This window comes from Kogia breviceps, chromosome 2, assembly GCF_026419965.1.
Source record: "Kogia breviceps isolate mKogBre1 chromosome 2, mKogBre1 haplotype 1, whole genome shotgun sequence".
Lineage (NCBI taxonomy): Eukaryota > Metazoa > Chordata > Mammalia > Artiodactyla > Physeteridae > Kogia > Kogia breviceps.
Window position 1 is genome coordinate 118079979 of NC_081311.1, and position 144179 is coordinate 118224157.

At 34.7% G+C, this 144179-nt stretch overlaps 1 non-coding gene across 1 annotated transcript; it reads right to left on the reverse strand.

Annotated features, from left to right (window-relative positions):
- Positions 1 to 34114: 34114 nt before the first annotated feature.
- Positions 34115 to 34218, reverse strand: LOC131751677 (U6 spliceosomal RNA). The gene has a single exon (XR_009334248.1). It is a non-coding gene; the product is annotated as a U6 spliceosomal RNA (small nuclear RNA).
- Positions 34219 to 144179: the final 109961 nt, after the last annotated feature.

The window sequence follows — 144179 nt, forward strand, 5'->3', positions numbered from 1 at the left end:
TGCACAGTCATGAAAATCAAAAATGTCTCCTGACAGTGCCAAATGTTCCTGGAGGAGGATATCTCCCCTGGTTGAGAGCCACTGGCCTGGTGGGTAAGTGACTAGTAGCAGTACTATCTTGACCAAGGAAAAGCAGAATGGTCTTACATCGTAAATATATGTATTTTGACATAATTCCATGGTCATTTATTGATTTTGTTTCACCACCTTTTACCAAAGCATAGGAAAAGATTTAAGTAACACAAATATTTTCTTATTGCTGGATTTCAGGATGTTCTTGAAGTCTTGCCTCTGAGAAAAATTTTAAGTAGGAGTGATTACTTAACACAATTTAAATCTCACTGGGAAGAAAAGGTCCAAGTCAAAAAAGACTGAAAAATATTAGATAAGGTAAGATTTGTTCCATCCACAAAAAGGCAGCGTTCCTTTTTTTTTTTTTTTTCTTTTAAGAGCCAACTGATTATCATGATTGCACAGCTCAGTTAAGGTCCTTATAACTTCATGTATGTTTATGACAATTGCCAGTTGTCATAAAGATATATACATATATGTTTATACTTCATGTTTTAAATCAATACATCATCTTTATAAGTTAGGCAATACCTTTTCTATTCTATAGATTAGAAAATTTAGGCTTGGAAAGATCAATATTGCCATTAAGTGGTGTGGTGGAACTAATATTCAAATCTAGGTTTTCTAGCTCAGTAATAATACGTGATCTTAATCTTACTCTTCTCTGCTAGGATATTTTATTAAATTCTGCTTTTATTTTGTACAAATATAAATTGTACCTATTAAGTGAAAATATGGGTCAGCTCTATTTACTTCAGTTGTCTTCAGGCCAAAAGCTAAGAAATAAATGGTTTTACAGTCTTTTTTGTATCATGATTTGCCTTGATGCCTAAGTAGAAAAGAATAAAGAAAAATTAGTCAAATCTTTTTTACTCTTGAGGCTATTAATCCACCAGTTCATGGTCTATAAAAATGACGCTAAACTCTATGAAATACTGCCACACTGAAGCCATTATTATTAAATCCCCCAATTCCAGAATTTAGTTTGGCATTTCCCTGAGGTATTTATCCAAAACTTCATTTTTTGACTTTATGAGATCTGGCAGGGTTGTGGGCCATATAGAACATGACAGTCATCTTAAAACTCCATGTCAAAGAATTACGTCTACCATTGTAGAAGAACATTCATTTTCTTCAATAGGAAATGTCACTATTCCTTTGAAAATCTCATGCTATGCTAACATTAAGTAACACTTAGCAAAATTCAGCCTACATAGTATTATTTCCATGTTTTGGTGCTGTATACATTTGTCTATGCTTTCAACTCAGAAGTTGAGCAATATTGATTGCTGTATTTTGGTGCCAGCATAGATTTAAGCCATCCAAACAAGACTGTGTATTTGAACTGACAGAGAGTAAATGATTTGCATCTGGCATAACTGATGGTGGTGTCAAAACCTTGGAAGATAATTCACTGGTAAACATATTCCTCTGGATGCCTAGCCACACATGCCCAATTTCCTATTAAGGGATAGAGCCAGATCATTGCCAGAACAATGAAAAATATTTCATAGAGATAAATATTTTGTCTGAAAAATAAAATATAAATTATGAAATAATTTATTTTATTCATAAAATAAAAATATGAAAATATTTTTCATAGAGATAAATAGCTATAAATATTTTATAGAGATAAGTATCTCTATAAATATTTTATAGAGATAACTCAAGAGATTTTGCTCTTACAGAAAACAGGGGTGGGGAAATGTGGTAGCATTTTCCTCATTGATGAGACAAGGTAATTTTTCAACCTTCATTGCAGGAATTAAATTTCATGTGAAAATGGCTTTCTGACAACTGTGGAGTGGATGAACTAGTAAGAGTAATAACAAACAGCAAGCTAAAAAAAAAAAGTCTAATCTACAATTCCAAGATGTAATTGGTGGAAAACAATACTTGAATCAAGCCAGGAATAAAAAAAAAAAAAAAATGACAATGAAAGAATAGAGCTTTAAGGCCTTAAAACATGCTTGAACTATCCAGACCTCTTGAAAGAAATAGCTGTTACCCTAGATACTGTTCTCAGTTCATGATAAGCTTCCGGTTCTAGCAGTAGTTTTATGTTAGTAGCCTTTTGGGATACACAAGCTCAATGGAATGCACATATTTTAATCTTTCTATTTCAGTTCTTGAGAAATTTATACATGTACTCAATCTGATATTTGCAAAAGGTATTTTCTCCAAATGATCATAGAACTGAGTTGAATTAAGTATTCCATTGAAGAATGAATATATGCCATATGTAGGGAATCAATTTCAAAATAATTCAAATTAAATATATCATCTTGCTATTAAAATATATGCATCATAATTTAATCTTTCTTTGGTCATGTTGACCTTTCAGGATCTTGTGGCTTAATCAAATATAGCTATTAAGCACTTACTCTGGTATAGACTCTGTGCTAGGTAATGGACATGACATAAAGATGACTAAGATATGATTTCTTTCTCTAGCTCATGGTTCAGACAGGATATATAAGAAATTTACTTTTTTTTTTTTTTAATCTTGCTCCGGACGCGCAGGCTCAGCGGCCATGGCTCACGGGCCCAGCCGCTCCGTGGCACGTGGGATCCTCCCAGACCGGGGCACGAACCCGCGTCCCCCGCATCGGCAGGTGGACCCTCAACCACTGCGCCACCAGGGAAGCCCAAGAAATTTACTTTAAAAAGAATCGTGATGATGTAACACACTGTTCAAATTGATATGGGCACAGATTCAGCCTGGGTCATTTCAAAGAATGCTTCACTGTTAAGGTGAAGGATGAAGATGATTGTTATGGACTGAGTGTTTATTTCCTTCCAAAATTCATACGTTGAAGTTGAACATGTGAAGATAGGTTTAAATGTGACACATTATTTTCAAGGGTCACATTTGTGTGGCTGGAGTCAATTAGTTATTATGATGAAACTGTAAACAATGATGAGGCAGCCTTCTAATGTGGCTGTAGCTAGAGATGGAGTCTGTAAGGAAGTACGTAAGGTTAAATGAGATCACAAGGCTGGGACCCTGATCCTATAGGATTAGTGCCCTTTTAAGAAGAGACAACAGAGACCTTGTCTCCTCCCTCCCTCCCTCCCCCTCCCCCTCCCCCTCCCCCTCCCCCTCCCCCCCCCCCCCTCTCTCTCTCTCTCTCTCTCTCTCTCTGTCCTTGGCACACAAAGAAGAGATCCTATAAGGACATAGTGAGATGGTGGCTGCCTAGAAGTCAAGAGAAGAGGTCTCATAATGAAGCCTAGCTTGCTGGCACTTTCATCATGGACCTCCTAGTCTCTAGAAATGTGGAAAAAAATGAATTTCTTTGTTCACGTCACCCAGTCTGTGGTGTTTTGTTATAGCAGCCTGAGCAGACTAAAACAGTATTTCATGTGCAGTTTGAAGGATGAATCAAAGTTTGCCTCCACAGAAGGAAAAACAAAAGGAATTAGGAACAAGAGCATGGAGAGAAGGAGCAAATGGAAAAAGGAGAAGAGATAAAGAATGAAGCAAGGACGAGGAGCAATCTGAGCAGAAGAGCCCTGGGAAACAAAGCAGGGCCACACACATACATTTGGTCAGAGGTAGAAAGTGGGGAATATGGCATGTAATTTTTTTTTTTTTTTTCAATTTTTGAGTTAAGGCAGGTAGGGATAAGTAGACGAAGGAAATTACAAAGGTTTGAAATATTTGCCACAAGGAAAGAAAAAGTAAACTGAACACAAATCAGTGACAACCAAATGGCATTATTAGGGTTAGGCTGGGGTCGGAAACAGGTTACTAAGGACCAATTAGATTCTGGTGGTGGTATTTTCCATGTGGAACAAAAGTGGAGCGAGCAGAAGATCGGATTGGCCAGGTATGGAAGACTGACAGGGCAGCTGTGGCAGAACCAGGAAGTGGGGTTGTTGACACAGCAGAAAGAGGACTGCTGGCTAACCCAATTACTTGGGGGTAGTAGTGAAGAAAACTGAAGTAAACCAAGAGAAAGGTTAGAGAGAGATTGGGAAAAAAGAAGAAAGGAGAAATCTGAATAAAGGATGGAGGAAAAAATGAGAGATATTATTTTATAGAACTAGAGCCAGAGGGAAATTTTGAATAAAATGATAATTTGTTTTCACTTGATTAAACACAGCAGAGACTAGTGAGCTCTCCAGCATACCTTTTTTTTTTTCCTTCTGAGTACCATATAAATCACGGTTCCCATATGGCCAATGCAGTATGGGAAGAACTTATATAAGCCACATTTAAGAACGGCACCCCCTGCAATGTGATTCTCACATTCTTTGCCTTGCTGTGGTGACCTGGGGAACCATGTGTTGAAGACACAGAAACACAAGATGGAAGGAGCTTCAGAGCTACTTACAGAGCAGAAACACCTCTTTTGATCAATGTTGCTTTAATTAATACAGGAAGAAATACAAACACACTTGAGATATTCAAGTGGAATTCATCTGCAGATATTATAAGAATACTTTTCAATTTCTACAATAGAAATACTATCAACTGATTTCACATGTACTCTAGTGATGTCATGACTACACACATCTCATTTGGGAATTGCTGTATGACGTTTTCATATGAGATCTTTGGGGGGTTTAAAAGAGGGTAACTATGATGACTATGAACTGTTTAACCAAGTATAATGATATATTTATTGACAAATACTTGTAGATTTTTAAACTCAGAATGCACATACACATCTTCCTAAAACAGTCCTTGCTTTCCAGGTGTCCCTCCAAATGAGGGTGGGAGCTGAAGTGTGAGTGTAGAAGAAGGGATTCAGCGAGGTAGAAGTTCTGAGGAGAGATTTATTTACCTCAGCTCCACTTCTATCTGCTCTGAGTAGAATTTCTCCCCTTTCTGTTCTCACCATGCCTTTGAGTGACATAAACAAAGCCACTGTGTTAAAGCAAAACAAGAAACTGCAATAGCCTCACAACCATTCTTACTTTTAGCCCCTTAAGTGGTTTCCTAAGGGTATTTTACAGCTTGTTCCTCCAGATAAAAAGAGAGAACATTTTTTTAAAAAGCAGCCTCCAGCCCTGAGGAAGTAAGGGAGGGTGTAGCTTCAGCCAGAAGACTATTTGTGAACTTTAGAGAGGAAGACAAATTCTGCTGACAAGGGGCCAAGCAACAAGGCAGGAGCTGAAGAGGACAGTGTACTTTGAAAAGAACTTGTGCTTTAGAGCCACTCAGATCTAAGTCAGTCCCCTAGTTCTACTGTGTTCTCTATTAAGGGCTGTTGCTTTAGGTAAACTAGTATTTTTCCCTGAATTGACATTTTTCCTCTCTAAACTGTGCAAATATAATATCCACTTCACATGCTTGCTGTAAGAATTAAAGATCATAAATGTAAGCAATGCACAGAGCCTAGTAAGGGACTTACTAAAAAGAGAACAACTTGATTAGCCAAACAAAAGATATTTGAACACCCTACTATATGTGACACCAGCTTCTTTAAATTACCAAGGAAGTGTTAGGGAAACAGACTGATGGTATATGGGCATTCACTGTACTATCTTTGTAACTTTTCTGTAAATCTAAATATATCCCCCCAGAAAGCATAATAATATATTTATTTTCCATGCAGTTTGCCAAAATAATTTACTGCTAAATGTGGAACCTGAAGTGAAATTTTGCTAAGACTTGAGTACAGGTGTTTCAAATAACACTCATAGTCAGTAGAGTTTTAAGTCAGGCCCAGACAAGTTGGAAACAACCTGTTTGGGTGGGGGTAGTGGTGGGAGTAGGGGGAAATCTCTAGAATTTACTATAGAAACATAATCCCTTTATCTGAAACTTTTCTGACCAGATGTGTTTTGAAACTCAGAGTTTTTCAAATTTTAGGAATGAATTACAAAATATTCTATATGAGGTCTGGAGCAGCACCTTGTATTTGATCACATTAGTGATTCTGCAGCAAAATTATGAATATTCGAGTAAATGAGTTAAAGAATGTAAATAGCCTCATATTAGGTCAGGTCAGTTTTTGCTAGCTAATGGGGCATTTATTTCAGATTTCAGAGCTTTCAGGACTTGGGTTTCTCAGATAACAAATTATGGATATATTTACTACGAAAAATCCCTAAATTTTCACCAACCAACCTTTGCTTCTTTCCTCACCCTGTACCCCACATACAATTTCTTATCAGGGGAGTGGCTTTCACCTCAGAAGTAGCAAGAAACGTACTCCCTTTACAGATTTTTATAAAGGAAAACATGAAACATAAAAGCAAAAATCCTGTTTCCTTGTGCCATTATGACAACTTTGTGTCTTTTATCTTCCTGGGATTAATTACCCGTCTCCCTGCCTTGCATCTACTTCCTAGATGTGTCAAGCCTCTCTTGCTATAATGAAGAGGAAAAACAAACAAACAAACAAAACACATCACTATATTTTTCTGAAATTAGACTTTCATTGGAGACCATCTTATTTCCCCAACCATTAAAGAATAATACTTCCTTAGTCTCAATTTTTTTCTTTCTTTGATTTTTGATCTCTCAGTTAAAATTGGTGAGCCAAATGAATATTTCAATTTGAATAATTTAAAAATGTTTGATTCCAGCCTTCTTCATAGATAAAATTAATTTCAAAATAGCATTATTGAAACCAGGCATTCTTTCTAAACTAAGAATTCCAGATGTTTTTAGTCGCTGCCTATGACATTTCCACAATCAGAATAAATTGTGTTTCCCGAGTAATGTAATAGATAGAAGTGCTGAATAAATCTCGTGCAGTTGAGATGACAAAATTAACATGCTGATGACATTTTAATGTTTCAATATAATCAAGGGGGCATGGATCATGCCTCCACCAGTTCTAATATAATTCTATTCTTTAATCTTTTTCCAAGACAAAATAAAATATAGATAGATTTCAGTAAGTATATAAGCAGAGTGTGCTTCAGTCTTCAGGCGAGCTGTTTAGGATGCATCTGAAATGCTATTTAGGTTCAGCTTTGCCAGTAGATATTTTACCAAAGCAATTGAGTTATATATAAAAATCCTGGACTGATTAAAAAAATATTTTGTTGTTCTCTTTCTGAAGGTTGCTGTTGATGCTTCTGCTACAATTACCATATTTAGGCAGAAAATTTGCTGATTTAAACAGGGAAATCAATATATTTTGATTGGATCCAATAAACAACTGCTATTCACCTAGTCCACAAAAATATGTAAACAAATAAATACATAAACTTCTTAGAGGCAAAATTTTAAAAAGACAAATAACTGGTAATCATAAAAATATGAAAGGTACATTTTTTTTCTAACAGTGTAATGCAAACTGAAATCTTAGAGCCCAATTCTTCCCTGGAGGAAACAATAACCTGACTACACAAGTGGGTTAAAGATCCGTGTTGAATGTTGAAAAAGTTGGATAGTCCTTGCTCAGTGGCATAGGAGAGGAGAAGAAAAGACAACGAGACGGAACGGCAGTACTTCTTTCCTCATCCTCTCCTGGAGAGGGTGGTAATGACAGGTTAAATGAGAATAATAAGCAGTGATGGCCTTGCCAGCAGTCAGGTGTAGATGGAAATGGGTGACACAAGATAAGTGGTTTCGGCTTCCCTGGTGGCGCAGTGGTTGAGAGTCCGCCTGCCGATGCAGGGGACGCGGATTCGTGCCCCGGTCCGGGAAGATCCCACATGCCGCGGAGCAACTGGGCCCGTGAGCCATGGCCGCTGGGCCTGCGCGTCCGGAGCCTGTGCCCCGCAACGGGAGAGGCCACGGCAGTGAGAGGCCCGCATACCGCAAAAAAAAAAAAAAAAAAAAAAAAAAAAAAAAAAGAAAAAGATAAGTGGTTTCTTGGCCACTCGTGTTCACTATAAAACAATTAAAGAATGAAGACTTACTGCCAAACAATAGTTTTCAATCTAATATTTAATTGTACACCTCTTTATTTTTCAGGCAAAATCTCATTCAAAGATATACTATATTAAACTGGTAAGAGAAGAACTCCCTGAGTAGAGCAGGGGCCTACTGGTTGGCCCTGATGTGGTTTCCTAGAGGACAATATTAAACTTGCCACTACAGATTCACCTAAAAACATGGAAGAGGCACAATTTTCCCCAAGATTATTTTTCCAACATATTTTTCTATTTCAGTCACTGCAAAAAAACTGATCTAAGACATATATTGAAATACATACAATTTTTCAGTACTTCTACCTTTCTTACCTCTACCCCAATGTGGAGGATGACAACAAGGCCACTTATGCCAGGCCTCTGCTTAACCTATTTTCCATGTGTTCTCTGTGTCAGAGTGGAAGATTTCAGCTTCAGGGAGAGAGGGAGGGAGGAAAGGGAGAGAGCCAGTCTCTAACGATCTAACCATGGATTATAAACCTTACTTAGTCTTGTTGCCCCAATCTCAGAACAATTTACAGTTGGCAAGAGAAGACTAAGAGTCAATTGGCTGAGGGAGAGGAAGGGGGCATTGTGTGAAGGCATCTGTGTGATTCTACCACTACTGAAGTCTGCCTGACAACTGAAGTCTGTCTCACAATCCCAAATCTGGTGGTCTAATAGAATAATCCATGCTTAACTGCCAAGAGAAGTATTCAGAGAGGCTGAATACTGAACCTGAACAACACCTCTGGCAGCAGAGACTGGATTAACATGGCTATTTTGTTTCTATCTTAGCTAGGGGGCTTTATGAAGTATATCAAGTATATCATTCAAAAAAGTGGGCTTTAATGTCACACACCAGGGATCCAAGTATGTGACGTACAATTGTGTTCATTTCTCTCTCTCTCTCTCTCTCTCTCTGTCCCCTGAGATACCTTGAAGGAATGAGTGTACTCATACGTTGACCCTCACAGTAAAGGGCTGAGAAATCTCCAGAATGTACTGCTTTACACTAACAACTTAGCACCCATCCCAGGCATCTACAAAAGCACTCCAAGCTGTCAGTTGCTTTAGCAGATTGACAGCTCTAAAAACCTCCCATAAGCTAAGATCTGAGGTTCCTTGGTGGAGGTATGGTCAAAGGATGTATCTCTTCCAATCTTGCTTATTGAATTTGAAAACTCCATAGCTTTTTCTGTTAAGGAAGCTGCTGAAAAGAGAAGTGTTATAGAAATGAGATAAAAGAAAAGAATGAAAAAAGTTTAAAATAAAGATAAATGTAAGCTAACTTTTCATTTCAACACATTGACAAAAACTAAATATATTTTTACTGAAAAATTGGGGGTCTGTTTTACATAATTTCTAACCTCAGAATACTTCTAACCACTATTACAGTCGCCTAATACTTTACTTTCACTAAGAGAATAGTAGTAATTCAGAGTACTCTGAGCTTGTTTCAATGATAATGGTACAACTGTTCACTTTTCTTTCATTAAAAAGTGAATTATTAGTGCATTTCTGTTATTAGGGTCAATGCAAGTTGAATTTTTGATGGGGATAGAATTTCTTATGGTTACTGTCATTTCTTTCAGGCACCTTCAAATAGAGTCCTGAACTGTCCAAGAACCCCACTGCATAAAACCATATAGATCTCTGGACTTTCTCAAGCTTCTGTGCCCCCTAAAGTCAATTTGTTTGTGTGTACTCTTTCTGCTACATGATAGTATGTGTTTAGGGGTTAAACTTAATTATAAATAAATTTTTAAATAATAATTTCTGAAATTATTAACATAAGACCAAGGTAATACATTGCTTTTCTGATAAAATATAATGCCTTATCAAGACAAAATGTAGAAATTCCTGAATGGCTCTACAAAAATTTTTACAGTAGACATTTTAGAGACATTTTGGTAGGAGACAAAAATATTTCAATAGACACATTCCTTAAATTATGCCACTTAAGCACTGCCTACATTGTCTACATGCTAATCTGGTTTACAAAAGAAGATTTCAAGATGATTACTCTCAATTCATTTTTACATTTCTTATTCAAAAAAGCATTTTGAATATTGGAAGGAGTATTAGATTTGGGGGCTCTTTAGTTTCACACTGGTTGCAAGATTTTAGCCAAAGTATTTGAAATTTTTAACTTGTCGTTTCCTTGTAAATGGAATTAGTGACCCCAGGATGGTCTTACTGTATGGATTAAGTAAGAGAGTAAACAACAAATTCAAATACAAACATGCCTCAATGGGCAAAGAGGAAAGAGCACATATAAAGAAGTTTAAGTCGTGTTTTCCAGCGGGTGAGCCACCTTAGAAGCAGATCTTCCAGCTCCAGTCAGGCCTTCAGATAACTATGGTCCCTGCCAACACCACAACTGCAACCTCACGAGAGACCCTGAGCCAGGACTACCTGTCAGGAACTGTGGAGGGTCTAAGATTCTACTCTACTTGCCAATTAACACATCAGCCTGCCTCATTTGCATGGATACTTGCACAAGACACAATGTTCCTGGGTTAGAGACAAAGAGCTTTATTATTCAGAGCAGGAACAATAATCACAGTTTTCTTGCACTGGTTTGAGTCTTAATTCCCACAGAGCAATGTGAACAAGGCCAGGTGACACCTGCACATACAGAGGACTGCATTACCTGACAGGAACCTGAGCTTACAAGTCTTTTATAATGGACAGCAAGGATGCCTATATTTGCTTAAGTGAGAGATAGACTATCTATCTTCCAAGGCAGGTCACTCTATAAACATACTTGAAAAGAGAGCTTAGAATAAAGGCAATCAGTGATTTTCTCTCAATAAATGCAGAAATGAGAGGGAACCATGGAGAACTGTCTTTCAAATCTACCCAGTTAAACCACACCTGAATTCCTGACCCATAGAAACTGTGAGATAAAAATCGTTTATTACTGTTTTAAGCTTAGAGTTTTTAGGTAATTTGTTACACAGTAACAGATAACAAATATAACTGGTTTACAAAAAAGGAAGAACCTAACTGGAAATCAGTAAATTATTAAGTAATAACTAATTGCTAAGGAATATTTAGGGACCCTAGGACTAGTGGCGGTAGCATTGTTACCACACCAAAAACTGAAGAGATGATGGAGGAAAAGCTCACTGAAACCAGAGGAAAGCAAGAATCACATAGAAGAGGCCATCGTTCAATGAGGGGTAACCTTTAGCTAAGGCAGGAGACCTTCCAAGGAGTTCATCCAGGAGAATAAATACCCTGACTTCTCTCTTCTTTTTTTCCCCCCATTTACCCACTGGCTAAAACCAAATGGACAGCAGAGGAATGGAAGTCCTGTTGATGTCATTCATACAGGTGAGTCCCCACCCCCCCGCACCCCCGGCAGAGAAGGACAGAAAGTGAATCTGGGGAGCAAACAGAAGATATCCGGTATAATCTGCAAATAAGAGAGCTAATGCATACCTCTTCTAACAGGGAAAGTTTCTACCCAGTACTAAATGGTTGTTATGTGGTTATTCAGTTGGAAATGCAGGAATTTGAGAAGCATCACTGGGGGTAGGAGGTGGAGGGAGGGACTTGAACAACAGGCAAAAGTGAATAAGGGACTGCATGGAGACTCTGCCCAGGGTCAGCAATAGAAAGTCTTACTGCGTAAACTCATTGCAGTCAAGCTCAACACTTCCTCTGCCCACCTTGTGTTCTCCTCGGTGTCAGAGCCAAATGTGGAGACGTTAGATTCCCTCAACCCAAATTTCTGACTGGGTTTCAAACCTTCTCCATAGCCACAACTTGTAGATAATCAAAACTCTTTTGCATGTTGTAATTGGATGCAGGTTACCAATAGTCAACTTGTGGTATAGGTAAAAGTGCTTTGTAAATTATCACATAGAACGCAAAATAAAGTGAAACACTGTGAATCCTATTTACAAAAAGACCATTTGTCAATTTATAAAAGTCTTTAAAAGCAATCAATGACTTTGCACGATTTCTAGGAATTCAACAACATTGGATTTCTAACTAGTGTTTAAATTTAATTTAGACTTACTTGTATCTACAATTCATACTCAGGATCCAAGGGGTTGATAGATTTATTAAATCTACCAAAATTCACTAAATTTTTACAAGATATACTAAGACGTAAACTACAAAGTAGAAACCATACAATTCTCTATAAAACCAATATGAACAGTTTGATCATTCTGACCAATAATTTAGAAAATATATAACTCCATCCATAAAAAGGAGATAATAATTTTAATGTAAAATAGGATTTATTAATAAAAACACTATTAGATTAAGATAATAATAGGCAACAGGATATTAACTAACAATCCACCAAATAAACTAAACCATAAAATAAGCAAAAAAATGGTCAACATGCTTATAGTCAAATAAATACAAAAAGGAAAAGATAAAAACTTCAATCAAGTGAAGTTTTGGTTGGACTACATGTTAATACAGACTTTCTAGAATGCTCTTGGGCAATGTGTAGTAAGAATTTTTTTAAAGATTATTTAATTTGATGTAAAATTCCATTGATAGAAATTTATTTTAAGGAAATAATCATATATTTGAGAAAGATTTATCAAATAATTGTTTTTGATATTATATTAACAAAATATTAACAAATATTAACAAAAGTATTTGGAAACATCTCAAACACTAGTTAAAAAATGATATATCAAATTCCCATACACCCATAATTTTGAATATTACTTGACTATTAAAATGAGATATTCAAACAGATTTTCATAATTTTGCGATGCTCTCACAATATGATAATGAAACAAAATAAAGATAAGATTGTATGCTGTATGATTGCAAGTATATTAAATATTCATGTATATATGACTGAAAGGAAATATGCCAAAATATAAATATTAATTAGAAGAGGATATCAATGTTTAGAAGGATTGTAAGTGATATTATTTTAATCTTTATACTTTCTGTATTTCCCAGTCTTTCCAGTAATTATGAATATTATTAACATTTCAAATGCTCTTTGTCCTTATTTAAAAAGCCCTAATGAGCAATTATTGGCCAAGGGAATAACATAAATACACACTAAAATACCTTCTACGTACTGTCAAAACATTCTCCTAACCTACTATTAAGAAAGGGGATTTATAATAGAAATTACTGTGTACTTTTTTTATGACTCTATTACTAAAGGTCATCAATCACATCTGTGACTTTTCACCACACAAAAGAATATATACATTGAATTCAGGCCAAGTGATTACTAACTTGTGTTTTAGAGTAACAATTCATGCCAAGTGATTGGTAACTGATATTTCAGAATGAAAATTCAGGGAATTCAAAGTGATAGGTTTCACTATAATTGTAACTTGGCCTTTTCCACCTCATGAGCAGACTGGCCCTTAAAGTCCTGCTTAAACACAAGCTAAATGATGTGTAATCATCATAGGGAAAGGTTTGTAGGCAGCACAGTATTTACTATCCTGGAAGAGGGAAGGAAGATAAAGAAATATGTTTGTGCTAAGACAATTCTTCTGCACATCTTTGTTTCTTTGATGAAATGAAATGATGGAAGGATATTTTCATTTTATATTACAAACACAGTAAAACCTGAAGGCTGCAGAATCCTTGACTTTCGGTTTAATAACCTTAGTTTTCTATAAATCTCTTAAACACTAGTCATGGTAAACTTTTCATAATACTCAACAAACAACTACTTGAAAGTGTTCATTTCAATTATCTAAGGAATATTTCCTATTTTGTATATCTGATTCACTAACTAATAGCACAAAACACAATTTGATCAACTCTTACCTGAACTGTTTCAATAGGCTCTTAACTGTTGACTCATTCCCTGCTTTGTTTAATTTCCTCTCCATCACTGCATGTATGATTCTCCATGTGTCTGAAACCTTGGTTCCACAGAGTCACTTTCCTCTGCATTGCTGTGTACCAATGTGGTATCTGTGAGGTTACCGTCTTTCCCCATAACATTATAACTCTAGTATCTCCTTCAGATACTCTATCTAATTATGACTTTATAAAAATATATTAACTCATGGACATTTAAAAAATAATTTCTATGTACAAGCTCTTTCAAATGCGGACTAAAGGAATTGAAAAATTATCATTCTTCATAAATCTGTCTCTCCTTCCTTTTTCCTTTGAACAAATAATTACTGTGCAACTCCTAGGTTCCAGGCATTGTGCTAGATGGGCACCAGGGACATAGCGCCCAATAAGGCAGATGCAGTCCTTGAGAGGTAATGGACCTCTCAGGCATGCAAAAGCAGATATGAGAGAAAGACTATTCTTCATTCATTGAAACTGCATTAAGTGCTAGGAAGAAATAGATTCTCTTAGGGGAAAGTTTATTTGGAAAACCTACCAAACTGGGGTAGTTAAGAAAGGTCTTCAAAGAAAGCTCACATTTCAGCTGAGATTTACAGAATGGACAGCAATCAATGCAATAAAAATCAAGCAGGAATTATCCCAGCTAGAAAGAACAAAGGCCCCAAGGTTCTTGCTCTAGAAAGTGCGAAGGCCCTGAGGTTGGAAAAGATATGAAGAAATGGAAGAAGGCCAATATGGCTAGAATGCAAAGAGGAAGTAGGATTTATCCAAGAAAAATGAGGCTGCAATACCTCCCTGAGAGTTGCTCTATTATTGCTATTAATGATAAAGATGAATGCAGTAAGACAACAAGGATTGTAGCCTGGTGACTAATTCCAGACAACTTCCACTTTCTTAGCATGATAAATGAGAACAGAGCCTTCAGATAGGACATCTCTGCATTTCCACATCCTTGACCCACCAATCCTGAGCAAAGTTACTGGGCCAAAAGTGGGTGGGGGTAGCTTTCAAATATACATCTTCCATCTTGATTTAGAAAACCTTGTTAATAGATTCTTTATAAAGAGCCCATAGCAAACAACTTAGATTCCTTCACTTGAACTTCCAAATTATTTTCATAAAAAATGGAAGCAGTAGAAAGAAGAAACTAGTAAGTCAGAGAATTATAAGGTAGAGACCCTTAAAAGAGAAGAAGCACTGCAAATTTTAAAATCCAAGCAAGTATTAGCCACCACAGAAATAAGATTGTAACTTAGGCAAACTAAATTTGGTTTAAGGAAATACTTTTTTCCTTAATGTGCTTCCTAGTAACCATATATTTCTCTCACTTTTAAAAAACAAATTCCAGAGTTGCTCAATCTTTAAAAGTTTACAAGTATATTAAAATTAGCCTTGCAAAAATATGTGATGGAAAAGGCTTTGAAAATGTACAGAAAAGTGCCAATCATTAAAAGGACTCAGGGGCTTCCCTGGTGGTGCAGTGGTTAAGAATCCGCCTGCCAATGCAGGGGACATGGGTTCAAGCCCTGGTCCGGGAAGATCCCACATGTCGCGGAGCAACTAAACCCGTGCACCACAACTACTGAAGCCCGCGCAGCTAGAGACCATGCTCCACAACAAGAGAAGCCACCGCAGTGAGAAGCCCTCACATCGGAACGAAGATCAGTCCCCGCTCGCCGCAGCTAGAGAAAGCCCATGCACAGCAGCAAAGACCCAACACAGTTAAAAGAAAAAAAAGACTTAGTAAGAAAAGAATATAAAGTAACCTAGTAATAATTTAAAAAAAAAAAGGTCTCATCAATAAAGAATGTCTTGTTAATATGAGTGATCCAAAAACTCATAAAATATACTCTGTTTACATATAGAAAGGATGCTTTTTGAAAGATATAATTGCTTTTACATTGAAGTGGCCCTTGATAAATAATGTTCTACTTAGATATCTTGAAAGCACAAACAAAAATTGTATAGCCATATATTTTATTACAGTGCATTTACATTGACATGTATGAAGAGTCATTCTTTACTTCATTATTTTGATATTTTCCAGGTAGAATATGCTTTTCAAGAGAGAGAAAATATAGTTAAGGCTAGTAATCCTGTCTCTCTGTTAAAAAAATGCTAACCTTACAAATAAAGTTACTCCACCAACATTGTCTTTACATCATTTATAGCAGTATTATGTATGTGTATTTGTTGGGTTATATAAAAGTTGCAGATCAATGAAAACCCAAGTTGATAACAGTATCTTTCTCCTGTGTGGGGAGGACTGAGAGAGGATGGAGATGCTCTGCTCTAGAAATTGCCCTCCTGTGATATCCTTACCCTGCATGTAATTCCAAGCATATTTGGATAAATCAGGGTCTAGTCATCCAGATGAACACCCAGGTTACAGCAAACACTAACACCTAATTAATAGCTATGCACAGAGCAACCAGCAATACAGTTTTCTGATTTTTGTTCACCTCTCTTTCTATAAGACCTCGCTAGCGTTCATGTACATATGAAACATGAGATGCAGAGGTTAGACCATGGAGATTCAGGTTTGATGAAAAGAGAGGAGAAAGGAGGAAGGGGAAAGCCAAAGCAAAAAAGGGAGGAATGGAAAGGGGCAAAGGGATGAATAAATTATGGCTAGAAAGACAATGATAAAATATAGCCATGAGGAAGATAAGAAAATGAAGAGAGGAAAGTGCGGGGAAATGAAATATAGCCGTTGAATCCGAAGTTCAATTAAATGTATTTCAATGAATAGTCTTCCATTGTCTTCTAGCTCCAAATTAGTCAAATTCACAATAATTTAACTAAGGAGTGAGGTAATATGGAGTTTATTAAGTTTTACATATTTTGACCACAACATCACTTTCAAAGGTAGCATCTAAGCAAGTGACATTATGTTTATAATATTCAGAAATAATACAATTCAAACTCACATATATCATTTAAAATGTACTCTAGTGCTCTTTAAAAAAATGATGGTTGCAATAGAAATATTCAAGATAATGTCACTTTTCCACACCTCATCCTTCTTGGATTCTTTCTCCCTATGCTAAGTTATATTTTATTGAACCTATCTTTTCATAACATTTGTATCTGGAAATCTAGTTGCCTCTTCCAGTTACATTAAAAAAAAAAACAACTTTTCATTTAAGAAAAGATTTTATCCCAAGTTTTAAGAATAGATTCCAGATTTTAACTAAAGTAATCATTCCTGAGCTCTGTGATATAAATGAAATTCTTTTCCTCCTAAGTTGAAGAGGATCAGCAGTTAGACAAAAAACAAAACCAAAAACAGGTTCAAACTACAAATGTGAACTTCAGTTTCTCACAATGTTATTTGACTACACTCTGAGGGATGTGTCTCTTACTATAAATTTAAAAGACAATGTGGGATATATTTTATTTTCTGGGTAAGAATTCCTAAGAAATCAAACACAAGTTATAACTAGCTACATTGTGATAAATATGTGAGTCAAGTTCAGCATCCTCTTAGCTTCCACCCACCCTCATCAACTTCCAAATGCACGTGCCACTGGCAAAGTCCCTCCATGGCCGCTATTATGTGTTCCCTATAATTTAATATCTTTTGTACACTGGTTAGACACTGCTTGACACAAATATCTATACATAGTCTATGGAAGAGATCACAGAATTCAGGGTCAAGCTGCTAATACTACTAAGTACTGCTAATCACTCTGAATATAAAGGTCTTAATTCTGGATTCTAATCCATTGTCAGAATAAATTATTCTGGGAACGAGTCTCAGAGATATTCTAATAGCACTGCAGTTATGTGAATAGTCCTGAAGCCACAGGAGTCACATACTTCTGTTTTACTTTTCAAAAATATGTGTAAAATTCAATATATATTGTTCATATAAATTCATATATATTTAAGAATATTTACAATTCAGTACACATTTAAAATCACTTCCGAAAGAGATGACTTTGATGGTTGCAGGATACACTTTTCCTGCAACTGATATGTATTAAATCATTATAAATGACTTTTATTCTAGGATAGGGTGCACTTTGTCTTGTAACATTTATTGCTAATTTCATTCTTCACATCCCACTCATTAAATATCATTTGTAGCATAAAACACTAGGGGTTTTAGGGAATATAAAGTAAGCTCTTTTTATCTTCAAATTCAACATAAAGTAATTGGGTAAACAAGACGTCTGTGAGCTATTTCAGCTATAATATGTATTCACTCATCCAATAACATTTATTCAGTTATGACTATCTTTTGTATGCTGTTAGATGTTAAGGACAAATAGAGAGATAGGTATATTTACTAAATGGTACTGTGAATGTGTGTTACATGAATTCATTTATCTACTTCTCACAACCACCCTATGAGACAGGTACAATTTTATATCCCATTTTTTTTGTAAATCAGAAAATAAGGCACACAATGGTGAAATGCCTAGGCCTGAATCCCCTAGGCAGTAAATAGTGAATCTGGGATTCAAACTCAGGAGGTCTTTTTTCAAAATCTACACCTTTAGTGGCTATATGTTATTGCCCCCCAATATAAATAAAAGGGGGGCAATAACATGCGTTCAAATTTACAACCTTGTTGGAACGCTGTATCTGCAAATATAAACAAATTTACACCTATTGCAGATAAGAAGTGAACAATTTTGAAACAGCATAAACACAACTGAATTAGAGAATGAAGTATAGTACAGATGGCCCGTGGATTCCCTCAGAGCTTGAAAACTATTTCTGGGAGTAAAAGCTTGAATTTGGAAGGAAACACCTAAATGTCTAATTTGAAAGGACAAAATTGCCCCCAAAATCAAATAGAGGGACAGCATGGTCTGGAAGCTACCCCGCACATCCAACAACACTGGCTGGGATTGCACCCGGTAGAGCAAACTTCCTGGGCTGAAAATGAATACTTACACCCACCAAATTAACTAAATTTACCATTCCTTACTCATTAGACCTCTGAGTTGTTGTTTTTAGTGGCAAAGCTCGTCACAATTCAAGGACGTATACACTAATCACTAGTGAAATATAAATGGATAAATCATGAAAGACTTACTTAGAGAGTAACATTCTAAACTTGGTGTCTTCAGTAAAGCATTAACTTTGATTTACTAATATAGTCATCTCATGTTAATTGAACAGTACTATTAGGTATATACAAGATATGAGTTAATTATATGTCACTTAAAATAATTATATTGAGGATACACAATAATGGATTCACTATTGGCTTATAGGAGGTATTATTAATGCATCCTGAAGCCAAGGCCATTTACAGTCACAACTGTTTGTGGAAAGTTCCAATGCAGAAAAGGAGTTATGATCTGAGATCATTTAATATTCCTTTTCCCTCAGTAACTCAAAGGTTCAACTTTATGTTTGTGAATCTCCCCTCTTTCTCAAGCCTTTTATAATCTTTATATTATATGGAATAACTTTTACTTTACATTCAAGTGTTTCATGTACTTTGAGATATTTCCATCTACTACCTTTAACATAGAAAAACAAATACTAGATCTTAAGGATTCACTCATTTATGCTTTGGAAAAGGAAGTTATAGATTTCTGGCATAGCCAGGGAGAAGCTATTCTGTGGTAGGGCAGCTAAGCAATCAAATTTATTATGTTGTGACACCTTTTTAACCCCAGCACTCAAACTGAAGTTTTCCCCAATAATGATTTGTTATAATTTGCAGCTACTAAAAATCATATTATAAAATAATACTTGAGAAAAAGTAGACTATAAAAGTATATATATTTTACTAAGACACTGTATACATATATATGAAAAATTACCAAAAATTCCTATGCCAAACATTACCAATTATTAGATTTTCATATCAGAATTACTAATAGTAACTTTGTTTCCCAGCTTGGTCCTTTAGTATTTTAAAAGATTTTGTATTCAGTATGAGATACACTTACATTTCACTAAAACATTTTTCTTAAAAACCTATTGAGTTCTCATTTATTTGCATTATTTGTTATGCATTGTATGTAGAATTATTGAGTTGCAATCTCTGACTTATTTATTGCTTCAGACCGTCCTCCACCACAGTGAGCTAATATCAAGGTGCTGTCAGCAGGGTTTTTCTAACTACAGGGGGGAATCTGTCCATTTAGTGGTCAATTTTTTGTGAAACTTTTCTTTTGTTTTACATGTATGAAAAGATGTTGGTATGCATGGTAAGATGTATTTCTTACTATGGGACTAGGTCACAAAAGTTTGAAAACTACTGCACTAAAACAAACTATGTAAACAGAGGAAGAAACATAAGTACAAAGGGATTAAAACAGCTTGCTCTAGAGTTCACCTAAGCAAGAAGTGGCAGCAACAGGAGCAACATCATGTATGACTGTCAAGTGTTTACCTTAATCATGCTGCCATAGGGGGCATTATATAAATCAAAGAATGGCAGCTAGCTACAATAACTGTACCCTGTATTTCAGAACTTTTTATCCTTATCTCTCAGCAGCATTCCTTAATGTGGCAAATATGGAGCACTCTAGAAGGAAAGGAAGGAAAATATAATTATTTACATAATTAACTTGATTACTTTAACATTGTTTCTAGTCCCTATAAAAAACAATGGTACCAAAAAAATCTACACTGCCTCCATTAGTATCAATTAGTAATATAGTCATTTCTCAATTATATCATTGCCTACCATGCATGTATCCAATAATCTAAAATTAAAATCCAGTATGCTGTGCCATTCTCATTAAATGCCTTACATCTAATCTGTTGCACTTGAGCTAGTGAAGGATATTGTTTTGGAAAGGTAATTAGCAATATTATTCCTTACAACATTTTATCTGCTACAGTAGAGAGTTTTAGAAGAAACCAGCATATATTCTAATTGAACTATCCATTTGACATAAGCATTCTCACTGATACTGTTAATTATTATCTGCTTTAACTGGTCAATTAAAACTGGAAAAAGGGTGGCCAGTGTGAAAGTAGTGTTTTTAAAATGTTGTCTCCTCATCATTTAACTCCAATAACTTAATAGTATCACTTTCACCAAGTGAATCAAATGCTTCACATGCACATCTTTCTTAAAATATTAAAAAATAAAACAAGTAATAGTCTGTGTCATATGGTGACAAGTACAGTTCAAAGTGCTATTATCACTGTTCTCATGGTGATAATTAATCCTTTAGTCATTATCATAATGAGAAACCATGTTCAGAAAATGCTGATTGAAAAATTCAGATATCAAACACAAGTCACTCGTTGCCTATCAGCCAAATTGATTCTTACACTTATGGCAGATTAGCACAGAGCCTTCTAAATAATTTATCTAGCCTACTCCAAATTTTTCTAGGCTTCTTATGTTTCACTTCATGATTTTTTAAGTGGGCTGCTCTAACATGAAGCACCAGCATTACACTTTTATTTCTTAATTTGTGATGGAACTTTCATCCTAATCAGAATCATTTCCTGATTTTGTTTTTAATGTTGTCTATACTTCATCCCTTAACTGAAATAACTGGAATAAGTTTGCAACTATCTATGGTCAATTAAGTCTGAAAACTTTCACATTTTTAAGTATAACTTCAAAAGAACCAGTAGTTATTTTCACATTGCCCAATGAAAACCACAAGCAAACTTAATATTTCAAAGGAATCCAACTCCGACTTCATCTAGAAGGAGACAGATACAGAAAAAGATGCTGTTTTTTCCCCCAACACGCAGAAACTCTTAAGCACTACACATTATTAAGTGTGAAATAGTTTTAAATGAATGTTGATTTTTATCTCAAATTTCAGTCTTACACAGATAGACCCGCTGAACATTTCCATTAAGATGTACTGTAATAGCCTGAGGATACACTCAACTGCCCCAGTTATATCGTAATCCTGCTTGCCCTCTTACCTCACTTTCCCCAGTATTTCTCAATTTCGAAACGTGAGTGTTATATTGAAATCCATTTTTTGTCCTTGGCAATCACACCCAACTGGCCACACACACATAGCTTCTCCAGCTTCAGTCATGTGTGTAAGACCACACACATACAACCAGTAATCAGGTTACACTGCAGGATCCCTTGACACTTTTGTCTAAGGTCCCAATGAGTCATGGGTGACATCACAGAATAAGAAACAGAGAAAGAGTGTGGATTCAGAGTGCAGCACTAATAAGAATAAAATATGGGTGGCTTGGAGCAAGGGGTAGGCATGTTCATAAGACAAAATTTCAAACTTCCTCAAAGGTGATCGTACATAAGCTTAACTACACAATATCAATACTATTATACCAACAGGACCACTCTAAAAAGAAAGGAAAAATTAAAAGAAAAAAGGAGGAAAGGTAAAAAATAAAATAAAATCATTGGTTCGGTTATACTCCCTGAGCCAATGAGAAACAAAAATTCTATGGTGTTTGACTGATGGTTCCAGCATCAGGAATAAATCATTGTTGGAAGATTTCATATTCTTAAGCTTACAATCCTTTAAAGATCTCTGCATGCTAACCAAAATTATAATTATACTACACCAGAATGACAGCAGTATCACCAGCTCAGGCAAAGCATCATTCATAGGAATTAAGGATTGAGATCATTGTTTCTCTCTGAGCCATTTCTCTAGGAGCACTTTTACAATTCAAAGACTTGTTCAATATGCCTGTTTATTATCACAATCTAATAGTGTTCTGTGTCAGCTTGTGGATTAAGACTGTTATAAACTGCATTTACATCTTTAATCAAGCTGCCTAGGTTATTGATTACTTAATAGTAAAACCTATTTCCTTACTTACATTGGATATTTAAAATCAAGTTTGATAATGGCTATTGCTCTCTCAAATATGCTTACTCATCAATGCGGACCATCCATACAACTGGAATTTCGAATTTGTCGAAATAAGACTTGAGAGGGGTTCTCTCCAAGTTAATAGTAACTTTTCATATTATAAAGATTCCTTAGTTCTCTATTCTAGCTGTCTTTTGCATGTAGCCATATATTAACATGGGACAATTTTGACAGTCCTTTGGCAAGGCAATTGGGAACTGGCCATTCTATCTCTTGGGTCAATAAATTCTGCCCAAAACATCCTGTCAAATTCAGCTAATGGATACGTAGAATATGTAGAGTTGAGAAGACTGTCAAACTGGACAGCTGGGGAATCATTATGTACGACTATCATAACCAATCAAAAGTCTGGAAGTGGGGCTCGAATTATTGGCTGCTATTATTTAGATGACTATCTTCCTCTGCTACTATTAAAAATATACAGACCGCATTTCTGTTCTTCATCCAAACAATGTCTTGCTCACCTCTGGACATTTTCACAGGCTATTCCCTAAGCTGACCATATCTAATATCCTTTTGCTTTTATTTGCTCCTTTTCCTTCCAGTGATTTCCCATTACCTATTTGATTTGATTTTCTTTTAAAACAGTATACCCCATATTTCTGAAGGGCATGGACACACTTAGTACACTCTCACAGAGAGTCAGTGAAATTCTCCTAATAGCTCTTAGCGTAAGCAAAAAAATAATGAACAGTTTGCCAGAATGATCATAATTCACACAAATAAGTAGGTGAGTTGATGAACATATAGTGCTTTTACTCTTCTTCTTTCTATTCTGCTCTCTTCCTTTCCATTTCTTTCTTAGTCCTTTCCCTTCTAAATTAGCCCTAAAACCTCTAGGTGCAGCAGAACAACTTACTGGTGAGTGGATGGAGAAGGGATATGTGGGTAGTGGTCCAGAACAGGTTGTGAGTGCCTAAGCAGAGTAAGGAAGGCATCCCCTTGAAAGGGCAGTCTAATCCGAGATGCCAAATATCAAGGAGGGTAGACTTACAGAACATAAGCCCATCATTGAATACTGGAGGCCAAGCTGTGTCAACAGGGAGTCCATGCCAGGGAACGAGTACAGTGCAGACAATAGTTTGTGTACCTACAGTGGTTTAATCAAATAAGTATATTTGAGGATAATGGGAGGCGGGTTTCTCATTGTAGAACTGATTTCCAAATATGGAAAAGTAAAAAACTAGAATAAACCCTGTGGTAATAGACTGGAATTGGAGTCATTGGTGGTAATACACACATACACATATATACGTGCACACATACATATATATGCCATATATATATATAGTTATATGTTGAAAATATAGATGTAAATCTAAGAGATATATATTGGATATAGATCAGTGATAGATATCAACATGGTATATATGAAACACATACAGAACCATTCTCTAGCTTCCTCCACTGAAGGATCTGAGAACAGTGATACCCCAATAGCAACAAGGAATTATATAGAAACTGGGCCTTAGCTTCTAAATATCACTCACTATTGAAAAATAAACAGAGCCCCTTGGAGAAAGGGCTGTTTCCAGTACTGGAGCAGGGCAAGTGTGAGATAAGCCAAGAAATCTTAGTCTGCCAAAAATAACAAACAAGAAAGAAGTACTCACAAAATGATGGGACATAGAAACTATCTTGAAGAGCTCCCACTAGACAAGTGAAGGTAAGTGATAGTGGTTGATTAGAAGCTGTTGGGGCTTCCCTGGTGGCACAGTGGTTGAGGGTCCGCCTGCCAGTGCAGGGGATAGGGGTTCATGCCCCGGTCCGGGAGGATCCCACATGCCACGGAGCGGCTGGGCCCGTAAGCCATAGCCGCTGGGCCTGCGCGTCTGGAGTCTGTGCTCCGCAATGGCAGAGGCCACAACAGTGAGAGGCCCGCGTACCACAAAAAAAAAAAAGAAAAAAGTTGAATAAAATAGAAAATCATGAGTCCAAACAGATATGAATAAAGGAACAAACAAATAAATAAGGAGCATATTACATACTTTGAAGTACTTTCTCCAGAAAACATTTTTTTTTAATTCCAAAGGTAAAAATGGTGAGGAGGACTTGCAAGATTTGTTAAGACCCCTCTGAAAAATTGCTCAAAATCAGTGGTGAAATGCATGATGTATGCGTACTTCAGGAATTCTGACAACACTATTTTGGTAAAGCCATAAAATGAATAGCGTAAGTAATAGAACGAACAAAAAAAATGTGATCTACTCAATAGAATGTAGTGAGAAATCACAGCACTGATACTTTGATAGTCCTTTCAGTGTTATATAATCTAGATATAATCATGAAAGCCAATCCAAACTGAAAAACATTCTGCAAAATAACTAGACTGTAATCTTCAAAAGGTCATGAAGGTCAAGGGTTGATTAACTGTTTTAGACTGAAGGAGAAGACTAAGGAAATATAACTATGTGTCTTGACTCTGACCTGGATCCTCTGAGAATTAAATGGCAATGATATATCAATGTTAAGTTCCTGATTTTGATGGTTGTATTGGTCATGTAAGAAACAAATACTAAAACACTTAGGGGTGAAGAGACACCAGGGCAGCAATGTACACTCAACTGGCACAGGAAACAACCAAAAAGTTATGTGTACCATACTTGCAACTTTTCTGTAAGTTTGTGATTAAATAATTAAATAAATAATTAAAAATTGTGTTAGGGAACTGATGATAGTCAAGCACTGATTATACTGTACCAGTTTCCTAACACTACTCAGTCTTGTATGTGCCACTGCAAATCCGCTAACCACATTGCACTGAAAAAATGTGTGTCAGTGATAGTTCTCCTGTGAGCTACTCTATGATATATATTTATGGCTCTACTGCTTAAAAGAGTTGATAGCTATGGTTTAGTAGATCATGTTTTTGTTTTTTGTTTTTTGTGGTACGCAGGCCTCTCAGTGTTGCGGCCTCTCCCATTGCGGAGCACAGGCTCCGGACACGCAGGCTCAGTGGCCATGGCTCACGGGCCCAGCCGCTCCGCGGCATGTGGGATCTTCCTGGACCGGGGCACGAACGCGTGTCCCCTGCATCGGCAGGCGGACTCTCAACCACTGCGCCACCAGGGAAGCCCAGTAGATCATGTTTTGATCATAGCTGGATTATAAATAATCAACCTTGGATTGTATTCTTTTTTCCATAAAAGAGAAAAGTTTTGACATGTATTAAAGAAGATAGAGAAATGGGAAGCAAGTCTCAGTGCAGAACACAACACATATGCATTCCACCAATGCACAGAGTAACTGCACTGGTTTCTTAGAATTATTCAGAGAATTGTTTCCAATTCTTGCAAGTTCTCTGTGACATTTTCTAGAAAATAGGTGGATAAATCATTTAAAATTATTTCTTAAATTATTTCTTAAATAATTTTTTGACTCCTTAAAAATGAGTCAAATGTAATAAACGAATCCCCCAAATTTGTAAACTATGCTGAAAATTTTCTAAGAAGCTTATTTTAGTTGCACCATACTGATCAGGTAATGTTTTCACTCTATTCTTCTTTTTGCTAACTGGCAATCTCTAAGATTCCTAACTTTACTGTTTATGGTTCTTTCCCTTGTTTATCTTGTTCAAAACTCTGATGCAACTGGGGCTCAAATTGACTAGAACTCATATACACAGGAAAAAAATATTAATTTGCCTTTGGGACATGAAATAATCTTATGGTATAACTTTAATACAAAATTTTATTAGCTAGCTACATTATGTATCCTTCTTCAAATAAAAATATAGTCAAATAAAAATATATATCTGTTTTATATAAATACTATATATGAAATGTCAAAACATGCTGAGGGTAGGATAACTTTCTCTGCTTCCTATTACATTTCTCACCTTGCAACAAGTTAAATAATATGGTTTGATAGGTTCAAGAATGGAACGTTTTCTGTCTTGTATGCCTGTTGCTTATTTTAAGTTAAACATCTTTTAACATCCTGATTTTCTCACTGCAACTGCAATGGGTTGAGGAAAGATTTATAAGCTTAAAACTATATTCAAGTCTAATTTTGAGTTCAGTTTCAGTTGTCTCCAGCCCCACCCCTACCTCCTGCATTGTCTCTTCTCGTTTCAATGGACTATTTTATTCTAAGATACTGTGTAATATTAAATTACAATAATAGCAATCAAAATCTTGGGGAGCAAAGGATTTTCGATTGCAGCCCATGCTTGGCTTTCAATAGCCGGCAGAAAGAAAGCCTGAAAAGCTCAACGTTTCAGAGAACTTGCCAGCAGACCCCATTGTCCTTTCAGTTTCTAATGACACTGAAGTACTTCCATGATTAAAATTTAAAGGCTTCCCAGTAACCAAGTAATTTGCCCAGAACTCCTTATCTAGCACTCACCAAGAAGACTATGATTTTAATATACTATTAATCAAGCTCCAGCCAAGTTTACCACTGATACTTTTAATTACAGAGAGACTAGCTTCATCGCTCTCAGTATGTATGGATGAGGGGAATTTTTTTTTTTTTCTGATTAGTCAGTTATTCAGCAATGAAATAAACAGCAAACTTGATTTAGACACACATTACTAAGACATTAGTTGTAGATTTGCCAAAAACAAACCAAAACACTGTAAACTGTTTTAAACTATTAATCATTTCTAAGAATGATTACAAGTCTGAATCCCTTGTTGTTCACTGCTAACAATGAGTTATTAGTATTTTAAAACCTACACTCATTAAGAAACATGCTGAAATATGCTTTACAATAGAAAACTCAACTAAGGAATTTATTTCAAGAAAATAATGATGGATATATGCAAATATTTCTGTTTCAGTGTTGTTCAAAACACCAAATATTTAGAGCAACATAAATATTTAAATAGAAAATTGATTATATAAATTATGGATCATCCCCCCATAAAACTGAATAATATAAAAATATGTTTAAAAAACTGTTTCTTAATAATATGAGAAATATTTTTATTATATTAAGTGGGAAAAAAGCTGGTTTATTTTGTTAAAATATAGGCAAGTACCGAAAACACAAACAAAAAACCTGTAAGTATAATCATTTACATATGACCAGTCCTTATCGTTTGATGATTATGAATCATAATTATTTCCTTAATTCTGCATTCTCAACATCAAATACACACTGCTTTGTAGCCAGATAAATGACATTAATTCATCTCATTTTGCAGTTAAGAACACACCTACATAGCCAAGGAAAAATGGAAGTATGTTGTCCTTTTTCCCTTCAATGTTTGTATAGTATCATAATGACCATTACACTAAACCACATAATTCTTTACAAAAATAAGATCTGGATAGCTATTGTAATAGTTGATGTTTGTGACAATAATGTAGACTCTGCATACATGTGGCTTAGTTAATGGTGCAGATGACCACCAAGTTACCTTGGTAAATTCAGTAAAAAAAAAAAAAAACTATAAAAATTTTGTTGATTTATTTTTTTCCATTCAATTTTTGATTTTCTACATGGGAGAATTATTTTTTAATAAAATTAAAGCCAAGGAATTTTACTATATGTCTTACATAAAGTATAGGATAACTCTATACAGTAAGTAACTACATAGCAGTACTATTTGCGAGTGAAAATAAGATGAAATTAAAAATTGGCTGAACCTGCATAGCTTGAGTTAGAAAATTTGATAATTATATATTATATTTTGTTATAATATAAATTAAATTTTGATTATTTATACTGACAATGATCCATACAATAATACAAGAGAAAAATAAATTTTCTGAAAAGGGTTTTAGCCAAAGGAATGAGCAACATCTAATTCTGGAGTCACATGATCTTATTATTTTTATGCTAAGTTGGAAAAACAGTAATGTAATTACAAAATCAGGATTTTATAGGGAGAAGTTATTCATTAGTATGTTACTGATAATAGCTTGTATTTGTATAAGATTTTACAAAGGGCTTTTAACCAAATTATTGCAAATAAATCTCAGAAAATAATCACTGAACTTTATATTAATAACCATTTTACAGATGAGAAAATTGTTCATCAGAGAGTATGTGCGAAAATGTTCAACTTTAATATAATGAGAGGCAAGCAAAGAAAAACATGCTACTTTTAATTTTAACCTACAATATTAAAGATGTATTTTGTTATTGTTTTGATGATAATATCTGATATTGTTAGAGATGTGGTAATCTAAGTTTTCTCACATATCTAAGGAAAAGTACAACCATTCTGGAAAGTAATGAAGCAAAGTGTATCAAATTTCAGTGTATTCATACCATTTAAGTAAGTAACACCACTTCTGAAAATCAGGTCTAAAGAATTCAACTGAAATACAGGAAGGGTTGATGAGTAAAGATGTCCATTGCTTTATTATTTATAACTAAAAGGATACAACTTAATATGTAGTAACATCAAAATGAGCAATTAAATTTTAAAACCATAAATTTGTTAAAATTATATTAATAGTGATTTTTAATAGTGAGCCCATTTTTCATGTTATGTAAGATTTTACTACTTATGGTGATGTTTTTAAAAATATGTAGAACAAAGATGGAATAAGATGAATAACTGTAGTTATTCTGCAAAAATGATATTGAAGGTGATTTTTACAATACTTCTTTGTAGTAGTTTTTAGGTTTTCAACACTGGGAAAATGTTTTTTTAAATAGGAAACAAAATAGATTGTGGGGGTTTTTTGTTTTTTGTTTTCCTTTTTGCGGTACGCGGGCCTCTCACTGTTACGGCCTCTCCCGTTGCAGAGCACAGGCTCCGGACGCGCAGGCTCAGCGGCCATGGCTCACGGGCCCAGCCGCTCCGTGGCATGTGGGATCTTCCTGGACCAGGCACAAACCCGTGTCCCCTGCATCTGCAGGCGGACTCTCAACCACTGCGCCACCAGGGAAGCCCTGATTGTGTTTTAAAACTGTAAATTACCTAAATATTCACTGAATTTACTTTACATGGAGCTTGATTTGGCACTATTAATTCCCTCCAAAGCAATTTACTTTCAAGATGACTGAGACCAACGAAGAGTTAAAGTAAGATTTTCTATAAATGATAATTTTAAATACTTCAAATATTTGATTTAATTTTTCCATAAATGTTAGGTTTATAGAAATCATAGTTGAAAAAATTTTTAATTTTACCATGGAGCGAACAACTGAAAAACAATCATTTTGCAGTTTTAGACATTCATGATGCTTTTAATCTGTATGACTACAATGATTTATTACCCAGGTGTGACCAGTAACTTGGATTTTAGAAATATTCTGCAGTAGAGGATTCATTAGTCCTATTGCAAGTAGACTCACTTTTAAGATCTATTTAGGCTGCAACAGGCACCTAAATGAATTTTCTTTCTTTTTCAAAACTATAGTCTGAGATTAATAATTTTCTTCCATAATTAAATAATAAGAAGGAAATAGAATGACACATTTTAAACAAACATAAATACACTTTTCATGTGAGCATATATACATGTATTTAAAACATGTAATGCATAATTGTCAATATCCCTTAACACTAAGGAAACACCATGAAAGATTTCTTGGACTTTTCTAATGAATTCTATACAAAGTAAAGAAAGACTTATTTTTCTGTGAGCTTTTGTTTGACATTATAACAATGTACAAACACCTGTATATAATAGTAGATGAAAAATCCTTAGTTCTAGTGATTAAAAATGTCCAAAAAATAGATTGGAATTAAACTGAAAACATAAAATCACAGATAGTTTGGGCCACTTCCAAGGAAAAAAAATTGCAAATTTTACAATTATTATTTTTATTTTTATTCCTTTAAGATACTGGTAACTTTACCTGAACACCAAAAAATAGATCTCTGTCATTTCTCAGGTGATTTAATTATGTATCCTACACTTAAAGTCTCTTTTACCCAGATCTTCCTTTAAAATGTAATAACTAGCTATTTAACTATTTAAAACTATTCTCCATCTCTAACTTCTTAGAAAGTTAGAAGATTATCAGAAGCTACCAAAAGAGGCTACAAATGTATTTTATATCTATATTATATAACCAATAATTACACAAACATGAACACAAATATTAAGTAATTAGGAATGAGGACCTGTGACCTGAAAAACATGATAATTTAGTTCTATTTTTTCTATTTCATAATGAAAACTCCTGTCATATTTTACATATGTACTTGATTAAGACATATTCAAGCTGGATATTTCACAAAAAAGTTGAATCCCCCTATGAACTGAACCTTCACCAGTATGCAGATTTACTCTTCACGGAGGGGAATTCTCAAGTTTTAGAGTGCTAAGTAAATCTTACAATAGAATATTTAGGCAATTGTCTACAGTCTAAAATAACACTGAGCTTCACTCTGTATTACCTTCCCCAAAATGCACAGCATTAACCAATTCTTTTCTGTCAACTAGCAATTTTTGGCAGATCCCTTTTGCATGATTCATGAAGGACCAGTAAAAGGCTAATTGTTCAAATTAATTTGCGTAAATGACTAAGCAAGAGATAACAAAATTACATCTGCACTTGTTTGGCAAAGATTCAATAGCAGAGGCCCTGTACTGCCAGCTGCTTCCAGACAACACTCTTGCAGAAATTAAAAGCTACAAATATTAATTAATACACTTTTTTGGTACGTTAATTTGCACTGAAAGGTTCCGGAGTGCAAAACTGCTGAGAAGATGAACCATGATAATTAGAATTAATGGGATGGATGCATGTTTTTTGCAGCTGAAGTTTTAAAAACCCATGAATGGAACTGGGAACTTGAAACTGACATTCCCATAAATCTCTATGATAATGCAGCTATTAGTATTAGAAGGATTAAGTACTATGGCTCCAGAGTTATCCATCACATGACATGTTATATCCCATCTGTCATTGCAGTAGCTAAGACATGATAGCTGTCCTTGAGGAAGCTGTATGAAAAGCTTTGGGAATTCAAGGAATTGTAGTGATGACTGTCAGACTACAAAATGAATAGCTCAAATCTGACTTCCAAACAAATAATAGCCGGCACTCTGTATTTGTCAGCTTAGTACTTTGCAAATACCCTAACCCTCATATCTATATTTAAGTTTAGTTAGGCAATCTGAATTATAGATAGGTCAGATGGGAAAAAAGAGTAGTAAACTATCACATATTTTATCTTTAATTCATGTATAACTTTAGGAGTTCCCTGTAGAATAGTTTTTACTGATTGAATTATTAATTATATATAGAAAAACCAAGAAAATCTTACTGTTGACATACTAGTAAATATGCTGAAATCATTCTTGATGCAAAGTGACTAATAAGGGAAAATTCAATGCTAAGTCAAACACTAGGCCTTCAGTTTTATCTATTGATTTAAAAATTTTATAGTTCAATAGCTGGCAATAAAAATAGAATATCACTTTCAACATGGAACTTCACAAATAGTGCTAATGTATGCTATACAACTAGACATACAAATGGAGAAATTTACTCTTTTCTGCTGAAAAAATACAAAAATGGAATTTACATTGCCAACAGAATAAATGCAACACAAATTAAAGGATACAGCATCTCAAAGCCAGGAAGTAACTGTTTTACAGTATTCTACTTTGGCACTTTCTAGGAATGCTGTAACCATCTTGGAGTTCTGCATTTAATGAGGGTTTATGGGTAAATAAAAAGGAGTTTTAAGATTTAAATATATATAGTATTTAGAAAATAACATGCTTTAAACCAGGCTGACCTTCTGCACATGGGTGAAGGGAAAATTTTAGATCTAAGAAAATGTCTCCTCATTGATATCCGGAATTATACTCTAACATGTTTCATTTTATTGTGTGGTTTTTAATGCATATTCCTTGGATAGCTTTCCCAGATATTGTCTTTCTCTAAAATTTTGTGGAATATTGTATGTATTTTTGTATTCCTCAAGAAATGCCTGATTGCATTATTATACTATATTCTCAAAGGCATTAAGACCCAAGTTTAAACTCAAGGCTTTGATCTCTTTTATAGTGGATATAATATAAGCGTTGCCAGAAAAGCAGTACTTGAAATTGCAAACAGTCATTTACTGTTCTTGGAAAGAGATTTCTATCCTTCCTTGATAACAGTGTACAAGAGGACACTGATGTAATTTCAGGCAGACAGAAAGAAATGTCCAGAAGTGGAGAACAAGGATGCAGAATCAGAAGCCTGAGAACCCCTGGGTAAACCGTGCCTAGCTTAGAGTTGTGCTCAGGTCTTGTGTTTCTTTTGAAGAATGATAAAGAACACAAGTAATTTACTCAGGGGATAAAAAGGTCATGCAGTAACGTAATAGTTTTAAGTATTTGGTAACTCACTGTCATAAAGAGACTATATATTTGACTTTATAGAGAATGTCTTAATGACAGGTTGATGAAGCCTGATGAAACAGCTCCAAGTATGGAATCAGAGAATGTTGTTCAGAGGATAAAGTAAAACTCAGTCATTTGCCTGCTCTAAATCACAATAAGAACATTTCAAATATTTTTTCCCCAACAGAGGAGTTTATAACTGTAAAAATAGTTTATTCAGATATATTAGATAATCTTTTTTGTAAATTATTTAAATGAGCAGCTAACAGTCAGAATAAAAGCTTTTTCTGTTAGAATGTAGAAGTCACATGTCAAGGTGTTTGTCTACTTAACTGATGAAATCTATGCAACAGATGCATAACTATTTTCTATTAAAAAGTTTTTATAAGTCTTTTAGTAGTTAACTTCTTAAAATTGTTAAAATGTGTGCTGTTTTCTAATTTCAGAATCAAATGTATATTTTTAAAATACTTCATTAATTTATCATTTTTATGTAAAGTTAAGATGCATCTATATTTTTAATACTCATAGTTGATTTGAGCCTATTAAGGTACTTGTCAGAGTAGTTCAAACATTTCATCAGAGGGCACACAACATTTTCTTCAGTCGGTAATGGGTCTCTACAAATGTATGTAACTCCAGAACTACATAGGCTGTACTATTTTGCAGATGCCAGCTTAGCACAGTGCCTGATACAGAATAAGCTGTTGTTTTATTAGGGTAGAATTATTGATGCTTGTCTAAACATGACATTGCCTGGAAAAATGTTAGTTATTTCTATTACTACCTAAAGTAAGTTAATACATCAGGAAACAGCACGTATCACATGCAACAATAACCTACTTTGAAGAGATGCCTATGACACAGAAAAATACACACAAATATACAAAGAAATCAAGTACCATGTTGATAATTTATTTTCTTTGGGCAAAGTGACCAAAGTTGAGAGAAAATATCTCTACCACAAAATAAACATAATTAAAAAAATTAAGGTCAGTAGTTTTTACATGATCAAATTCCTATCATCAGTATCCAATTTCTATTTTACTTTTAACGTCCCATGAAAAAACAATTCATAAGTAAAACCAAGGAGACTTTTCTCACAAAAATCTTCAGGGGGTACAACAGTTTTCCTGAATCCATGTTTTCATATTACAATTTCATAAATCAAACAAAACACATCTACACAGCTTTACCCCACTTGGAAGCTCAGAGGCACACAGGTAAAGGGCAAGAAGGTTCGACACTAAGCCACAAAGCTACTTGGGTTCCTTCTTTACCTTTCCTTTTCATGATCTGAGTCCTGCTTGCAGGCAGCAGGAGAAAGCCTGTCATCTACGAAAAATATTGAACACCCAGGAAGTTATGTGTCAACCTTGCACAAGGGGCCATGCTAATTTTCTCTATATCATTAGAAATTGGACATTTGTAACTGAGGGGTCAGGTTCTAAACATCTTTAAAACTGAGTCAATTTAACTACAGTAATTTAAAGAGAATACCCATGAGAGATTCTAGTTCATGTTCCTGGATCTGGATTCTTGGTTGTTCATCTACTGCTTGGATCTACAAGCTAGCTGGTGTTGTTTTTTTCTTGGTTTGTTTTTATTTATGTTTTCATTTACTTGTAATGCTAAGAAACTTAACTAATACTTACAGCACCATATTCCCTGGGGTCAGAAACATAAAAGGACCACCCCTGCACCCCCGGGTTAAAATCTTGGCTTCAAAATAAGGCACATGATCTTTACAGCCAATTTTAAGAGGAAAAATAATAATTTCCTATCAAATACCTTTCCTTAAATGAATAAAAATACCCACTTTGCTATATTTAAATATCCTAAGACACAAATCATGTCAATAAAAGACGGAAACACCTTTGAATATGAGTTGCACCAAGTTTTATTACATGCATTTAAACAAAATATTCAGTTGATTTAAATATATTTGAAGAATTCCATTCACACTTGATTCACTCTTCTGCCTGCCCTTACCTCAGGGTAGCTATACAAGTTTTCTTTTTCTACCTATAACTCTCACACCAACCAAATAATGCTGTCTTTAGGATGTGATTTTATGATCCCTAAATTCTTTATTGCATTTTCTATGACATATTATGAAATGTTCTTCGATTAAGCAAAGTCAATGTCCTATAAGATTTATTATATATACCCCCATAAATGATATCTTAAAAAATAAAGACTTCATTATCCCATTAGTGAATAGGAAAAAAAAAATCATAATCATTAGGAAGTGAAATGCTACCTTTGAGATTTGGGCAGTGAAGTTACTTTGAGGGAGAACATCTATCATGAGAGAGACCATTTCTTTATGTGAAAAGCGCATAGAATCTACATGGTAGAAAAGTTCTTTACTCATAAGGAAGCCAGAAAGAGTAGAATCCATTTATTTGTGAGTCTATTTCTTGAACCCTTATTGTTTTGGTTTCTTAAATCAAATTACTGAAATTGGTATTTAGAAATGAAAAGATAGGTTTCACACACAGTCACTAAGGTTATCACTCCCCGGAAGAAAATGTCTGACATGGCTATGTATAAATTGTATAGCGTATTAAGAATTCTGACGTTATGAGAAGAAGTGGCACTTTAATGCCAACTAATTTCTTGGAAAACAGTCTAGTGAAATTATGAAAAATAAGATGCTTTAAAATTATCCACCAACACGAGGCTATGTTAGAATTTTAACACTCAAAATATCTAATGTTCAGTCCAGGTAGAGAGACTAGCTGTAGGATACTAGATGGAAAGGCTAAAAAGGTACCATATTTCTTCAATGCAATGCATTGTGACTGAATGATCTGCCATGACGCCTTTGGCAACTGTTTCTCTGAAGTTCAACTTACAAAAGGAAAATGAATTAACCCTGTTTACCACTTACTGGTAATAACTCACACTAATCTTGCCAAGGAAAGATCTGCTATCAGGTTTCCAATAATCTTAGGTTTTTGTCATCCTAACTCCTTTCAAAGAAAAGCTTTCATTCTTTGAAAGAACATTAGAATAAAATCCCTTTGGAGATAACTTTACATTTCCTATTCATAAGCCCCAAATAACAGCACTCCAGAGTAATAGCAGCGGCCTAATAATTCACCACATGTCTGACCACTGATTACCCTTACTTAGAGAAATACACTTAAGATCAAGTATAGGTTTCTAAAGCCATGTGGCAAAATGGAAAAATCATTGTTCTGGGAGAAGGATTCCTCAAATGGTTCTTGGGTGATCTTACAAAAGTCATTTAAATTCCGTAGGCTCAGTGTATGCATCCAACATATGGGGTCATGCAAACTGTATATTCTAACTACCTCAGTAAAATCAGTGTAATTAAGAGTGAAAGTTGATTTTATCCATTCAAAAGAAAAGACAAACACAGTAAATAACTTGCTACTCCCATCTACTGGAATAAATAATTTACATATGGATTGCTCTTGACAACTTAGCAGTGAAGGTGGGGCTCAAAGAAACAAACCACGTGAATAAGCATGTGTCTATGTTTTATTTCATTTAACAAGCATTAACTACAATGGTGGCTGACTTTCCTTTTCTGGGCTACAAAAGAGACTTTACACTGCACTGCTTCCGTAAGAGATTTACACAACCAGGCTTTACATTTTTATCACGTGGAAAGCTGTCAGAAGAGGCTTGAAATCGCAGACTGTCAATGAGTGGGTGGAAAATAAGTGATTTTATTTTTTAAAAGAAATACAGTGCATGGACAATTCAAAAGGGAAATAAGGAAAAATAAAGGTAAGGAAAGCAAAGACAAGGGGGAGTAGTAATAGGGCTTTCAGTTACTGTGTAGCATGTTGGAAATAACAAGAATTCAATCAGATATTTTTAACAAAAATTTTTTCTTAAAGTATTAATAGGATAAAATGAATGACTTTTTCTTCACATTTACTTATTCTTTTTTCCCCTACATTGGTCCACCATCCTTCAAGGAAAAATAAAATATCACTGACCAAAAGCCAGGGTCTGGCTTTCTCAACAGTATTTGTGCCTTGCGACAGTTGCATGCTTGTCACATTTAGTCTATCTCTAAGCTTCTTGTAGAAATATGAACGGATATCGCTGTACAAAGCCTTAGAAAGACAAGACTGTGATTCAAATTGTCCGTTTTATTCAACACCTTCTTGTGAGTAGAACTAGCCAGAAGCAATGCAAGCTGGGATTAAGAAACATGACCAGCTGTCCAATGGAGTCAGACTCTGAAACTAGTGGTATTTTCTCTGAGAAGTAATTGAAATAAACAAGAAATTTATCCTTGCTTCAGCTCAAGGAATGGAGAAAATGCACATTGAGAAGTGAGAATAGAGGATGAATTGGTTTAAAAAAATAGAAGAGACATTCTGGTAAGGGCAAAGGAATGAGCTGAGAGTGCTTAAAGACATTTTACAGTAAATATTTTGGTAAATTATTATGCAGTTTCATTTCGTTGTTTTTCAATTTTGTCTAGTCTACCTGCACTTCCAGCAATGAAGTGATGATGACCAACTGGATATGAATTTATACAAACTGTAAAATACCAGCTTTAGATATCATAGGAAGTAGGTTATGTTTAATAGCACGTAAATATTCTAGTGAAAGAAAAAGCATTGTATTAGTCTGCTAGGGCTTCTATAACAAAACACTGCAGAGTGGATGGCTTAAACAACAAAAATTTACTTTCTCACAGTTTTGGTGGCTGCAAGTTCAAGATCAAGGTGCTGGCATAATTGTTTTCTCTTGAAGCCTCTCTCCTTGGCTTGGATGGCTGCCTTCTCACTGTGTCCACACATGATCTTGTCTCTATGCATACACATGCTTGATGTCTCTCCCTCTTTTTAAAAGGACACCAGTCCTATCAGATGAGGGCCTCACACTTATGTCTTCATTTAGCCTTAATTATCTCATTAAAGACCCTATCTCAAAATACAATCATATCAGGGGTTAAGGCTTTAACATATGCATTTTGTGGGGACACAGTTCAATCCATAACAAGTATCTGATAACTACAGGAAACTTTTTATGTATTCCCTTGTTATGAGGAGATTCCTTGTTCTTTATTCATTTCTTTAAGATAAGCATTACTAAGATTTAACTTCCCTTTGGAATTAATGTAGCTATACTTAGGGCATTTTTAGAGAATGTAATAGAAAAAAAAATGTATTCGAAATAAGTTGTTGATCAAACCAATAATTTTAAATAAGTGATCTAATATGAAAGCCAAGAACACTGTCTACTTTGGTGCACTATGGAAATGCCTCACCAGTCCAACCAAGCCACACTGACATGCCAGTGCAGTTACTTTATTTCAGAGCAATATTTTTGAAGGAAAAGACCATACCACCTACATATAAATATCAGAAAAAATTACCTGAAGTTCAGAAATAAGCAATAGATTACTAGGTATTCTTTTATTGCTTGGTTTTGTATTTAATTGTCAGTTTTAAAACTCTGTAGAAATAGAGGTTAACTTGTAGATTTTTGTCAGGGAGAGATGTAAATAATTTCTGTCCAAAGAAAGAAATAACCCCAAAAGTTACCATTTATAGCCATATAAGACATTAATCAGTTTTATATCTAAATATTTATTTATCTAATCTTACCCTAATATTTCTTTTTAAAATTAACTCTATACTTACTTAATCAAATGTCTTTTGAATTGATTTAACTTGACTGGTTCACTCATTAATTAATGGGTTAAATAGAATCTTTGACAAATGTTCATTTGATATGTACCTCAGAGGCATACATTTATTTTCCTGAAAATAATACTTAAACATAACCAATAAAGATGTATTCATTGATTAATAGCTTACACTGGCATATTATAATAAACAGTCTAATCTGGAAACTGAATCCTTAATAGGAACTATAACACCAAATAATTTGTAGTTTAATTTTTAAATTACTTTTCATGTTTTTGGAGAAAAATAGAGAATTGGAAATTCAAGAAAAGCAAGAGAAGCATTTTAAAAAATCTTTCATTTCTAAGTTTGTTGATTGTAAATTTACGTATGAAAAGGTTGTGCCTATTGCTGAATTTCTTCATTGTTTTCCATTGTTATTATTAAACCAACACATATTAATTATCTATGTGGACACTGTGAATATATATTTATAGAAATACTGTAGGAGAATATGATTTCAGTCCATGGTAGTTTATAGTAAAGGAAACCAGGTTTAGTCCCCAGTGGCTAACCTAACAGATAAGGTACTCTCTATGGTTAATTTGGCTAGAGTCCCACATTAACTTTAGATATTTTTCAGGGAAGAAAAAGCACAGTGGTTTTTACCAAAGAAATTTAGCATAGCACCATGCAACAAAGGAATTAGCTAGCTGGATTGTTGGAGGTTATATAACCATGAATGTAGAATACTTTTGACCTAGTCCCACTGAGTAGATTTTTCTGTCTTTTCAGAATTCAATATTTGAGGTCAGGAATCTTTCCCATTGTGAGGTCTTCCTTACTATGGACCTAGGCTAAATTAAATGCCCCTGCATCCCTATACCATCCTTTAATTGCACTTAATTTCATATACTATATACCTCATTTTATGATCCTGTTTACTCCATGAGCTCAATAAAAAGCAATTATATTTGTCATTCAACTAATTTAGTGTTTGACATCTGTATATTAAATAAGTAAAATGGGATAAAATATATTTGATTGACCAGCCCAAGTGAATTAACTAACTTGAAATAAAAACTTGAGTATGCTCAAAAATAAAAGGACCTTATGGAATGTATCTACACACAAAAAGCAGATCTATAAGCACAAACATTAACACATGAATTATCAAAAATTTTCCCCCAAATAACTGCTTATCCAACAGAATTCAACCATTTTGCTTCTTTTCAAATCTCATTGGGAGTATAAACACAGTCTCAATCTGAATCAGTCTGAATCTAATCTAAACTCCACACCTTTAACCAGCAATACTACAATGTAGATTTCTCTACTGTCACAGCTATAATTTTGTAAAACATTTATTTTTAAATCATTGAGACTTCTTATAGTTATTAGCATTAAAAAGTTATAGAAATATTTAAAATATCCCAAATATAACACTGAATTTTATTTCAAAGGAAGGTTTTGTTGCGCATCTAAATGTCAGAAAATAAGGCATATAATAAAGAGCCTGGTAGACCTTTTACTTTGACAATATCACTGAAAATGGCTATAAAATATGAAGGAAACCTCTGAGGGGGATGCAGAATCCATTTTGTTTTAAAACTGACCCTGAATATGTGTCAAAATATTTGTAATATCCACAGTGAATAGTCAAAGACAGGGCTGGCAGATTTCTCAGGCTTGAAGTAAAACATTCAGTTTAGTGATACTACTTATTTCATGTGGTGGGGTTGAAACCAATGTAGAAAAAGGGTCTTTCATTTTCCTTTATTTACACCTATTAATTGCCATTTTTAAATTACGAAAAAGCATAGCTAAACTATACAAAAAAGTATTTTTAACTGCCAGACTAGTTCAAAGAAACACCAAATGCCTCCCTTTCAATCATGAAGTAAGGAAATACAAAAGAGTTAATTTTTTCAATGCTTCAAAAAAATTCCATCTCAACCATATGAAAGTCTATCTGATTTGATCTCCTTCTAATGTAAGCTAAAATGTAAGTTATTCTCACACCTCAACAAGAATGTAAAGTATTTTAAGAACAGACATGTGAGATAAAAATGTCAATAATATATTCATCCCTTGTAGTCAGATGTAGCCTTTTGTAGTCCAGTAATTCAGTTAGGAAAACAGATTATGCAACTCAGGCTTTCTGAATGTCTTACCTTCTAAACTTTATAAAAGCTTGTTTTTAGAGCCTAGTGGTTATAGTTATTCAGAAAGGACCAAACCTTTTCTGCTTCTGTGCTGTGTCTGTTCTGTTAATTCTCATTACATTTTTTTAAGTATATCTTATTTTAAATGATGCATCTTTTCACTTTTCTTAGAAATCAATCTTAGGAAAGATACTCTGTTATAAGTGCTACTCAAATATGTAGGCAATTTGTTCCTTATTGGAATAAAATATCTACCAACAATTAGCAACTGCTATATCCTGTTACCAATCTTACCCAAGACATCAGTCAAAGAGTTTGTTCCCTAGTCAAGAAAACACTTTATTTATTGGCTCTTATATATTCTGGTATGTTTCAAAGACTTTGGTAGCTGTCTCCTTGTAATATTTCTGCTTTTAAGCTGCTTCCCTGCCTCACTGAGCTCACATAAGATACATCTGAAAGCTTTAGTACAAATTTACTTCGAATAAAGTCTTCAATTCATTTTCATGGCACCGAAAAGACAGCTTTAATAACTGCAATGACAAATAAACTGGAAATCATTCCAGGCTTTTTCACTTAACTGACAAGTAGAACACTCTCATAATGAGCCGCAGGTTTTACGTTTTCTCTTTGACCATAATAGCTTCATTTAAGAGCGTCAGACCCTGACACTTCATCATTTATCTACATTATTTCTCATCTACTTTCAAATAAATTATGGAATACTAGACTGAGCACATAAAAACAAAGTGACTTGTTATCAGTAAACAGAAAGATAAATTGTCCAGAAGTTCCTCATTTAGTTCCCTTTAAATTTAAGGGCAAGTTATTGGGTGCACCTTTTTTAACATCCAATGTTTGCATTTTTACAGCCATCTTATTTCTCTTGCCACTGGCCTCTGTGCACTCATCCAGAGCCTGATGTGGAAGGCATAAAGTAATCCCATTATCCCGAGGTTTGCCGCTAAAGTACAAAGAGGCAGAAGGGGAGAAAATCAAATAAAAAAAACTTGGAAAGAGATTTCTCCACATCTGTAAAAACCCCCACCCATAATACATCTTGTCATACTAGGAAATGTGACACTTCCAAAGTAATGAACAGTGTAACTGTAACTCTTTTAGCCCTTGGAAATATAGCACTGATTTTAAATGGATGGGTGAGTGCCATCTCTTCTCATTGAATCAACCCCCTCCTTTTTTAACCATATAGAACTGGAGAAAATAAAAACACTATCAGATTGTATTTCTTTTTAAAACTGTTGGCCAAGTTAACAGAAATCCTCACATCTCTTATTTCTTACTTATTTGTTTGGTATTAACTTTCAAAGACTTACAGAATCGTATCAGATTAATAAGTACAAAAATCAGTATTAAAAAACACTAAACCATCAATTTTTGTATGTGTGGTAGTACATATTGAAGTCTTGGATGTATGCTGTATTTATCAGTGAATGGAGTCATAGGGTGATTGTGTATTAACAAATTTTCAATGATTTGAGCTATTCTGAAATTAACTCTCAAAAAGCATACCTTTTTGTTTTGTTTTTCCTAGCTACTCCAATCAATTTGGTCATAATACCTTTCAAATTTAATAAGAAATTATATGGAAATTTATTCACAGGTGACTTAACATTTATAGACGCCCGTACTCTGAGTTAAATCCTGATACAGGGAACAAGTGAAAGGATATGTTCCATTATTTGTCCTCAAAGAGCTCTGAGAAAAAGGTTTCTCATTTAATTTTGACATGTTATTTAGCTTCTGAGATTCTACAGTGGTGAGAATAATTTAAGGAGTTAATTTATATTTCTCTATATTTATCCATTGAGGGACTCTTCTGAGTTCTAGTTCCTGAAAATATGGTAAAATAATATGGTCGTCTGGCTCCTTCTATATAACCCAACCCTGAAGAGGTTCTAGAAAGAGAGGCTGATGGATCTGTCAGCCAGTCAAAATCATAGAGAGGTTGGTGGATCAGCTGGGGCAAAAGAAGATAGTGCTGTGTGTGAGGGGGGAGGAGTGACAGAGAGGGGGAGGTAGAGGTAGAGAGAACAAAAGGCAGAAGAACCTGGAGTAGAAACAGTATAGATAGGATCAATTTAGCTTTTTAAAAAAGTAAGGTAAAGAAAACAGGTACAGTGCTGGCTTTTTAAAAATAACAGTGTCTGGGTAAATGTACAAGTTATCCCTTAACGGTTCCTTGGCATTCCCCTACCCCCTAAAGTCACCAAGAGAGACAAAGGTCAGGACATGGATTTTTTTTTTCCCCCCATCCCGAACTACACAAGCCAGTAAAGGTGACTGATCCCCAAAGGCAATATACACTTACAAAGAAAAGCAAAAAAAGACGTCTTGAGAGCTCAATAAATACAAGAGAAAGACAACAAACTCCAAACCCATAGGATGAGGCTGATTCAACAAGCATTTAAGTTGTCAAATAGCAAAGGGGGATATTGTAAACCTGAAACAGGAACAAAACATAATAAAATATAACAACCATAACAAGTAGGGGTTCTGGGTGTGAAAATATCCATTAAAATAGACAACTCAATAAATAGTTCAAACAGATAAAACTGAAGAGCTAGTCAGTGAAATGGAACATAACGTGAATCTCAGAAGGATTTGAAGGGGAAAGTGGTAATAAAAGAATGAAGATAGACGTGGAAGAGTTAAGTTGCACTTCCTAAAAATCCAAAAAGAGTAAAATAGAGAGATGACAGGAAGCATTTAATAAATTGATATAAATTCACACACATGCACAATATACCTCCATAATAACAGTTACAACTGATTTATAAGATTCAAGGAAATGAATGAAAAATGGAAGCAAATTTATATAAAGTAATACTCTTACAATTTAATATGTTTACAAATGTGAAAGAACTTTGTTTAAACAAAGTTAGTAATCATACCAGCCCCATGTTTGTGAGATTATGATTCATATTGTACTTAATCTTTTATGTTTTCAGCCTGAAGAGCAATGCCTGGCTCTTAGTGTTTAAATAAAATAGATGAATTTAAATTCTTCCTAAACCAGCATTATAGATGAATTGGTATCATTATTAAAGAATTAACTCTATTTTTGTTTGTGCCAAGATTATAGAAACTAAGTTTGTCTAGTTGCTCTTCTAAGGGGGTCAGATACAACGGTCCTGGAATATTTTTTAGATAATGTAACACCTAAGTAAATCTTAAGAGTAGATATATAAATTGGAAGGCTCAATACTGTTAAGATGTCAATTTTCCCTAAATGAACCAGAAGAGAGTCCAGAATGTTTTTCATCATTTTCATCAATGGGCTAAGGCAATAAAAAGAGGGGAAAAAAATCTTTACAAAAAATGGTTCCTGAAAAACTAGATAAATATATAGGAAAACAAAAACAAATCAAAAACTTTGACCCACAGCTCATACCATACCAAAACCTTAATTATAAATAGATCATAGACACAAATATAAGAACAAAACTATAAAACTTTTAGAAGATGTGAGAGTTAGAGATTCAATAAAAGAAAAAATATGGATAAACTGGACTTTATCAAAATTAAAAACTTCTCCCCATGAACAGACACCTTTAAGAAAATAAAAAAGCAAGTCACACACTGGGAGGAAATATTTGTAATACATATACATACATATATATATATATATATATATATATATGGAAAAGAAGCTATATTTAGCCTATGTAAACAACTGTTCATGGTAAGTAACAAAAAATAATAACCCAATAAAAATGGGCAAAATCCCTTAGGAACTTCTAAAAGGAAGATAAATTATTGGCTAATAAGCATAAGAAAAGTGCTCAACATTTTAGTAATCAGAGAAACATAAATTAAAATGGCAATGAGGTACCACTACACACCCTCTAGGATGGTTAAGAAAAGAAAATAACTGTCAACACCAAATGTTGGTGACAATGTGGAGTCACTGGAACTCTTACTAATTGCTGTGGAAGAATTAAATGTTTCAACCACTTTAGAAAACTGGAATTTTCTTATAAATTTAAATACATACTTATCATATGACCCAGTTATTCTATTCCTAGGTATTTTCCCAAGATAAATAAAAACTTATATATATATATATATATATATATATATATATGTATGCAAGTACAAAAACTTGTACAAGATTATTTGAGTAGCAGTTTTGTTCATACTATCCAAAAAATGACAACAACCCAAATATCCATCTACAAGATAATGGATAATCAAACTGTGATATATTCATACAAAGGAATATTGCCTCATAGTAGTAGCAGCAATAGTAGTAGTAGTATAACTACATGAGTAAATCTCAAAAACATCTTGAATGAAAGCAGGTAGACACAGAAGAGTACACACTGTTGGCTTCCACTTATATGAAATTCAAGAACAGGGATAATCAGTCTATGGTTTCAGAAATAAGAAGAATTCTTATTTATAAGGTATGTGAATTGACTGAAAGTGCATGTGAAGGAAATTTCTGAGATGATGAAAATTAGCTATATCTCTCTGTTGTTGTACCAAGGTGTACACAATTTGTCAATAGTCATTGAATTTTATACCATATGAAGATTCAGCCTTAATAATAAAAAATACAAGGAACCTTCTTCCTACTTTGGTGATAATCTCATGGATGGGTTTAACAACAGACTACACAGAGCAGAAAACAGGAGTAGTGAACTCAAAGAAATGTCAACAGAAAATGTCCAAACTGAAGTGCAGAGAGAAAACAAATGAAAAAAAAAATGAGAAGAGTAGGTGAAACTCAACCAAAAGATCAGACAAACTTCAGATTCCTAGAACAAGAGAAGGATAATGGCAACAGAAAGAAAAATGAAGTAATAATCTAACAAATCAAACCACGGATTCAAGAATCTCAGTGAATTTCATAGGATAAGTACAAAGAAAACTACTCAGAGCTAATTACTAAGAATAAAATACAAAGATAAAATTTGACAAGCAACCAGAAGCAAAACAAATTACTTTAACTGAAACCACATCCTGATGGCTGAATATCAACCAAATTTTGGCAGCTAGAAGACAATACACTGAAATATTTAAAGTACTAAAAGGGGGGAGAAAGCTATTAATCTAGAAGTATTTATTCACCAGAAAAATGATTTTAAGATGATGGTGAAATAAAGAAGTTTTCAGACCAAAACAAATCAACAAAAGACTTTGTACCCCTCACACTTGCACTCTATGAAATACTAAGCAGATTTCATCACAATGAAGAAACACGCCCTCAGTTGGAGGCTCAAAGCTTTAGTTTGGAATAAAATGATCAGAAAAGATAAATATATTAGTAAATATAAATGAATATTAACTAAAAATTACAATGTGGATCAAGTTCTATCAGGAAACAAAACACTCAATAATGTGAACAGGAATAAATTGAATATAATTTAATTCATATTAATATAAATAATTAGTAATTAGCAAGAGATGGCTTAACTACTAAAAAGGGTTAAGGGAACTTTAAACAATATAGGAATAGCAAATGGGAGAATCTTTTACCTCGAAGGCTGAGGAAAACTACCAAAGGAAGAAATATACTTAGAAGACCCCCTGCTTGCAGACCACTACCACCAAGCTGAGATTCAGACGTTGCTGAAGAGAGAAATACTATGGCCTACAGGAAGGTAGGGAAGTTCACTGGGTGTTATGGGGAAAGAGTTGGTCCATAGGCAGTGGACTGGGATTGGTTACCAGGAAGTCACTTGATTTCTAGTGAAATGAAGAAGCTTGAAAACCATTGGACATTATCCTACACTGAGAGCACTGCCATAGGAAGCAAAAAGAAAAGCACAGCAGAATCAGAAAGACAAGCCAGTCCCTTGCTCTGTGCTGCAGTGTGTGTTTCAGCCCCTCTACTGCGAAGCCTAATATTGAGCCAACCGGCAAAGGAGCAATGTTTTCAGGGCCCACCTCCAGCATCACCAACTAGGGCAATGCAGGATAGATTTGAAGCTGAGAGGTAAATTTATAATTGGCATATAACAATATTCTGTTATAAAAATGTGACTGCTATAGCATAAAGGATGGGGCGAGGATAAACAATTAAATTTATGTGAGGTACTTGTTTTGTTGGAGAAATGGTCAAATTTTAAATTAAAGTAGACTACAACATATCACAGGTGCATATTGTCAGGCTAAAATAACTAAAGAAGGTTTAACTAAGGAAAACAAATTTTTTAAGCTCAAATAATAAGGATTTTTGCCTCATTATTATAATAAATAATTTAAAATAATGTATTCCCAGTAATAAGGAAAAATTAATTATGTTTATCCATACAACTGAATATAGTCACATCACTAAAAGAAAAAAAACCCAGGAATTGTAAATGAACATCTACTCACACCAAATGTTCATTATATTCAGTCTAGTGATAAAAGCAGGTTCAAAAATTATAAATACATTTTATTTTGAATTTTATTTTTTTATACAGCAGGTTCTTATGAGTTATTTATTTTATACATATTTGTGTATATATGTCAATCCCAATCTCCCAATTCATCACACCACCACCACCCACTCCTGCCCCTGCTTTCCCCCCCTTGGTGTCCATACATTTTTCTCAATGTTAGCTTATATTAGCTACATTACTGAGTACCTATGGAGTACCAGGCAGTCTGCTGCATGCTCTCCTTTAATCCTACTGGCAGCCCTATAAGAAATTATCTTTATTACATTATAAACTCATTTTCATAAATACACTCACACATATATTGGTAGGAAAAAATATATACTAAATTTGATTCTGATTGGTAAGATAATCAGTATTTTGAAGTTAACCTCTGTTTGCTTTTGAATATTTTCTACTTCTCCCCATAGTAAAGATATTAATATTCTGAAGACAAAAAGTTAAATACTATTTAATCATTTACAATTTTATATGTATGATCTAATCACAATTATTTACCACAGACAGTGGACAAATTAACTTATAAATTTCAGATATATGCGTGAAGATCATAAAACCAAGCATGCTTTATAACCTAGTAGTTATGTAGTTTTCAGATTCTTTTGATTTGTGAAAAGAATCTGTATAGAAGTAGATTTCTTTTCATAATGCCTCTACCATTAACAAGAGGAAGTGTGTTCCATTACTTTGAATCTGAAAACTACAAACATTACTTTTAAGGAATTAATTAAGGTCTCATAACTTGATCTTTTAATTTAGGTACACTGACATAAGGTGTCCACAGATGGTTCACTCAGTTGATCCATGGTTGGAACTACAGGACATGTATGTGAAAACAAGGAAAAAATGACATCAATTTTCTACTCACAAAAGATAGTAGTCTTTATTTAAACAGCTCAGTGTAAAATTAATCAAAGAGGAGCAGAGACACTAGTAAGCAAGATGAGCCAAAGTTTTATGCAAGATCTATATCATTCATCTTCTATCACTCCCAAGTGTCTAATAAAGTCCTTGAAAATCAAACATTTCTGAGACTTAGTGAATAAATAGACCCATGAAATTTAAGTGACTATAACCTGAGGATCAATTATAAAGTTCTATAAACGTACATCACTGAAGTTCTGAGAAGTGGGATCAAGGGAGTCTTCCAGAGGAGGTGAGATTTCATCAAAAGAACCCCTGTATGCTCTGAGGTTCTAAAGATGATAAATGGATCTAAAGTATCAGAGAGGGCATAGACTTAATGCTAAAGTTTCTGTATGCTGAGAGATGTGAACAGTTTAAAAATGAAGCAGCGCCTCAAAAAAGCCCATGCTCAACAACAGGATTCTCATTGGAGAGCTTTAGACTTCCATTCTCAGCCCATATTCAGGACTTACTCCACCCAAATTGGTTCACTTCTATGTCTTACTCATGTATGACTTATTCATGCATGACTACACAGCCAACTCCATTCTCACTAGATAGAAAACTCTTTTGAGGAGAAAGACGTTCCATAAACATCTTTGCTTTCTTCATAGTCCCATTTGTAATGCGTGGCAGGTTACTTGCTGAAAATGGGCATTAAATAAGGAATAACAGATTCTGTGGAGGATTCAGCCTCCCCTTTTTGTAGTATATAAACTAAGAATATGACAGGACAGGACTCATGAACCCAGTATATTGATCCCAACACCTAATATGCCAACATTAAAGCTCTATTTCATGTCATGTACTTAGCAAACCTCATCCTTCAAATTTCAGCCAAAATACAGATATATGTAATATGCTTATTAGAAAGTATTTAGCTTTTTTCTGGCTTTATTGAGACATAGTTGACATATAACATTGTGTAAGTTTAAGGTGTACAATAGGATGGTTTGATACACTTGTAAACTGTGAAGTGTTTACCACATTAAGGTTAGTTAACATATCTTTCACTTCACATAATTACATTTTGTTGTTATTGTTGTTACGGTGAAAACATTTAATATTTACTCTGCTAGCAAATTTCAAGTATACAATATGGTACTGTCAACTATTATAGTCACCATGCTATACATTAGATCCCCGGAATTTATTCCTCTTATAACTGGAAGTTTGTACCTTCTGACCATCATTTCCTCACTGCCACCCCTCCCCTAGCCCCCTACTCCCCAGCCTCTGGCAACCACCAATCTACCCTGCTTCTATGAATTCAGATTTTTTTTAGATTTCACATATAAACAAGATAATACAGTATTTGTCTTTGTGTGTCTGGTTTAATTCACTTAGAATAAAGCCCTCAAGGTCCATCCATGTAGTCACCAATGACAGGATTTCTTTTTTACCCACTGACAGACAGGTAGGTTGTTACCATGTCTTGGCCATTGGGAATATGCTGCAATGAACATTCGAGGGCAGCTAGCTCCTTAAGATAGTGATTTCACTTCCTCTAGACATATTCAGAAGTGGGATTGCTAGATCATATGGTAGTTATATTTTTAATTCTTTGAGGAACCTCCACACTGTTTTCTATAGTGGCTGCTCCAGTTACATTCCTATCAACAGTGCATATGGGCTCCCTTTTCTCCATATCCTTGCCAACACTTATTATCTCTTCTCCTTTTGATAATAGCCAACTGGCAGGTGTGAAGTGATATCTTATTGTGGTTTTGATTTGCATTTCCCTGATGATGAGTGATGTTGAGCACCTTTTCATGTACCTGTTGGCCATTTGTATGTTTCCTCTTTGGAAAAATGTTTATTCAGGTCATTTGCCCATCTTTAAACCAGATTATTTGTTTCTTTTTTTTTCCTATTGAGTTGTATGAGTTCTTTGTGAATTTTGGATATTTACCTCTTATCAGAGCTGTGGTTTATAGATATTTTCTCCTATTTTGTAGGTTGCCTTTTTATTTTGCTGACTATTTTATTGTGCAGAAGCTTTTTAGCTTGATGTAGTCCCACTTGTTAATTTTTGCTTTTGTTCCTTGTGCTTTTGTGTCGTATACAAAAATCCTTGCCACAGCCAATTTCCAGGAACATTTTCCCTATGTTTTATTCTAGGAGTTTTATGGTTTCAGGCTTTATGTTTAAGTTCTTATTCCATTTCAAGTTAATTTTTGTGAGTGGGGTAAGTTAGGGATCCAAGAAAATATATATTTTTTTACATAGCAGGTTTTCTGATATCTGGCTTTAAATTATTTTTCTCTATTATAATCTAATATGTGACCATAACTGGATCCACATAAGATAAATATGATAGAAATCCACTATAGCCTTATGCTTGACTCAGAACAATAATTTCTTTAATACTATTTATCCTTTTAAAAATCTTGGTTGATAACAGGAACCAAATATTCAGTTTATTATTTCTTTATGTCCTTAATTTTACTTATCTAAAAATATCTTTATTGCATCTTTACTATAGATGTACATATTCAGTGGCCTTAAAAACTTTGGATTAGCTACTATTTTCTTTCATCTTACTCTTTTTCCATTAATACTGTTTAGAAGTCATCTATGATTAATTTTTTTTATTCCACTTAAGTAATCTTTCTCTCCTCTTTTTTCCTCTGAATGGTTTTAAGATTTCTCTTTGTCTTTGGTTTTCAGTAGTTTTCCTCTGATAATCTAACTTTGAGTTTCTATTAAGATATTGCTTAGGATTTAGCATGATCCCTTGAATCTATGAATTAATTTTTAATAAGTTTTGGAAAATTCTCAGCTATCATCACTTGAACGTGGATTCCAAATAAAAGTATGCTGGGTCTAATGATTGTACCTTCTCTGTTTCTTACTCTTTTTTCTACATTGTCTATCTTTTTGTCTCTCCATAATCCACTCTTGATATTTCCTCCTTCTCTCATTTAGATATCTCCAGTTCTCTTCTATTCACATCTACTCTGCTGTTAAACTATCCATAAACTTCTTTATCCTGTCTTTTACAATTTATGGTTCTAGAATTCATATTTGTTTAAGCCTTCTTTTTGTCATTTAACATTCTCTAAGATCGTTAACTTCTATTTTTTAAAATGACTTTTAGTAAGCATTGGTTTTTAAGTCTGTATTTGATACCTCCAACATCAAGAGCCCCTACAACTCTTTCAATTTTCTCCATTTTTGTACTGGTTCTCATCTATATTTCCTTTTCTCTTAGGTTATCTTTGATTTGATGCTTGACACTGTATTTGATAACTTACTTGTAGATATAATTTGAAGTCTAGGCTCTTGTATTGCTCTGGTTAGACACCTGGGGGAACTAACATCCAGAATACCTTAATCCAACTTGAGCAGTAATTTTCTGGGCCACTTAAATGACTAGTAGATGGGCTAAAGTCTGTATGATGCCTGATTTGCTTCCAGTTTACCTTGTCTTCTGGTGGCGCTATGGGTCCCAATTTAAAGATAAGGGGATATACCAGGGTCACTATCATTGTGAGCCTGCTATTCTAAATTGTGGTTCCTGGCCATGAAATGATCAAAAGAACTACTCAGCCTTCAGTCACCTCTTTGGGAATTTGCAAAGGTCCCTAGGGGAAAAGCAACCCAATGCTATGGACTTTCATCTCCTCCTGGATCTTAAGCTGAAAATATTTCACAGCTTTTAGCTCTCTGATGCCTTCAAGCAGACACTTCTAGCAATTATCCCACCCCCCCATCCAGTTCTAGTGTCCTCAGTGAGAAGGTTGCTCAGTTTTTACCTAATTTGGCACTTGGAGAAAGGGAAGTCTCCACACAGAATTTTAAGGACAGATACTTGGGTAGTTCAAAGTAGCAGGGATGCAGCTAAGGACAATTAAAATGGATAACCAACAAGGACTTACTATATAGCACAGGGAACTCTGCTCGGTATTATGTAACAACCTAAATGGGAAAAGAATTTGATAAATAATAGATACATGTATATGTATAACAATCACTTTGCTGTACACATGAAACGAACAAAACATTGTTAATCAACTATACTCCAATATAGAATAAAAAGTTTAAAAAAAAGTTTATAAGCAAAACACAGTTCATAGGAATTTGAATTAACTGGTGAAAGATATTTAGTTTTTAGTGATAGAATATAAAAAGCAAATATGTTAACAAACAAATAAAACTGATTTTTTTAAGCTGATTGTGCAGGCTTCCGAGGACTTAAGAAATTGCAACTGGTTTCTGAAGCACTAATATAAACATCATTTCTCCCTGCCAGAGTAGTATGTTCTGGTTAGAAATGTGAGTGCCTTGCTTATATCATGAAGCTTTCAAGACACACACAAAATTTTCAGTCATACATTGACCTTAAATATGACTTGCTCCCTGAGCTCATAAATGACACAAGGTTGACTTTCACAGAAAAGCAGAATTTAGTTGCTAACACTTGCTCGTGTTTGTGGGTAAACACAACTTTTAAGAACATAAACATTATTTCGCTTGATTGAAACAGACGATACAGGAAAATATGGCACTGCTTTGCTTTTTCTTTAACTTCAAAATAGTTATATTCAAATTTGGGAGGCAAATCTCTAGCAATTGTCAAATACATTCTGAGACACTGTATAATTGTTCCAAGGTTTGAAGCATCCAATTGTGTAAAGTAATCAAAGTAACCAAATGATTATATTATCAAATCTCTTTTCACTATGTCTGGATGGCTTTCTAAGGATGGAGACCAGAATCATTGCTTAGTTTTGTATACGATGAGATAAAAACACGTCCTTACATATAAATGTCTTTGATATAAATGAAACATAAAGGTTTTTTAGTTTTTACTTTATAATTCAAATTCAAAACAACACACATATTAAAGTCCATCAAAATAAAAAACATACATTTTAATAAGATACACCAGTTTTTAAATACTGTACTCTGCAATGTATCAGACGTTTTGTCCTATTGATACCACCCAAACAATTATAGATAGAACATTTCAGAATACAGATGCATTTTGAGATTGCTAAAAGAGGCATCAAAAAATGAATACACAATCTGTTTTAAAATTAAATAAAACCTATATATCCTTAAGAATATTTGAAATGTGCAAAAAAAAACTATATATGATAAATGTCAATTGGTTTTGAATGTTCATTGTGTATCTACATTACAGTAATTTTTATTAAATATTTTTACATTATTTCAAGCAGGAAGAATAATCTATTTGTGATTTAGCTTTACATTCAAATATTTCTGTAAAAAAAGGATGTTTAAAAGTTAATTTTGACTATCTTTCATCTACAATGTAGAGTATAAGTATAAATCCTTAAAATAGTGCCTTTATATGTATCTTTTAAGAAAACGTATCCAGGCATGTAAGGTTTTAAAATAAATGAACGGAATAATTTCGTGAACAAATTGCAAGTTACATTAAAGGAGAGTACTTAGTTATGAATATATTAAATCAGTTCACACTTTGTACTCTTTATGACTGAAATTATGTAATGTTCAGCTCTGTGTGTGTGTGTTTTACTTGACTAATACCCAAATGAATGTTGCATTGATTATATATTATCCTTTCTAATCCTCTTAAATCTAAATGTAAAATAACCCACATACACATGCAATATCCATGTCTCAGGAGTACCTTGGGATGTGTAATATTTTCAATTAAATTTGGTACACAACAAAACATTTTTTAAAAGTCTCTATTTTTTGACTCACTTTTAATTATGCAAGAGTTTAAAATGAGCAGTAAGAGGTAATGTAATCAAGCAATGATGTTATGAAAATCTGGGCATGCATTAGTTTCCATAGCTGACATGTTTCTCCTGCCCCTTCTTTTTTTGAAACTGTATATCAACTCATATTTTCTAAAACAACTGATGGGCTGTATAGGTCTGTCTTCTGAAGTGATGAGTTAGAGAATGTTGCAAGAGTACTTGCCAAATCATAGTACCGTATTAGTTCAAGCATGATGAAATTGTTCATTTTAACTATAATCATGTAATTCATCAAAATACTACTAGAGCATATCATTCTCAACTATTACACTGATAAAGCACTTTATTCTAACAGCAACAAATGCAGAGAATTATTTTTTATGTTATCTACCCCCGAAAAATAATTGTTTTGAATCTGGGCAGGTCTTGCCTCATTTTTTTTTTTTTCGTTAAAATTATTCTTTTAATTTACCAAAATGCAATGTAATAATGTCTTTTTTTAAACATCTTTATTGGACTATAATTGCTCTACAATGTTGTGTTAGTTTCTGCTTTATAACAAAGTGAATCAGCCATACCTCACCCCTCTAGGTGGTCACAAAGCAACGAGCTGATCTCCCTGTGCTATGTGGCTGCTTCCCACTAGCTATTGATTTTACATTTGGTAGTGTATATATGTCCATACCACTCTCTCACTTTGTCCCAGCTTACCCTTCCCCCTCCCCGTGTCCTCAAGTCCATTCTCTATGTCTGTGTCCTTATTTCTGTCCTGCCCTTAGGTTCTTCAGAACCATTGGCTTTTTTTTTTTTTTTTTTTTTTTTTTAAGATTCCACATATATGTGTTAGCACACGGTACTTGTTTTTCTCTTTCTGACTTACTTCACTCTGTATGACAGACTCTAGGTCCATCCAACTCACTACAAATAGCTCAGTTTCATTTCTTTTTATGGCTGAGTAATATTCCATTGTATATATGTGTGACATCTTCTTTATACATTCATCTTTTTGATGGATACTTAGGTTACTTCCATGTCCTGGCTATTGTAAATAGAAAAGAGAAAGCATTTTGCATTTTATAAATCATTACTAAAAGTTTCTATTCTACTGGGATGTTTCCTTGAGAAGTGAGTTTTCCTATGTAATAACCAAATCTGCTTCTATAGCCTTTGCATGTTAAATGGGTCAGTATGAGTCTTCTGATTACAGTAAAATTTCAGAATTCTCATTCCAGAATTTTTCTTGGTTTATGGTATTTCTCTCTCCTTTCCCACTCCCAATTAATGTACATATGTTTTTGTAATTTTGAATTAGGAAAAGAGTATTAGCAGTTAACAAAATAAAGAATACCTAATATGTAAAGATATTTTAAAGGAGACACACATTGTTATCACTGTCTCAGACCACATTATAGAAGACCTGAAGTCTCCAAATATTGTTACTTGATTCTTTTGCAAAATTTAGATGAGGGTGTTCTCTTTACTTATATACTATAATACCTACTACTTTGAAAGTATTATTTAGTATAAAATGCAATCCATTGGTCCTCTGCTTTTTCACACAATATCAACAGAAAAGAGTGTAATATAACAGTAATAACATTTCAAATACATACAAATAATAAAATTAACTTTTATTAACATATGGTTTGCTATGTTGGGTAATCATCTGTGAATCATAACAATTAGCATCATTTACTAAGCCCCTGGCAGATATTCTTCTACCTTTTATGCGTTAAAGCACTTTCTACACATAAGAAGAAGGTGTAAGAGCTTTCTATGGACCATAAAATGTAAAAAGCAAATTCATTTTTTCCTGAAAAATAAGTATTTTTTGAGTTCCTGAGAGCTAAAGTTATGGTTGGACAGGCAATGTTCCTGTCACTGAGATTTCACATTCTATTGGGGAGCCAAAAAAGAATCAAATTATTAGCTGTATAAATAAGGTAATTTCCAGATTCTCCTTAAGTGTGCGGAAGGAAATAAATCAAGTGATATGATAAAGAAGCAGTGGAGAAGACTTCTTTGCATAGGGTTACATGTGATTTGTTAGCTAAGAGGTGAAAGATGTGAAGCCATTTATTGTATAAGGACTGATAACCTACAATCTGTTTTCTCCAAGGGGCCAAAGGACTCTGCCTTTACTAGGTCAATAAGGAATGTGTCTATGAAGAAGAGCACTGACAAATTTGAGAAATTTGGTAATGGCTACTGTCCATCCCCAAGCCAGGCTTGATATTAGGAGATGCTACCATTGAATTAGAATATAGAATTTGAAAAGAGCAGAGACTAGGTGGAAAAACTTAAGCAACAAGGGAAAGGTAAATGAAACTATTTAAATGAAGAGTAAGTCATCAGTCATCTTAATAAATAGAAGCAATCAGAGTATTTTGACCTAAGAGATCTATGACAATGGCTAGTACATCTTGATGTTCTGAAGGTCAGTATAGATGGATAGTCAACTAGGATGTTCTTGATTTGAATAATAATAAGCATAATCTTAACTATAATAGAAAAGCTGGAAAAGAGAAGGCTCACCTCAAAGGAAAATCATGGTCTTCTTTCAGTTCCTAGATCTAAGTCACTTCTCATATCCTGAGCCTACTGATTAAAGGAAAGTTGGGATTCCCCTTGAGGAGATTCTGTAATACAAGTGCAGGATGTAGAGTTAATACAGCACTTTAATGTTTCCCAAAGAAATCTGAGTCTATTTAACAGGGAAACTGTGCACTATAGAAAAGGGAATACCCAGACTTCTTAAGGACTATAAGATACAGGATCTGAGCTGACGTAATACAGAAAGACCTGAAATACCATCAAGGTCCCCCTTTTATCTGGGGCTACATGAGTGCTGGGCTGAGTCCATCTCCTATTGATTTCAGTGGGTACTCAGACCCACCTACTTGTTATTTCCTTAATCCCTGAGTATGAATTCCATCACCCAGAAGCAGCTGCCTGACAGAAGAGAGCAACAGAATATAGAGTAATGTGCTTAGAGTTCAGTTTCCCTGCTCAAATGTCTCTGCCACACCATCCAAGGGCTTAATCCATTGTCATGGTATCACATACAGCATTGCCCCAGACTCAGAACTCCTATTACTACACAAGCATATAATGAGATAATTGTGAGATTCTTTGCCCTTACCCTGTAAACAGCTGCCCTGATATAACAGTGGAATTGTATATTGAAGGCTCAGCTAAGGTGCAAGCTCAAGAACAAAACCTTGTAAGCCTGAATGGCAGTCCAATATTATGAGGTCTACACACTTAACCAACAGTCAATAATCAATAGTTAGAAAATAAAGGAACAAAGAATTGGAAGTAGGAATGTCTCTTTTCATCACCTCTCTAAGGGACACATTTGTGGAGTTTATATTGTTACAACAAACTTAAACTCTGTTTTAGAGGGTCTTTCGTTTCCAGAGGGTGGGGGGAGTTGGTAAACATTTCTGTTGTAGGACATCAAAAAAATGGATTTAAACTGGAAGCTATAACTATACACTTGGGGCTCTTCATACAATTTGACAAGTGGGCAAATAAAAGCGCTGTTATACTAGCTGGGGTAATTAACCCTGATTACCATGAGGATACAGTAGCAACTGCACAATGGGTAAGGGGAGGAGTATGTTTGGAAACCATGAATACATTGAAGGTTCTTGGATATTTCCATGCCAAGAGACTGGTGGATGATAGTGTTACTTACTTAGGTGGACAAGACTAGAAGAGGAACAGGTTTTGGTGAAAGGTTAAGAATCAAAATTTTTGTCTTAAGTACATAATAGAAATCAAACACAACATCAACTGGGCAGTTGAAAATAAAAATCTGGATCTCAGAGGAGAATGCTGAGATAGAGCAATTTATATTTAAATGATATATAAATGTCATTTAAGGCCACAGAAATGCATTAGGTTACAGAGGGTGATAGTATAGACAGAGAAGAGGAGGAAGACAAGAATTAAGTCCTCGGGAAATTCTAAAATCAGAGGTTGGTAGAAAGTGACAACTAGATTATGGGACTTAAAGGATATAGCCAAAGGGGTGGCAAGTACCTTACAATGAGAAGTCATGGGTCCAATTGTACTGAATACTCATAAGAGGTCAAGCAAGTTTAGGAGATAAAGTATCCATTGGATTTGAACACATGAATGTTGTTGATGAGTTTTTTAGGAATAATTTCCATACAGTGATGGTTACAAAACAAGATTGAAAAGGGTTGGTTAGTGAATGGGAAGCAAGGAAATGGAGGCTGTGAGAGTAAACAATGATTTCAACATGTTTATTTCAACAGTTTTACCATGAAAGGAATGGAGAAATGAGGTAGTAGCTGTAGAAGGATGCAAGGTTCAAGATTTCTTTTTTTTTTTTTTAAGTATGGGCAATGCTAAAGTATGTTTGTATACCCATAAAAATGATCCTGGTGAGGTAGGTGTCAGTGGGGAGAGCAAGAAAGGAATTGATAATGGAAGAGGAAGAGCTACTGAAAGCAGAGAAGGCATGGGATCCAGAGGGATACTAAGAATGCAAATATTATGGAGATAGGCATCTAGTGAGAAGATGAGGTAATTTGTTTCTGATTGTTTCTGTTTTTTCAACCAGGTGTGACTGAGTAAAGGCAAAAGTGGGAAAAAATTTGGCAAGAAAGAGAGAATTATAGTTTTCTCGAAGAGTTAGGAAAGTGATTTTGCCTCAGAAATATATTGGGATTAAGGATACAGTACCCATATAAGTCTTATCCATGACTAGCCTTTGGCCAGTACTTCTGGTGTCCATTGTGACACTGATCGGTATGTGACTGTTTTACTGGTTGATGAAAGAGAAAGAGAAAATAATTGCTCTGTAGAGTGATTCCCGTCCCGACCAAATTTCAATTGCTCTGATGTAGATGTGGAGAAGTAGGCTTAAACTGGGGCTGGGCCAGGAGTATAGGGTGGAAAGAGTGGAGTACATTTTTAGGGTATTTTCAAGTGAGTGGTCATAATAATTGGTCATAGACTCTAAAGTAAGTGAGGTAAGAAACATGGAAGGAGCTGTGTGTTGACAGATAATAAAACAATGATATGAGTAAATGGTTTGGAGTTATTAAAAGTTGTTACAGCAGGAGTATTAAAGTAAGGAAGCAGAAAAATAAGATGTGGTGGTCAGAAAAGAAAGTGCTTGAAATCAAGATTTTGCTGGTAATGTGGTTATTGGTGATAATATACTTTAAAATGGGACACCTAAAAATGAACAGCTGAGTGTAGTTGAAACAACCAGTGTGGTTCTACAGACAAGGAAATTCAGGAGCTAGGAGGCCAGCTGGTGGGATGGGGCATCAACATGGATGCTATGAGGAGAATGACAAAGAGCAGAAATTAAATAAAAAAGAATTGACACAGCAGCTAAGTTTCAATGAGGAAAGAGCTTAACATGAAGAAAATGGCAGCCATAAAAGACACAGATGGTAAAGATGATGATACAAGCATCAATGAAACTGAAGTTGCTATTCTTGATCCATGTCTTGTGGTGCTTGAGGAGGAATCAGGAGACAAAGGTAATGAGAAACATGGAGGTACATACCTAGGATGATCTTATATCTTGTTAACTTGGGACTATCCAGGGTTATGCCTGTTACAATAGCATAACTATTACCAGAATCCACTTCTACTTTCAAAGTTGTTCCAAATTGGACAATATATTATTTGGTCACTCTACATCTACCACATTTCCAATCTCTCTGTTATATGTTCTTCAAAATACTTGTCTAGATTAATCTTTACCTCATGCTCTACAGAAATCGAGAGTCTTCACAACACTCATATTCCTCTATCCTGGCTATTCAGACAGGTGAATGTTTACATTCTCTCTGAATTCTCTCACTGACCAAAATAGGAACTGACTACCCAATGACTCCCAAATTTCCATAGGCTAACTGGTATAGGATTGGTTGCTGCACAGGAATCCCTAGGGAGAAATCACAATTCAGCAGATCTGAAGCAGGTGCTGGGAAACTTATTTAAAATGCCTTGGGGCTCCCCTGGTGGCTCAGTGGTTGGGAGTCTGCCTGCCGATGCAGGGCGCGCGGGTTCGTGCCCCGGTCTGGGAAGATCCCACATGCCGCGGAGCGGTTGAGCGTGTGAGCCATGGCCGCTGGGCCTGCGCGTCCGGAGCCTATGCTCCGTGGCGGGAGGGGCTGCAGCGGTGAGAGGCCCGCAGACCGCAAAAAAAAATAAATAAAAAAAAATAAAATGCCTTGATATGATTCACGAATGCTACCAAGTTTGGACAGCACTCAATTCTGACCTTAATAAGCATAAGGAAAGTGTGTGTGTGCCAGCGTGTGTATGTGTGCGTGTGGTGTTGAAAGTCACAGGAATTTCCGTTTGAACAAACAGCACTTCACAGTTGCACTCTTTGAGTTCTCTGACTAAGGAATCCTAAAATTGAATAGTTGGGATTTATAAGGTACCTTAACACTTTCAGGGCATATTCTAAGTCTGGTCTCCTTAAATTCCCTTTGACAAATAAACCCAGTTATTCCAATGAGACTGTAAGCCCCTTGTGGTTCTTTAAAATCCTGAAAAACATTTTGTTCTGAACCTTGCACATAGCATGTATTTAATAAATAAGTAAATAATTGATTGAATCTCTGATTAGATTACATGGAACTGAACCTTCTGTCAATAGTTCTTTAGTTCTTGGACTCCCGTGGGGTTCAGGAGGTTATCTTTTCCTGTCTACTGCTGAACAATACCTGTCTTTGGCCAGTATAGGGTGGGATTTATGATTCATCCTTAAGACTAGAATTTCTTTCCATTTGTGACTGCTTAGCCTCCAAAAAACACAGTGTGTTCTCCACTTAATTTTTAAGTAATTTCTCTTTCTATTGGCAGTTTACTCAATTAGTAAGTAATGCAATGTGGATTTGGATGTTCCTTTATTTTTTCCAAGTAGGATACAACTTTCTAAAAAAACGTCCAAAACAAAAGACAGTTTTATAACTATTGCACATTCATTTAATAAACATTCAGTAGATATAAAATCAAATGCATCATTGTCCATTTGAACTATATGTAATTTTGGCTTGCATTGTAGATAACACGGTAAATGGTATTTGTCATCATAAACGTATTATTATTTAATCAAATGAAAGTTTTGGTTTATCTTGAGCAAACTTTATAGTGGATTTAATACACAGGAGCCATTCTTGACAGATATGATGAAAGAGATTTATCACTCTCGACAAATTACATTGCAGAATGGCCTCTCATGACTGCCCACAATAGAAACCGCATTGCCATATTCAACAGGAATGTCACCTGTGATTCTGATTTTATAACCTTGCTCAGTGTCAGTCTAAAACTGCTTTTCTGGGGGACTGTAGTATACTTGGAGTGTGAGATGGTTATAAGAATAATTGTATGAATGAAGGAAACCTGTAGCCCTTTAAATCAAACTAAGTAGTGTTTCATTAAAGTGCTCAGCAAATCAATCTAAATCCAAGGGTAATAAAACCCTAATCAGGTAGTAGAAAAAATAATAGGTTGTCATGCATGAGAAAAAATAGGCAATCATGGAATGTTTTCTTTAATTAGGTCGTGTAAAGTGGAGGAATTGAGTAGGAACTGGCAAGACATTCATCATGAGCAAGGTGGGAAATTATTTAGATGACTAAGGAAGGAAAATTGCATGTGATACACTTAGATTTGACTGGACAGAAAATTAAAGCTTTTTTTTTAAAGTATATGTACTATTTTGCTGGTGATAACTATTGACAGGTGTGGGACTTTTCAAAGCTTAATTCAGCCAGTTAGTCATCTAGTTTGCTAAGTCCACATACATTAATTGTTTTCTAATGATTTTCATTTCAGCGGGGCTCTGGGCCGCTGGATGTGCTCCTCTGGCATTCTTACTGCAAAACTGTCTCTCACCTCCAATGGAATTTGCCTCCTAATAAACTTGAGACTGACTATTAAGCACTTCTTATTTTCTTCTTAAACTGAAAGGAGTAGTTAATACTATATGAGATTGTTAGTACACTGCTCTGTACAGGGATACCGTTACAAATTACAAACATCAGTAGACAGATTTCTTGTTAGACACCGTCGCCTTTACAGCTAAGGCTATAAAATATGTCTTTTTTTTTAAAGCCTTAATTTTGGGAATGTAATGACATGATTTCAAATATTTGCAGTATTGTGACAACCACCTCAGATAAAATTATGTTTACCAAATTAAATCTGAGAATTCAGCCTTTGCCACCCCAAATAACATCATTAAACAATAGAAACATTGTTGGTCTTTATTTCTCCACTATGTAAAGTCATTTCTATGTCCCTTATGATACTTCTAATTAAAGACAATATGAATATCTATGTGGTACTCCTCCATTTCTTTTTATGTCAACCAACCATGCAGAGGGAATACATATACACCAAGGAAACATTTGACAAAGTTTAGTTTCCATGAATTGCAGTCATGACTTTCATAAGGTAAGAGGTGGCAAATACCGGCAGGCACATCTAAGATATCTATGGACACAATCTCATTTGTTAAGTTCAGATTTGACCTGAGAATCTTTTTTAATCAGAGAGTGTTGGCCAAATCTCCCTGACCCACTTCAGAGGTCAGTTTGCACTATTGTGAACAGTTCCAGTACTTACCAGTGGCTTTCTACCCCAAGCATCTCTTTCTAAGGAGTCTGTTTGACCAGTGCATGGGGTAGGCAAAATGTTAAAGACCCAAGAGCATGTCAGAGAAGCCACCCTCACTCACGGAGTGATGAAAGTCGGTGTTAATACCCAGATTCCTTACCCCTCATAGTGAAAAGTCTGAGCCATTCTGCACAATGCTTTAAAGGGTCTCCGGGAGGACTGAGTCCCAGTGGCCTACGGCAATAACTTCACATTAACTTAGCTGCTATTAGCTTTTCTCCTTTCACTTTCTCACTTAATTTGCCAAATAAGATACTCATCTCTGGGTCTATTTTGGGGTGACTTCTCAACACAGCACTCTGGGCAGAGATTACCAATCACCACTGTTGCCTATGAGATGGGAATTCTCTGGCAATCCAGCAATGGGTACTGGCAACACTATGTCCTGATTTCTGCTGCAGTAGCAATAAACCAAGCATTGTTTTATTAGTTTACTTCCTTCCACTCTGAACTGGCCATTTCTCTATAATTAATTACAAGACCAAATTATTTTGAGGCTTTTCATTTGGCTAGGCACAATTCAAGGTATTCTACTTATGAATTAGATGAAAGGTACCTTATAAACAAGTCTTCACCCTGCCTTTTACAGGTAAATCTCTGCTAAAAACACACCTCAGAGGATAAGTTCTCAGAATGACAAATTTTCCACTACTTTAAATTGTAAAAAACTTATTATTCTTTAGTTCCAAAATTGACATCTATTTTTTAAAATAACTGGAAATTCTATTTAAATGGAGAGTTACTTCAAAACTCCACATCATCAAACATTTTCTTTTAATTAATTATATATGCTGTTTACCTGCTTTTGTTAAACACTTTTATACCTCCTATGAATTGTATAATTGAGATTATGCTGAAACATAAAATGAAGAATACACTTAAAAACCCACAGAGATCAGTAAATATAAAATAAATCAATAAGACAATGCATTTTGGGTGACAGGATGCACAAAATTATTATTTCATAGACTAGCAAACCAGAGTACACTGAGAGGAGATTGTAACAAAATAGATATCTATTATAAATGGGATTAGGTCACAATGTTTGATGTGAGAAATCCACATAGGCTCTTTAAGATGTAAAGAAATCACTCATAAGCCCAAGGTAAAGATAATGAAGTTCCATGTACAGTTGGATTTTCATAAACTATATTTACATGTCTAGGGGTGTGCCTGAATCCCAATTGGGCAGGCTTTCCTGAAACCCACTCACACAGTATAGCTACTTTTGTTTTCCACAATATCTGGTCCTAATACATTGGTCCTTAAAGTTTAAATTCCATCAGAATCACCACGGAAATTTTGTAGAAATGCACATTCCTAACCCTAACCCCCAAAATTTTCACTTAGTACATCTGGATGGGGCCCAGTAACTTGTGTTTTTCCAAGAATTCCAGGTGATTCTGAGATAGGCAGTCTACAGATCAAGTTTTGATAAAATCTATTTGGTACCTAATAAATTCTTCTTGAATTTAAATTTAAATGCTCAAACATATTGAATATAAATAATTTTAACCTTGCTTAAGAAGGAAGCCATAATAAAAATAAGATGAATATATTACATAATTTTCCATGATTACACTAACCTACTGACCGACCATCAGTGGATATAAGAACAATTAAGCTACTTCCTGAGGAGCAGATTCTCATTAGCCTACCTGAGATTTGCGGACAAATTAAATCACCTGGTTTGGTCCCAGGAACATGTACTGTATTCCATTACCATCAAGTAATATGAAATGAAGTTCATACTTGCATAGCTTTCATATTTCCATGTGCTGCCTGGCTGGATGTTGGCATGAGCTCCACAAGGTCTGTTTGATTTAGTGGTTCAACAAGCCCACCAAAGAGGTCCTATTGGCTCTCTTCCACCCATGAAGAACCAATCTACAAATCACTTGTCAACAACTTTGATCTACCTTGTTTCAGGTGGTTTACTCTGTCTATTATTTCTGCTAAGAGACCCGTGAAAATTAAATACAGACCTCACTGATGCTTGACTGATCCCGTGCTCCATCATAACAGCAGTGTAATAGCAATAAATCATTTCAACTTTAATCTATTGTTATTGATGAGTGTACAATTATTTGTCATCTAATATGCTGAAAATGATGACCAAAAAAATAGATCAACTTTTTTCTTCTTCCAAGTACGGCATTGATGGATTGTATCCTTAAGCTGTTATTACACTTATAATGTACTCCTCTGCGCTGACAGCACAGCTAGTTTTTTAATCATTCCATAGTAATCAACTTAAGACAACATAGCAAGACTCATAACTCATGTTCTCTTCTTTTTTGGCAGTGATGGGAAATGAAAATGTTTTTATTCTTTTGAAATAATTCTTACCTGACTAGGCTGAAGATTGCTTTAAAATTGTAAATAAATGGCTGTTTATTGAGCTGGAACTGAAACGTGACATATTAAAATGTCTCTTTCCAAAGGGGGAAAAATTATTTAGGCTTGAGTGGAATGAGACAGTAAAAAAAAGAAAAAAAAAGGAAAAAAAAGGTTTTTTTTTCTTTTAACTGGTTCATTGTTAAGTTTACATGTTCAGGAAATACTTTAGTAAATTCTATGTTACGGGCAAAAATGCTGTAGGGGAAAATGACAATGTTAAAATAAGAAATAATAATTGCTCTGAAAGCACTATTCTATCTTCCTGCAGGTGTTTTTCCAACTCTTTTCATTTATGCTTCAGTTACTAGCTCAGGTGGCTGGTAATTTTTGTGTGATGAAATATACAGATTAGAAAAAAAAGTGATTTCATCAACAATTTGCCCAAGATAAAGTTCCCCCATAAACCAACAAAATATGCATAGCTAAGTAGAAAGCTCAAAATCTTGGTACCAAAAATGAAGTAACTTTAATCCCTCTGTTCTTATGACATGAAAAAATATTCTTGAAAATTCCTGCTAAACATTAATCTAAATCTCTGTTGCTCCCATCTATTCATAGGAATTATTTCCCCACAACTAAGAAGAATACAAAGTGGCACTGCTGGGTCTAAGGGAACAAACCTTTGACTCTCATACAGGGCCCAGCTTTTACGTTCTTAACTCAGGAACTGGTTAGAAAAACAGCCACATTCTTAGATTCTCAAAGATGCACAGTTGGGATATATTGTAAATAAAGAATAGGTAATGACTTAATTAAACATAATGTAACACAGTGAAATTCAGAGTATAGTCTATAGATCAGCAGTACAAACAGGACCCTGGAAACTTGTGAGAACGCATATGTGTAGGCCTCAGCCCCCTGAATCTGAATCTCTGGGGATGGGGCTCACGGAACTGTTTTAACAAAGTCTCCATTGGACCTGATGAATACAGAATTTGGGAAGCTTGAATTGAATAAGGCTTCTTCTCTTTGTGTTATTTATTACCAGTAAAAGGGTCCAAGACAGATATATGGCAAGAAGATGCTTCTACTGTAGACCAGCACCAGGTGGTCATTGAGGGCACACCTCTACATCTGCATCTTGGCTTTAAGTCCTCTACATATGTGACCCAGGGAAAGTCATTTACCTTTGATCTGCTTCAGTTTTTCCATCAGTAAAATGGAAATAGGCATAGTGCCAACCCCCATAGGATTGTTGAGAAGAACAATTATTTAACGGATGTGAAGGACTCAGTGTCAAGCATATAATAAATACTCAATAAATATTCCCTATTAATGTTATTCTTCACTCATATTTGGAGAATATTTTAGAGAAACTGAAAATGTCTGGGAGAGGCCAGGGACTTGAAAAAAAAAGTGGGCAATCAATATTATGTATTAAATAATGTTTTAAATCTTCAAAAGGCCAATTTGAAAATACTGTTTTATTACTGTTATATGGTTGGATATACATGAAAAATAAAAATAAAATAATTACAATTCTCTAATTAGGCTTGTCAAATTTCTGGCTTTCACAAACAAAATAAAGCAAAACAATCTGGCATGACATTTCAGGATTCAGATCATTACTACACGTTGGTTTTCCACAGCACTTAAAGGACACAGTATTCTAGTCTCAACCTAGTCATTACTTATCTGTTTTACCTTTCTCTGATATACCTGTTCAATCTAAAATGCTGCCTCTGTTGAAGGAAAATAATAAGGGTTTTAAGAGGTAAGCATTATAGTGACTTGCTGCTATTAATCTACGTTTGGGGCAAAACCCCAGGCATCTAGAAAATAGTCACACTGCAGCCTCATGAATCATGAGTTCACATGTCTTCTACTAAAAACGTGTCCCTGGTATGAAGGGGAGCAGGAATGAACAAAAAATTCAATATTCTCAGAGGGAGTGGAGAGCTCTAAAGTGTCAAAACTAAGAAAAGTTGTTTTCTGCAATAGTAGAAGACAACCAAAGACTCTCATGACAGAGAAGACTTCACAATAGCTCACATGCATAAAATAATAGTCATACCTGACCCTGTTCTTCTTTTACCACCCCATGATAAATGTATAGTGTGGTGTAGAATCAATGACTTTCGGAAATTATATTACTCACTGTGCACTATTAAATATTCACTTGCTTTATTCTTTAATAGGTCTTTCTCTTTAATCACTGTCACTTCCATTATTATTCTCTGTGATGTTCATACTTTCTGGATGGCAAAGACTTGTTTCCGGTGCACTTTCAGTGACAGCACTGAAGATGAAATTGTCCCTTGATTTAATCCCCCCAAAAATCATATTCCTTCTTTAATCCAAATAATTATTGTAATTATTTGTAATATTGTTGGAACTGTTTTTTGGTTTTTTTTGTGGTACGCGGGCCTCTCGTTGTGGCCTCTCCCGTTGCGGAGCACAGGCTCCGGACGCGCAGGCTCAGCGGCCATGGCTCACGGGCCCAGCCGCTCCGCGGCATGTGGGATCTTCGTGGACCGGGGCACGAACCCATATCCCCTGCATCAGCAGGCGGATTCTCAACCACTGCGCCACCAGGAAAGCCCCTGTCGGAACTCTTTTTAACTGTATTTTTTTAATCATCATGCAAACTTTCAACTGATTTTCTATGCCTCTTCCCAGCTCTGTTGTGCAATTATTTATACTAAGTTTTCTCCTAGCCCTAGAATCCTTTGTAAGATTAAATAATACTTTGCACATGGATTCCTTTTGTCATGTTCTTCCCATACTGATAATATCTTTATTTATTTGACTTCATTAGTATAAGCCACACTACTCAGCTTATTATGTGGAAATTTTATTAAGATGGGGATCATTGAAGATAAGTCAAAAAACCTAATGCTGTTCATCGTAGCTGCTTCCTGGCACCATTCTTGTAAGTCTAAAGTCCTTAAATATACAAATAAATATTATGTTTAGAAGGTAAATGAACAGAGACTGTAGGACATTTTCTCTTTTCAATGCCGTATATATAATTGCACAATTGTTTTGTTTCAAATAAAAGTTATTTGGAAACAAATTTCTAAAATTCACTTGATAATGAATAAACAGAATTTCAGAATTTCCTTATCTTTCATTTTCAGTATAACTGAAAATATGTCTGGCTAGTATAAGAAGGATTCAATATAAAAAAGATGCCAAGTAAAATGACTTTTATCCAGGATAAATCATTGGTTATTTGCCTACATGCTCTTAAATTTGGTCTGTTCTTAAATTTCTTTTAAAATGCTGTTCCTTAGTGATCAAAATAGAAAATGAAAGAGGCTTAATTATTAGTAAGTTATCATAAGTGACATATATCAATTCATATACAAATGGTGAAAAGAGTCAGTGAAAGTAAAGAGACAGAGTGCTTAAATAGGTATTCCTAAATTGTTGGATTCTTATTAAACTCTACCAATGTTTGGGTAATATGTAAGACCTAAAATATTTCCCAAAATCTTCAAAATATTAAAAAGAACTATCGTCAGGGCACTAAAGTTCTTAGTCTTCATATTCTTCTGCAGAATTCATTCTATAAAAACTCCTAATTCACAAAATAATAATTTATTGAGAATTTATTTGCTCTGTGTCAGGTGCTCTTCTGAGTGCTTCATATCAATTTGACATGATTATTCTTATTTAATGTAACTAGAAATTAATGTTTGAGATATGAACAGTTTCCCCACTGTTATTAAGAGGGCTAAACAGAATTAAGAGGCAAGATATATCTACTTCAACAGCTATTGCACTGAAGACTGTATTTGTACGCCAAGTACAACACTTTGCTACATGTCCCAGGTACCCTTGCAGTTAAACTGAGGCCATATGTATATCTCTAGTTACTGAACTATGAATGGAAGTGATGCATGTCTCTTCTCACCAAGGCAGAAAAGAAAGTGTGCAACCTACATGCTTCTTTTTGTTAAGGCTAGTTTGGAGGCGTCTTTCAGATGGTGAAATTATAAAAAGTTAGAAGTCCACCTGCATTAGTTTACTAGGGCTGCCCTGAGAAAGTACCACAAACCAAGGGGCTTAAGCAATAGAAATTCATTGTCTGACAGTTCTGGAGGCCAGAACTCTGTAATCAAGGTGTCAGTAGGGCTGTGCTCTCTTTGGAGGCTCTAGGGAAGGATCTGTTCCACATCTTTCTCCTAGCTTCTGGTAGCCTCGGGCACCCCTTGGCTTGTAAATAGCCATTTTTTTCCCTGTGTCTCTTCATATTGACTGCCCTCTGTTTCTATGTCCAAATTTTTCCATTTTATAAGGACACTGGTTAAAGGACCCACTCTGACGATCTCATCTTAACTTGATGGCATCTGCAAAGACCCTATTTTGAAATAAGGTCACATTCTTAGGTACAGGGGTTAGGGTTTCAACATACATTTTGTTTTTCTGCAGGGGCACAATTCAGCCTATGCTACCACCCAACGTGCATTACACATGAAAGCAAGAAATCAACCGTTATTATTTTAACACACTGAGATGTGAGGGTTGGGTTTTGTTTGTTACACCACAGGATAGCTTCTGTTCTTAACTCATTCTATACTATACTGACTTATTCTTTTTTAAAAACAGATATTTATTTATTTATTTTTGGCTGTGTCAGGTCTTAGCTGCAGCACACAGGATCTTCCGTTGCAGTGCATGGGCTTCTCTCTAGTTGCGGCGCACAGGCCCTCTAGTTGTGGTGCATGGGCTCCAGAGTGCATGGGCTCTGTAGTTGCGGTGTGCGGGCCCTCTAGTTGTGGCGCACGGGCTCCAGAGTGCGTGGGCTCTGTAGTTGCAGCACGCAGGCCTAGTTGCCCTGCAGCATGTGAGATCTTAGTACCCCCAACCAGGGATGGAACCGGCGTCCCCCTCATTGCAAGATGGATTCTCCACCAGTGGACCACCAGGGAAGTCCTATATACTGACTTATTCTATATTATAATATCTCTGAACAGTTTTCCTTTTCAGCATTTCTATTCCAATACTATGGCTGCTTAGCTAAATTGAATAAAACTATCTATGGGCAATATAACAAATTCTGATGCATAACATTAGTTAAACCCCATATCACTCTAAAATACTTGTCTTGGTCATTGGTTACACACTTTATGATTTTCCTCACTGGCTACTATTAATGGTCAATATTCCCTTCAAGCCTCATAATCAACCCCAATTCACTTTCACTTTCTTTCTCTTTCTTCCTTAAGAAAATGGCAATCACAATGATTAAGGGAACTCTACGGCTCTGTGAAATGTACATTAATATAATCAGCATAAAGTCCTAAGTTTATACAAGGAACTATAAGATTCTCTATAATATGGCTCCGGCCCACTCCATAGCCCTCTCCTCATACCAGATAAGGCAGACATTCTGTACAATGGGAAACATTTCATATGAACATTTTGCAGATTCATATGTCTTCGCTCATGCTGTTTTCTGCACATAATTGATCCACCTCACCCCCACCCCCATCTCTTGTAAATGTAACCCTTAAAAAAACTCACATATAATTAAAGAATCAACTTTGAAGCATTTCCTAATCCTTTTAGGTAGAAATTGGTAGATTAGTTAGGGTAGCAGTTCGTTGATTTAATAAATTTTCCTATAATGTCAGAGAACTGATATGTTCACATGTTAGTCCAGTCACAGTGTTCTTGATCAGGGATGATTCATGGACCCCAGATCCTTCCATCTTGAGGCACTACCTTTCTTAATGGCACAGGCAAAAGTTAAAGAAAGAGAAGAGATGGCACATTGATGTAAGAAGGCCTGGAAAGTGCAGCCGTTTGGGGAAAAACATCTTTTCTGACAACTCTGTATTAGTGGTCAGTTAGCTTTCTCTTCTTCACTTGGTACCTAAGTCTACTGAACCCTCACTGCCCCTTGTACATCACTTCTTTTATACTATCTGTGGTACTAGATTACATTCTGCATTCTTTTTTTTTTTTTCATGCTTTTCTCTCCAAATAGATTCTTAATTTACTGTGAGAATAAGAATGCTTTGATAATTGTGTTTTCTTTGAGTACAGAATTTTACCTGGCACACAGCAGGAACAAAAGAAGTGTATATTTCCTTTAATTACTCAATTAAGCAAACTTGCTCTTTTCTGCTACTATTAGTACTTTCATTGTCCTGATTTCTGGTATCATACAATCAAATATGATTAAAAGAAAAGAAATCAAATTCATTTGTAATACTCTGATTATTTTTTCTAGTTCTAAAAGGTAGTTAGCTAATGTTCATAGCTAAGCTTCTTAAGCACTAGGCCTAAAACCCTTAGTCAAATCTAACATTGCTGGTGGCATCTAATTGCTCAAGTACTCAAGTAATAGAATGTGGAAACATATTTTGTATTAGTAAAGTCTCATAACATCCAATTTGGTTATTACTACTTCCAGTGATTTGACATTCAATATTATTTCTAAGAAGTTTATATGATAATGAATTTCTCCTATTTTATTTATTGCTCAGAATTGTTTGGGCTGTGGCATTCACAATGATCACGAAATAACAAAAACTAGTGAACTATTTGAGGAAGTAAACAGGAAGAAGGAAAGTCTGAATATGCAGCCTCATGGAACTGCTCATATTAAAATTTATTTTAAAATTTTATGATTGGTTTCGATTTCATTGTGTATAGTTCCACATTTTTATTATTTCCACATATGTTAGCTAAAATGAATTGTTGTAATTAGTATAAATTGCTGTATAAGAGAAATAAAGAAGTTAAAGCTATCTGGAGGCCACTATAGTTCAAAATGTGGTCAGGAATGTCCCAATTCCTCTTCTCCACATGCTATCATTAAACTTTACACAAGAAACCCAACAGCAAAGTCAACGACATTATTTCTGGATTACAAATCTCATCATAAAATCGTATCAAGATAGCATATCTATTATCATTAAACTAGTAATATTGAAATATTTGTGAATAGTTGTTTTATAAATTGTAATTATAGCTACCCGAATTCTCTATTGCTCAAAAAAAAAAACTCAACGACTCATCTTTTTTATAATGCTCTCAGTACCTTAAATTCCATTATAAACTCCATAACCACTTATACATATATGCAAACAAAAAGCAGATGTGGCTTTTCAAGCCACAAATTCTGATGGGCAAAATATCACTTGATTTTTTATGTTAACTTCATCTTTACTTTCAAACTATTTTCTCAGTAGTGGTAGAAAAATCAATTAGTTAATATTCGATAAGCTTCATCATTTTTTTTCAGCCATTTCAAGTTTAAATTCAGCCAATTAAGATTGCTTTTTTCTTTTTCCTTTTCCATGGGCTGGATAACTTCGGTATCCAGACTTAATTTGATTGTGACCTCAAGAGAAAAAGTCTGATCAGAGGTTTAGTTTCTGTCCATGATGGCCCTGCTGAGTTGTAAACTCCTCGCTACTTCCCGGCTGTCATGGCTCTTCTACACCGGCAACAGCTTTCCTGGACACAAGACTCCATTGGCCTCCAATTACATAGTCCAACCTGATGTTTTCTAGCATCCTGGCCAGCTCATTTGAACTCTTTCTCCACATCCTGCAAATGTTGTATTCTTCTCCACTTAATAGGTAATGGAAATATTCCCTCGCCTACCATCCCAGTGTTCCACGTAGGATGTGGACCACATAGTCTTATATTCCCACAATCCGTAAAACTGTCACTGTGTTTTATCACACCCCAAATTCAGCCTGGAATTCTGAGCCTAGAGCCTGTCTTCAGAGACCCTCACTCTATGCCTACAAATTCTCAGCAGTTAAGCCGGTTCTTAGATTTCACTGTATTCCAATCATCATCACTATTTATACAATAAATGTATTTTTGTTACTATTTATGTAAAACAGAACTAACATATCCAGTGAAAAACTCTATCAAATTGGTTAAATGAAAAGGGCAATGAGAGTGTCGATGGGTCAGCTTGCAAAGGGAAGATGCTGCCCAGCACTGGCCACAGGTATGCACACCTGTCAAGCTAACCCAAGAATCTTATCTGCCTCAAATATTACACATGAGGCCATTACACATTTGGACCACACAACCAATCATCCCTAGACTGATTTTAGACTCATTTAAATAATATTCCGACAAGCTACCTTCTTAAATTGTACAGGGAATATACTTGTAGACAAACACATACTTTATTGTATATGAATAAATTAGCATATTATATACATCATGCACTCAAGAGTTTTACTTACATAATTCCACATCCTCAGTTTTCTTTATGTCAGAACACTCACAAGAAAGGTTTTTTTCCTGAATCTACAAGACTGAACATGAATTTAGTTAGGCAAGTGCCTTCTTACATGGAGCCCCAATGTCCTTTCCTCAAAATTCTACATTATGCATGTTCTTCATCTATAATGTTCCACCAGTCTCCAAGCTTTGTAAATTTCTTAAGTGACAGCTTTAAGAGGAGCTGCTCAACAATAAAGGATCTTTGAATATAACTCTAGTGAATTTACCCAATTTACTGCAAAGCTTGTTATTGGCTGTTTACAAATATTTACCTAAGGTTTATCGTTATTTAGCACATAAATATCTAAAACATATAAATGTGCTTAACTTGTTTCCATAGTGAGACGGTACTTGTTAGGGAAGCATAGTCAAACACAGACCCAAAGCAATTGAGGTTCACATCACAGAGGCGAGTCATCTGATGACAAGCAAAGCAAAAAGGAAGCATTGTGACGGTGGCCTGGGTATCGCCATACCTGTGTAAGTATTGTGCATAAGTACCTCATATTCAACTAGTGTCAGGCATCAGTCAGTTATTATTGATTCCACACAGCTGAATCACACAGAATTCATTCTCTCTGGGACTGAGCTAGAAACAAGGTTTATTAAGTCTTACATTACTTTAAAGGGCCATTAAGAGAGCTTCATTATTAGTTTGTAATTTTGTATGTTTTAAGTGGAATGACATTATTTTGCCCAAGTGAATAAAATGAAGTTCAGTAATTGTAATTGCTATTGCCAGACTCCATAGCGAACCTCACAGGACTTTCCAAAAGTAAAATGACAATGCATCATCAACCTGGCTACCATCCTGCCACGATGATTTCTGGCATATTTCCAACGTTCTTCAACAATTCTTGGGTGTCCCTGCATAAGATATATGGCATGTCAAAGTCCAGATTCATTACCTTTCGACTTTTTTTTTCCCCTTCGGTACAAGATAATCCTTCATCATTGACTCATTTTTTAAAGGAGTCCTCCAGTTAAAAATATATTAAGATCTTACCACAAGATTTCTTGACACTGTCTCGTTATTATAGAAAAGAATATGTTCAAGGAAACTAATGGGTAGTAAAATGGCCAAGTGACAAAGCACGGAACTATACATACAAGAATGGATAGTACTGACATAAGATGATAAACTGGAATACCTGAACGTTCGTGGGGATTTAAATTGTATTTGGTTAAGAAAAGTGCAGTTGAGCATTAAGAACCGACACATTACAAAGACTCTGAATATAACAAATTCTTCATGCCTTAGGCCAACATTACCTGGTTCCTGTCCTGAGAGATAATCTCATCATTTGATGCTTGTTCCTTTGCCCATTCCCCTGCCTATTCCCTTGTTTCATATTTTTCCATATGCATGCAGTACACAAAATAGACACAAGAACACGCTTGTAGCCAGCCAACCTGACCTCCCCCTCAGTTTCTTGACTACTTTGTATTCTTGTACACCACTGGGGTTTTGTTCTTCTAGTACCCTCCACTTAAAACTGTCTTTCTTCCCTTACTCCTTGCTCTAATTTAAGACCAGAGTAGATCTTGTTCTTCCAGAAACATTTGGTTTGCAGTGAAAAAGAAAATGAACTGGAACTAACTTAAGCCAAAATGTGGATGCCACATGTGATAGGCCACTTCTTACAGAACCACAACAGAGTCAAGCGGTTAGGACATGGTTTTGATGAGGCTATCACAGAAGAAGGTCCAGTTCACTCAATTATGGTAATGAGATTTGAATCCAGCCTTAAGCAAACTCTGCTTACACTCAGCTAGATGACCTGTTGCATCTGCCTGAGGAGTTGGTATCAACGAATTAACAAGCTTCATAAAAGCAGCAAAATCCTTTTCAGAACAGGCATGGAAACTTTATTCATCCTTCTTCAAAATGCTCAAAGAGAACTCTGAAGAACTCTGAATGTCCTTGATTTGCATGTGCTCAGTCTTTGGTATAGTAGAAATATCTACTGAAATTTTTAAAAAGCAACAAATAACTTGAGACCAGTAAGCTTATGTCCATTTAACTTGATTCAAAGTACAATGTGCTTTCAGAATTTCACAGTTAAAGGCACCACGTAATACATCTGGTTAGCCTCTTGGCACTGCACATGAGGAAACTAAGGTTAGGTGGGTTTAGTAAGTTATTTAATTAAAGATACATTTCAAAAGCAATATGTACCTTTAAAGGGTTCCATATGTACTAAGAAGACAGAAATCGGACTCCAGAGGCAATTACGTAGTTGATCAGCCATGGTTAGTCTCTGTACAACATATTAAATACTCTCACCCTAGTTTATCTTCTTTAAAACCATGATAATAAATATACTTCATAGGACTATTATGAGAGATATATAATAATACCAGAGACTCATAGCTCAATACATGGCACAGAACAGGACACCAAATAACTTCTCTTTCTACTTGACTCATATTAGGTTAACTATGATACTACTCTTACCTCTTTTATGCATTAGATAAGTGTACACCATATACCACTTTTCACTTATTTTTATATTACAGTTAAAAACGTGTAATATTATTTTGGAAGTATGTATGTACATGTTTTACATAAATGTTATGTTCCATTCTGTACCTTGCTGTTTTTATCTAACAGCATGAATTGAAAAACTTTTCATATAGATATATACATTTTTTAAACTATGGTGCAGTGTTTCATAGTATATATATTCTAAGATTATTTGGCCAGTCTCCAATTTATGGACACTTAGTTTTAGATTTTTCAAGTTTCTTACTCTTACAAATTATGATCCAACAAATATTTCATATATACCTTATTGTGCAAGATTCTTCTTTAATACATACCAAATGTGGAATTACTGGAACAAAGGCAATTAGCTATCTCTTGTTAGGTAACAAATTATTTCAAAACTTCATGGCTACATACAACAATTATTTATTATCTCTCATGGTTTCCCTGAGTCAGATATTCAAACAAGGCACAGCAGGGATGGACGTGTCTACACTATGACATCTAAGGCCTCAGCACTCTAGTTGTCAGGGAATGAAATATAGATGTTACTTTTGATCTTTTGGAAGAATGTCATCATCACATTGGGGGAAACATTTTTGGAAAATTCCATACACAATAAAAGAAAATGAGCATTTAAATTTCAGTAGATATTGCCAAGTGTTTTCCAATTGGCTTTACTGTTTATGCTTCAAATGGCAGTTATATCTAGGTAAACATTTTGACTTCTTAATGCTAAAAAAAAAAATTTTAATGAAAGACGTTATGCTCCATCTATCTCAAGCAAGACAAAGAAACAGAACTTGTATTCAATTAATTAGAGTATTTCTGGGTGCTGAGAGAGACTTCTTTTTTAAAAAAACAAAGCTCTCAAAATACAGATAGGCTACTTAATTTTTTATTATTTATTTATTTATTTTTTGCGGTACGCGGGCCTCTCACTGCTGTGGCCTCTCCCGTTGCGGAACACAGGCTCCGAACGCGCAGGCTCAGCGGCCATGGCTCGCGGGCCCAGCCGCTCTGCGGCATGTGGGATCTTCCCGGACCGGGACACGAACCCGTATCCCCTGCATCGGCAGGCGGACTCTCAACCACTGCGCCGCCAGGGAAGCCCTACTTAATATTTTTATGCTTCAGTTTTCTTATTTGTAAAATTGAGATAATTAATACAATCTCACTCAAAATAATGTTATAAGACTGAAAATTAGCTAAAATATTTTATGCAAAGTCCTCAGCATAAGCAACTAATGCTTAAAATTAGCATTCTATATTCATAATTTTATCATAATAATCAATTTTATAATTATTCTCATTATCATTTTTATACTTTTCCACTTTGTCATGCAAACTTTCCAGAAGAAAAACCTAATTTCCCTTCGATTGCCTTTAAATCTGCAACCCACTATAATCTGATTTCAGTCCTATAAATATTTTACAAAAGATAACTTTGCTAAGAACATTATCAACCACTCATTTTCTAAATTAAATAAGCAATCTTTAGTTTTTACAGTCGATCTCTTGCTGTTTTGACACTAGTCATTTATTTTTCTTTTTAACATATATGGGTGTATGTATGTACATAAATGTGCATGCATGTTTATTTCTTCAAGAAGTATACAAGACAGTTAAATTCACTTTGTTAAACACATGCTTAAAATTAACATTTAAATATAAAATTAACATTTGAAAGCTATTAGAACTGTACCTAAATATACTGAGCACTATAACTACTTATTTTTATCATTATTTGCTATTATTACTAGAAATAAAGTAATTTATTGTTCATGGTACAATCCATAAAAGCCGAAAGACAATGGAGTGACATCTTCAAAGTGCTAAAAGAATTAAAACAATCAACAATCACCACAACACAAAAATCTATAGCTGGCAAAATTATCTTTAAAAAATGAAACAGAAATCAAGACCTTCTCAGAAGAAAAGAAAAAGAGAGAGAGAGAGAGAGAGAGTGTGTTCAGTTCCAGAAGACCTGTACCACAAGAAATTTTCAAAGCAGTTCTTCAGTCTTTTTAAGACTCTTTTCCCATATAGTTCATTACAGAGTATTGAGAAGAATTCCTTGTGCTATACAGTAGGTCCTTATTAGTTATCTGTTTTATATACAGTACTGTGTATATATATGTCAATCCCAATATGTATATGTGTAACCTACTCACTTTGCTGTACAGCAGAAACACATTTTAAATCAACTATACTCCAATAAAAATTTAAAATATAAAATAAAATTGTCTCTCTTCTATTCTCTCCTTCTGGGACTCTGATAGAGTCCTGTAAACCATGTCTAAATACTTAAAAGTTATAAATCAAGTTAACAAAGAATTAAGTAGAAAAATTTTATCCTCTGAACCTTGAAAATTATACCTTCATATTGACATAAATTTAAAAAGAAATGTGAGTAAAGCTATATGGTTTTCATATGACTTAAAGTTGTCAAAACATCAAAGACAATGCAGGTAGGGATAAAATATAAAAAATAAATAAAATAAAATAAATAAAAGCAGTTCTTCAGGAAGAATTATGATACCAGAGAGAAATAATAGTTGGAGATGTCAGTATTCTACTTTCAGTAATGGATAGAGACTATCCAGAGAGAGAACAATAAGACAATTGGAATAACATTAAAAACCAACTAGACCTAACAGTCATAATGACAATACTCTGGCCAACGATAGCAGAATATGCATTTTTCTCAAACACACGAGAGACGTTCTTAAGGACAGATCATATGCTAAGCCACAAAACAAGTCTCAATATAAAAAGATTGAAATCATAAAACTATCTCCTCTAAACATAATGAAATGAAACTTGAAATAAACAAGAGATAGAAAATTGGAATATTAAGAAATATGTGGAAACTAAACAACACATTCCTAAATAACCAATGGGTCAAAGAAGAAATTATAAGAGAGTTTAGAGAGTACTTTGTGGCAAATGAAAATGAAGGCCAAACATATCAAAATTTACCAGTTGCAGAGAAAACAGTGCTTAGAAGAAAACTTATATAGAGAGCCCCAAGGAGGGTACAAACATAGTGTCAGACATATGGGAAGTCTAGCACAGTAGCCCAGGCAGGTAGAGTCAGGAAGCTGGTCAGGTGAATTCCTCAAACTGCAAAGACCATAGCTCTAAAGTGAAATGTGTGAACATTGACTGTGTCCCCTGGCTATGGGCTTTTGCCACCTTCTTACTGAAGTGGTCCAGGCCTACTGGTTCAGCCACATCTCACGGTTCTCTAGTCTTCCATCTGGGCAGGAAACTCACCGCGTATATCAGAGGGGCAAGTTGTATCCTTGCAGTGAATTGGAAGTCTCATTGGTGGAGGGAAATCTGGACCATCGGGATTTCTCTGGAGAGAAATCTTGAGCTCAGGGTTTAGATTGCACTGTTTAATATGGTAGCCATCAGCTACATGTGTCTACTGAACACTTGAAATGGGGCTAGTCAGAATTGAGATATGCTATAAATGTATAGTACACAATGGGTTTGAAGACTTAGAGTGTAAAATATCTGATTAATATTTTTATATTAATTACATGTTGAAATGATGTTTGGATATAGTAGGTTAAATTCAATATATTATTAAAATTTATATTTTAATATTAATATTCCAATATATTATTAATATTCCAATATATTAGTAAAATTTCTCCTAAAAAAAAGAAAACTTATAGTTGTAAATGTCAACATATAAAAAAGAAAATCTGAAGTCAACAGCAAACTTCACATCTAAGTGATCTAGAAAAAAAGAACAGACTAAACTAAATCCAGAAGGAAGGATTATATTGGAAAACCTGGAGCTGGTATGTTGTCAAAGAATATGCCAATTATGACCCATTGAATGAGGGGCACAAGCCATCCACATGAAGATGGCAGGCAGCTCCCTCAGCATCCAAGTTCCCACTCTAGGGAAGTGAAAACCCAGAAGGTATTTTGACTGAAGGTACTGTTTCAATACACTCACACAAAGGTAATAAAGTCATAGTTTTATTACTTACAGATACCAGAATAGAGGCGCAATGAGCCAGGGGAAGGGAGGTCCTCTGCCCCTTCTCCTGGTCACTAGCAAGCAGGAGATAAGAGAGAGGGTAGCAAGCACCTATTACTATAAGGTGGTTGGGGCAGCAGTCACAAATTTTCATGGGCTCAAATATAAGTGGTTATTTTAAAAGGTACCTCAGGAAAGGCAATGTGGGAACCTATGCTGGGAATCCTAAGTTTGGGTCCTTACCTAAGTGTCCAGATTCTGGGTGTGAGCACAGTTGTCATACTGTAAAATGACCAGAGAGCAACTCAGAACAGCTTTTTCCATCCTAAGGATATGATAAAGATTAGAGCACACATAAACAAAAAATAAAACAGGAAAACAATATAAAGAATCAATGAAATCGAAGTTTGTTCTTTTAAAAGATCAACAAAATTGACAAACCTTTAGCTAGACTGATTAATAAAAAAAGAGAAAAGATGCAAATAACTACAATTAGAAATGAAAGTTGGCTCATTACTACTGACTTCACAGAAAAGAAATTATAAGAGAACACTATGAACAATTATATTCCATTAAGTGAAATAACCTGTATGAAATGGACAAATTCCTAGAAACACTCAAACCACCAAAATGGATCTCAAGAAGAAATTAAAAATCTGAATAAATGTTTAATAAAGGAGATCAAATCATTAATTTAAAACGAAACATAATTTTCTAACAAAGAAAAGCCCAGGACCAGACGAATTAAATGGCAAATTCTACCAAACATTTAAAGAAGAATTAAAACCAATTCTTCTGAAACTCTTCCACAAAAAGAAGAGGGAAGACTTTCTAACTCATCCTATGGAGCCAGCATTACTTTAATACCAAAGTCAGATAAAGACATCACAAAGAGAGAAAGGTACCAGCCAATATCACTTATGAATATAGATGGAAAAATTCTCAACAAAATGCTAGCAAACTAAATCCAACAGCATACTGAAAGGAGTACAGACCTTAACAAAGTAAAATTTATCTCAGGAATGTGAGTGGTTGAACACATGAAAATCAGTCAATGTAATATACCATATAGATAGAATGAAGGAAAACAAAATGATCATCTTGATTAATTCAGAAAAAGCATTTGACAAAAACCAACACCTTTCATAATAAAAATACTCAGAAAACTAGGAATAGAAGGAAACTTCTTCAATATGACAGGGGGCGTTTATAAAAACTCACAGCTGACAGTATACTTAGTAGTGAAAAAAAATGAAAGCGTTCCACCCTAAGATGAAGAATAAGAGAAGGATGTTCCCCATACCACAGTTACTGAAATTTGCATTGGAAGTTCTAGCAAGAGCAAATAGGCAATAAAAAGGAATAGAAGGCATTCAAATTGGAAAAGAAAAGGTAAAACTATCTCTTCACAAATGGCATGACCTTATATATAGAAAATCCTAAAGAATCCTTAAAACAGCTATTAGAGCTAACAAATGAATACAGCAATGTCTCGGGGTACAAGATCAACATGCATTAAACAACCTGAAAAGGAAATTAAGAAAACAATTCCATTATAACAACATAAAAATGCAATTCTTTCCAAATAATTCCAGAGGCCAGTACTACCCTGATATGGAAAACAAAGGTATTACAAGAAAGAAAACCATAGACCAATATGCCTCATGGACAAAGCTACATAAGTATCCAGGAAAATACTTGCAAATCAGATCCAACAACATATAAAAAAGATAATACATCAAGGTCAAATGAGGTATATCTCTGGAATACAAGGTTAATTTAACATTAGAAATTAAATCATGATCATTCAACACGTTACCAAACTAAAAAAAACCACCCACCCAACACAGACACTAACAAAAACATAATTATCTTAGAACAAGCGTTCAACAAAATGCAGCATCCATTACTGAAAAAACATGAGCAAAGTAGGAAGAGGAGAGAGTATCCCAATCCTGATATATGGCATGTAGAAAAAAACCTACAGCTATAATTATGTTTAATATTTAAAGACTGAACGTTTTCTTCTACAATGAGGAAGAAGAAAGGGATGTCCACTATCACCACTTCCTTTCAATATTTTAGTGGAATTTCTAGACAAAGCAATAATGAAAGTAAGAGAAATAAGAGGTATTCAGGTAGGAAAGACAAAATTAAACTTGTCTTTATTCACAGATAACATAATTGTCTATGAAGAAAATGTGGGAGAAACACCCAGAAGCTACTATAACTTTTATGTGAGTTTAGTAACATTACAGGATACAAGATCAATATACAAAATAATTGAATTTCTATGTCCACAACAAACAATTAAAATTGGAATAGAAAATACCAGTTACAATAGATTAAAAAGTATAACATATACAGAGATAAATGTGGCTGAAAATGTTCACGTTCTGTACACTATAATCTACAAAATTTTACTGAAAGAAAATTTTTAGAAGACCCAAAGAAATGAAGAGACAAATTTATTCATTGGTCAGAAGACTCAAAAATTTTAACATGTCAATTCTCCCCAAATTGATGTATAGTTTCAACATAATTCCAATAAATATTCAAGAAGGATTTCTTTGCAGAAATTGACAAGTGGACCTTAAAATTCATACCTGTTGTGACTTTCTTAAATTAATACTTGTTAAGTAAATCCCCAGGGTGTCAGATGGTAAGCTATGATTCAACAAAAGAGCAAAAGAAATTGAAATAGAGGAGTTTATTATTCACAGGTCCTGGACTTACAGGTATATGGTAACCTTGAAGGGCCACATGGGGAGATCAAACAGGGTGTAGGCAGAGAAAGTGGCAGGAACCAGAGCAAATGTCTTTATGAGGGTACATGAGTGGAGTGCTTTGGTATTCCCAGGCTAAGGCCAGATTGGTCAATTCAAACCAGAAAGAGAGGGGTTTTGGTAAGCTCCATGGGAGTCTTATCTAAGGGGCACACAAGAGGAAGGCCCTCAGTCCATGGACCTGTGAGTAATAAGTCAATTATACCTAAATAATAAAAAATAAATGAAATAAAATAGTTTCTATTTATATGGCTAATTGTAAAAACATGTATGCCAGGGAAATATAAAGTCATAATCTTGTAATTCCCAAGTAGTCTAGAGAAACAGAAATAATTGTTTATAGAAAATGAAAAAGGAAGCATCCATGTGGAGAAGAAAAATGAGAGCTGGAGATCGAGTATTTTATGCCTTCTCTGTGGCTTTCCAGTTTTTCATTTTAGCCCACTTCGGAGACTTATCTGCAAGCATCCCCACAAACTCCAAGACACCCTTTTTTTTTTTCCTGCAGCACATCTTCATTACCAATTCACATATTCACATTTATTTATTTTTTGTTTGTTTAAGCTGGCACAAATAGGTTTCTGTTACTTGCAGCCCAAAATATCCAACAAATATAACTATCCCATAACCCAGTATACTTGAAGCTGCGCAATCAGTACTTTCTCTCCTATAGGTGGACCTACAGGGAAAGCCAAATCATAAGTAGCTTATTTGGTGAAATGTGGAAGCAGCACAAAGTAAGTCATCAAAATTGAAATGTTAATAGCATCAGACTCCCATAGCCTTATGTTTTAATGTCATAATAGCAAGGCTTGATCTTGCCAATGGGATTGTAATAGTCCAAGTCCATTTCTTAAGTCTCTCTCTTCTGTATGGTGCTTGGAATAATACTTATTTCTAACATTTCTCTTTGTAAATAATTATTCTGTCTTCATGGCTCATCAATGCCCATTTTGACACCATTTTTTAAAAATATAGTGATGCACTCTATCAAGTTTGAGTTGAATCTTATGGGTGACTCTGCTCATCTCTTTCTTTATCTAATAAATGTTGATTTTAAAAGCTAATACTTGGAGAAAAAAAGAATATTTTCCTTATTTCCAGGTTCTTCAGAGACACCCAGCCATTGTTACTAATTACTGATGATAATAACCACACTATTAACAGCATTTGTTGCCAGAAATAATTTTGAAAATTTTGTGATATTATAAACTGAAAACTTTATTCAAATGTGAAATCTTGTTATTGATAGAATGGTCAAAATTATGTTTTAACATGTATCTTGGCCTCTGCATTATAATAAGACCTTCCTTATAAGAAATGTAAATATCTTTTTTCTTTAGTCTTCCCACACCATTTAGAGCTAAACATTAGCCTGAAGCATACATCGATAACTCATACTGATAATAAACAGGATTCATACTGTCTTGGTTTGTACTACTGAGCCTGTAAATGATGTGTAATGTTACAGAGGTCCAGATAAAGCGTAGAGTGGAAGTTATTCCACAATGGATAGAAGGATGGATGGATGGATGGATGGAAACACAGATAGAGAATTAAGAGTCACTGATTATTCAGGCAGTCTATAGTAAGTAAAATAGTGATGGATAATTTGAGAAAAAGCCAGACATCAGTCATCAGAGGTCCAGATATACAAGTGGGAACAAGAAATACACAAGCACTTCTCATGGATGCTGCTGAACTTTACCAAATTCCATAAAAATCCATTTCAAAACCCAATAGGAACCAATTTATAGCTGGAAACTTGAAAAGTCTTTTCATCCAACATATTGATTGTGAGTATGCTGAATTCCAGGTACAAAAGTAGATACTATAGATACAATAATAGATGAGACAACTATCTTAATGAGGGCAGAGGTTGCCAATAGATCCAGAATTAAGGCATGCAGGTATTGTACACTCTTCTCCCCTCAGCTGATGGTCAATCAATAGCTTTCGACCAACGCTGAGAGTAGTTATTAAATACATAATGCTGTTTATTGGGCACTGAGTAAAGCCATGGAGAAGGTCAAAATATGGCCTTAGACTTCAAGGGTCATAAAATTTAATTTGAAACATAATTACCAATCTTAAACTGTATTAAGTAGGGATACACAAAATCATTGACTTGAAGATGTCTGAGTAAGAAAAAAATCATGAAAATGGAACATAGACTATGGTCCCCAACCAAATAAAAACAGAAACAGAACAGTTGCGTTTTATTTATTTCATTATGTATCTAAGTAATATTTGGCTGAACCAAGAATTTCTTGGCTAAACAGAGTCCTAAAACCACCAGACTGTAAATTCCTTTCATTATTCTCAGTTTACAGATCAATATACAGTAACTAAGAAAAGTCTCTCCTCCTTTCTACACCTGTGAATTTCTTTCACATCAACTTCTCCCAGTATTCTGGCTTACGGGGTTTCCTGAAACCATTTTTCAAAAATTAAGAGATGTTATCCATGGTATTCTGTACCCCACCCTCACTTCGACCTTCATTCAGATTCCAAACTTGCTCTAGATAGAATGGAACAGAAAATCTCTTTATCCCTCCTCATTTTCCAGCTCTTCTTGCCACGATACCAATCCTATAATCCTGAGTTTTGTAATGAAGTAAGAGGAAAGCTGTGTTCAAGTGATAGTGGAAGACTGGTAGAGCAAAACTGAAGAATTCCATTGTTCAAAATTGAATTTTTTATTTGATGCATGAAAAGAGGCACAACTGAGTACAGCTATGTATAGTTTTATAAAATTATCACTTGTCAAATCAAAATGAGGTTATTGGGCTTTGGAATCAGGTATATCTAGGTTTAAATTACAGATCTTCTAATTTGATCCAGATAACACTAGACAATTTATTTAACCTTTAATTGAACCTCAGGAAATGTGGATAATAATACAATAATAAATTATTATGAAGTTTAGTACAGCAAATTAATTGTTATATAGGAAATACATTTAAAAAAGAGATTCGGGCTTCCCTGGTGGCGCAGTGATTGAGAATCCGCCTGCCGATGCAGGGGTCACGGGTTCGTGCCCTGGTCCGGGAAGATCCCACATGCCGCGGAGCAACTAAGCCCGTGAGCCATGGCCGCTAGGCCTGCGCGTCCGGAGCCTGTGCTCCGCAACGGGAGAGGCCACAGCAGTGAGAGGCCCGCATACCGCAAAAAAAAAAAAATAAAAAAAATAAAAAATAAAAAAGAGATTCTATGCTCTTATTTTTGGGTGGATGGAAAGGAATATAGTTACCTATCTTATTTTACATATGTGGATACTGCATATTTTATTCAGCAAGCACTTACTGATAAACTATTCTTCTTATTAGCACTGAGTTATATATTGGGGCACAGTACCAAGTGTTTTCAAGTAAAAGACCCCAATAGCTAAGGTTGCCTGACTGGAGCAGACACCTCCTTTTCCCAAAAATCTGAGTCAAATTGATCAGGGGATCACCAGGTGCTAGCCACCAGCATTCTCAGATAATTTCCTGTATAGATGGAACTCTTGTTAAAACTATTTTCTAGCTAAGTGCTATCTTTTTATATCCTATATCCAAGACTGTTCTCACTCTTGTACCATAAGAATGTTGAAGAGCAGGGGGGCTGGGTTTCCCTTCTGGAGGATTATTCCACTGAGTATCCAGCAATGCCATAGCTCCAATTTGTCTTTTTTTGGATTAAGAGGCAACAAGAGACAATTTGCCTCTCTTTAACTGACCCTTGAATTATATTTCCCCAATAAAGCCAGTTACTTACCCATATTACATGACATTGTAATATTTGCTTTTGCTGACCCTGCCATATAAATGTATAATAAGGCATGGCTTCTTTATTCAATAACTTAAAATATTTAGATAATATGATCTACGATATGTATTAAAGACATTAACATATTCTACTTAGATAAAAATACTCAATATTTTAATTCTTGAGAAAAAGCAATGCTTGATTTTTATAGTGAATCTCAGGGTCCCTTGGTAATAAAATAAGTAACAAGCAAGTTGCTTGTTAAGCTATATGTGATCATGGCCAGTAGCTCTTCCTAGTTGCTTAAGCTCATCTGGGGTTCAGGTATAATTTAGAAATGATAGGGATCATCCTAGTTATCAGTATCTTGTAAGTCAGTGTGACCTATGAATGCCTGCTGGTATCAGAACAGTGATAGGGCTGCATTTAGATTGCTACTCAAAGCAGTAGCTTGGACAAAAGGCACGTCTTTCACCACACTTCAAAATTCTTCTACATTCCAGGTCCCCCTCCCCATCACCAATTGCTGAAATAATCCATATCTTATAAGAAACAAGAATTTATGAGGAGGCATGGGAAGAGCAGGTCTTTGAGCAAACCCTTTCCTATAATTTGGAATTACTTGCCCTTATGCATGTCTATCAGGTGATTTTATTATCTTTTTGTAAGAACTTGGCATCTTGTAACCTACAGCACCTCCTCCTCAGTCCTGGAAAAGTCTTAAGTTGAATTCAACCATGTCCACCCAAACAGCCAGTATCCTCAAAAAAGGAAAACAATAAAAGTATATTATATTCCATATCCCAGAACTCTCTGACTAATATTAGAAAGGTTTCTGTTGGTTACTTCAATCCATACATTAAGAATAATACATAATGTCAGATGAATTATAAAGTCACTGCCTAAAATGAGAAGAAAGGAATGCAGATATTACCTGGTTTAAAATCTATATCTCCACTGAATAATTAATCAGAACATATTTTTTTTAAGGGAAGGACATTCCTTTATCTTAAGAAGGAAGTTAGAATAAGAGAATTGGACAGAAAACTTCACTCAAAATGGATCATGGATGTAAATGTAAAAGTTAAATGTATGTAAGTCTTAGGAGAAAACATAGGAGTAACTCTTCATGACCGAGGACTAGACAGTCTTCATGTAACAACAACAGCAACAAAAATTAATTCAACATCATCAAAATTAAAAACTTTTGTGCTTAAAAGGACACCATCAAAAAGTGAAAAAACAACCCAGAGAATGGGAGAAAATACTTGCAAATCATACATCTTAAAATGGAATTGTATCAAGAACATATAAAGAACTCATAATGCAACAATAAAAAAGAAAACTCAAGTGAAAAAATGGGCAATTTAAATAGATATTTCTCCAAAGAAGATATACAAATGGACAGTAAATTCATGAAAAGAAGCTGACTATCATTAGTCATTAGGGAAATGTAAATCAAAACCACAATGAGATATCACTTCACATGCACTAGGACGGCTATAATCAAAAAGACAGATAACACCAGGTGTTGGCAAGGATGTGGAGAAATTGGAATCCTCTTACATTGTTGATGGGAATGTAAGATGTGTCATCTGCTTAGAGAATCTATTTGGCAGTTCCTGAAAAATGTTAAATACAAAGTTATCATACGATCCAGCAATTCTACTCCTTAGTATATGACCAAGAAATGAAAAGATGAGGATATGTACAGTCACACAAAAACTTGTACAAAAATGTTTATAGAAGCATTATTTATAAAAGATAAAAAGTATAAGCAACCCAAATATCTATGAACTGATGAATACACAAATAAAATGTGGTATATCCAGATAATGTAATATCATTCAGCTATAAAAATAATGAAGTACTGATACATGCTTCAATATGAATAAACCTTTAAAGCATTATGCTAAGTGAAAGAAGCCAGTCACAAGGGACTATGGATTATATGATTCTATGTATATGAAATGTCCAGAAGAGGCAAATATATAGAAACAGGAAATACATTAGAGGTTGACAAAGTCTAGGGGGTTGAAGAGAAGTGGAGAGTGACTGCTAACAGGTGTGGGATTTATTTTGGGGATGGTGAAAATGTTCTGAAATTGTGGTAATGGCTGTACAACTTTGTGAATATAATTTACAAAAACATTAAATTGATCACTTTAAAAGTGTAGATTATATACTTTTAAAATTACACCATAATAAAGCTGTTAAAAAAGTCAGGAGATGTCATTTGAGTAAGTGACCAATGACAATCTTACTATTACTGCAATATCAAGTCAGAACAGAAAGCACAGTCCACCCTCTAAGAAGAAACCAAAAAGGCCTAATCTCTAGGATTTGACCTAGATACTCCTAACTTATTAAGAAGTAACAGAGCTTGAGCAAGTGGGGCAGCTTTCAGAGAAGATATGTCCAGGGTTGGTAGACTGGCACGTCAACAGAATCTTTGCTTATAGAGTTTTAACTACCCCTAGAAGGAAAAGAGAGTTCCCAGATTTCTTCCTGTTAAGTTCTAGAATAAAATGCAGACAATCAAAAGGCTTTAAAATTGCCTAAGTCAATCAGATCATGGAGGAGCAGAGCAGTTATACCACCAGAGATGGATAAATTTACCATTGAAAGTAACAACATACAGATAATGCTCAAGTAGACATCATGGGAAATGCATTTGCCAATAAGAAAGGGAAGCAGATTTTTAAAAATGATCTCCAGCCAGGAGATCTTTTTTTTTTATGATCTCCAGACATTACTGACAGTGTAGAGAAGGTCACTGGCTGTCACTCTATGACTCTTAGATGATAGTCATCATTATTATTAAATGCATTTTAAAAGTAAGGGGCTCAGAGAGAACTTGGTATATGTACATGTAGAAAGATGCCAAGTTGACAGTTATGGAGATGTTTGATGTGCAAAATCTAAAAATAAATATTCTCTCCCCTGTAAGGTAATTTACATTATAATGTGTAGTATGCATTTTTTAGACCTGATTCAAAAGTTAATAGTTACATATTTTCATTACATTAATTACTTGGAGATAAAGGGAATGATTTAAAATATGTATTTACATACATATGCCATCAGGAAGTGTACCGAAATGAGCTAATTAAGTGAATACTAAAGGGAACTGATTATAAACATTGAAGAAATTATCAAACAGAGCTTCATCAGGAGAACATACTCAATCTAAAAAGAAAATCTTTCTTTTGTTATTAAGCTACTGGCAAATTTTACCATAGCTATTCCACAGGGAATTATTGAGAATTGATTATTATTCCTCGTTGTACAATTTTAAAGATAACCTGTTTAAACTAAAGAAACAATCTACCTAAATCGGAGTTGTTTTTACTCAATTATTTGCACTTTTTTTCTTGGGGGAATTTCAGTGGGGTTTTCACAAGTAACTTGATTCACTGGGCCCACAGACAACCTAACCAGTTTTCTATAGCAATTCTCATTTTTCTTAAAATCATGACCCATTTGATATCTTAAAAACAGCAACATTAATTTTAATTTGTCATATTGTAGGGTATAAATTGACTAAATGTTAATAGCATTCTTTTTGAGTAATCAGTTCTACATGATTAACCTAAAAATTACCAAAACATTGTTTATTCTTCATTTGTATCTGAAGAAAAAAAGCATGATGAGTCAGACAGAGTTGGATTAATTTACTCTCTGATTTGTATTAAAACTTGACACTATGATTCATAATCATTTTACTTGATATTTATCCTGACAAAACAGCTTAATTTTGAAGGCAGCTCATTGGAAAATAATTCAAGGCCAAAAGGTATTCTACGTCATAACTACATACAATTAAGTTGCATGGAAAATACCACTCTAATTTTTCTTGATTCTTCCCTCTTGAATAAAAAATGGGCAAAATACAACCTTTGAAACCTTGTAAGCACTCTCCTTTGAAGACTTTTTCTTTTAAAGAGAATCAAACTAGGTAGCTTGTGGTTTTAACACCATCTAGTGGGCTTCCTTTGTGACAGCAAGTGAAATCTAAAGAGACAAAGAAGCAGGACACAGGCCATTGTACCTTCACAATTGAAACTTCCCAGGATTTTCCTTTGAGGGTACATTTAATCTGCTGAGGGGCTCACATTGAAGAAGACACCTGGTTTTTGTGTTCCAGCTAAAAGAAAATAATACTTAATGTGGCATATCTTCTTCAAAACAAAGAAACTGAGAACTAACCACACAAATACTTTTCCCTCTCTTTTAAAGTTGTTCTGAAAGTGCAGAAACACCTTCAAAAGGTCACCTTCAAAAGTCTAAAATGATAGTGTTGCCTTAAATAAATAATTCTGACCGCAGACTATTTTGCAATACAAGAGAAAACATTATAGCTAATGAAAATAAATAGTGGAATGTTAAAAATATTATCTTATTTCAAAAGAATTGCTGCATTAACAGCTGTGTTAAAATCTTATAACAGTTAATAATTTAAAGAGCGTATTATAAATAACAAGCGGTTGATTTTAAACTCACTGTAGCAAAAGATGGAATACAGTCACTTTACATTCTTCTAACGTTGTCTGGCATTAAGATGGAAAAGGAGGGAACATAGTCTGTACATATTGAACGTCTTACATTACATATAATCCTTGGCACATACTATAACAACCTATATATTCAAACCTGGCTCACCGAAAACATTTTCTCTGTTTTCAACTCAAAGAATCGAACCTAGTCTAATATAGACTTTAAAGAGCTTAGATCTAATTCAATTTCTACCATAATTTACTTAAGTGTGTGTGTGTGTGTGTGTGTGTAGTATGTGTGTGTGTGTGTGTGTGTGTGTGTGTGTATGTGTGTATTCCATTCTAATGAAATCATTTTCCCTCATACTACCAATGAATTTCTGGACACTAAATCCAATAACGTTTTAGAAGTATCATTCTTCCTAACTTTTTAAAAATTATTTGATATTTTGAAAATGGCCAAATTTTAAAAACTTCTTTCTTTCCTGTTTCCATGAAAATATGCTTTCCTGAATCTCCTTAATGCATATTAAATGAATGAATAAATGATGTTCTAAGAGATTCTTAAGCTCACCAAGTTCTCAAAGGTAGAAAGGGGCAGGGATGACAGTCAAACCCAAATTTACTAACTCTAAGTCCAGGTTCCCTCTGGCTATAACACAACTGCCATTCGTGTGAGAAAAGAGAAAACTCAAGGGTTTTTAATTTCATAGGAGGATCTCTTTATCTGTTCTTTCAGTAAATATTTACTAAATAACTTCATATTTAATCACTGTTCCAAATGCTTTTATGTATAAGATTTAGTCTCTGTTTTTCACCAATTTATAACATAGTTTTATATAAAGCCATGTACACCAATACCTGTAATATAAGGCAGTAATATGATAAATTTCACATGAGTATTACAAAATTCTGACAGAGGAGAGTATCTTTTATACAAGTAATATGCCAGAAAATTCTTGAACAATCCTGCTTCAGCCCACCCAAGGGCTTTCTTTACTATTTTCTATGTGTGAACTTTGCCTTCCCTTGAGAACATTTGGACTTGCTATACTGTCACCAGGAGAGCATCATACAGCAACATCTAGACTCTCTGAATCCTATAAAAGTCTAATATCCAATTGGTCTTATACGGAACTGGGACCAAAGCACAAGATGTTTTATAGTCTTTATGCCTTGCACTATGTTATGAGAGTGCTATTTGGTATATTCTCTAATACTAGTTAGAGGAAATCTTCCACTCTGGGCCCCAAGTGAGGAAGGAAAAATATTAGTTGTCAAACATCTTAGATATGAGACACAAGTCATCTCAAATGGAAGGTGCAGGGAGCATAGTAGTCAATCAGTTCTGCTTAGACTTTTGAAACTGTTCAAAGGGAAAGAACTATCAGAGGGATGAAATATATCTGATTATAACTTAAGGTTACCTTAAGTTAAAATTTATCTATTTTTTAAGTCCTTCTGAATAATGTCTACTTCTTAACACTTTATTTTTTTCTTACTGTCTTCTATAAAGAGCTAGTTAAATAATGTGGGGCCTAAAAAGGAGAAAGTTTCTTTTATGCCACCCCCTTCCCCAATCCCTTAAAACATCCAATTAAGAAAGAACTTAGAGGGATTCCCTGGTGGCGCAGTGGTTGAGAATCCGCCTGCCGATGCAGGGGTCACGGGTTCGTGCCCTGGTCCGGGAAGATCCCACATGCCGCGGAGCGACTAAGCCCGTGAGCCATGGCCGCTAGGCCTGCGCGTCCGGAGCCTGTGCTCCGCAACGGGAGAGGCCACAGCAGTGAGAGGCCCGCATACCGCAAAAAAAAAAAAAAAAAAAAAAAAAAAAAAAAGAAAGGACTTAAATCCTAAAGAATTAAGATTTTTGATAGGCCAGAGGAAGTAAGGAGGTGCTATAGACTGAATGTTTGTATGCCCCCAAATTCATGTGTTGAAACCTAACCCCCAGTATGATAGTATTTGTAGGTGGGGCCTTTAGGGGGTTATTAGGTCTTGAGGGTGGAGTCCTCATGAATGGGATTAGCGACTTTATAAAAGAGACCCCTGAGAGATCCCTCAACTCTTCCATTATGTGAAGATGTAGCAAAAAGACAACCATCTGTGAACCAGAAGGTGACTCCTAACTAGACACTGAATCTGCTTGCACCATGATCTTGGACTTCCAGCCTTCAGAACTGTGAGAAATAAATTTCTGTTGTTTATATGTCAACCAGTCTGTAGGATTTTGTTACAGCAGCCCAAATGGACTAAAACAGAAATTGAGGATCTGAACAAGATGTGAAGTTTGCAAAGCTCATTGTTTTGGGGAATGCCCATCAGATGATACTGAGGCTTTGTTTGTTTATAGAAAAGATATGAGTCATATGGTAGGAAATATAGGTTATATCCAGGATAGGATGTGGAATATAAGGAACCAGAAGGATTTTGGAGAAGGATTTTGAAAATATATCTACAGGTATAGTCCGTCCCTCAGTAAGAGTGTGGCATGCTCTCAGATACATTTCAGGAAAATTTGGAGAAAAGTGACTTGGCATGGAGCTATTGCAGAAGGAAAGACATGAAAGGAAGAGAAAGCTATTAGAATCCATTGTCTAAGTACAACAAGCCTGGTATAAGCAGGTCATAACTGAAAATAAGGAAAATCTTTGGGAATGAAAATGATGCATATGACATCTATGAAAAAAAATAAGAAATTAAAAGGACTGACAACTCTTCCTGAAAGTGAGGGGTGAAGGGGAGAGAGGAGCAAGAGGGTTCAAGCCAAGGATGAACAGCAGAAAGGAAAATACAATTAACAAAAATTGGAATGTCAGGAGTCAAAGCAAGTATTGGAAGAAAAAGGGATAAAGATAAAATAATATTTCTTAATCTTGAGATTCTGCTTGGACATCTATTTGAAAATGTCCTGTAGGAATTTGGAATTTCCACACTGTATTACAGAAGAGAGATCATGGGTTACCATGTGTGACCCCTTTAAGGGAAAAGAGCAAAAAGAAGAAAAAAAGCTAGTAAAGAAATAGCTTAGAAAGTTTAGAGATGTTGAAAGAGGGTCAAAGTAATACCAGTAGGGAAGGCCCCTTTTTCAAAACATGAATCAATGATTATTTCAGCAATAATATAATTAGATCTTCAAGATCAAAATTTAAATTTCTGTCTAAAACTGTCAATTATCTTTCATTACAAATTAAAAGTAATTGGGTCAGTTAATTGAAAAAAACAAACATCGAAAGAAAATGTGGCTTTATTCTAGCAATGATTCTTGCCAAAATTACTTTCCTTAGGATTTTAGCTATTCTCAAGCTGAAAGTAACTTACACATTACAATAATTAAAAACTATACATTCTATCAATAAAGGAAATAAAACTTTTTAAAGACATTGATTCTAAGCTGCAATTCTAATTTTTGAAAAATATTTGGGTTTAAACTACTTTTAATTTATATTGTACCTCAAACAAAAGATTTCAGGAGCAAAATCACCTTCCTGCATTCTAGAAAAGTAAACATATTTTAAAGGTCATGATCTCTCTCAGAGTTACTGAAACATTCCACCAGTAACATAATATTCTTTAAGTACTGTGGCCACTGTACCAGATACATTACAAATGTTATTTTATAGCTTAAGATATCATGCAAATATAATATTTTTTCAATTAATTTTTGCTGAGACATCATGTGCCTGTTCATTCATTCATTGAAAAATATTTATTGAGCACTTAGGATATATCAGTGAACAAACAGAGAAACATCTTTGCCCTCTCATTAAACATGGTTGAAGTTCAGACAATAAGGTTGAACACAAACTATGATTTGACCCTATGAAATGTGGAGCATTTGCTGTTAAATTTGTCAATGTTTTTATGCTCCATGTGTGTAAAAATAATTTTTCCCCCCTCAGAAAATCTATCTGTCAAGTGTGAGGGAAACCAAATGACCTTTACTCCTGTCTACTTTAATAATACTTGGATTGTTAATTCTCACTAAAATGTCCCATGTCCCACTCTTCAAAAGCAAACATACTTATATTTTAACTTAGATTACAACAAAAGATAAAAGACAGATAAAATTCCAAACAACTGACCATTGAGATTCCATGTCTGAACTTTGTCCTTCCTGGAGGGACCATAGATTTTGCACTTAATTAAGTAGTGACTGAGCAATGGATTAGTGTTCTCAATGATTTTCTGATTTAGTTGACTAACTGAAAATTTCCACAGGGCAGAGCACAATTTACTTGTGTGCCCCAATTAGCACTGCTAACTGGGGCACAAAATTGGCATAAAATTGGACCCTGATTTTGCATTAGCCACCATTCAGAGAATAGCAAATAGCCAGAAGACTCAAAGGGAAGTCCTTAGTATCTTTCCTTTTCTTATTTGTTAAACCACATAGTAGCCCAGTGTTAATTTATAAGAAAGTTTATAGCTTGTGGACTACTGTGGATTATCAAAAAGGATGTGATTAATTAGGAAGTGTATGAGGACTGAAAGCCTAATACTGATTGAGAGATATAAGGGAAATGGAGGCATTGGGAATTCTTTTCTAGAAGTTCTTGAGTACCAAGATGAATACCAACAGCAGCTTTTTTTTTATAGACAAAAATACATTAAAATGTTGGAAGTAATTTTGTACCTGAAAAAGAAAACGTGTCATATTTCCATAGATTGTTTGTAAGGCCCATGTAGCCACAATAACATTTTCTATCTATGCATCACAGGTCTTCCCTGCCATTTTTATAGTCTTTCAGAGGCCCATAGAGCTGTATTTGAAGAACAAGACTTTTTAACACATTTGTTTGCCATTTGAAAGCCCAACATTTTCTTTAATCTAATACTGCATTTTCCTGCTATTTATTCATTTAATAATAGGCTTCAGTACAAACACATAGTAATGTTACCAAAAGGGCAAGTGCAGTAAATAGCCTTATGAAGGAAAGTCTGTGAGCTTTTCATAATGCAAACTGGGAATCTTGTTAAAATATGACTGTGCATAGGACCTTTACTGAATGAAAACAGCTCTTCTTCAGAAACCCATCTTGACTTTGCTTAAATTATATTAGAGCAAATGACCAGCTGGGCTCTTTCATTAGCCTCTACCCTGTACTGCCTCTCCTCTGTAGATTGCTGCAGGCACCAAGCCAGTGCTAATACAGGTAAGTGGTACTCATGAATGCAGGCAGAGTAAAAATGAAGCAATAGGCTTAAGATTATTTTGGTTTAGGAAAGAATGCAGGTATGACTCAGCCATGGCCTCCAAAACTTACCAACCATCTTACACAATTAAGACACTAACATATTGTCTCCACACTAGTAGAATGAGAGCTCTGTAGCCCTTGACCAGCCTAGGTAGTACATTGATATTCTATCGTACACACTTTTTTCCATGTGACGGATAAAGTTTGCAATCCTTCACACTCCTGTGTTAAAATTTGCCCCAATAACTGTCAATTCTAAGTTGAATTTCCATCAGCAAAATCATATAAAATATTTAGAACACTTTGGACTTTTGTTACCAAAAATATAATTCCGTTGAAAGAGGTCTTAGATGAATTCAAGGCAAGATGAAGATGATTCATTATGTTTGATGTATTACTCTAATGATTTTGGACAGGGTAGTTACCACTTTCTTCCTGCCAAGAAAATAACCCATAGAATCAATAAAGAGAAAAGTAAATAAATAGTAAAATTTAGAATACCCTAATACTGTAATATGCTGGTGTGTTAACCACAAAACTATAGTACAAAGGTTAAAGGACAGAAGTATTAAAAATAACTATAGCTACAATTTTTGATAATGGATACACAATATAAAAAGATGTAAACTGTGACATTCAAAGTATAAAATGGGGATGTAAAAGTGTAGGGTTTTGTATGTGATTGAATTTAAGTTGCTATCAGGTTAAAACAGACTTTTATATCTATATGATGTTTCATGTAAGCCTTAGGGTAACCATAAAGCAGAAACCTATTGTAGATACACACAAGATAAAGAGAAGGGAATCAAAGCATATGACTAAAAAATCACCAGTTTATAAAGAGAAGAACAAAGGAACTACAAAACATCCAGAAAACAATAAGATGGCATTAGTAAGTTCTTACCTATCAATAAATTACTCTAAATGTAAAAGGATTACATTCTCCAATCAAAAAGGTACAGAGTGGCTGAATAAATTAAAAAATTGGGACCCAGTTATATGCTGCCTACAAGAGACTTACTTCAGCCTTTAGGACACACATAGACACAAAGTGAAGAGATGGAGAAAGATATTCCAGACAAATGGAAAACAAAAGAGAAGAGGGGTAGATACTTACATGAGAAAAAAATAGATTTTAAATCAAAAACTGTAATGAGACAAAAAGGTCATTGTATAATAATGAAGGATGTCAGTTCATCAAGAGAATATACAAGTGTAAATATATATGCACTCAACATCAAGGCATCTAAATATATTAAATACTAACAAGTCTAAAAAGAGAAATAGACAACAGTACAATAATAGGAGAGGGCTTCAATACCCCATATTCAATAATGGACAGATCACCCAGATAGAAAGCCAATAAGGAAACACTGGACTGAACCAAATGAATTTAACAAACATATACAGAACATTCTATCCAATTGAAGAAGAATACAAGCAAACCTGGAGTTACTGTGGGTTCCATTCCAGACCACTCTCATAAATATTGCAATAAAGTGAGTCACATGAATTTTTTGGTTTCCTAGTGCATATTAAAGTTACTTTCCCATTATATTGTAGTCTATTAAATGTGCAATAGCATTATGCCTAGAAAATGTACATATCTTAATTAAAAATACTTTATTGCTATAAAATGCTAACCATCATCTGAGCCTTCATTGAGTCACAGTAGTAACATCAAAGACCACTGGTCACAGATCATTTAAAATATAATGGTAATGAAAAAGCTTGAAATATTGTGAGAATTAATTACCAAAATGTGACATAGAGACACAAAGTGAGCAAATGCTGTTGGAAAAAATGGTGCCCACAGACTTGCTTGATGCAGGGTTGCCACAAACCTTTGATTTGTTAAAAAAAAAAAAAAAAAAAAAATGGCAGTATCTCTGAAGCACAGTAAGGTGAAGCAGAATAAAACAAGTACAGACATCTGTACACATTCTTCTCAAGCACACACAGAATATTTTCTAGGATAGATCATATGTTATATCATAAAACAAGCCTTAGGAAATTTAAAAATATTAAAATCATACCAAATATCTTTTCTGACCACAAATGGTGTGAAACTAGAAATCAGTAAGAGGAGAAAAATTGGAAAATTTACAAAAATGTTGAAATTAAACAACAAACTCCTAAAAAACCAATGTGTCAAAGGAACAATTGAAAAGAAAACATCTGGAAACAAATGAAAATGGAACTCCACCATAACAAAGCTTATGGCAAATAGCAAAAGCAATTCTAAAGGGAAATTCTAAAGGGAAATTTATGATAAATGCCTACATTTTAAAAAAGAAAGAAAGAAAGAAAGATCTCAAATAAACAACCTAACTTTACACATCAAGGAACTACAAAAAGAAGAACAAACTAAGTCCAGAGATAGTAGAAGGAAGGTGATAACAAAGATCAGAGCAGAAATAAATGAAATCAAGTACAGAGTACAGAAAAACATTAGAGAAGATCAAGGAAACTAAGAGTTGATATTTTGAAAAAATAAAAAGAATTGACAAAACTTTAGCTGGACTCACCAAGAAAAAAAAAAAAAAAGAGAGGACTCAAATAAATAAAATTATAAATGAAATAGGGCATATTACAATTGATACCATAGAAATACAAAGGATCTTAAGAGAAAACTATGAACAATTATATGACAACAATGGACAGGTCTTGAAGAAATTGATAAATTCCTAGAAACATACAACCTACCAAGACTGAATCATGAAGAAATAAACAATGTGAATAGATCAATGAGTAAGAATAAATCCCAACAAAAAAAAGTCCAGGACCAGATAGCTTTACTGGTGAATTCTACCAAACATTTAAGAAGAATGAATGCCAGTTCTTCTCAAACTCTTCCAAAATGTTTGGGAACACTCACAAATTTATTTAATAAGGCCAGCATTACCCTGATATCAAAGTCAGATAAGGATACTACAAGAAATATATAGGCCAATATAGATGCAAAAATGCTTGACAAAATACTAGAAAACCAAATTCAAGGGCACATCAAAAGGATCATACAGCACGATCAAGTGGAATTTATCTTTGGGGAGGCAAAAACAGTTCAATACATGCAAATCAACAAATCCTATACACATTAATAGAATGAAAGATAAAAATTATATGATCTCAGCAGATGCAGAAAAAGCATTTGACAAATTTCAACAACTGTTCATGATCAAAAGTCTCAACAAAGTGGGCATAGAGGAGACACACCTAAACATAATAAAGGCATATATGACAAGCCCGGAGCTAATATCATACTTAACGGTGGAAAACTGAAAACTTTTCCTTTACGATTAAGGACAAGAGAAAAAAAAGATCAGGAATAAGACAAGGATGCCCATTCTCTCCACTTCTATTCAATTGGAAGTCCTACCCAGAGCAGTTAGGCCAAAAAAAAGAAATAAAAGACATCCAAATCATAATGGAAGAAGTAAAACTATCTTTATTTGCAGATGACAGGATATTATATATAGAAAACTCTAGAGTCAACCAAAAAAAACATTAAAACTAATATCAAATTCAGCAGTTTCAGGGTACAAAATCAACATACAGAAATCAGTTGCATTTCTCTACACTAAAAATGAACTATCTTGAAAGAAATAAAGACAACAACTTCATTTACAATAGCACCCAAAACAATAAAATATTTGGTAATAAATTTAACCAAGAAAGTGAAAGTTCTACATACCAAAACCTATAAGACACTGATGAAAGAATTTGAAGAAGATACAAATAAATGGAAAGATATTCCATGTTCCTGGATTAGAAGAATTAATATTGCTAAAATGTCTATACTACCCAAAGCCATCTATAGAATAAATGCAATCCCTATCAAGATTCCACTTCACAAAAATAGTAAAAAGAATCCTTAAATTCATATAGAACTACAAAAGACCCCCCCAAACCATAGCAAACTTGAGAAAGAACAAAGCTGGAGGTATCACATTACCTGATCTCAAACTATATTACAAATCTATAGTAATCAAAACAGTATGGTACTGATATAAAAACAGACACATAGATCAATGGACATACTAGAGAGACCAGAAATAAACCTATGCAATTATGTCAGCTAATATTTGATAAAGGAGCCAAGAATATTCAATGGGGAAAGGATAGTCTGTTCAATATACAGTGTTGAGAAAACTGGACAGTAATATGCAAAAGAATGAAATTGGACCCCTATCTTACAACACTCACAAAAATTAACTCAAATGGATAAGGACTTTAACATAAGACCTGAAACCATAAAACTCCTTGAAGAAAACACAGGAAGAAAAGCTCCTTGACTTTGGTCTTGGCAAGGATTTTTTGGATCTGACATGAAAAGTGCAAGCAACCAAAACAAACAAACAAACAAAAATAAAGTGGGACTACATCAAGCTAAAAAGCTTCTGCACAGCAAAATAAACAATTAACAAAATGGAAATGCAAGCTACAGAATGGGAGAAAATATTTACAGATCATATATATAATAAGAGGTTAACCTTCAATATATTTAAGTAACTCATACAACTCAATTAAAAAAATAATAATAACAATCCAATTAAAAAGGAGGGATAGAACCTGAACATTTTCCTAAGCAGACATACAAATGGTCAACAAGTAAATGAAAACGTGCTCAACATGACTAATCATCAGGAAAATGAAAATCAAGTCCACAATGAGATATTACCTCACATCTGTTATAATGCTTATAGACAGGAGATAAGTGCTGGTGAGGATACAGAGAAAAGGGAAACCTTGTGCAGTATCGATGGGAATGTAAATTGGTACAGGCACTGTGGAAAACAGTATGAAAGTTCCTCAAAAAAATTAAAAATAGAACTACCATATAAACCAGAAAGCCCACTTCTGAATACATATCTGAAAGAAGTGAAATCTATCCTGAAGAGGTATCTGCACTCCCATTCATTGAAACCTTATTCATAATAGCAAAGTCATGGAAACAACCTAAGTTGTTCATTGATAAATGAATGGATAAAGAAAATACAATGAAATATTATTCAACCATAAGAAAGAAATCCTGAGATTTGTGACTTCAAGGAGATACTGTGAGGGCTTTTTGATAAGTGAAGTAAGTCAGACAGATAAAGACAAGTACTGTATGATTTTATATGTGGAATCTATAAAAGCTGAACTCACAGAAGAAGAAAGTAGAACAGTAGTTTTCAGGGGCTGGAGGTTAGGGGAAATGAGGAGATGTTAGTCAAGGAATACCATTGGATAAGGAAGAGTCAGAGAACAAAGAAGGAGAAAGAGAAGTGGAAGAGGAAAGATGAAAGTGGCTTTATTTCCACCATGGAGTCATTTATATCTAGTCATGCCTGAAAATTAACCCACTCTACAAGCCAAAGATTGTCATTAAATATTACAATGTCATCTCTAGCTTATTTCATAGCTTGTATCAGTCTTGGTGATTTTGTCTATATTTGAGTTTTCAAATCACCTCAGTTTAACTTGAGGAGTCTGAAATTCCCCTTTTCAACTACTGAGTCACAACTAGAATTTTTAATTTTGTTAATACTTCTGAATAGCAATTCAAACATCACTAGGACCCACATTAAATACACGTATCTATTATATAAAAGAGACAGCAAAAGCTCTTCTGAATTCAAAAGGAAAGTTGGAACTGCCTATTGCTCTCAGGCTGTCTACCTCTAATACAAAAGTTGCTTGATTTTGTAAGTTTCGCCTATTTCATCAATTTCCACTCCAGTTATTATACCTGTATGATATTATCATTCAGTAGCAATCAGACATGACTGTAACCTAAAGAAGATGATGAAGTTCTAGTGACTTCATACTAATATCTCTTTGTCTCAGTAATAGCCACAGACTTAAGGCCTTTGTAACAGTTATAAACATATTTCATTTCTGAGCTGGAATTCATTATGATGTTACTTTTTGTTTGATTTAGTTTGCTGTCAGTTTTAAGCCCTGAGTTCAATTTCAGTACTTCTGTGTTTAGCTGAGCAAAGGAAGTCTGGAATCTTACTAATGAACCTTTTGATTTTGCTGTTTGCCCTTAAGCATTTATAAGATGCTTCCATGTAGTTCATGAAATCTGATCCTTACAAAAATATAAACGAGAAAGCTAGACATGTTATTATCCTTATTTTACATATTCTAGAACTGAGGCTAGGAAAGTCACTTGGCTCTTAGGTGACCCACTTGGAACTAGAATCTTGTCCTACTCTTGTAGTATCATACACACTCAAGTTGGATTTCACTGAAATTAAAAACTTCTGTTCTATAAAAGACTCTGTTAAGAGAATGAAAAGACAAACCACAGACTGGGAGAAAAAATCTTTGCAAAACTCAGACCTGATAAGTTACTTTCATCCAAAATATATGAAGAACTCTTAAAACTCAACAAGAAAACAACCCAATTAAACAGTGGGCAACTGTTCTAAACAGACACCTCAACAAAGTTATACAGGTGGAAAATAGAATGCTTGAAATCATATGCTGTTAAGGAATTGCCACTTGAAGCAATAAGATACCAGTATACACCTATGAGAATGTCTAAAATTCAGAAACTGACAATGACAAATGCCAGTTAGGACACGAAACAACAGGAAAATTCATTCATTCCTGGTGGGAATACAAAATGGTATAAGCCCCTTTGGAAGATAGCTTGGAAGTTTCTTATAAAACTAAACATACTCATAACATAACCCAGCAATCATGCTCCATGGTATTTAGCCAAATGAGTGAAAACTTATGTCCACGTAAACACCTGCACCAAAGGTTGATAACAGCTTTATTTATAATTTAATTATAATTTATTTATATTTAAATATAATTTAATTATAAAATTTAATTATATTTAATAATATAATTTAATTATAATTTATTTATAATTGCCAAAACAACCAAGATGTCCTTCAATAGGTGAATGGATAAACAAATGGTGATACATTCATAAAATGGAATATTAATTACAAATAAACAATAATGACCAACTCATAACCTACTTTATAGCTCAGGGAACACTACTCAGTGCTCTGTGGTGACCTAAATGGGAAGGAAATTCAAAAAAGAGAGGATAAATGTATACGTATCTCTGATTCACTTGGCTGTACAGTAGAAACTAACACAATATTGTCAAGCAACTCTACTCCAATAAAATTTTTTTTAAAAAATCCTTGAAAAAAAAAAGGAATGACCTATCAAGCCACAAAGAGAAGATTCTTAAATGCATAATACTAAGTGAAAGAAGTCTACCTGTAAAGGCTACATATGTGGTTCCAAGTATATGACATTCTGGAAAAGGCAAAACTATAAAGGTGGTAAAAATATATATATATATCAGTGGTTACTAGGTTTCCATGGAGAGGGAGAGACAAGTAGATGGAGAATAGGGATATTTTTAGAGCAGTGAAACTATCCTATATGATGCTTTGATGATGGATACAGGTCACAAAACATTTGTCAAAACCCACAGAATAAACAATACAGGTAGTGAACCCCAATGTAAACTATGGATTTTAGTTAATAAGAATGTATCGATAATGGTTTGCATATTATAAAAAATGTACCACACTAATGCAAGGTGTTAATTATAGGGAAAGCTGGTATGTGGGGTGGGGGCAAAGAGATATATGAGAACTCTGTATTTTCTGCTCAATTTTTTTAAACATAAAACTGCTGAAAATTAGTCTATTAATTTTTAAAAATGCAAATGTGTCAGAAAATATATAGCATAGGTCCTTTTAATTTTCTGTGAAACTTGTTTTTACAGAATTAGTAAAAGGGAGCCTCTGATTCAACTAGTCCATAAAACGTTCATGTAACTGCTCAGATCAAAAGATGAAGAGAGGGCTTCCCTGGTGGCGCAGTGGTTGGGAGTCCGCCTGCCGATGTAGGGGACACGGGTTCGTGCCCTGGTCCGGGAGGATCCCGCATGCCGCGGAGCGACTAAGCCCGTGAGCCATGGCCGCTGGGCCTGCGCGTCCGGAACCTGTGCTCCGCAACGGGAGAGGCCACAACAGTGAGAGGCCCGCATACCGCAAAAAAAAAAAAAAAAAAAAAAAAAAAAAAAAAAAAAAAAGATGAAGAGATAGATTCGTGATCTTTCGTCACCCAAGAATCCCCAAATCCTTTACTCTTGAGCTATTCCATCTAAAAGGGTTAAAAACAAAAACTGAAATCTAATGCACAATGAGCACTAAATGCAGCCAGTGATCACATGTATGACAAGAAAATGTGTATAAGTGATGTCCGTGTGCATTTAGTGCTGCATGCTGCACAGAATTTCGATTTGGAACTCCGACCTATTAAAAGTATAACAACACAACAATAAGAACTAGATGTATCCATATGCAAAAACACATATATACATTCAAACACATATATAAGCTTATGAATGCAAAAATGCACACTATCAATGCCTTTGAGCTTAATTTTCCACAGGTAATTTTATCTGAATTATAACTATTATATACATACATGAAAATGGTAGAACTGAAGCTTTCTCAGACCTTTTTGAGGTGAGATAATATCTATGTCTATTTAACTTTGATCATGAAGCCCTAGGAAAAGGATCATGTCATCTTCCCCACTGAGAATGACAGTAGGAATTTTATCAGTAGCCCTCTCAAATAACAATTAGCAATAATAATAATGGTAATGTGAGAGCCAGTTTAAGCTGTAATGATACCCTAGATGAAATAAAAATCAGCCACCCTCTCTATCACTGCGTTCAGCCAGCCCGCTAATCAAATACTGGCAGAATGAACTGGAGTTTAAATAGCATCATTATTATGATTTAAATGTAAGTTCTTGTGAAAGACTGACAACCTTGGAAACTAAAGTCATCCATTTATCCACAAAATAGGCAGCACACTTGCAGTGACAATACTTGCCTCCCCTTCACTGACCTGCCAAGCAGTTTGAACTCTTTTCCAAAAGACCACATCTGGTGAGAAGAGAGTCTTAACCCTTAGGGATCAAATGCCCACATCATCAGAACAAAAATAACAGTGCTGGCAAACTGGAGCCATAAAGATCCCTATGTGCTGTTCTCAGAAGACCCACAAATGTTCCGGCTACTGCAAGTGTCAAAAAATTGGTATGTTATACTTCCTGTCTCAGGAAAGTTGCATATGATAGAATTTAATTAAAGATGGGAGGTGGGCTTCCCTGGTGGCACAGTGGTTGGGAGTCCGCCTGCCGATGCAGGGGACACGGGTTCGTGCCCCGGTCCGGGAAGATCCCACATGCCACGAGCGGCTGGGCCCGTAAGCCATGGCCGCTGAGCCTGCGCGTCCGCAGCCTGTGCTCTGCAACAGGAGAGGCCGCAACAGTGAGAGGCCCGCGTACCACACACACACAAAAAAAGATGGGAGGTATATTGCCGCCTGCATTCCATCTCCAAATGTTACCGTGTGAGAGACTTTGAGGCTCTATTATTCTATAGGAGCTTGGTGGGAAAGATCAATGTAATCAACTAGCCTTTCTTTACTCTCTGATTTACCAGTCTACCCACCTTCTTTTTATACGTCAAAAGTCATGAGGGACAACATAAGCAGGTTAAAGTATTGCTAATCAAATTTTCATTACACTTTCTCTAATTGATCTTCAACTAACATCATCCCACACTGTCATGTTCATTGCAGACTTCCTTTGAGCTCTCATGATACCCCATAATCATTTTAAGGCCTTTTCTTTTTTCTCTGAATCAGCAACCTCAGGAAGAAGATTCTCTTCTATTGGGACAAATGACAACTATATATACAATAATACAAAAGACAGATTCTGTTTCTGAGCCCTTTGTGATAGACTATTCTATGTGTTTTATTTGTGTACATTCATTCAGTTCTCAATATTTCCATTTTACTGATGATACAAATGAGGTCACTGCACAGAGCTGACAATTGGTGGAGCCAATATATAGAGATAGTAGTCATGTTCTTTTTCCACCCACCCCCAACAACTTAAGAAATATAACACCAAGTCTACAAGATGTCCAATACTACATGAATTGTCATCAAATTCCATTTGATTCAAAATCAGGTTCAAGGGAAACAGATTTTTTACCCATCAGGGTAAATATGTCCATAGTGAGAATCTCCCCCTTGCACTATTTGGCTTCTCGCAATCCACTGCAGACATATATTTGATAAATGACTAAAATCTAGGGAGAATTCATTAAAAATCATTATTTCAAAAAATCATTTCATACCTAGAAATACAATTCACATACAATAATAAAATCAGGATGGGATAAGTCAGAGAGAATCTGCCACAAAAACATGATTAGTTCCGTGTATAACTAATACCTATTTCCCTCTGTCTTAGTCTTTCATGAACTACCTTCACCTTCTTCAACCAAAAACAAAATGAACTTCACTGATGCCACCATCAAAACACACACACACATACACATAAATTTATGAACAGATATTTCAGATGAGATTTTTTTAATTAGACAGTTATAAGTGGCTGTAATCAATAAATTTTCTGATAGAGGGAGGTGAAATAAATGTCATCACTTAACTAAAATATCCATGGCAAATACTGTTAACTGACTGTATTGGTCTTTCCTATCGAACTGTTATAGGGTGTTAGAATCATTCTTAAGAAACTCTCCATGCAGCAACATATGGAATTGAATTGTAAAATGAATTTTATTTCCTGAGAAAGAATATTGTACCAATGTAACTATTAGTGACAAAGGAATTATTATACGATCCCCAAATACAGAAGAAAAATGGCATATGTATTTCATTCTGCTGTGCCTCTTTTCCAGATCATCTGTCACAATTAACTATGTGGCATATTGGGCTGGACAGAGGGCTCAGCAGTAACCCTCATAGAACACTGCTTCTCACTCACATGGTTTTAAAATGGTGTATTTAAAGTTTGCTACCATGTTTGGCTGTCAATCAGCCTTTATTTTTTTGCAGGAGAAAAATATGTTAATTCTCATTGAATAAATCTGCCAGCTTTATTTTTCAAGAAACAAGCTCCCTTCTGGAGATGTACATTAAAGGGAAGCAGAAGAAAATCTAGGAAACTGAACTCTAGAAGCAGTCTGCCTGTAACTGCAGTAAAGCAAGGAGTTTGCTTGTACTGCAAAGATTCTGTGTGGAATACAAACACTTGTTTCAATAACACCCTTTTATGAAACAAGGAAATATGAAAACAAAACTATTCCCCATAGGGATAAAATTTCAAGAGAAACATCTTGAAATTCAACTTATATTTGTTGAAAATTCTACATATTTTGAATGGAAAACATGTTGAGAATGGTCCTTATCTTAAACCTAAGACTTGAACCTAAACTCTGCCCTAATGTTGTCAGACCTACTATCATCTTTCCAAGAATTATACTACTTTCATTTGGTGCTGGATTAGTTTTAAACAAAGTAATTACATAGAATTGATTATTGTTCTGGGAAGCTTTTTATTTACGTTTAATAACTTTGTAAGAATTGAATCACATTATATTAAAAGCCTTGATTTTTTTCCCCTCTCTATATGAAGCTAAACACATTTTCCTACCCTAAAGGACAATAAACCTGGTGAAAACTGGCTAATCAGGAGAGGAGATTATAGGACAGTTAAATGATTGAGGTAGTGGTGGTGACACTGATAATGTGTCTCAACATTTTTGTATCAGCAGTCTCCTTTCCTCTCACCTTTCCACTTAAACTTTATTCACTTTGCATTGGGAGGGAAATCAGAGTGAACAACTTTTTTTGTTTTTTTTGGATTCTCAAACAAACCAACAATTTTAGATCATTGATAGGAAGCTCAATTCTCTCAATTTTTTTCTTACTCAAAGAATTTCAGAGATGGAAAAAGACTTACAGGGTATCTCGTGAAGCCTCTTATTTCACAACTTAAGAAACTGAGAAATAAAGAAGATAAGGGATTTCAACAATGTCATGCAATTAAATAGATGTCTGACTCCAGATTCCTACTCCAGTATAATTTTTATTAACTTCTATCATAACTGAAATATTTTGTCTTTTTTATTTCCTAGTGAGTTTACTGACTTTTCTCTTCATTTCTTTCTTTTTTATTCCCCCACTACTTGTATGAAAGAGCTTCCAGGCATATGTATAGTCATTCACTCATTAAATGGAATCTTTATGGAACATAGCATTCCAGATTGTGAGGACTGAGAGATAAAACATAGCCATGAGAACAGTATGTTCTTTAGAGATATTATACCATTTTAAGCTAATGTAACATTAATAGAGCTATTGATTGTCAAGAGAAAATGACCATTAATCTGGATCTAAAAATATTAATCAATCTTCATAGCAGAGTAGACTTGAGAAGAAATGTGGGTACCTTGTCAACATAATGAATCCAGGTACTTTGGGTTTTGAGAAACCTATGGGAGACCTGCTTAGCTCTTCTTAATTAACAGAAGTCCCATGTGGATAAGAGGGAATCTCCACGACATCCTCAATGTTCAGTGAGCCTGGCTTTACCCTGGATAACTCTACTTCAGAGCCCAACTAAGCCCAGCAAGAAAACTGACTGTATTCACTCAGGCTACTTATCAACCCTCAGAAATTCTTACCAAAAGCACTAACATTCCTTAACTGCCTCACTTCTTAGAACCAGCTTCACCTTTCCTCTCAGACCTCAGTTCTTTTTATTACTTCTTAAATAACATCTGATGGTCTTCAAACTTTTTGGAACAGACGTTCCCTACTTAGGGATATTTACTTATTTATTGAATAATAATAACTTATTTATAAATTATAATCTTAATAATGACTTGTGCATCAGTAGGATATATACAAAACCCAGACATCTTTAAAGGTTGAGATGATAAGATAAACAATATTTTATATAATTTGGATTTTAATTTTCTGTTAACAGGGCCAGTAGCTTTGTGCCATCACAGATATTATTAGCCTATTTTAGTGAGAATAATGTGACTGAATTCATTATATTATTTGTGAAAATATTTTTAACACTTTAACGAGATAGCAATTCTTGATTCAGTTTATTCCAATCATTGATTTTAATGGCTCTCATAGATTTTAATCACTCTCTTGTATCTTGCAAGAACACATAGACAGACATAAAAGAAATGTGTCAGTATTTGCACTTTCTAATTATATTCGTTTTTCAATCTTACCTACCAATTATGCAAAGGTTATTTCTTTAAATTTATCTAGTAGATTTCCACTCTCCCTGAAGTCAACCATATTTTTCTTTACAAACTAATTGTAAATTATAGCATTCTTATATTAGAAAATCCATTCAATATTCATTAAACTTTTTCACTTGGTGGGTTTTAAAATGTCATAAGTTTCCAAGTATTTAATAGAAATCATCATCATAACTAATGGTAATTGAAAACTTCTCAATGTCAGGCAGTCTCAACTTTTTCTATCGTACAACTTTGTGAAATAGGTACTATTTCTGATCTCTATTTATACATAAAGACATGTATAAGAGATTTGATAGGTGACAGCATTTTTCCCAGCATCTTCCAATAACTTTCCATGCTATCAGGATTCTTTCAGAAAATTATATTTCCTCAGTCATGTACTGTATCTTGAAGGAACAGCAAAGCATAAGATAAAGTGTGTGCATGTTTTAAAAGTACCTGCTATATACTATAGTCTAAAAGCCATCTATCTCCACAGAAAATTGCAGCAAATTTGGTATACTTTTTTCTCTATAAAATTGAACATTAGCTTTGAAAACACTTTTACACACTTGGTCACAAAATACTGAAGAATTCCTGTGTATAATAAAGAGTTTCATGGTCACTCTCAATCTCTTCACATAGTAATATAAAGATTTTATCAGAAAGATAATCCCAAAGCCACCACACCGGGCACACAAGAACTGCAACTGGCTGCAATATAGTGAGAGCAAACCAGAGAGAGAAGGAGCCACCAACAAGATGAGTTCCTGCTCCTCCCTTTCCAGCTCTCAAGACAGACTCCTAACACACCAGCCCAGTGTTAAGCCATACAGCAATGCTGAACTTTTTTCTTCTTTTTAGATTAAAATGAATAAAGTAGATGTTTTAGTGGTTTACCTTTATATTTTAGCCTGCACTTCCCCCAGCATTTTGAGCTCCCGCGGTGGACTTGGCCTGAACTTGTCCTACCATTGGAGGCAGAAATGTGTTGCTAATGTCTATTGTGGATGATGTGAAGAACTCTAGAACCAGACTATATTTTATGGAGCCTCTAGAGGTTTTTTTTGAGGTCCAGAGTCAATTTGCATCCCCTCAACTGCCATGTAAAGGAAATTAAACAGCTCACATAGACTACACTGAAAACCAGCTTTCTACTTGCAAAGATAAAATGAGAGGGGAATGGCTGGGGAAGGATCCAGCCTCCTCATCTCATCTTGTGTAAGGATCCAGGGTATTTTGAAAGAAGATTAGACTGAAAACATATGGCACCCTTTTCTGTGAGAATATAAATGAATACTGAAAAGATCCATATTTCAAGAGATGCAGATTTTCCCCCCTTTTATTGTGACACAGAATAGCTGCAGGATCTCGGCAACTTCATTTTATCTATTGTACCTCAGTTTCCTTAACTGTAAACTGAGAATGTTAGTTGTAGCTCAGTGATTTTCAAACTTTATTTTGCCAGCAAAGTCTTTTATTACATGACATCCTAGGTGACATGATAAACATGGATAGGAATGAGGGCCCCAAGCGCCTCTTTCCTCCCTCACAGCAGCTTGCAACAAGGTCACTCTGGGAAACCTGAGAGTGCCTAAGAACACAATTTGAAAAACACCAAAACTAGGTCTCAAGGGCCCTCTGTAGCTCTAAGACACTGTGATCGAGGAGTCAGGAAACCTAATTCAGTTTTATACTTTCTCCTTGCCTCAACAGACGATGACTCAATATTATAAAATAGGAAATTTATGTAACTCTGTCACTTAAAGGCAGAAATATTGTAGTCCAGACAATTCTACTGAAATATTTTCATCCACATGGAATTCATCCTCAACAAGGTCACTGGGGTTATTAACTAGACCCTTTGTACTCAACCATTTCCAAGTAAGTTAAGTCGCTATTCATTAACCTTTCTCTTTCTTGTTAAATAGCACCATTAGAAATCACCAATAGATGAGTGCTCAGACTACACTTCTCTTGATGTGTTTTCTTATTTTTGCCTTGCTTTTTGAGGTCAGCAAACAAGCCAAAAGCCCAGGAAGGCACAGAGGCAATGGGGACATAGCTATATAAAGAAAGCTTTCATTAACCTTGCTGACCCACCATAATTTCAAATGTCAGCAGCTAATCAGAGACTCAACTGACATCATCAATGGATGGAGAAGAGAGAGATCCTGTGGGATCAATCTTTTCTCTTAGTCCAAAATATATATTTATAACGCCACGGGGTTACTTTTGCTCTGAAGTGATGGTGGGAAAATTTCCCTCTACTATTGAAATACATGCTTCTAATGCTGAAGTTAATCATTAATTTTGATGGAACAGTAAAAACATTTATTTAAATGTCAGAATCTGACTACATTATTGGCTTCTCTTCTACTAAATTCTCTCATGGCATTTTGACAACATGGGCAGCTGTAATGTTTGGCTCACTAATCCAGAAAAGAAAAGGTAAGCTAAACTGTATTTTTTTCTTATAAAGGATTTCTCTCCATGAATTTTACTTGTCTCAATGGGAAAAATACAGAATAAATTATTCTTAATTACCTCAATTGCTAAAATTTCTAATGTAGTAAAATATCAAATAATTTGTCAATTCCCCCAGAAGCACCCATTGCAGACACATAGCAAAGAATGTAAATGAGTTCAACCAAATCCAAGAAAGCAGGTGAAACTTTGCCTAAGAAAAATAAGAATTTACAATCTGAATTTTATTACATTCATACCTTATATAAAACTTATCTTTAAAATGGATTTCCCTTGGCAAAATCATTGCTTGGACCATCACCAACAAAATGGTCCTAGCCACATACACAAATAAACATGAAATGATACCCCAAGTTTTCAACATGTATAACATAAAACTCCTGGTTCCTACAAATTATGTTAGATCTCAAAAAACTCATAAAATAAATATTCTTCCTGATTCAAGACTCTTGTTTATTTCATTAAACTCAGGTAATCGTGTCCCCATTCATCAAAAGTGGAGAGACACTATGGAAGCATAAAATAAGCACCTTTACATTTCATCCAATCCATTTCATCTCATTTAATAACTTTTCCCACACAACATTGTAAATTAAAAACTATTCCCTAAAGATTTGATCAGTAAGGTGACAGAAACCAGGAAGTAGGAATCTGAAATGCATCCTGGGCTCTTAAGGATAAAATATCAATGTGTGAAACTGAGAAGGAAGAGTAAAACCTACAAAAAAAATTTGAGGAAATAAGGGAGAAAAATTCTATAAATTAAATTTAACCACTAGTACCTGTATGGGGACATCAGCACCTAATTTTCAAGGTTAAAAGAAAGGTCTCTTATAATGCAGCATAAAAAGTTTATACCTAAAGCTGTATCTTCAGTTGTGAGAGGATGCTGGTATAATCACAATCCACTAACACGTTAATACTAATCAGTATCTTTAATTTTTGTCAATTTCTTTACAATAAGCCAGGAATGAGTAAGCTGTTAATGTACCACAAAATTGCTGCTGGGCTAACTGTTTAAAATTAGATTCCACATTTTGCAACAGGTATAACTAGGCAGTGGTTCCTTCTGTACAGTTTCAGACCAGTGAAAGAATGAGTCTATACTCATTTTAGCGTCAACTGATTTGAAACATCCAAGTTACTGATTTTATCATGGAAATTTTTCATCACACAATAATAGCCTAGCAATGTTCTTGCAGTCTGAGCTCAGAGTTTGCCTCTTACAAATTTTGAAACCTCATGTGAATCACTCAATATCCCTGGTATTTTTATGGAGATCAGAATAACTTCATAATTTTATGTGAATCACTTAATTTTCTATGAGATTATTTGGCAGATTAAGTAAAATACAACAAAAGGCTCTAGAACACTTGCACACTCCTGCTCCCACTCTTTGAATCATGTGCTGACACAAACCAGCTTCTACTAGATGTGTAGCTTTACCATGGATGGCTTAATTAAATATGATAAAAAACTGATAAACTATGGGTTTAAAAATTACCTAATTGGATACAGAAGGGACAAGTATAAAAGTCTGGGGAAACTTTTCAAGATAATACTTCATTCATATCATATCACAGGTATATTTAAATTTGTGACTCCTTTAAAGAAAAGCAGACTAGAAACCACAACTCATTTATCATAGCACTTGTTTATGCAAGAAAGTTAATTTCCAATCCTAACCAGCAGGCTTAATACTTCAAGAAAGGACTTAGGCCCTACATTTAAAAGATTGCTGAATGGATGTGCCCAGTTTGAACTAATATTAAATTTTTAAGGGATTAGGTATTGTTTTTTATACCTCCTGACTTTTCAGCTAACTAACCACTTTCAGGTTCTAATATCTTTGGATAGAGGGATTTTATGTACATATATAGAGAGAGAGGAAATACAGATTTTTCTCTCACTGTACACACACATGCATGCACACATACAACTACAAAGTGTTAAATCAGTTCTGAATATTTAATATTAGTTCTGAATATTTAAATATGTGAAATAAAGTCCTAGGATTCTGGGGATTTAGTGCATAAAATTTCAGGTTGTCTAAGCCAAGTCATTCATTTTGCGCTATTGAAACTGAACAACCTCCAGGCCCAAGATGAGTTGCCTTATGTAAAGCATGGAGAAAAAGATAAGTGAATATAATAGCTTTCTCTTATGGTCGTTCAGATGTTGTGACTCCCAGCTTACTCCATGACATGGTTTTGTTCTTACAAATCTGAAGGTCTTGGCTCAATTTCTCCATATGTATAAGACTATAAAATATTTGGCATGCTATTAATTTACAGGTTAGTTTAACAGAAAACAAAATTACTGAAATTAATAATGTAATTTATAGCATATTCCTGGTATACTTGGAAAAGATAGCTTTTATTTCTTCCAGAAAACTGTACAAATGTAGTGATGTGGAGAAACATTTTGGGACAGAACTTGGGTGCTCTCAACATTAAAAGCATATCTTAGGGACCAACTCATGAACAATGTCCACTTTCCAAGGTCCAATTTCATTTCATTTGCACTTAAATGAGTGCTATGCATTTTATTTATAAGAGCAACCATCTGAACTTAGGCGCAAAAAATTAGAGGCTTGGAGCATAGTCCTGATTTCCAGCAGCCTTTTGCTTTACCATGAATATATCTAATCGTCTTCTTTTTCTAGTCAATACATTTTGAGTCTCTCTAACAGAGAAGGCTGCAATCAATTTAAATGTCACATTAAAAGCTAACCTAAGCCACTATTTTATGCTAGTGTACAGCATTATGCTTGGTATATAGTAGGCTCATTTTTTAGTAAATGAATGAATAAATGCATCTGTTTATACAAATAAGATGCATGCAAACAAAATCTGCCATTTGTTTGTGTCCTATTTCCCAAGGATGACTTCCTACAGCATTTATGTATTAACCATTCTCTTTTCTGTTTAGTGTCTCTGTGATCTTAAAATTCAATTAAATTTTTTTTAGTTTTATGTATTCTAAGCTAGCAGTTGTTACTCTTTTTCTGGCTAATGCTAGCATTAGTTTCTGTGTATAATTCATTCTGTCTTCAAAACTCCATTGAGAAAGACTCATAGACCTTCATTACCTACAACTTATTTGGGCATTAACATTTCTTAAATTATCCTTTAGTGCTGTTGTGCTGGTGAATCATAAGTTTGTAAACAAACACATTTGTTCTCTATATGTTTATGCTTTGCCTTCTAAACAGAGTGAATATAAACCTAGAATCTTTATCGTATTCTCAACAGGCTTTGATGATACAATTAAAATACAAAGTAACCAGAAGTTAAATTATCAGTAAGAGTCATTTATTTTGCATTTTTATTTTAAAGAATACTTAAGAGAATTGTGATGAATTAGCAGTGACAAACTACTTCTTGCAGGCTGATTTTGTGTGGAGAGTTTAATTAAACATTGCAGCTGTTTATCTCTATGGTGATTAAATTTTCATATGTAAATTACATGTATTAAGATCAAAATACTTATGTAAATGTCACTTGCCTTAATGTTCTGCGTTACTGTTATTAACATCTAACCATCACTTTATAATCTTCTTGTATTGCAATCTATTGGCATGGCTATATTTTTTAAGACAATTAGCTTTGGAGCCTAAGAACAAACAAGTTTATTTTGTATTTTTATCTAAAGTCTAAAGTTTATCACACAATCTAAATGTATTTAGAAAAGTAAAATCCAAAACTTTAGGAAGAACACCTGTCTACTTCCAAATTCCATTCCTTAAAGAATGCATTATATATATCATCTAAATGTATATAAACAGATGATTAAGAAAAAAATACCAACAAACAAAAATAATGCATTTTCAAAAAATAGACAGTAGTAACAGATATAGCATGGCATAGATTTTGGAGTGGCTATGTGGGTATTATCAGTACTTTAGAAAAAGAAAGTCACTTCATATCACCTCCATGTAAAGGACTTGCTCAGCTTTTGCTTTCCAGATTAGCTCTTCACCCTCTGAGTAGAGGAAAGGGAATATTTAAAGCAAGGTTGCTAAGAAAACCTTCAAATAAAAGTAATGATCCTCACATTGCTCACCATAGCTCCCACACCTAAATCAGCACACTTTTTAAACCAGTAGAAATTTGATCTCTAAGTGGAATGAAAGAGAGTAGCTTACTAAATGGAAGTCACTCAAAATGCCACTGGCAATTAAAAAATATTTTTTGCAGATACTAGAGATGTGTGTGAATTGGAGAATATGTCACCTCTGTGAAACTATTTGTGCTAAGTCTTATTATCCACATTTAGATTCTCCCTACTATAGCATATTAGGTTCTATCTTCATATCTGAATTATAACAATAATCTGTTCTATATGATTCTAATGAGATTCTTATTAATCTAAAAATAAAAACAAAAGAATTTTTTCATCTTTACTTGATGAGTATCAATGGACTCCGAACAGTCTAAATGTTGACCTCCTTAAAATGTATCCTAATATATGTATATTTTCATAAATTATAAATATGTTTGCCAATTGGTATATTATACATTGGTAAAGCTTTATTTTCTGTATATAATATACAATACAAATAGATAGACGTTCTAATACTTCCTTTCCACATTACATGGGATCACTTTCCACATCCACTTGGGTGAGTACTGCACATATTTCAGTGTACTGGCTTAGTATATAAGCCATCTCAGGTCTTCTTAGAGCTGTTTAGCATTTCCCTACTTACTGACTTTATCAATCCCAACCCTTGCACCCATATTTTAGACATGTTATGTTTACAACTTATAAGAGGATAGGGACAAGAAGAGGAAGTGATAGATTTGAATAAATCTATACTACTACATTCTCCTCTTCTTAAAAAAAGGTCGGCATCACAGTATAAGGGTGATTATGAACTCTAGTATGACACTAAGTATTTTTCAAAGGATCATATGTCTATTTTGTTTATGTGGAGTGGTCTAGATCATTTGAGGTACTGATAAATATTTGTCAGAATACTGTTGAATATTCAGTTCCTATCACTCTTCACACAAATTTTAACTAATTTATTTTCTCTTTTTTTTTGGCTAAATAGACCTTTTTTTTTTTTTTTTCTTTCCCACAGCTTTGGAGGTTGAGAAGCCAAGATCAAGGTGTCATCAGATTTAGTTCTTGGTGAGGTCCACTTTCTGGACTTGCAGAGTGCCGTCTTCTTGTTTTATCTTAACATGCTGGAGAGTTCTGGTCTCTCTTCCTCTTTTTATAAGGGTACCAATCGCTTCACGGGGGCCCCATTTTTATCATGCTTCATGGCTATATACTTCTAGCTCAACTGAGTTCTATACAGTAAAGCTGTTCAGCTTTTTACATGTCAACCATACCTCAATAAAGTGGTTTTTAAAAAATTAAAAATGACTCAGGGAAAAATGCCCATGATACATCTAAAAAAGGCAAGTAAACAAAGGCTTTGGGAATCAGATAGTCTGTGGTTTTATATGTCTGTGCATATGTACATATGGTACAGTTTAATAGTTTTATTAAATTGCTTCTATAAACAAAAAGAACCAACTGAAGCATAGAGGGGGAAGAAAAGGTTATGCCCGATATCAAAAAATTCCAAAAGAACAGAGTGTTTCAAGGTAGAAAACGTAATCAAGCCAAAGGAAGACTGGAGCGCCCATGGACTTAGCAACATGGAAGTCATTGGTGGCTTTGATAATGAAGTAAAGATCAACACTCATTGGACCAGGAGCAAATGGAAGGTGCATAAGTGGACACTGTGAGTCTTTCTAAATTATAAGATACTTGAAAAATAAATGGAAGAGAAAGGGCAATAAATGGAAAGTAACACAGGAGTCTGGGAAAGAATGGTTATTGTTTTTTCAGATGGGAATGGTAAAGGACTTGTATCCGTATGGTTGGGTTTGTTTGTGACACTGCTATGGACTGGATCTTTGCTTCCCCCCAAAGTTCATCATTTTGAAGCCCTAACCCTTAAAGTAATGATATTTAGACATAGGGCTTTTGTGATTGTTAGCTTCTGCCTAAATGTAGTCAAACAGATTCCTTATATATTTTGCCCAGTTTTATAGTTTTTTCTTAAGCTGTAAAGGTTAATCCTTAACTGTTTACTAGATCATGGAGGAACATAATATCTTGATGTTGTATTCATCACTTTCCAAACTCATGTTTGTTAACATTTTCTATGATGGTTTTAGATTTGCCTATTTAGTCGAATAATTTGCCTCTTTAACCAAATTATTTGGTTACGTTTTACTTTACATAGTTTGAGGAAATATTATTACTCCTCACACAGCTTCAGAAAATGTATATTCTATTCATGAATTTTTAATATGATTTATCCTACCCCTAAGAGATTGTTTTATTTTGCTTTGATTGGTACTCAAGTCTATTTTATGTGGTACACACAGAGCTACTCCAGGTCCTTTGCGACAAATGTTCACAGGTATAAATCTCCCAGTTCTTCCACTTTCAGGTTTTCTGGCTACATGAAGAGTTCAAGTCTTTGAGAGACTAGAATGGTTTCTCAGAAAGTGAGGGTGCTTGTGGCAGGAGTAGGGGATGGGCACAATGTGTTTAAAAGAATTGAAGAGGCAGCCAGGTACAAACAGACAGCCTCAGGAAATTCATTTAACCCCTCTGTATCTCATTTTCCTTGACCGGCAAATGGGTAATAGTAGTAGTACAACCTCTTTTGGTTATTATAAGAATTAAATTAATTTATGAAACACTCTAAACTGTGCCAGGGAAATAGTAAGTACTATGTGTTTGTTAAATAAAAACAGGGATTTAGAAATCATAAGGGAGGAACAAGAGGGCTTTAGGTTTTTGTCTTTCAAAGAGAATATAGCTAGATTTTATTTCAGCAACCTGAGACTGTTTCACTTTCACAAGCAAATTTAATCTAGCAACATTTTTTCTTATTATTTATGTATCTGAATTAAATAGAAGAAATTTCATTATGCCTTTTTTTTTCACCTGATTCAGAAGTTACCCATTCTATTTTTAGTCTTTTACTGGATATTTTAGGAGATGACTCTCCATGAGTCACCTGCATTTCTAAGTATCCTGTAAGCAGAGCCTTTGTTCCAGACGGTCTCACCGAGGATGTTTGTCTAGCAGACAGCTTCTGAAGACAGACATAGTGTCTCCCTTTGGAACAAGTGGCAGGTTTGTTTTCTGTCCATGATAATAGATACTATCTTCCTCTGGAGCAAAAGTCAGACTGCTTTCCTGTCCACTATAAAAGATTCAGGTTCTCTAAGCTTGGGTTTCCTTAGCTGTGCGCAAGGCCCTCTACCACATCTGCGGCATCAACTTGGCCCCTTCACATCATCTTCATGGGACTGGGGGTGAAGGTGCACTGATGCAAACATAAAGCTCATGCTATTTGCTGCACCTTGAGTAAGTAAGTCCTTGGCTTCTCACTCAGGAGTCTCACGTCTTCTACCAGCATCCGTAAAACAGAAACCGACGGGCCAGAATTAGGATAGAACTAAAGAGTAAATCATCCAAGTGCACGGTAATATAGTATATTCAAATTTTGAAATTTTGTTCACCATGGAGTTTTTGCATTAATTTCCTGTCTTTTAAAATACTGCTTTAGAGCTCCCCTGGTGGCGCAGTGGTTGAGAGTCCGCCTGCAGATGCAGGGGACACAGGTTCGTGCCCCGGTCCAGGAAGATCCCACATGCCGCGGAGAGGCTGGGCCCGTGAGCCATGGCCTCTGAGCCTGCGCATCCGGAGCCTGTGCTCCACAATGAGAGAGGCCACAGCAGTGAGAGGCCCATGTACCGCAAAAAAAAAAAAAATACTGCTTTAAAATATTACTTTATATTAATTACTCAGCTTTTTGGCACCTCCTTAAACTTTCTGCCCAAAGTGAGGGCAACACTCGCTCCTTCTAGTTCCAGAACTGCTTCTGAGTCAAGAAACTCCCATAGGAGAAATAAGTGCTACCAGTAATGTTGATATAAAGATTCTGGTGAATAGAAAACATTAGAAATTGATACAATTTTGGTTCTGAGAGTGGCCCAACCACCGAAAACTGAAAGTAAATGTCTTACTCGTGTGGAGCTGTGCTCGTCCCTCCCCACCCCGATACCTTCCAACACTTCTCATAGGACCTCCACTGCTTTAAGGGGGAAGATTTAATAGTAGCACTAACATATCCTTGTCCCCAAAGAAGAACAAAAGTCATCCACATATATCATAGCATACTGGAGACCTGGTGGGGGGGGGGCGGGGAAGGAGGGACTCAAACTTGTATAGCTCTACTGATACAGGTTCTCAAGTTAACATCTTATCTAGCCTGACCGCTTGGGTTGATTCAACATATTATTGTTGTGGCTTCAACTGCTAAATATAAAACCACTGTTAATATTTACACACCTTTACTGTACATGCTCATAAGTGGTGGAGGGGATCGTCCTGATTGGGAAAAAGCCACATGCAGGCTTGTGCTAGAACCTTTGGAACCGCACGACCCTAAAACCTCTTTGAGCCATAAGTCTCCATCACTGTCACTGATGATTTCACCAAGTGAAAACCATGGCAAATGGAGGGAGCTTACAGGAGGAGGCAACACTTTGAGGTCGGACTCACTGTCCTCTTGATGTAGCTCCGCTATTAGTTTGCCACTGGGCTCTTGTGGAAACTGAATGTATGGCATGTGGAAATCTGTCATTCTCCATCCTGATATACTATTTTGGGGTGGGTCAACTTGGACTGGACAGCAACAAGGTAGGAAGGGCATAACTAGCCACATGTGTCAAAAGGAAATGGTGTATTCAAGAGCACAGCCACCCCTGCCCCAACACCATCCTGGCTCTACATGGAAAAGGAGAAACTGTCCTTTTGGAGGAAACTTTACCCTTTGCTATGTGAAGCAAAACTACTGGTTCAACGGAACTCTTGATTCACAGATATTCTCCTAAATACCTATGACATAATCTACACTGATGATTTAGCTAAATTGAAAGCCCATGATGTGGACTGGGCAGTCTCCTATCTAATTGCCAGACATGTAGAACAGAAGCAGATGTTGTCACTCCCAAAGGCCAGAACTCAAGGCTGTTCTCATAGCTCTGTTCTTCACTTTAAAATTTTTACAGCTATATTGACTCTTGGGTTATTGCCAAGAGCCTGGCCCTTTGATTAGCCACTTGGAAAGCTACAGACTGTCAGATTAAAGCTATCCCTCTCTGAGTCCACAAACTACAGAGAAACACGTTTCAGCTACTGTCAGACTATTTGGGTGACTTGTATGGACATCATAGAAAAGATCTATTCTGTAATAAGACCAACTAAAATCAAGCTGCTGATTGCGTCTACACTCCCTAGATTGTTACTATTGCTGCCCAGACCCACTATAGCAGAATGGCAACATATCCACTATCATAGACAGGGCATAAAGTAAAGGACTCTATGATCTCTGAAGCAGAGGCTATCACTGAATGCCAGACCTGTGGCTCCTACCAAAAGCTGACACTTCATTGTGGTGAGGGAGGTCACACTGCATTTTTTCACAAAGCACAGGGATTTGCCCCTGCCCACTCCTGGGGGATTGACAACATCAGACTTTTAAGCCTTCTAAAGGTTATTGTTGCCTCATCACAGCTAGACATTCTTTCAAGCTACAATATTGCTGTTCTAGTCTAATCAGTTAACTCGGGGTATACTACTATGACCCTTGAAACAAATTTTTGCTATATTTTCATCTCTGATTTGCATTCACTCAGGATAACTTTTATAGCAAAACAATAATGGGCTGATACTGAAGGTGTTTGGTGGACATGCCACTTTCCCTACCATCCACATGAATCTGGTATTCTTGAGTACTGGAATGACCTCCTCAAAAATGAACTCAAGGGCCTTCCCTGGTGGAACAGTGGTTGAGAGTACGCCTGCCGATGCAGGGGACACGGGTTCGTACCCCGGTCCGGGAGGATCTCACATGCCGCAGAGTGGCTGGTCCTGTGAGCCATGGCCGCTGAGCCTGCATGTCCGGGGGCTGTGCTCCACAATGGGAGAGGCCACAACAGTGACAGGCTCGCATACCGCAAACAAACAAACAAAAATGAACTCAGAAAAGATTTCTGACTCTATCTTCCTCACTTCCTCTTGCACCACAAACTTTCACATGGCACTTTGGTCAAGAAAAGGATGATATTCTCTCAACCACTTCAGGACAAAAGGAATAGGAGGTCATTTAGATCGATGTTGAAAATTTGGGATTCCAAACTGACCATTCCAGGGCATGATGCTTCTTCTTTCCCCTGCTGGAAACCCCAGTTCAGATTACTTGATACTATCTACTGTTAGCAACACAGCCAAAAGGGAGCCTAGGAAATTCTAACTTAATTCTGGTTTAGCCATTTGGATTTTCTTGTTGGATTGAAATGATCGTAGGTCATAAGAATAATGACCACTGGGTTGAGTACACTGTTTACCATGTAACCCATCAGTAGCCCATGTGGGACAAAGTAGAGTAAAAATGTACCTCAGTAAGTTTTATAAAAATGCTCCTATTCCTTCTGCACCAGATTTTGTGGCTCTGTAAAAAGAACAATGACCTTGGCGTGTGAAGAGGGAACACCTTCAGGAATCAGAAGGTATAGGGGGAAAGAGAGAGAGAGAGGTTAATGAACTTTGCTTCAAGGGATGAACTGTGGAGATTTCCACACAAAGGAGAAAGTTCTCCCCATATCAAACTGTGGCAGCTAGGTCTACTGTCTTCTACTTGATGTTTCTGACCATGGCATGACTGTCATTCTCTTAGACGTCTCTACTTGATGTTTCTGACCATGGCATGACTGTCATTCTCTTAGACGTTTATCAGAAACAGCAGTGAATGGCCCCAGCTCCCACAAAAAGCACCTGTAAACATCTCTGAGTGTATTCTCCACTGCATTTCCATAGCCATCACTCAGATGTTCCATGGGAAAAGTGAAAGTCATCTGGCTGGTGGTGTCGACAAACAGTACAAATTAGATTATTAGTACCTCCTAACAACCACCACCAACCAACTGGGCTCAATCATTGCAAATGAACTGGGGTCCTATAAGGCCTGCCTACCAACTACTTGGGAAAACTTACTTTCAGCCTGTACCCCTGGTGTATCTCCAACTTATACAGTTTTCACATTATGCACTTCCAAACAATTATCAACAACACTTTATTTCCATGTTTACCCTGGAACTATATTGCTTTTGTGGAAACTGCTCATTAGGTTGCCTCCCTCCTGAAAACACAGTCATTTGCATCTTAGGAGTGGTCATAAAATATTTTCAAGTATTTAAGAAAACACTCCAGTATATTACGTAGCCTCAAATGACTGTGGAGATGTCGTCAAAATAAGACTACACTTCTGGGAGTGCTTCCCAGAAGGATGAATGACTCATTACTTGCGTACATTTGGAGGGCAGTTATCCCTTTTATAGGAACAATTTAATTAGAAAAAGTGATTTAGAATTTGTCCCTGACTTTAGCTTAAGTGATCAGTACTACCTTGGCCTTAGAATCTTTTCAGGTCAGTCTCAATTTATTGGTCAGTGTTGTACGGGGTGCTAGAGTAGCCTTAGATCTCCACTTTTTGGGCTAAGGTGGAATCTGTGCAATCAGTAATACATCCTAAAGATGAATGCCTCCAGCCAAGTGGAAAAGTCAATATAGAAACTTAAGGAGAAAGCCATCTGGTTTTCAAGTGTAGATTGCAATGGTGTAAGAGATTTATCCAGCTGTTTGTGGGCATGGTCAAGATTAATACTGCAGTGGAACTCATCCTGCTGCTTGACAGTAAATGTAAAATGCTTCATGAGATGAACTGAGTAAATTTTGTCCCAGTCCTTGCCAGATAAATTGGAGTAGTCACTGGCATGGTGTTTTGAGGGAAAATGTTCACTTGTGTAGACATGAAGAATGTATGCTGTGGAAGACAACTCGTTCTGGGTCTCTCACATTCTGCACATTTTATATGCAGAGATGACTTCTGTCTTTAGTCTTGGAATATATAGTATCTCCTTCTGGAGCACTGGGCAGGCATAATAACTGTAGTCCAATAAAGACAACATATCCTCCAAAGCAAAGGGCAGGCAGGTTTACAACCCGATTATAAAATAATGAGGTTCCCTGAGCTTAGGGTCCATTTTCTGTTATGCAATTCACTATGTGTACAGATGTCACCTGATTCACATCATGTTGCCCTGTGAGAAATGGGCCTCAGGAAGTCATGAAAGATATTCCTGATACACTGTCAACTACTATTAGTATGAGTAATAAAGAGTCCCTTATCTCTGACCCAGAAATGTCTTCTGCCAGCATCCATGAAATTGGAGCAAGCTAATTTGTTCGTTTGCAAATCAGGTAGAATCTTAGACCTTTCATAGTCTTTGAAAGTAATCCTGAGAGCAACCATTAAAACCTATGCAAATTGGTAAAGCTAAAAAGCTTATAGATGGACTAAAATGAAAAATTTTTTAAAGGTAAAATATTCTAAAAGGAAGTCAGAAAACGAGGAACAGAAAAATAAGGAAATGAAGTGGAGGGGATAAGTAAGCAGAAAACACATGATAAAATGGTAAAATTGAAACCAAAAATATCTAACATTGCATTAAATATTAATGTAGAAAACACTCCACTTATAAAACAGAAAAATGTCAAGATCAATAACAAGCAAGATCCAAAGACATGCTGTATATAAGAGTGTTTCTTGGCTTTTCATGCCCTGTTCACTTGCATATCTATGTTAAGATCATGTGCCAAATACCAGGAACAAGTCTATTAGGATTTTATCATTCTTCCAACACTTTATAGTTAATGCTATTTTTACGGTATTGAATCTTTCCAACAGTAACTGGTAATCACTCCATTTATTTTTATTTTCTTTCATATTTCTAAATAAAACATAATTTAAATGACCCATAAATATGCTGTCTACAAGAGACCCACTTCAGACCTAGGGACACATACAGACTGAAAGTGAGGGGATGGAAAAAGATATCCCATGCAAATGGAAATCAGAAGAAAGCTGGAGTAGCAATACTCATAACAAACAAAATAGACTTTAACATAAATACTGTTATAAGAGGCAAAATTGGTTCAAGATGGCTTAGTAGAAGGACGTGCTCTCCCTCCCTCTTGCGAGAGCACCAGAATCACAACCAACTGCTGAACAATCATTGACAGGAAGACACTGGAACTCACTAAAAAAGATACCCCGTATGCAAAGACAAGGAGAAGCTGCAATGAGATGGTAGAAGGGGCACAATCACAATAAAATCAAATCCAATAACTGCTGGGTGGGTGACTCACAAACTGGAGAACAATTATACCACAGAAGTCCACCCACTGGAGTGAAGGTTCTGAGCCCCACATCAGGTCTCCCAACTTGGGGGTCCAGAAATGGGAAGAGGAATTCCCAGAGAATCAGACTTTGAAGGGTGTTGGGATTTGATTGCAGGACTTCAACCGGATGAGGGGAAACAGAGACTCCACTCTTGGAGGGCACAAACAAAGTAGTGTGCACATCAGGACCCAGTCAGAAGGAGAAATGAGCCCATAGAAGACTGAACCAGACCTACCAGGTAGTGTTGGAAGGTTTCCTGCAGAGGTGGGGTGGGCAGGGTTGGGCAGGGGGCTACGGCTCATTGCGGGGACAAGGACACTGGCAGCAAAAGCTCTGGGAAGTACTCCTTAGCATGAGCCCTCCTGGAGTCTGGATTCTGACATTAGCTACACCAAAGAGCCTGTAACCTCCAGTACTGAGTCATCTCAAGCCAAACAACCAACAGGGATGGAACTCAGCCCCACTCAGCAGACAAGCAGATTAAAGTTTTACTGAGCTCTGCCCACCAGAGCAATACCCAGCTCTACCCACCACCAGACCAATTTCAGACCTAGGGGCACATACAGATTAAAAGTGAGAGGATGTAAAAAGATATACCATGCAAATGGAAATCAAAAGAAAGCTGGAGTAGCTATACTCATATAAAATAGACTTTAAAATAAAGAATGTTGCAAGAGACAAGGGAGGACACTACATAATGATCAAGGGATCAATCCAAGAAGACATAACAATAATAAATATATTTGCACCCAACATAGGAGTACCTCAATACATAAGGCAAATGCTAACAGCTATAAAAGAGGAAATCAATGGTAATTCAATAATAGTGGGGGACTGTAATACCTCACTTTCACCAATGGAAAGATCATCCAAAATGAAAATAAATAAGGAAACACAAGCTTTAAATGGTACATTAAACAAGATGGACCTAATTGATATTTATAGGACATTCCATCCAAAAACAGCAGATCATACTTTCTTCTCAAGTGCACATGGACCATTCTCCAGGACAGATCACATCTTGGGTCACAAACCAAGCCTCAGTAAATTTAAGAAAACTAAACTCACATCAAGCATCTTTTCTGACCACAGCGCTATGAGATTAGAAATAAATTACAAGGAAAAATATGTAAAAAACACAAACACATGGAGGCCAAACAGTACGTTACTAAATAACCAAGAGATCACTGAAGAAATCAAAGAGGAAATCAAAAACTACCTAGAGACACAGGACAACAAAAATACGATGATCCAAAACCTACGGCATGCAGCAAAAGCAGTTCTTAGAGGGAAGTGTATAGCAATACAATCCTACCTCAAGAAACAAGAAAAATCTCAAATAAACAATCTAACCTTACACCTAAAGGAACTAGAGAAAGAAGAACAAACAAAACCCAAAGTTAGTAGAAGGAAAGAAATCATAAAGATCACAACAGAAATAAACACAATAGAAAGAAAGAAAACAATACCAAAGATCAATAAAACTAAAATCTGGTTCTTTGAGAAGATAAACAAAAGTGATAAATTTTTAGCAAGACTCATCAAGAAAAAGAGGGAGAGGACTCAAACCAGTAAAATTAGAAATGAAAAAGGAGAAGTGAATATGGACACTGAAGAAATACAAAGCATCCTAGAAGACTGCTACAAGCAACTCTATGCCAATAAAATGGAAAAGCTGGAAGAAATGGACAAATTCTTAGAAAGGTCTCACCTTCCAAGACTGAACCAGGAGCAAATAGAAAATAGGAACAGACCAATAACAAGTAATGAAAGTGAAACTGTGATTAAAAATCTTCCAACAAACAAAAGTCCGGGACCAGATGGCTTCACAGATGAATTCTATCAAACATGTAGAGAAGAGCTAACACCCATCCTTCTCAAAATCTTCCAAAAAACTGCAGAGGAAGGAACACTCCCAAACTCATTCTACGAGGCCACCATCACCCTGATACCAAAACTAGACAAATATACTACAAAAAAAGAAAATTACAGACCAGTATCACTGATGAATATAGATGCAAAATTCCTCAAAAAATACTAGCAAACAAAATCCAGCAACACATTAAAAGGATTATACACCATGATCAAGTGGGATTTATCCCAGGGATGTAAGGATTCTTCAATATATGCAAATCTATCTATGTGATACATCTATTAAAAAATTGAAGAATAAAAACCATATGATCATCTCAATAGATGCAGAAAAAGCTTTTGACAAAATTCAACACCCATTTATGATAAAAACCCTCCACATAGTGGGCATAGAGGGAACCTACCTCAACTTAATAAAGACCATATACAACAAACCCACAGCAAACATCAATCTCAATGGTAAAAAACTGAAAGCATTTCCTCTAAGATGAGGAAGAAGCCAAGGATATCCACTCTCACCACTATTATTCAACATATTTCTGGAAGTCCTAGCCACGGCAATCAGAGAAGAAAAAGAAATGAAAGGAATACAAATTGGAAAAGAAGAAGCAAAACTGACACTGTCTGCAGATGACATGATACTATACATTGAGAATCCTAAAGATGCCACCAGAAAACTACTAGAGCTAATCAATGAATTTGGTAAATTTGCAGGATACAAAATTAATGCACAGAAATCTCTTGCATTCCTATACACTAACAATGAAAGATCAGAAAGAGAAATTAAGGAAACAATCCCATTCACCATTTTAACAAAAAGAATAAAATACCTAGGACTCAACCCACCTAAGGAGGTAAAAGACCTATACTCAAAAAACTATAAGACTCTGATGATAGAAACCAAAGATGATACAAACAGATGGACAGATATACCATGTTCTTGGATTGGAAGAATCAACATTGTGAAAATGACTATACTACCCAAAGCAATCTATAGATTCAATGCAATCCCTATCAAGTTACCAATGGCATTTTTTACAGCACTAGAAGAAAAATTCTTAAAATTTGTATGGAGACACAAAAGACTCTGAATAGCCAAAGTAATCTTGAGAGAAAAAAATGGAACTGGAGGAATCAGACTCCCTGACTTCAGACTATACTACAAAGCAACAGTAATCAAAAACATATGGTACTGGCACAAAAACAGAAATATAGATCAATGGACAGTATACAAAGCACAGAGAGAAACCTACACACATATGGTCACCTAATCTATGCAAAGGAGGCAAGAATATACAATGGAGAAGAGACACCCTCTTCAATAAGTGGTGCTGGGAAAAATGGACAGCTACATGTAAAAGAATGAAATTAGAACACTCCCTGACACCATACACAAAAATAAACTCAAAATGGACTAAAGACCTAAATGTAAGACCAGACACTATAAACTCTTAGAGGAAAACATAGGAAGAACACTCCTTGACATTAATCACAGCAAGATCTTTTTTGACCCACCTCCTAGAGTAATGGAAGTAAAACCAAAAATAAACAAATGGGACCTAATGAAACTTAAAAGCTTTTGCACAGCAAAGGATACCATAAACAAGACCAAAAGACAACCCTCAGAATGGGAGAAAATAGTTGCAAATGAAGCAACTGACAAAGGATGAATCTCCAAAATGTACAAGCAACTCATGCAGCTCAATAACAAAAAAAAACAACAACCCAATCCAAAAATGGGCAGAAGAACTAAATAGACATTTCTCCAAAGAAGATATACAGATTGCTAACAAACACATGAAAGAATGCTCAACATCATTAATCATTAGAGAAATGCAAATCAAAACTACAATGAGATATCATCTCACACTGGTCAGATTGGCCATCATCAAAAACTCTAGAAACAATCAATGCTGGAGAGGGTGTGGAGAAAAGGGAACACTCTTGCACTGTTGGTGGGAATGTAAATTGATACAGCCACTATGGAGAACAGTATGGAGGTTCCTAAAAATACTAAAATTAGAATTACCATATGATCCAGCAATCCCACTACTGGGCATATACCCAAAGAAAACCATAATTCAAAAAGACACATTCACCACAATGTTCATTGTAACACTATTTACAATAGCCAAGTCATGGAAGCCACCTAAATGTCCATCAACAGATGAATGGATAAAGAAGATGTGGTACATATATACAATGGAATATTACTCAGCCATAAAAAGGAATTAAATTGGGTCATTTGAAGAGACATGGATAGACATAGACTGTCATACAAAGTGAAGTATGTCAGAAAGAGAACAACAAATATCGTATATCAATGCATATATGTGGAATCAAGAAAAATGGTAAAGATGAACCGGTTTGCAAGATAGAAATAGAGACACAGATGTAGAGATCAAACGTATGGACACCAAGTGGGGAAAGTGGGGGCGGGGTGGTAGTGAGATGAATTGGGAGAGTGGGATTGACATATATACACTAATATGTATAAAATAGACAACTAATAAGAACCTGCTCTATAAAAAAAACAAAAATTTTAAAAATGAATAGAATAAAATATAAATAAGAAACTTAAAAAAAAACTTTATAAGAGATAAAGAAGGACACTACATAATGATCAAGGGATCAATCCAAGAAAAACATGTAACAATTGTAAATATATATGCACTAAACATAGGAGCACCTCAATATATAAGCCAAATGCTGGGGAATTTCCTGGCAGTCCAGTGGTTAAGACTTCGCCATCCAATGCAGGGGGTGTGGATGTGTTTGATCCCTGGTCAGGGAGCAAAGATCCCACATGCCTCGTGGCCAAAAATCCAAAACATAAAACAGAAGCAATATTGTAACAAATTCAATAAAGACTTTAAAAATGGTCCACATCCAAAAAAAACCTTTTTTAAAAAAAATATCTATATAAGCCAAATGCTAACAGCCATAAAAGGGGAAATTGACAATAACACAATAATAGTGGGGGACTTTAACACCTCACTTACACCAATGTACAGATCATCCAGACAGAAAATTAATAGGAAAACACAAGCCTTAAATGACACATTAGACCAGATAAACTTAAATGATATCAAAAGGACCTTCCATCCCAAAGCAGCAGAATACACTTTCTTCTCAAGTGCACCCAGAACATTCTCCAGGATAGATCACATCTTTGGCCACAAATCAAGCCTAGGTAAATTTAAGAAAACTGAAATCATATCAAGCATCTTTTCCAACCACAACACTATGAGATTAGAAATCAATTACAAGGGGAAAAAATATTTTAAAAGTTACATGGAGGCTAAACAATACGTTACTAACCAATGGATCATTGAAGATGTCAAAGAAGAAGTTGAAAAATACCTAGAGACAAATGACAATGAAAACACAACAATCGAAAACTAATGGGATGCAGCAAAAGCAAGTCTAAGAGGGAAGTTTATAGCAATACAATCTTACCTCAAGAAACAAGAATAATCTCAAATAAATAACCTAACCTTACAACTAAAGCAACTAGAGAAAGAATAAACAAAACCTAAAGTTAGTAGAAGGAAAGATTCATAAAGATCAGAGTAAAAATAAATGAAATAGAGATGAAGAAATCAATAGCAAAGATCAATGAAAGTAAAAGCTGGTTCTTTGAGAAGATAAACAAAATTGATAAACTCTTAGCCAGACTCATCACGAAATAAAAGAGAGGACTCAAATCAGTAAAATTAGAAATGTAAAAGGAAAAGTTACAAAGGACACCAGAGAAATACAAAGGATCATGAGAGACTACTGCAAGCAACTATATACCAATAAAGTGGAAAACTTAGAAGAAATAGACAAATTCTTTGAAAGGTACAACCCTGCAAGACTGAACCAGGAAGAAATAAAAAATATGAACAGACCAATCACAACTACTGAAATTGAAACTGTGATTAAAGAACTTCCAATACACAAAAGCCCAGGACCAGACTTTCACAGGCAAATTCTGTCATATTTTTAAATGAAACATAATTTACATTATAAATATCTTGTACTTTTGTTATAATAACTTAGATTATTATTCAGCTTCTTATAATTTTTGCTAAATATATACATGATGTATTTGTGGGAAGATTCAGTTTATAACAATTTTTTGTTGTATAGGAATGCTGTTTTCTGTATATTAACATTTTACAAGTAGTTTATTTTTCCAATTTTTCTCTATAGCATCTCAATTCCCTAATAAGATATTCATATTATCTGAAAATCATGGCAATACAGTTCCTTCCTTTGTAAGTCTCATACCTTCTGTTATTTTCTTCACTTAATCAGCTGTCTATAAACCCTCCAATATAATAACTATAAGAACTATGATTTTAAACATTCTTTTCTTATCCTTCAATACATCATGATTGCTGCTTCTTTTTAGTCATCAAAAAGGAAAGGTAGTGTCAATTTTGATTCACAAATTTACTTAAAAGAGAAAATTTCCACATATTCCAAGAATATTAAAAATGTTAAAATCATATATGGATGTTGAAATGAATCAAGTGTTTTTCATCAGTTTTAGAATCATATATATTTTTCCTTCAATTTTTAAGTGAATTATTTTGAGATATTACAAATATTGAAACTTCTTTGTTTCCCTGGGGAAATATAACCCACTTTGCCATAGTGTATTTTTAGATATACTTTTTGGATTTTGTTTATATTTTTGTCTCTGTATTTAGAAATCAGGTCGCCTATATCTTTCTTTGTCATATGATATTAAGACAACCGTCTCTTGTCATTATTTTGAGTAATTTCCTTTTCTTTCTATTTTCATGAAAGCTAACATAAAAAAAAAACTATTTGTTTCCTAAAGGCTTAGTGATTCTTAATTTTAAAATTATCTGGGTCTGGCGTTTTGTTGTTATATGCCTGAGTAGGGTGAGTGTGGATTACTACCTAATGATTATGTTCTTTAATTGATAAATATGTATTCCTATTTTCAGTTTCTTCTGGGTCATTTTTTACTAAATTGCACTTTTTCCTAGAAATTGTTTATTTGGTCTGAATTTTCAAATAGTTAAACATATTTTCAAATATATTTGGTCTAAATGTTCAACTATTTCAAACATCATAAAATTTTGTATGGTATTTTATTTTGATTATAAATAGTCTGCCATAATTATAATTACATCTCCTTTTTAATTCCTTCCAAATTTATATATGCTTTCTCTTTTTTAGAGGATTCATTTTGGCAGAAGTCTGTTTTATTAGTTTTGCAAATAGCCAAATTTCAGTATCCCACACATTTAATTTTTTTAATATGATAAAAATTATATATGTATGTTCTTATTTTCCTTTTTAATTTCCTAGTAGACTTTTTCTTTGGATGTGCAATGCTTATTTTTTTTAAATAAATGTAAAATTTTTTGTTTTAGAATTTTAGGAAAGTTAAAGTGCTAGTACAGAGAATATAAAACCCAGTTTCCCCTACTGTTAATATACTACATTATTACGGTACTTTTTTTTTTTTTGGTGGTATGTTGGCCTCTCACTGTTGTGGCCTCTCCCATTGCGGAGCACAGGCTCCGGATGCGCAGGCTCAGCAACCATGGCTCACGGGCCCAGCCACTCCATGGCATGTGGGATCCTTCCGGACTGGGGCACAAACCCGTGTCCCCTTCATCAGTAGGCGGACTCTCAACCACTGCACCACCAGGGAAGTCCTATGGTACATTTTGATTCATTAATTTTAGAAACAATTTTGATAAATTAATATTAACTAAATTCCATACTTTATTTAGATGTTCTTAGTTTTTCCCTAAAGTCATTTTTTCTGTTTCAGAATCCCATTCAGGGTACCACATTACATCTAGCCATCATATCTTAGGCTCCTCTAAACTATGATAGTAATTCAGATTTTCCTTGGTTTTTGATGATGCTGACAGTGTTAAGGAATACTAGACAAGTATTTTATAGAATTTCCCTCAATTTGGGTTTGTCTTATATTTTTTCATTGTTAGATTAAAGTAACATTCTCATCAGATCATATCAATGATATGCAGAATGAACATGACATTACTGATGATGTTAATCTTGATCATCTGGCTGAGATAGTGTCTGTCAAGTTTCTCTATGTTAAGCTTCTTTTTTTTCCCCTTTCCAGTCTATGCTTTTTGGATGGAAGTTACTGTGTGCATTCCATGGTTAAAGGTTGGGAAGTCATGCTCCAGCTTTTAAAGGAGAAATATTTACATAGGTATTTGCAATTTTTCTATAAGGGAGATTTGTCTATTATCCTCCATTAATTTCTTTATTCAGTCATCTATGTATATCATCTTTTGGGGAACATGGATATTTACTATATTTGGGTTACAATTTAACAGTAGTTACTTTGCTTGCTCAAATTCACTCAAATAATTCTAGCTTTGGCTATTGGGATCTCTTTCAGATGGCTCATATGTCCCTTTGACATACAACCATCATTTTGGTTTTTAAACACGTCCTTATTTTCTGGTACTACAAGATGCTACAGAATCATACTGTGTATTCTCCCTGGCCAACCCTAGATTCAGCCATTTCTCCAAGGAGCTTTAGTTTCTTCTACTGGAGAATGGTATTAGAAACCAAACACAATGTCTTTCTTTTTATTTCACTTCTTGAATAGAATTCTAAACTTACAGATTTTCAATCATTTTTTTCCAGCTAAATGTATTTGAACCATATTCTAACCAGAGAGACTGCTTTATCAAACTTAAAATGTTGATGTATAGTAATTTTTATTATCACTAGGCTCTAAATATTCCCTGTTTTCAATCAGAATATATTATCTGATAAATTAAAAAGTAGATTAAAAAATTTTCTAACATGTAAGTGCTTTAATTTTCTTCTCTTTTTATTCCTAATTTTATTGCATTATGGTTAGAGAATGACATTTTCACAGTAATAAAAATTAAATATTGGTTGAGATTTGCTTTGTGGCCTACTTGTTAAAAATTTTTTGTTTTGTTTTACCTATGCCAACTTTTCTTTATGTATTTGGAAACAATATAAATACTGAATCATTATCTCACTCTGGTGAATACACTTTCTTTGTTTTTTATTGTGTATTGCAGTCCTTATACTGATTTTACTTTAAGGTATACTTTCATTAATTTATCTACCTGATTTCTTTTCTAAACATATGCTTGAAACTTTATTATCTATATTGAAATTCTGTGAATTTAAAACAAAACAGATTTAATGCCTTTATATTTATTGTAATTCCTTAATTAAGAATTTATTTACAACTAAATAAAATTTTTTGTTCTCTACTTGCCATGCTTTTTCTTGTTCATTTTTCCTTGTTTCCCAGCTTTTATTTTATTAATGAAATATTGCTTACTCTCTCCCCAGTAGTAAGTTCTGTATTGTATTTCTGTCCTTGTCATGCTTAATCTTAAATTTTAACATGACTATTTAACTGAGTCTAAAGATAATCAAGATCCCTAAATCCTACGGAACACTATTTATAATGTTTCTATGCTGGTTACTCCATTCTCTTTTACATCTGTTCTCCAATATTATGTGACCCATTTTACACTCTCCAAAGGAGTCACTATTTCTATTACATAATATAATTCGAATTCAATATATAATGTTTATTAAATCAATGTTCAGAAAAGCAAATTTATTCTTTTGTGTTTCTGAATTATATCTTTCCAACTTGTATGTAATTTTGATAATTCCTTGATTATACTCTCCCATTCTCTCTGTTCTTTCCCTTTGGAAATCTATTAGACCTAGATTGGACCTTTGGGTTATATCTCACATGAATTTTAATCTCTCTCCTTAATTTTAATGTCTATACATTTCATTTGTAGAATCCAAGATTATTTTCATATCTACCTATTTCTTTTCTGTAGTTTCATTTCTATATTCAAGATCATTTTTTTTAAAATATGTACTTTTTTATATTCTTTTCTTAGGATTTATAGACTTTCCTCACATCCTAATCAAAAGAAACATACCAGTTTTATAATCCCATGCATGTTGTATCAGTACGGATAATCTGCTGTTTATCTTGCTGGAAAAATCTAATTTATTTTGGTTGTTCTACCTTGGAACACTACATATGTTTGCAATGTTATGTCTCCATATTTATTTTGTGTTAATTATGTCAAATGACTCAACTATCACCAGCATGAGACCATTTTTTTATATTATTTTGGGTGATTCATAGACCAATGGGTATAGTGAATACAGGCATACCTCAGAGAGACTGCAGGTTCACTTCCAGACCACCACAATAAAACAAATATCACAATAAAGCAAGTTGCACAGATTCTCTGATTTCCCAGTGCACAGAAAAGTTTTGTTTACACTGTACTATAGTCTAAGTGTACAATAGCATTATGTCTAAAAAAATGTACATACTTTAATTAAAAACTACTTTATTGCTAAAAAAATGCTAGCCATCATCTGAGCTTTAAGGGAGCTATAATCTTTTTGCAATAATAGCATCAAAGATCACTGATTACAGATCACCATAATAAATATAATGAAAAAGTTTGAAGTGCTGCAAGAATTACCAAAATGTCACACAGGGACACAGTGAGCAAATGATGTTGGAAAAACGGCACTGATAGACTTGCTTGCAGTCGGGTTGCCACAAACCTTCAATTTGTAAAAAATGCAACACCTGTGAAGCGCAATAAAGCAAAGCATAAAAAAATGAGGTATGTCTGTATTCAATATATATTACATATAAGCCTGTATTATATATAATATAATATTATATATAATATATTATATTATATATAAGCCTATATTATATATAAGCCTATATATTGTGCAGACCAATGACTATATAATTTTGCATCTTGAGGATAGGAAGTTTAATGTTTTTTCTACCTAGAAACCAGGATATTTATCATTTGATCATTAATTTTGAACACCCCAGATTTATGCAACAGTATGTATTCCATCTCCCTATTTTTCAAAGGCCCAGATTTTGTTTTCTCTCCTTCTTGGCACATTAAAAAACATATCTTAATAGCTGTGAACTTTAAAATAAAGAAGAATAATGACAAATCAACCAATTCCAATAAAGAAGAAAATAACCATAGTCAAGCAACACTACCGTGCTCTATTAGATACTCCCTGTTCCAGATTCTTTCCATAGTGCATCCCATTTAATCAAGACAACAGCTTTACAGGTAAAACTCATTAAAACCAATGATCAGATATGGAAATTAAGTCTTAGAGATGTTAATGAAGTTAAAATAATGACAGATTTGAAATTTGAACCATATCTAATTATGAAGTTGGTCATTTTAAATTACTTCTCTAAATTACAGAATAGCTTCCTATTCTGAAATTCAGGAAAACCCAATGAATATTATCTGTAAAAACTGACAGGATTTGGATTATCTAAATGAGGAATTTCAGTATTTTAGGAGGCACAGTGGAGAAATGATACTTGGTATACATAACCTAGAAAACTATTTTAATTGTGTATTTCCCAACTTAGGAAATCAAAACTATTATACAGCTCAAGATCATAGTTCTTTATTTAATTTCATGACAGTTATTTTTATCAAAGAAAGAAAATTTAGCATTCTCTTTTCTGATCTTGCTGGGGTTAATTTTTGTATCTTCCCTATACACTTTTGAGATTTTCTTTTCTCCTCATAGTTTTATAAGACATTTTTGTTTTGTAACATTTTGTTAGGTTTAATAACATCTAATTCTAGATTTAAATAATCCCTTTCACCAGAACTTTTAAGAAAATAGTCTTCTCATATATGCACCTTTCCTGGAGTTTCAATCAATATGAACTGTTTACATGGTTTATAATTTACTCAAATATTTCAAACTAATGATATTTGTCTCTTTCACCTTTTTGTATGTAGATACCATTATAGTTGGGTTAATGGATGAAATACTCCTTCATAATATAACACACCTCCATTCCAGAATGTTGACTGGATTCATTCTGTTACTTGTATTCCTCTTGATTTTCAAATAAGGATTATTAAATTTTTGCTTTCTTTTGTTTCTACCCTCATTTCAGAAAAAATGAAGATAAAGTATCTCTTTCTAACACTAAAAAAATAAATGAATAAAAATAAATTACTTCTCTACATTGAAGAATAATGCAGAGTAGTAGTTCTTTAACATACATACACTGTTTTATTTTGTTTAACAAATTGATAAAGTATCTAAAAAGTCAAATAATATGTAAAATAGTACGGTTTTTATTTTAAATTAATAATTTACTATAACTCATGATTCTATGACAACTAAATTTTTTTCTCTTACTTGATTCACACAGATAATCTCTTGCTGCTTTTTTTTTTCTTTACTATTATATACTCCATATCATTAAATGTAGTAAAGGGCCCATAGATGTCATTCTACAAAATATATCTTTCCAAAACTTCTCAGTCTATTACTAGAAACTAACTGTAATCTCGGCTTTGTGACATGAATAATTGGAGAATGAGCAATACCATGTTGTTCTGTGATTCTGATTTAAGTCAGAATTAATCTGAGTCATTTGTGTAGCTCAGTCCTGTGTATGCATCTTCACAATCCATGCCCATTATAGCGAGACTGATATAAATTAAGTACCAAAGATAGGAGACTTATTATCAGTGGAAATGCAATTCTTGGAGTCACACATCTCAGTAATTAGTAATAAGAAAAGTTCTTAAAAAAAAATCACACAAACACATTTGTATTTGTATATGTAATATTTTAAAGAATTCCCATATTTTCATATTACTGTACTGGAACTTTTGGTTCTTTTCAAATATTTATATATAGAATATTTATTGGTAATTTTTATATTCTCCAGTGAGAAAGAAAACTTAGTTGGCCCACATTGTTTCATTTCTCATAGGCTTATAGGGAACTATAACAATGAAAAATAGAAACAGTTACTCACTTGCAGATTCTCAGCAATTACCTAAAGTTAATTAGAATTATTACGGTAACAAACATGCACCCATAATGTTCTTGTTGATAAATTTTAACTACATGTAATAAGGAAATCCAAGACTGAGCCAATCTCATAAATTGTTTTACACTATGTGAATGCTTTCTCTGCTCTGGCTGGTCAAATTAAATATTGATAGACTGTCCTCTCAGAAGGGGTTAGACAAAGACATTTTATTTGTCTCAAAGCCTAAATGTTAAAATATAGCCTTCTAGAAACAGTGTGTTGAATCAGTTAAGCAATAAAAATGAACATAATTACTTGTTCCCTGTTCTATTCTCATCTGATAAAGAAAAGAAATAATAAGATGGGACTGAGACCACACTGGGTTGTCAGTCATTTCTCATGTTTTGTTTTAAGTGTCAGTAAATATTTTAATAAGATGTTTAGTTTTCTTTCCAAGCAAATAAGGTAAATGAGATTTTAATGGTAATTTAAAATAACTGAAGACGAGTTGTTGCTTTTCCTGATCATAAACTTTACTCTCAACATTGTGTTGTGTCACTGAGAGATTTACAAAGATGTGAATGATAAGGCCCCTTTCTCCAAGAAGTTTATAAATGCCAGGAATATCAGATTGATATACATACAATAATTTATATTATATAATGTAAACACATATTAATACTTTGTTTCATCGTAACTACTAGTAAATAAGCTCTCAAATAAGAAGCTATATTAGTGTAAGAAACTTTCATAGTTAATAAGAATGATATATAAACATGGATTCTAGATTATGTTTATTTTTTATGAATATTCCCAAGTATTTTTGAAAACTTCAAAGTGTAATTCATTACCATGTTAAAGAAAGCAGTATTGCTTCATACACCATCAAGAAAACAAATATATTAATAAAGGCACATTAAGTGAGAAAGTATCTAAAAGTTTGAATGCCTTTTTTCCTATTAGTTATAGTTGAATAAAGTAAAGAAGGTTCAAATATGCTTCACGGTACTTGTCTATTTCTCCAGTATCTTACTGTTCTTTAAATTAATATTCCACTTTATTCTAATTCCAAAGCTGAATCAGCATTTTAAACCTCACCCAGTTTGTGGAACTTGGTTATGACAGACCTGGGAAACGAGAATCATTACTAATTTTTATACCATACATCTTTACTTTTTAGCAAGCTAGTTCAAGACTACAAGAAAAGAGGTGATAATTTTATCTCTAGCTGAGATGGCACACAGAGCTATGACTAAGTTAAATTAAAAATCAGCTTGATCAATTAATGATTATCATCATCAACTCCACAATCCTTGTCATTTTATCTGTATGCAATTTTTAGCTGGAAGGAACTTTGTGATGATTTATTAAGCTTTGTAAATCTCCAACATAAAATTTTAAGTAGGTTTGGTATTCAATATTTTCTCCTAGTATCTTTAAATCAGACTGTACTGTGACTTATCCTTTAGACTTAGATGTTCACTATTTATTTTATAGAGGTTTTGCATTTGCATATTGAGTTTAGCAAAAGGTAACAGAGTTCCAAAAAACTGAACTGAAGACTGGAATGTGTAACGTTTACGTAGCCATGTTTTCTCCCTTGCTTTCCTCAGGTTTACCAAGATGTATATGGGGAGGCGCTAAGTAGAGTAGTGAAAGGGAAAAGGTAAATCACAATCTCCTACTCTCACCCTCCTTAGGCAAAAGTGAGCTTTATTCTACATTTGCAACATCATGGGTGTTTCATCAGCCTTGTCTCCCATTCCTCTGTGGGGATATGTAGTTACACCTATGAATATAGGTAGAGGAAGGTAGTTTGGGTGGGCAAGGATAAGGGTTTAAAAGACAGCCTCAGAACAGAAACGTAGGGATGAGGGCAGAAATAAAAAGGGAAGCACAAAGTCCTAATAGCCTGATACTCCCTTACCTTTTCACCTTCTCCCTCCCATGGCCAGCTTTTATCTTTATTCTAGGATTAAAAGTATCAACACCCCACTGTTTAAGGGGGCTTCAGACTCTTCCTTGAGCCAACCTTTAACATTAAGATAATTAGGTAGCCATTAAGGCCCAATAGCCAGTATTTCCATGAAGCTTGTTTGTGGCTTAAAATTTTGAGATTTTAAAACTATCTTCTTTATCTTTAGATGAGTAAACTACATTGAATGTATTTTATATGACTTGAGAAATTCCAACAAAAGTATTCATTTAGTACATGCTATGGGTCTTCCAAAGAAGCTCTGAAGTAGTGGCACCACAACAAAGAACAAGATACTATCTATATCATTCAAGTGCTTTAAATATAGAAAAGAAGACATATACACCTAAAACCATTCTAGTGAAATAACTCTCCCAATAGAGACTGTATTGTTAAATAAGTGGAAAAAAATATCTGAAGGGGGAAGAGAGTTGTCTTTATTTGTAATGAGTCCTACATTGGAAGGAAATGTAGACTGGAATTGACAGTGGTGAATGGCAAGGCAAGTGGAAGCATTCCAGGAAACAGCAGGGTAGAGCATCTAGGTGGATAAAAAAGTATAAAAAGATACACTGGGGTTAAAAGGAGACACTCTCTAGTGTGGAACAAAAATCATTCTCAAAGCAGTTCAGAATTAAGGACTCAGGAAAGATGAGTTTCAATAGTTAAGATGGAATGAGACAGACAAGACAGACAAATTGAAGAGTTCGGCTTGATAAAAAAGAGAAAATGTTTAGAGAAACACTGTTTCTCAGAATGGTCTCTCCAAACTTGATGAGATAGACTAGAGAAAACAAAGGCTAGACTATTACTAGGAAAATATTCAAAACATTAGAAACCACAGAGATAAAGGATGTCAAAGAAGATAGTGTGATTAGCAATGCAAATAGCAAAGAAAGATTTAATATGATAAAACCTAAATAGAAATACTTTAATTGTCTAGAAAAAATATGCTGATTATTTTTTAAAAAGTATAAAGAGAATATTTTTTAGATTCTTGATTAAAAAGAAAGTAGTGATGGGGTGGAAGTAAAAAGAAGAGGTAATTTTTAAAGAATTTGGAACTCTGGAAGAAGAATAGAGAAATGAGCAGAAGAAATATTTGAACAAATAATGGCTCTGAATTTTGCAAAATTATGACTATGAACAAACCTAGGAAGGTAAAAGTACATCAAGAAGTCATTTAAAGAGAAGGAAAATGATAAAGTTCGGAAACTTGGATCTAAAAAAAAAAGTTAGAAAAGGAATAAATGAAAGTAAGATTTAACTTTTTACTTTCCTTATTTTTAACTGCTTGAATAGATAACTGTTATGTATTAATAATTATTTAATAATTATTTAAAATATTTTAACATTTAATAATTTGTCATTTGAATAAATTTTATTTGGGTTATAGCTTATGGATAAGTGAAGTAAATAAAAGCAATATTATAAGGAATAAGAAGAAGGAAAGGGAATATTCTAAGTTATTTCTACTATCAGTGAAAGGGTAAAATATTATTTGTGAAGGGGTAAAATGTTATTTGAAAGTGGACATAAATTTATTTTAAAAGTATTCCACACACAGGGAATATAGCCAGTATTTTATACTAACTTTAAATGGAGTATAATCTATAAAAATTTTAAATCACTATGTTGTATGCCTGAAACTAATACAATATTGTAAATCAACTATATCTCAAAAAGAATTAAAAAAATAAAATAAATGCATTCTACAAAGTCTATGGCAATTACTAAAAAGAAAAATTAAAGTATAATTAACATTAAAAGAGTAGAGAAAATGGAATCATAAAATTGCTTAATTAAAATCATAGAAAATAGAAAAAGGAAGAAACAAAGAACAAGTACAATGAATAGAAAACAGTTATACTAATCCAACTGTACCAATAATCATGTTAAATGTGAATAGTCTAAATACAACAATTAAAATACTGATATTGATAGAGTGGCTAAAAAAGTATGATCCAACTATATGTTTTTTTGTAAGAAACTCAGTATAAATATAAAGACATAAAATAAAAGTAAAAGGATGGATAGAGATATACCATGCTAACACTAATCAAAAAGAAAAGCTATGGTAGCTATATTAATCTCAGACAAAGCAGACTTTAAAACAAGGAAAATTATCAAGGATAAAGAGGGGCATTATCTAATGAAAAGGGAGGGGGGGTCATTTCTCCAAACAGACATATCCTTAATGAGTATGCACTGAACAACAAAGCACCAAAATAGATAAGGCAAAAAAAAAAAAAAAAAAAAAAAAGATAGAACTGCTAGGAGAATATATAAATGCATTATTATAGTGGAGACTTCACAATCCATCTTTACCAGTAATTGATGGGTACTACAACTAGACCAGGAGTAAAGGTATAGCTTAACTGGGCAGTACCATCCATCAGCTGGGCTTAATTAACATATATAGACTATTTCATCAAGCAACAGCAGAATATACATTCTCCTCAAGGTCACTAAAATATTATCTGCCATATCAGTAAACACAGGATGTTGCAGCCATCAAGTCACCACATTACAGCTGCCCCTATGGCGAGCCACAAGACACTCAGGATGGAAACAAAGAATGTCCACCATCTAGCAGTCAACTTCTGCAGCCACCCCAACAGTGCACCCTGAGGAGACTCAGGATGAGAAAACACAGGTACTGGCCCTAGATAGCTGAGGTGCTTATCAAAGGAATGATTTCAGTGAGCCCAGACTCTTACACCTTCCCATACATAGAAAAGTGCTAAATTCTTCAATTGGAGATATCTGGTTTTCTTTTATTAACAGTAATCTTTTGATGTTCCGACTACCTGATCTTTTGTTGGTTGCAAAAACTCCTCTATATCCTGCCCCACCCCCTGCCTCTTTGGGACAGTTTCTCAGCGTTATCTGAGATACTGTGTCCCAGGCTTGAAGTCCTCAGAATATCTGCTAAATAAAACTATAACTCTCAAATTTTAGGTTGTGCAATTTTTTTTTCAGTCTACAGTCACATGAAACATTCACCAAGACAGATCACATTCTCAGCCATAAAACACATCTGAACAAGTTAAAAAGGAGGGATCAGGGCTTCCCTGGTGGTGCAGTGGTTGAGAGTCCACCTCACGATGCAGGAGACACGGGTCCATGCCCTGGTCTGGGAAGACCCCACGTGCCGCGGAGCGGCTGGGCCCATGAGCCATGGCCACTGAGCCTGCGCGTCTGGAGACTGTGCTCCACAACAGGAGAGGCCCGCGTACAGCAAAAAAAAAAAAAAAAAAAAAAAGGAGGGATCATACCATGTATGCTCTCAGACAAAAATTGAATTAAACTAGAAATCAATTACATAAAGATAGCTGGAAAATCACAAAATACTTAGAGATTATTATACAACACACTTCTAAACAACACATTGGATAAGAAAAAGTCTTAAGAGAATACTAAAAATATTTTGAACTAAATGAAAATACATCTTATCAAAATTTGTGGGATGCAGCAAATACAGTGCTTAAAAGAAATATATAGCACTGAACACATTTTTTAGAAAAAGAAAGACATAAAATCAATAATCTAAACTGCCACCTTAGGAAGCTAGAGAAAGAAGAACATTATAAATATGAAGACAGAAAAAGAAAGGAAATAATAAAAATTAGTGTAGAAATCAATGAAATTAAAAAAGAGAATACAGAATTTTTGTTTTTCATTTTAAAAGCTAGTTTGTTGGAAAATTCAATAAAATTGATAAAACTCTAGCCAGGCTAACCAAAGGAAACAGAGAAGGCACAAATCACTAATAGCAGAATTCAAAGAGAAGCCATCACTACTGATCCCTGAACATTAAAATGACAATACAGGAATATTATGAACTACACTATTTCTACAAATCTGATAACTTAGATGAAATGAACCAATTCTTTGAAAGACATAATGCACCAAAATTCATACAAGGATAAATAGATCATCTAAATAGGTCTATATCTACTTCTTAAAATTGGATCCATAATTAACAACTTTCCAAAACAGAAAGCACCAGATCCATATGGTTTCTTTAGTGAATTCTCCCAAACATTTAAGAAAGAAATGATACCAATTCTTTACACTCTTTTTTAGAAAATGGAAGCAGAGGGAACACTTCCTAATTCATCTTGTGAGGCCAGCATTACCATAATATCAAAACCAGATAAGACATTATAAGAAAGGAAAACTACAGATAGGTATCAGCCATTAATATAGATATAACAATCTTCAACAAAATATTAGTAAGTAGAATCCAACAATGCACAAAAAGAACTTTTATTTAATTTTGATCAAAAATTCAGAAAAACCCCAAGCAGGATAAATACAAACAAATCACATAGGCACATAAGGATTAAACTGCTAAATATTAGAGAGAAAATGTTAAAGCAACCAGGAAATATAAAAGTTATTACCTAGGGATAAATATCAATTGTGAGATGAACTTTCAACAGTCACTATGAAAATCAGAAGAAAATGGAATATGTTTTAAGTTTTAAAAAAGAAATATCCTGCCAACCTAAAAGTTTATGTTGAATAAAAAAATTCTTTAAAACAGAAGGCCAGGGCTTCCCTGGTGGCGCAGTGGTTGAGAATCCGCCTGCCGATGCAGGAGACACGGGTTCGTGCCCCGGTCCGGGAGGATCCCACATGCCGCGGAGCAACTGAGCCCGTGAGCCATGGCCGCTGGGCCTGCGCGTCCGGAGCCTCTGCTCCGCAACGGGAGAGGCCACAACAGTGAGAGGCCCGCATACCGCAAAAAAAAAAAAAAAAAAAAAAAAAAAAACAGAAGGCCAAATAAACATGTTTTCTCTCTCTCTCACACACACATACACACACACACACACACACACACACACACACACACACACACACACACCCCATATCACCAGCAGGCTTAAACTGT